Genomic DNA, 144179 nt, shown 5'->3' on the forward strand with positions numbered 1-144179 from the left:
GGTTGTTCTTCAGCAACCTTACCTACACAGAGGAGGCTCGAGGCCAAGGACATCCACTTAGACTTGTCCTAAGGAGCAGGGTCTTCCGGACTCAGATTCGCTTTTCCACCCGGAGCACCGGGCTGAGATCTTGCAGGTCCCTTACTATCCACAAGCGGTGTGTGTGGATACCTGCAGGAGCAGATCTGGACAGCCATCTGATGTCGTACGAGCTTCGCGAGATATGCTCTACGCTATGGGATAGTCGTCGATGCTTCACTCAGTGGACTAGCGGACGGATAACGGATTCTGCACGGATCATCGGTCGCATAGTCGGCCGAAACATTATGCTGAAGGCCGGACATCACCATCGGGTCACAGTGATGGAGGCCTTAGTCATCTACCGCATCTACATGGGCTTCCGGATCGATCTCTCCTACATCATTCAGCAGGGTCATGCTGGACTTAGTTCTGCGGCCTAGCATGCTGAACCTTTGCTATGGGAGGCTACCGACCTTGATCTTCGGGCATTTCGGGGTGAGTTTCAAGGATACACCGGTGGACAACTGGTTCACGGGGATACTCAATCGGGACTCGGACCATTCGCCGATGAGACTGCAGCAGATCGAGAGATCTCCCGGTCCGGAGGGTGAGGATGATGAGGAGTCGGAGGATGAGGATCGAGAGGTCGAGGATGGAGGAGAGGATATCGGTCCTGATAGTGATGATCAGGCCGGAGATGATGCAGATATGCACGAGGCTGAGCCAGTGCATCACGAGTTTCCTTCATCACACTTCGAGGCAGGTGGCCCTTCACATGCAGTTCCAGAGACTTTAGATCTTGGGGCACAGATGAGATCGATGACTTCCATGCCGAGAGGATGGAGGTCGAGACAGGGAGCAGATGTATGAGAGGATGGAGTCACGACAGGATAGGATAGAGCATCGGGTGACTCAGCTAGCGGAGGAGTTCGGAGCATACGAGAGATCGAGAAGATCACCTGGATAGACTTGTACCCTAGGATTTCCATTTATGCATTTCAGATGTAATCGTTGTAAAAACTTTTGAAATTAATGAAGTTCATTTTGTTTCACTTAATTATTGTATATTATGCACCTTTCTTTTCTTTGCATTAGTGACATTTGTTTAGGTATAATTATGGTATGTTATTCGAAAATGTTCTGTTATGTATCAAAGGTTAAGTTTCTAATCCAAGTGTTCTATTATTCACTTCTAAGAGTAGAAGAGTCATTTCAAATCAATGACAGGAATGTTCAGTTATTGTCTTTTGTGGTTAGGATTTCCTCAAACCTTGGGCTCTGATACCAATCTGTCACATCCTCCTAGCCGGTACCCTATCTGGCATACCCGAGAGTGTGATCCACAGCCCGAGGATCAGGTATCGAGTAATCAACCTCCCACATAAACAATAACATAATCATGAACAATAACAATAAAAGTGCGGAAGATAAACCATAGATCCAAATAAGGAAAGAATGAATCATATATAAATCAGAGTGCTAGATATAATCAGAGTATCAAAACAGATAAGTAAAGTGAGGCAAAATCCCACTCTACAACCAGCAGAAAAGTAGCTCAAAAAGAGAATAAACTAGACAAAATCTAATCCCAGTAGCAAGTACAATGGGTAACTAAATTGTTCTCCACTTTATAGACAACATCCCTATAAGTATAAATCTCATAAACAGCACAGGGGCGCTTCCACTCAATGGTCGGACTAAGCATCGTACGGACCATAACCACTCGCGGGATCTTCAGTGTAATTGTTGTAACCGCAATCACCTTCCTGGAGATATGCCTCTTCGCCTTGCGCTTCTTCATAGGGACCGTCATAACATTCAGTACCTGCAGAATAGTCTAACAAACATTGTACAATAAAGGAATGAGTTTCAAAGAAACTCAGTAAGGCAGTTAAATCCATAATAACATAAATGGCAAGATTTCAGAACAAACATAAATGCAATATGGTATGAGACAAGCAATGAATGAATGAATCTAACTCTATGTATGCTGGTCTCTATTGGCAGACATGCTTTAAGTCATAGCACCGTACTTCTTTAGGAAGGTCTCAATCACTCATCATCAGTTGGTAATGGGTCCGGCATCCCTCGGGACATTCCATGGCTGGGGGTTAAGTCACCACTCTCTCACATCACCATTGGTCTAAGTACCGGCGCATGTCAGGGTAAAACCTAGCCAAATGCAAGTCTTCTACTTAGTTACATCAAGTCAGATCCAGATACGTCCATTCCTCGTCCCTGACGATCCTTTCCGGTATCCTTCACACTAGAGTCCTCATAGTCCCTGACTACGGACTCATCAACCCTATTGATCATCCACATATGGTAAACGGGAAGCTCTCACGTCCTCTCACGGGTTGGTTACCGGTCTTGAGCGCCCGTGAGCCCAAGTCTAACCATATGCAACCCTACCAATAAATGGCCCCCACAATGTGATTCCTGTCCTCTCACGGGTTGGTTACCGGTCTTGAGCGCCCATGAATCCCCATTGCTACCACGGGTCGTTCGGTCTCAATACCCCTCCGATTAGGGTCTGACATAACAGGACATCCTAGCCAAACACTACTAGACAATCCTAGATATGTCATCCAACAGTTTAGGAAGGTGTCCATAGGGCATCTCCGGAAACATCCCATAATATTCCCGTAGTAGTCCAAGGACAGAAATGTCAAAAGGACACCTCTCCTTTCCAAACCATACTTAAGCATACACATGCATCAATTCATATCATCACATATATGCTAACTTCATATATGGAAAGAAATCAATAATTACAATCAACTTGTATATAATTGGTAAGTAAATCATACATGAGTCAATTCAATATGATTAAGTAATGCTCTACTGATATCAAGATAGTACCACAGTAGTATAACATCATAAGAATCTAATTAAAGAAATAACTTAACAAGATTCTAATATAGAAACTAAGATATGCAATTTATGTTGTTAAAGAAGTAACCATCCTTACCTTTTATAACTCGCAAAGGAATCCTAAGAAATCAAGTAAGATCTTGGCAAACTTGAGAAGAAGGTCCTAAACAAGTGTATACAACATATTAGGAAAGATCCCTAACAGAAAAGATACCAAAACATCCAACACGGACCAATTCTGGAGTTGCTTGTACTCATTGGTCGAGTGGATTGGTCGATCGGTCCAGATCGACCAATCGATCGACCAATGCCAATGAGACAGAGCCTAAAAAAAACAGAGTTTTAAGATATAAAATCCGAATTTGGTGGTTCAAAAGGGAACTAATCAAGGGGTAAACTACATCAGTAGTATCCTAACATAAAGGGGACCTCAAAACACTAATCCAATCAAGCCATCAAGATCCAAATTAGGAAACAAAAAGCTACCATAATTAGATCAACCATGGATCTTGAAGAATTCAAGATAGAAATCAAAGACAAGAACAATAGAAGAATGGATCATTGCTTCAGGTAAAGGTATCATGAAAAGCATACTTAGATCTTCAAGGAAATAGGCTTGAAAGCATAAATCTAAATAAGGAAACAAAACCTACCATATATGTAACTATCATGATTCATGAAGAAAACATGGTATGGTAGAAGAGAAACAACTAGAGATTGATAGACCATGGATCATGAAAAGAAAACACAGCAATTGGCTACTAACATGATCAATATAGAAGATCCAAGGAGATCAGAAATCAAATCAGAAGTTAAACAAAGACTAGATCATGGTTTGATCATGATTCCTTCAAAAGCTTGCAATGATCATGGTTAAGATCATTGTTCTAGCCATTAATCCTTAGGATGATCATGAGAGACAAGTCCAGAGATGTTTGCAACAGAGAATGCAGCATCTCCTCTACTGTCTCAACTCAAAAAGGAAAGAAAAACAGAGATGGAGGAGAAGAAGAGAGTGTAGACATACCTTTGATGCAAAAGGAAGAGTTTTGACGAAGATCCGTCAAGAAAATCACCAAGGATGCAAGGGAGATGACTTGCAGAGGTCTTTGGTTCGTTCCAAAGAGTTTGGAGGCAGAAAATATGAAGTAGACTCGAGATTGGACTTAAATAGAGCAAGCAAAACCTAATTGCCAAAGACAACACTCATTGGTCGAGTGGATTGGTCGACTGGTCCGGTCGACCAATCAGTCGACCAATCTTGACAAAGAAGTCCAAAACAGGAATTGAAGGCCCAGATCAAATCCAATCCTAAAGGGGTTTTGCACACATAACAAATGACTTACCTAATAGGTAGAAATGCCTTCAAACCATGATAGAGAGCACTCCAAGTCCATCAACTAATCCGATCTTCATCAAGATTCAGTTTCCATAAATAGAACTTCATCATCAACTCTCATGGATTCAAAGCCAGACACCAATTCCTCCACTTGGATGGCCCAAAGCTGACTTCTTACTTTACTTCGGGTCACTGGACCTACAAATAACAAGGTTTTCGGGTCAAGGTTAGGGCTCCCCGGCGGGCTTCCCCCTTTCTTCCCTTCACCCCCCACCCCCCCCCCCCCGGGCCCGCCCCCCCCCGCCCGGCGGCCCCCCCCCCCCCCCCCCCCAACACCCCCCGGCCCCCCCCCCCCCCCCCCTCCGCGGGGTTTCTACCCGAGCATTATTTCCATGATATACCGATCGAGCATGGACCATTGGTGGATGTGGATGATTTAGAGGTATTTCGCATCCGAGAGAGATTAGAGGCTATGGATTGGCTTCACTTATACACTACGGCACAGCCAGTCTACCCAGATCTTATCAGATACTTCTATAGTAATCTGACTTACCGTATAGAGGATGATCCGAGGGACGGTTCTAGGATTGTCATAGATTCCATGGTTGGAGGTAGAGAGATCAGTTTCACTACGAGGACACTGGCTCGCATCTTAGATGTACCGATTGTACGAGATTCCCGTTGGTGGATTCCCGCTAGTATAGATATCACAGAGGTGCTTCTTCCTTATGAGGTATACGAGGTGTGCATGACTCTATGGGATGACATTGACTGTTATATGCCCCGGTGTGGTACTGACATGTGTCCTTCAGCTAGAGTTATCGCTCGCATCGTCTGGCGAAACATCCTTCCGAAGGCAGGGCATCATAGCTAAGTGTTGGCGATGGTGGCACTGATCATTTATACTATGTATACTGGAGTACAAATCGATTTAGCATACATTATGCAAAATGTTATGATTGATCGAATCGAGTTTCCTGGGGATAGGAACTTGGCTTTCGGTCGACTCTTGACTCGTATCTTTGAGTACTTTGGTGTGGACTTGGAGCATACACCTACGATTCAGGGTCAAGATTTAGGTGAGCCCATTTGTACATGGTTGATCAGGAAGATGGGGCTCCAGGATGCGGTCAGATCAGAGGATGAGGATGATATCGATGATGCATCAGGAGATGACGACTCAGAGGATGATAGTACTGATGATGATGACGGTGGTAACGATGATGAGCATAGTGAGGATGATGATCAAGGTCATGATGATGCTTCGAGGCATGAGGAGGTTCCCGCTCCACGATTTACTGAGGTCGGAGGCCCATCACACACGACTTCTGAGGCTCCAGATATGGCTTCCCATCAGTCGTCGACTTACTCTATTCTTGAGAGGATCGAGGCTCGGCAGGAGAGGATGGAGTTACACATGTGCACCCTCAGTGAGAGGTTTGCACGACTGGAAGAGGAGTTCAGATCTAGGATGGATCAGACAGATCGCAGGAGTTGTTCACCTACATAGACATCACTAGGAATTTTCTTTTATGTCATTATGGATGTATTTCTCTTTTTCAGACTTGTAAAAGTTTCCCTATGAAATCAATGAAGTTCAGTTGTTTTGTCTATATTATTGTGTCTTATTCATGAGTTAAGTTATGTTTCCATATTTTGGTTTCTAGTCCAGGTTATCTATTATTCACTTCTAGGAGTACTTGAGTCACTTCCGGATCTGTGACTTGGAATGTTTCGTCACCGTTTCTGTGGTTGGGGTTCCACTTGATCTTGGGCTCTGATACCAATCTGTCACATCCACCCAGCCGGTACCCCATTTGGAATACCCGGGATGTGATCCACAGTCCAAGGATCAATGATCTGAGGTCCATGCCTCCCACATACATGGTAACACAATCATGAACAGTAATAATCAATGGTAAGAACAACTAATATCAAGTATCATGAATAAGACAAGATTAACTAAATCAGAGTGCGGAATATAGATAATAAATAAGGTATGATCAAAATCAAAAAGGGCGAGAAGGTATGGTAGTCACCCTCTCAAGGCAGCGGAAAAGTATTAAATCAAGTTAGTTACATATCCAAGTATCACCGGAATAATTCAAAGACACGTTAATTACAAAATCTAAGGTTCCACAAATACACCAGGGGAATGGGGCACTATGCTAGGGTTTCTTTTATACTAATGGTAGTCTCCTCAACAGTACGGATGAAGTAAACCCAGCGCTGCCGCTCCCCCGCACAAACCGTGGGGCTAACCCCAGGTGCGAATAATAATCCTCCTCGGCTCCAATATACGAATCCTCATCGACGCCACTACCCGGAGGGTAGTATGTGGAATCATAGTCCTCCTCATAGGAGGTGCCATCGTAATCTTCGGTACCTGGAATGTAATCTAAAACATTTGCACAAAAGGAATTAGTTCGAAGAACTCAAAGAAGGAAGTTATTCCATAATTAGAAATCATACACATTCAGAACATATAATAATGCAATGTGATATGGAACATATAATGCAGATATGAGCCTAACTCTATGAATGCTGGTCTCTAAGGTAGACATGCTTTAAGTCATAGCACCGTACTTCTCTGGGTCGTCAGTCACTCTCCCATTTCCATATCTAGGGAATGCCCGGGGAAGATCGGTAAAGTCATCAAAAACCATGGTAAGGGGAATCGGTCACCGCTCTCTCACATCACCATTTGGTCAAGTACTGGAGCATGTCACAGTAAAGCCTAGCCCAATGCAACTCATCTACTCAGTCGGTCAAGTCAGATTCAGATACGTCCATTCCTCGCCCCCGGCGATCCTTTCCGGTATCCTTCACACTAGAGTCAGCGAAATCCCGGATTTCGGACTCATCAACCCTATTGGTCATCCACATATAGTAAACGGGAAGCTCTCACGTCCTCTCACGGATTGGTTACCGGTCTTGAGCGCCCGTGAGCCCAAGTCTATCCATATGCAACTCTACCAATAAATGGCCCCTTTGAAGTATCCGTAGCATGGTTTATGTCCCCTACCGGATTGGCTACCGGCCTAGAGCGCCCATCCAACCATACACTACCACGGGTTGTTCGGTCTCAATGCCCTTCCGATTCGAGTCTGACACGACAAGGATGAACCTAGCCACACAACTAGGCATTCCTATGTATGTCATCCAATAACTCGGGAAAGTGTCGATAGGCACCATCGGAGAACATCCCATACTATTCCCTCCGATGCCCAAGGACAGAAGTGTCAGTAGGACACCCTCCAATCCAAAGTCATACGTAAGCAATCACACATCAGATCTCATCATTTCTCATGCATCCAATGCATATTCATAATAGTACTCAAATCATGATATTGAAACGAATCATTATAAACATAAGCAAATCAAAATGATAGAGTAACACAACAAATGTATAAAGATTTAAATGTTCTTGTTCTAACACATATGTATCAAGTATCATAATGATTGAAAGAAATTTAGGGATTTCATTCTTTGAATAAAGCATAGTTCAATATTTGATGACTTATATGTTTATGGATATAACCATCCTTACCTTGGATGAGTTGATGATGAATAGAGAATACCAAGAATAGTCCAATAGAAGTGTTAAGGCCCTAAACAAACATCAATAATAAGTTAGAAAAGAAGTCGGGAAGATTGGATGTCATTTGAGTCAAAACTGACCAAGGTTGCTATCAGCAATAGCTTTGGTCGATGGTTTTGGTCGATGGTATCGACCAAAATGATTGACCAAAATAATCCTCGGGCAGAATAGTGGATTTTGGGGATTTTGGTCCGAAATGAGTCTTCCGGTGTTCGGATCAATCTGAAACTTGGAGGCATACTTAACAACAGTAGTAGGACACTATAAATCAAGGAATTTACCCAATCCAATGGTCTAATTAAAAAGCCCCAATTTGAGCTATCAAGTTCAAGTGATAAACATCATGGCATGAGTTGGAATTGATTGCATTGATGAGGAATAGCATGCAATAGCTAGAGAAACTAATAGAAATTCGATTGGAATCATATGGCAATGTTAAACATGAACATAATACACTTTATAGCTCAGTTTGATATCAAATGGTATGATGTTAATAGGTAAATCATGGAATACATATGCTAGGCATGAGATATAAGCATTAGCATCAATGAATGGCTAAGGGAATCATGGATTGAGCATGAGTAGGCACTTGGAGTGGTGGTTGCAAGGTTGCAGCACCATTCCAAATGTCCCATCAGCAAGATGACAATAGAAAAGAGTAGGAAATGGTAGGGTAGAGAGTGGAATGAAGAGTCATATCTTAGTGTAGAAGATGAAGGCAAGAATCAATGATAAACTAAGTGTCTATGATGAGATACCCTTCACACTAACCAAGGAGCTGCTTTGGGAAGCTCTCCCCACGTTCCCAGGTGAGAAAAATGATTGCAAAAGGCTCAAGGCTCGAGGTCATATTAAATAGAAAAGGAATATTCCATGGAATCATTAACTTGGCAGACTGGGACATTTTGGTCGATGGTCCTTGGTCGATGGTATCGACCAAGATGATCGACCAAAATGTTTTCAGCAGAAAACTCAGGTTTAGAACAGCAACTTCAAGTAGGGATTTGAAAGGCTATACAAGGTCAAATTGAGTGAGGTTTTCTTCCACAATTTAATCGAGAAGTCTAGTTTCGGGGAATACTTTCGGATTGTGCACAGGAGGTCATTTGGTACATCAACCGTATTAATCTTCTCCGATGCGCAGACTTTCCTTAAACACTGACAATGCACTTAAGCAAGGGGTATCATTGTCAATGTCCATGGGCTCGGTCTCCGAATCATGATCATCAATCAGAGTGGTCCATAAATCTCTTCTTCCACCACTTCGGGTCCTCGGACCTGAATACAACAGTGGATCCGGGTCAGGGTCAAGGTTAGAATAGGGCTGGATATTACACTTATCTTCGGGGCTGTGGATCACACTCTCGGGTATGCCAGTTAGGGTACCGGCTGGGAGGATGTGACAAGCATTCTTGCCAAAGGAACTTTCCCTTCTAATCACAAAGGATGGCGCGAACGATACTTTTTCTGTCGTGCGCCTCAGTCAGATCTCAACTTCCCGATCGTCTGGAAACAGTATACTTCATACTCTGAAAGTATCCGAGTCCTTCCTTTATCCAAAGAAGACGAAACGATAGTCAAGACGATCAAATCCATTCCATGGTATTAGGAGATACATGGTCTTGAGGTGGAGTACAACTCCATCCTTCAGTATTGGGGCTTGGCTTATTGTGAGCTTCTAACCATCATCCTTCAAATTTACAAGAGTGATATGTCTTTTCGTAATTCTTATTCTTGTTCTTCTTTGTAGTGCCTCCAAGAATGAACCCTGAGCATCTTCGGGCGAAGGCTGCTAGGGCCGTTGTGACAGCTGAGCAACGGTCGCCCCGAGCCCTAACTACTGATCAAGAGGCTTCTGTTCCCTCTCCCGACCCTTCTTACAAGAGTATCATGAATATCAAACCCGTGGTTGACGCTTCGGGAAAAGGGAAGAAGCCAATGGTGGAGAGGTCAAATATCTTCTCCTCCGCTCGAACCAAAAGGAAGCACGATACAGTTGATGCTTCCTCCCACAAAAAATCCAGAAATACTGAAGATTTTGAGGAGGTCTTCATTCTTCAGTGGACATTGAAGCAGACTGATAGGGTGACACAAAACCCTGAGAAAGCTACATAATGGAGCTCCCTCAGTCTTCTGCCCTCCGATCGTTGGGATTTTGAAGCCCTGAACGATGATGCCCTTGTTAGTCAGTCCACAAGGTACCCACCTTCCTGATTTTTCATTGATTTTTTCATAATCTCTTATGACTTCTTCTGATAATCTCCTCTTCCCTTGGAATGTTGTGTTGAGTTTTTATCAGCACATGGAAGCATTGAGCCGGGTTGGCCGCAATGGCTCCTTACTGCAGACCTGTGAAGAGAATTTGGCCAAGGCCAATTCCGAGATAGACCGGCTTACGGCAGCTGCCAAGGAGCTGCAGATAAAGCATGACGAGGAGATGAACTCCTTAAAAAAGGCCCTCGACTCTTCAACGGCTCGCGCTGTTGCTGCTAAGCGTGAGGCTAAGAAGCAGAAAGCAGCTGCTGTGAAACCCAGCCCTAACCTTGACCCGGAAACCTTGTTATTTGTAGGTCCGATGACCCGAAGTAAAGTAAGAAGTCAGCTTTGGGCCATCCCAGTAGAGGACTTGGTGTCTGGCTTTGAATCCATGAAGGTTGATGATGAGGTTCTATTTATGGAAACAGAATCCTGATGAAGATCTAATTAGTTGATGGACTTGGAGTGATCTCTATCTTGGTTTGAAGGCATTTCTACCTACTAGGTGAGTCACTTGACTTGTGTGCAAAACCTCTTTAGGTTTGGATTTGATCTGGGCCTTCAATTCCCTGTTTTGGCCTTCTTGCTCTCGCATTGGTCGACCGATTGGTCGGCTGGGCCATCGACCAATCCACTCGACCAATGGGTGCTGTCTTTGGCAATTAGGTTGATTCTTGCTCTATTTAAGTCTAACCTCGAGTCCACTTCGTATTTGCTGCCTCCAAACCCTCTGGAACGAACCAAAGACCTCTGCAAGTCATCTCTCTTGCATCCTTGGAGTTTTCTTGGCGGATCTTCGTCGGAACTCTTCTTTTTGCATCAAAAGGTATGTCTACTCTCTCTTCTTCTCCTCCATCTTTGTTTTTCTTTCCTTTTTGAGTTGAGACAGTAGAAGAGATGCTGCATCCTCTGTTGCAAACATCTCCGAACATGTTCTCATGATCATCCTAAGGATTTAAGGCTAGAACAATGATCTTAACCATGATCATTGCAAGCTTTTGAAGGATTCATGATCAAACCATGATTTAATCTCTGTTAATTTCCTAATCTGAATTCTGATCTCTTTGGATCTTCTTTCATTGATCATGTTAGTGGTTAATGGTTGTGTTTTCTTTCTATGATCCATAATCCATAGAATTCTAGTTGTTCTCTTCTACCTTACTATGTGTTCTTCATGATGCATGATAGTACATATATGGTAGGTTTTATTTCCTTATTTAGATTTATGCTTCTAAGCCTTATTCCATGAAGACCTATGCATGTTTTCATGTTTTCATTACAGAAAGCAATGATCCATCCTCCTATTGTTCTTGTCCTTGTTTTCTATTTCAAAATTCATCAAGATCCATGTTTGATTTATTTATGGTAACTTTTTGTTTCCTAATTTGGATCTTGATACCTTGATTTGATTAGTGTTTTGAGGTCCCCTATATGCTAGAATACTACTGATGTAGTCTACCCCTTGATTAGTACCCTTTTGAACCACCAAATTCGGATTTCATATCTCAAAACTCTGATTTTATAAGCTACTGTCTGCATTGGTCGACTGATTGGTCGACTGGACCATTCGACCAATCCACTCGACCAATGAGTACAAAGCAACTCCAGAATTGGTCTGTTTCGGATGTTTTGCTATATTTTCTGTTAGGGATCTTTCCTAATATGTTGTATATACTTGTTTAGGACCTTCTTCTCAAGTTTGCCAAGATCTTACTTGATTTCTTAGGATTCTTTGCGAGTTATAAAAGGTAAGGATGGTTATTTCCTTAATTACATAGATAGCATGAATCTAGTTTCTATATTTGAATATCATTAATATGTTTCTTAAATTAGATTCTTACAATGATATACTACTGTTGCATAACTTTGATTACGGTAGCATTACTTATTCATATTGAATTGATTCATGTATGATTTACTTACCAATGTTATACAAATGATTGTAAATATTGATTTCTTTCCATATATGGAGTTACCATATATGTGATGATATGAATTGATGCATGTGTATGCTTACGTATGGTTTGGAAAGGAGAGGTGTCCTTTTGACACTTCTGTCCTTGGACTACTACGGGAATATTATGGGATGTTTCCGGAGATGCCCTCTGGACACCTTCCAAAACTGTTGGATGACATATATAGGATTGTCTAGTAGTGTTTGGCTAGGATGTCCTGTTATGTCGACCCTAATCGGAGGGGTATTGAGACCGAACGACCCGTGGTAGCAATGGGGATTCATGGGCGCTCAAGACCGGTAACCAACCCGTGAGAGGACAGGAATCACATTGTGGGGGCCATTTATTGGTAGGGTTGCATATGGTTAGACTTGGGCTCACGGGCGCTTAAGACCGGTAACCAACCCGTGAAAGGACGTGAGAGCTTCCCGTTTACCATATGTGGATGATCGATAGGGTTGGTGAGTCCGTAGTCAGGGACTATGAGGACTCTAGTGTGAAGGATACCGGAAAGGATCGTCAGGGACGAGGAATGGAAGTATCTGGATCTGACTTGATGTAACCAAGTAGAAGACTTGCATTTGGCTAGGTATTACCCCGACATGCGCCAAGTACTTATACCAAATGGTTGTGAGAGAGTGTGTTGACTTAACCCCCTGCCAAGGTTTGTCCCGAGGGATGAAGGACCCATTACCAATCGGTCGCCCGAGATATCTTAAATGGTTGGAGGGAATCCAAGATATCTTAAATGGTTGAGGATGTGAGTGGACTTTCCTAAAGAAGTACGGTGCTATGACTTAAAGCATGTCTCGCCAATAGAGACCAGCATACATAGAGTTAGAATCATTCATTCATTGTTTGTCTCATATCATATTGCATTTATGTTTGTTCCGGAATTCTGCCATTTATGTTATTATGGATTTTAATCGCCTTACCGAGTTTCTTTGAAACTCATTCCTTTATTGTACAATGTTGTTAGACTATCCTGCGGTACGGAATACTATGACGGTCCCTATGAGGAAGCGCAAGGCGAAGAGACATATCTCCGTGGAAGGTGATTGCGGTTACCACAATTACTCGAAGATCCCACGGGTGGTTATGCTCCGTACGATGCTTAGTCCGACCATTGAGTGGAAGCGTCCTTGTGCTATTTATGAGATCTACACCTACAAGGATGTCGTCTACAAAGTGGAGAATAATTTAGTTACCCAATGTACTTGCTACTGGGATTAGCTTTTATCTAGTTTATTCTTTCGAGCTACTTTTCCGCTGGATGTAAAGTGGGATTTTTGCTTCACTTTACTTATCTGTTGACACTCTGATTATATCTATTATTCCGTTTCGTTTACGATTCATTCTTTCTTTATTGAATCTATGATTTATCTTCCGCACTCTTGTTATGGTTGTTCATGATTATGTTATTGTTTATGTGGGAGGTTGATCACTCGATACCTGATCTTCGGGCTGTGGATCACACTCTCGGGTATGCCAGATAGGGTACCGGCTGGGAGGGCGTGACAGCTGCCACATTGTTCGGTGATAGACTTGAGCTTAAGTGCGCAGAGAACAAAGATATTCTGAAGTTGGCGGTTCCTAGCAAACCCGAGCATATCAAGCCGGAGCTTCCAAAGGATTGTGTTCTGAAGTACCTAAACAGCGTACCTTTCTCCAAACTGCTAGGTGCCTTCAACATCCAAGCTTACCGCTTGGGGCAGAATGACGTTTGGGAAAAGATTCTTGAATCCATCCCTTCCTTCGATACAACTCCCTTTCGTGAGGTATGTCACAGAGAGGTCTTCGGGAAGTTAAAAATGGATCTCCCTGACTGGGCTCGGGAAGAGGATGATCCTTTTCCAACTGACCGAAAATACGAGGAATATCTTGCTGACGAACCGTCACTCCAAGAGGAAAAGTCACAGGCTGTTGCTGAAGAGGACTCTGATAATGCCAATCCTGAGGAAGGCTCTTCTTAGGGAGTTACCTTTTCTTCTTTTTTTTTTTGTAAAGATTGATCCTCCTCATTAATGAATAGATACTTCTTCCATGTTTGCCTTAATATTTCCTCGTCTCCTATCGAAAGCTTGTCTTGAAAATCAAAATATAAATGATAATCCCTATCACTTAACTTCGTATTCCTCGACGAATGATAATCTTGTAAAGATATCATGAAGAGATGTTTTGGAAAGATGCCTTAGCCTTTATTCTTCCTTACTCCTTCATTTATTGCAAAGTCCACACATTTCCCTTCATTTGTTGAGAAGTCCAAACGTTTTCTTGCCTTGGTACACCATTCACTGTTTTCAATGAATTGGTAATACAACCATTATTTAAATGGTGGTGCGACGGTTGGAGGTATTCTCATATCAGGTGCCTTTCCACGTGGCCTCCTATGACCGTTGATCTCTCTTGTTGAAGATTTCGAAGCGTTTTTTCGATTTGGGCCATTGGTTGCCTTTCGCTCTCAAGCGTCGTCTTAATACCTGAGGCTATTTAAATCCTTCGAGGGTACTCTCCATCTATCCTGCTATTTGCAAGTTAGATTTGCAAAAACGACATTCCGTCTTCTGCATCTGTATTCCTCGTACTCCAACAATAGCTCTATCAGCCTCTGAACAAGTGAGCTTTTTGCTATCATCAATCTCTTCTCCTTCCCCCCGAGTAAACTTCACAGTAGTAATACTTGGGATTTACTTAATGGGTATTCTGAGTAGTTCATATCTGATAGAGAACTAGGGTTTTCCTTTGTTTCTTGTGTTGTTGGTTTTTTGTACTGATACGACTTTTTCTGTGTACACAGTGGCTCTCAGAATCAATCCGAACTTTATTAGGGCGAAATCCTGTAAGAAAATTGTTCCAGTATCAGCGGCGGTTGGGGCCAGTGAGGTGGTTTCATCTGGTGAATCCTCTAAGCGTAAGGCGACTGCTGTTGGTGAATCTTCAAATTAGATTCCCACAGTTTCTACTGATGCCACTCCTACGCTTCCTCTGCCTAAAGAGATCGCTCGTTCTTCCCAGGAAGATCTTGATCACTCCGTTGCTGATGGCGCTGTTGATGCCCCTGTTGTAGAGACCGTTCGTGCATCCCCGAAGGAGACCCTTCGGACATCTGAGGAAACTATGTTGGCGTCTGATGAAGGTGCGGTCCCAGCAGGTGCTGCTTTTATTTCCAACTCTAATGCTTGTTTGGCATCCTCTTCCTCTCCTTTGGAGTTGGAGGATTTTACCACTAGGAAGCATCGTCGGTTGGCAAGTGATGCAGCTCATCCTTCTCTTGGTGTAGCTCATCCTTCACCTGAATTAGTGTCAAATGAGTTTGACAAAGCGTTGGAATGGTGTACTACTACTCGAATGATTTTTGAGAGCACAACTCTTTCCAAACTTCCAGACGAGGACTTTATGAAGTCAATGGTGATGTAAGTCTTTCTTCATTATCTTTTGATTCTGAAGGTTACTCTTCTGCTCCTGTTTAACTCGGAAGTTGTTTGCAGGAGTCTTACTGGTAACTTCCACAATCAAGTGGAAGCAGCCTCTAGGCTCAGTAGACTGAGGAATGAGGTTTCCAAGCTTTGGGAAGACTCCAAAGCCAAGGATGCTGAAATTGCTCGCCTTAGGAAGCTAGCTTGGGAGGTTGCAGGAGAAAAGAATTCAGTGATCGAGTGTCTTCGTTCATACTTGGATGATGCCAGGGAGATAATCCGGAAACTGGAGCAAGAAGTTGGAAAGTCAGGAGCCAAAGGATCTGAAGCGTTACCTCAAAGGCAAGCTGTCATTCCTTTGCCCGAATCCCTTCCAGCTGACGTTCGCAGAGCCTGCATCTTCAAGTATTTACACAGTAAGCCCTTTGTTGACATGCTGAATGCTTATAACTTGCAGGCGTACTGGGATGGTGAGAACGAAGTATGGGAATCGATACTAAGGAAGGATCCTTATTTTTATACGACTCCTTACAGCGTTGTTTGCCATCCTGAAGTTTTTACCAACCGGGGTCTTCCTTTTCCTGACTAGACCAAAAATAAGACTGATCCTCCGCCTTCTGATCAAGATATTATGCATTACCTGGAAGATTCTCCTGTTTATTCTCCCCTGGAATGATTCAATTATGAAGAGCTCGCCTTGAATGCAAGTTTGGTCGGGGACCATACTTCTTCTGGACAAGCTGGACAAAGAGTATGAAATTACAGAGGATTTTGTTCATACTGAAATGCTTTTATAATCCCCGTTTCTCCTCTTCTTTTTATTGAATCCATGCTGCTGCTTGACTCTTGTGTTTGTTCTGTTAAAGCTGTGCTGATCTTGTATGATTTCTTAATGATCACAGGTGATGACTTTCTTTTTTGACCGAAGATTGTATCCCGACTCTTCTAATCTCATATGTATGTTTGATATAAAGGTTGGCCTCTTTCGGTCTTTTGGAGAAATAAGAAATTAACTTCATCTTGAACTTTGCCAGTCACAATGCCTTTGCTTAAAGATTTATGGAGAAATACAATAAGTCTGAGAAGGAACTCACTCTGGTTTAAACCGATGCCTTTACTTAAGGATTTCCGGAGAAATACAATAAGTCTGAGAAGGAACTCACTCGGGTTTTAAACCGATTCCTTTACTTAAGGATTTCCGGGGAAATACAATAAGTCTGAGAAGGAACTCACTCGGGTTTTAAACCGATGCCTTTACTTAAGGATTTCTAGAGAAATACAATAAGTCTGAAAAGGAACTCACTCGGGTTTTAAACCGATGCCTTGTAGAAGGAACTCGCTCGGGTTTTAAACCGATGCCTTTACTTAAGGATATTTCGAAAATTCAATAAGTCTTGAAGGAACTTACTTGGGTTTCAAACCGATGCCTTGTGGAAGGAACTCACTCAGATTTTCATCTAATGCCTTGACTTAAGAAATTCCGAAAAAATTCAATAAGTGTTGAAGGACCCACACGGATTTTTCATCCGATGCCTTGTAGTTGGATTTTGTGGTGTATGATGCCCCCAATCAAAAGATAATTTGTTGAAAACCAATAATTGCATTGATTGAGTTGAAATTGGTTACATCACGAACAAAATTGAAAATTTTTGAGATGCCTGGCATTCCACGAACGATCCAACTCTTTCTGGGTGTTGACGTTCTTCAGCTTGTAAGCTCCTGAACCGACGGGTTTTACAACCATATAAGGTCCTTCCCAGGAAGGGTCAAGTTTTCATTGGTGGCATGGATCTAAAGCTAAGGTATTTCTCAACACCAAATCTCCCGCTAAGTACCGACGATTCTTTACTCGGGTATCATAATGTTACGCTATCCTTCTTTGATAATGTTGAGTTCGTGCTATTGCCTTTGCCCGAACTTCGTCCAACAAATCAAGACTATCAAGCAGTCCTTGGTCGTTTGCTTTTTCTTCGAACTCTGTCCTGTAATGTTCCCGCCATTATAATCCACAGGTGCCAACGCTTTGGACCCATATGCTAACCTGAATGGAGTTTCTCTTGTGGGTGTCCGACCCGTAGTTCAATAAGCCCACAACACATTATGCAGTTCTTCGACACATAAGGCCTTGTCAGCCTCAAGTCTTCTCTTTATCCCCTCAAGCAGCGTTCGGTTAGTAACTACTACCTGTCCATTGCTTTGGTGGTATGCCACTGAGGACATACGATGCTCGATCATGTATGTTCCACAAAATTGCTCGAATTGTGGACAGTCGAACTGGGTGCCATGGTCAGTGATGATAATCTTTGGAATCCCAAAGCGATATATGATTGACTCAAGCACAAATTTCTCCACTTTTTTCTCAGTGATTGTTGCCAGGGCACTGGCTTCAACCCATTTCGTGAAGTAATCAATTGCTACTATCAGATATTCCCGTCCGCCTGATGCCTTGGTGAATTTTCCCATGATATCAATTCCCCACATCGCGAAAGGGATGGGATCTAGAATCAAGGTCATGGTTTCCGCTGGGCGCTTTGATACTGTAGCATGAATTTGACAATTGCTACATCAACGAACATACTCCATAGCAGCTTCTTGGATCTTAGGCGAATATAACCCAAGTCTTAGAATCTTGTGTGCCAGGGCTCGTCCACCCACGTGAGCCCCACAAATTCCTTCATGAACTTCGGCAAGAGCCGAGTCCGCTCCTTCAGGACCTAAACATCTCAGAAGGGGTCCAGAATAAGATCTTTTGTATAATCTCCCATTCTGCATGACAAATCTTGTTGATCGTATCTTAATCAATCTTGCCTCTTTCGGATCCTCAGGTAGTTTGTCATCTCTCAGATATTCAACTATCGGATCCATCCAGTTGTATAATCTCCCATTCTGCATGACAAATCTTGCTGATCGTATCTTGATCAATCTTGCCTCTTTCGGATCCTCAATTAGTTTGTCATCTCTCAGTTATTCAACTATCGGATCCATCTAGCAACGCTCTGCTTCAATATAAAAATTTCTTTCTCATGATAACTTGGATATGTTATCTCTTCAATGTAGACCGAAGGGTCTAGATTTTTTTCTTTCGCATTGGCTAATCGGGATAGCTCATCTGCCACTGTGTTTTCTGTCCTCGGAATTTGACATACTTTCAAACTCTTGAATTCTTTTTGGAATGCCTGCACAATCTCTTGAAACTTCTGCAAGCGAGGCTCTTTAATACCATATTTCCCTTGGACTTGGTTGACTATAAGTTGAGAGTCACTATAAATAGTAACATCTGCAATTGCCAATGCTTTTGACAACCTAAGTCCAGCTATCAAGGCTTCATATTCTGCCTCATTATTACTAGCTTCGAATGCAAATCTCAATGCATATCGAATGATAAATCCTACTGGACTATTCAATAGAATTCCAGCTCCTGCTCCATCCTTATTACTCGAGCCATCCACATATACTTCCCAAATGGTTGGTATAATGGGATCTTCAATAGTGGTCTCCATTGGTGTAGTAGTTTCTACTACAAAATCAGCTAACGCCTGAGCTTTAATTGTCGTTCTGGGCTTAAAGCTCACTTGGAGCTCACTTGGAACTCACTGAGTTTGACCGACCAGGCTACCATCCTTCCAGACAAATCAGGTTTATTGAGAATTTTACTAAGAGGGAAAGTCATAAATACCTCTATTGGATGAGCCTAAAAGTACGGCCGTAGCTTCCTGGCTGCTGTCATGAGAGCTAAAGCCTGCTTCTCGATCTGCGAATATCGTGTCTCCTAATCAAGTAACACGTGACTCACATAGTAAATTGGCCGTTGTTTCTTATCTTTTTCACGAACAAGTACTGCACTGACCGCTAAAAGGGACGCCGCTAGATATAGCTGTAAGATTTCCCCCTTCTCCGGTAGGGACAAAAGTGGTGGCTGTCCCAGTGCAACGGATAGCAATCTTTAAGGCAAGCCTTGTTGAGATCTGTATAGTCTGTACACATCCTCCACTTCCCATTCGCCTTTTTGACCATACCACGTTGGCTAACCAAGTTGGGCATTCAATTGGTTCTATGAAACCAGAATTCTTCAGTTTTCGACTTTGCCCCGAACGGCCTCGTATTTTTCAATGGAGAAATTTCTCCTCTTCTGGATAACTGGTTTCACCTTTGGATCTATCCAGAGTTTATGCTCTGCGACAGCCCGATCAATTCCTGGCATGTCTTTGGCAAACCATACGATTACATCACTAATTTGTTGAAGAAAAAACTTCAACCCCTCGAACTCCTCCAGCTGCTCAAACCCGATATAAGTAATCTTTTTCTCATCCTCGGTACACAGCTGGACTTGCTCCAGCTTTTCTACTGGCTCGGGCCTTTGCATTTCTGCTTCTTCCCGATCATCTCGAACTTCTATAGGCAGGGCTACCACCTTCTTCGGGCCCTCCTTGTCCTTTAAGTAGGCAACATAACATTGCCGAGAGATCCTCTGATCAGAGGAAACTTGACCAATTCCCATGTCCGTCGGGAATTTTATCTTCAGGTGTTTCGTCGAAACAATAGCACCAATCTTGGACAACGATGGTCGTCCAAGGATAACATTATAAGCTAGAAGTTCCCGAACCACCAAAAAATTGATTCGAACGGTAGTCTTCTTGGGAAAACTTCCAATAGATAAATCCAAATGGATAGATCCTTCCGCTATTGCGGACGATCCTGCAAAGCCATATAAATGCGTGGATAACGGTTCCATCAAATCCTCATCCACCTTCAGCTTTTGATACACTTCAAAAGAAATTAGGTCAGCTGCAGACCCTGTATCAATTAAAACTCTATGTACCTCCCAGCGCGCAATCTCTACCTTGATGACTATGGCATCATCATGAGGTAGACAAACGCCTCTTTCATCCTCCTCGCCACAGGTGATAGAATCTTCACCATTTGGCCTCTTCCGCTTCTGCCTCTCTCCGGTTCCAACAAATTTATATTTTGTTTTTAACCTCCGAAGTGATTCGGGTTCTGGGCCTCTGAAAATTGTAAGGATCGGTGACCAAGTAGGATCAATCACTTCCTCACCTTTTTTAGACTTCAGAGCCTCCTTCGGTCATTCTGAACTAACTGAACGATCTCTTTTAGGGGCAGCCTCACGTGGCTCCTCCCTTCTTCTGCTAACAAAATTGGACAAATGTCACGCCCTCCCAGCCGGTACCCTATCTGGCATACCCGAGAGTGTGATCCACAGCCCGAAGATCAGGTATCGAGTGATCAACCTCCCACATAAACAATAACATAATCATGAACAATCATAACAAGAGTGCGGAAGATAAATCATAGATCCAATAAAGAAAGAATGAATCATAAATGAATCAGAATAATAGATATAATCGAGTATCAAACGGATAAGTAAAGTGAGGCAAAAATCCCACTTTACAACCAGCGGAAAAGTAGCTCTAAAGAATAAACTAGACAAAACCTAATCCCAGTAGCAAGTACATTGGGTAACTAAATTGTTCTCCACTTTATAGACAACATCCTTGTAAGTGTAAATCTCATAAATGGCACAAGGACGCTTCCACTCAATGGTCGGACTAAGCATCGTACGGAGCATAACCACTCGCGGGATCTTCAAAGTAATTGTGGTAACCGCAATCACCTTCCTGGAGATATGCCTCTTCGCCTTGCGCTTCTTCATAGGGACCGTCATAGTACTCGGTACCTGCAGGATAGTCTAACAACATTGTACAATAAAGGAATGAGTTTCAAAGAAACTCGGTAAGGCGATTAAAATCCATAATAACATAAATGGCGGGATTCCGAACAAACATAAATGCAATATGATATGAGACAAGCAATGAATGAATGAATCTAACTCTATGTATGCTGGTCTCTATTGGCGGACATGCTTTAAGTCATAGCACCGTACTTCTTTAGGAAAGTCCACTCACATCCTCAACCATTTAAGATATCTTGGATTCTCTCACGGATCATTTCACCGGTCTTGAGCAGCCGATTGGTAATGGGTCCTTCATCCCTCAGGACAAACCTTGGCAGGGGGTTAAGTCAACACACTCTCTCACAACCATTTGGTATAAGTATCTTGGCGCATGTCGTGGTAAAACCTAGCCAAATGCAAGTCTTCTACTTAGTTACATCAAGTCAGATCCAGATACGTCCATTCCTCGTCCCTGACGATCCTTTCCGGTATCCTTCACACTAGAGTCCTCATAGTCCCTGACTACGGACTCACCAACCCTATTGATCATCCACATATGGTAAACGGGAAGCTCTCACGTCCTCTCACGGGTTGGTTACCGGTCTTAAGCGCCCGTGAGCCCAAGTCTAACCATATGCAACCCTACCAATAAATGGCCCCCACAATGTGATTCCTGTCCTCTCACGGGTTGGTTACCGGTCTTGAGCGCCCATGAATCCCCATTGCTACCACGGGTCGTTCGGTCTCAATACCCCTCCGATTAGGGTCCCACATAACAGGACATCCTAGCCAAACACTACTAGACAATCCTAGATATGTCATCCAACAGTTTAGGAAGGTGTCCAGAGGGCATCTCCGGAAACATCCCATAATATTCCCGTAGTAGTCCAAGAACAGAAGTGTCAAAAGGACACCTCTCCTTTCCAAACCATACTTAAGCATACACATGCATCAATTCATATCATCACATATATGGTAACTTCATATATGGAAAGAAATCAATAATTACAATCACTTTTATAACATTGGTAAGTAAATCATACATGAATCAATTTAATATGAATAAGTAATGCTACTGTAATCAAAGTTATGCAACAGTAGTATATCATTGTAAGAATCTAATTTAGGAATCATATCTATGATATTCAAATATAGAAACTAGATTCATGCTATCTATGTAATTAAGGAAATAACCATCCTTACCTTTTATAACTCGCAAAGGAATCCTAAGAAATCAAGTAAGATCTCGGCAAACTTGAGAAGAAGGTCCTAAACAAGTATATACAACATATTAGGAAAGATCCCTAACAGAAAAGATACCAAAACATCCAACATAGACCAATTCTGGAGTTGCTGTACTCATTGGTCGAGTGGATTGGTCGACTGGTCCAGTCGACCAATCAGTCGACCAATGCAGACAGTAGCCTATAAAATCAGAGTTTTAAGATATGAAATCCGAATTTGGTGGTTCAAAAGGGTACTAATCAAGGGGTAGACTACATCAGTAGTATTCTAACATATAGGGGACCTCAAAACACTAATCCAATCAAGATATCAAGATCCAAATTAGGAAACAAAAAGTTACCATAATTAAATCAATCATGGATCTTGATGAATTTGAAATAGAAAACAAAGACAAGAACAATAGGAGGATGGATCTTTGCTTCAGGTAATGGTATCATGAAAACATACATAGATCTTCATGGAATAAGGCTTAGAAGCATAAATCTAAATAAGGAAATAAAACCTACCATATATGTATCTACCATGCATCATGAAGAACACATAGTAAGGTAGAAGAGAACAACTAGAAATTGATAGATTATGGATCATGGAAGGAAAACACAGTAATTAACTACTAACATGATCAACATAGAAGATCCAAAGAGATCAGAATTCAGATTAGAAGTTTAACAAAGATTAGATCATGGTTTGATCATGATTCCTTCAAAAGCTTGCAATGATCATGGTTAAGATCATTGTTCTAGCCTCAAATCCTTAGGATGATCATGAGAACATGTTCGGAGATGTTTGCAACAGAGAATGCAGCATCTCTTCTACTGTCTCAACTCAAAAAGGAAAGAAAAACAAAGATGGAGGAGAAGAAGAGAGAGTAGACATACCTTTTGATGCAAAAAGAAGAGTTTCGACGAAGATCCGTCAAGAAAACACCAAGGATGCAAGAGAGATGACTTGCAGAGGTCTTTGGTTCGTTCCGAGAGGTTTGGAGGCAGCAAATACGAAGTGGACTCGAGATTGGACTTAAATAGAGCAAGAACAACCTAATTGCCAAAGACAGCACTCATTGGTCGAGTGGATTGGTCGGACGGCCCAATCGACCAATCGGTCGACCAATGCTTGACAAAGAAGACCAAAACGAGGGAATTGAAGGTCCAGATCAAATCCAATCCTAAAGGGGTTTTGCACACAAGTCAAGTGACTTACCTAATAGGTAGAAATGCCTTCAAACCAAGATAGAGAGCACTCCAAGTCCATCAACTAATCAGATCTTCATCAAGATTCAGTTTCCATAAATAGAACCTCATCATCAACTTTCATGGATTCAAAGCCAGACACCAAGTCCTCTACTGGGATGGCCCAAAGCTGACTTCTTACTTTACTTCGGGTCATCGGACCTACAAATAACAAGGTTTCCGGGTCAAGGTTAGGGCTGGGTTTTACAACAAATGTCCCTGAGATATTAATCTCTCAATATCTGCGTTTAAATGATGACAGTAATTAGTATAATGACCATAATCCTTGTGGAATCGACAATATTTTTCTCGATCCAGCTGCTCTCCAGGCTTCAGAGGAATTTTTGGTGGCCACTTCAAAATATTTCGCCTTTTGATGATATTCGAAATATCAGCCCGAGGAGAATTCAATGGAGTATACTCACTTTTACTAGGAGATCTCTGCCACCAAGCCTGATGCTTTCCAACCCGATCTCGAACATTCTGCTTGGCTTTTGCTTTTGCTCAGGAGCCTTATGTTCTTTAGTGGAGGCTTTGTTATCTTCTTGGCGCGCATCTAAGATCTCCATGACTTCAGCCTGCTTTTGGCATCTCTGTACCAACTCAACATAAGTTGTAGGCATATCCTATAGTAATAGCTCCAAGAATCTTCGGTTAGTGAGTCCAGTGAATAGAGCATTTTTAGCTACTTGCTCATCCAAATTCTCTATCTCCATTGTTACTCTATTGAATCTTTTCAGATACTCTCTGATTGATTCGCTCTTTCCTTGTCTGATGGTAAACAAGGTTTCTTCTGTCTTCTTGACTTGAATTCCACTCTGGAATCGCCCTATGAATTTGCGTGCCAATTCATCAATGTTTAGGATCCTTCTAGATGGGAGGTACGACAACCACTTTTGTGCTGCTCCGGTTAAAGATGAACCAAAAACCATGCAGAGAATTTCATCAAAATTACCTGCAACTGCCATGGTCTGCTGATAATAGCCAATGTGGGCCGTAGGATCTCAGGAGCCATTGAATGTAGAAAAGGCAGGCAAACGAAAGTTGTGGGGAAACTGTTATCCCGCAATTGACTCGGCAAAGGGGGTTTTTCGAATAACTGAATAAATATCCTCAGTTATTCTTCCTCTAGCCAATTGTCCTAGTTTTTGATTGATATTGGCCAATTCTTGACCAATATGAGTCAAGTGATCTTCTGCATTACGATCACGACCTCGAACAACACGATCATCACGTGCTATCCGATCATCACGAACGGCCAGTCCGTCACGAACATTCCGCTCATCGCGAACTGCTAGATCATCACGAACGGTTCGTCTAACAGTCGGTGAGTGAGTCCTCACTCCTGTATCCAACCTTGTATTTGAATCGGTCGTACTTTCCTGTGGTCTGTCAAACCGACTGTCCCGCCTAGGTTGATCATCAATTCTCCTAGGCCCTCGGTCACCCTCGTGAAAGTTTTGACCGATATTCCGATCTTTAGTCAATCTTTGATCCCGTTGCAATACACGCCTCCCTGAATCGCGATGATCAGGTTCTTGTGGGAATACCACTCGTCTGGTTAGCACACGGAGTGCTTGGATCACCTCCAAAAGTTGAATCTTTACCTGATTCAATTGATCTTGGAATGCCCCCGGAGGATCATGTCCTCCTTGACCACCATCTACCTCAAGAGGAGGTACACTTCCCTGGGGAATATCTGGATTATTCTCTCCTGGAATTTGAACACCAGTATCACGTTGTGCAACAGCGGCTGTGGCTGCTGCCGATCTAGTCACCATAGCTTTATAAGTCTTTCCCACAAACGGTGCCAAATGATGCGTCCAAAATCTGCTCAGCCCTTAGATCTCCAGTCGTGCAAATCTCCCTTCTGAGGTATACACATAGGACTCTATCATCTCCAGTATAGAATGGAGTGATGACTGATGAGAAGCCACACCTGGAGCCTCAGAAGTCGTATGTAATGGACCTCCAACCTTGAAGAACATGATCATTAATATCATCCTCACCCTGAGTTGGAACCCTGTAATGGTCATCATCATTATCATCTCCATGCTCATCCCCATCATCATGATCATCATCATCACCACCATCATCCTCTGTGTCACCTGCACCCTCAGCGATGTCACCCTCATCTTCTGACCTAGCTGCGTCGCAAAGCCCCTATGATATCCCTGGTAGTGAAGCTGATCGCTCTTCATCCAACCATAGAATCGATGACAATCCTAGTGCTATATGTTTAGGAAATTGTTCCTGAGAATCGAACTGATCTCTCATAGCTCGAGATTTTCCTCCAATCATGTCAATCGATCTTCTATATTGTATATGTGTGCCTCTATCCTCAAAACTGTTGAGCTGAAATAGTTTCCTCCTCATCCTACTGAATCTCCTGATCCTCCACATCATCATCTTCATCCTAATCTTAAACCTCATTTGGAGTTTGGATTGTTGCCTCCTTATTCATGTATTATCTTTGCTTATGACATAGGAATAGTACTTTGATCTTCACCTCTACCTCTCCTAACCCCTAGGTGTTTTCTTTGTGTTGGTTTGAAGGGAATTTGAAGAGTCATGTTGAGTTTTGCATTGCATGAGAAAAGGAAGTTAACTAATGCAATATTTGGTGAAGAGGGGCATTTTGGTAAATTCTTGGAAAAATTTGTTTTCGATGGAAATTGCGATTTGGACATGTTAGCATGTGTATAAGAGTTGGTTTAACATGATAAGAAGGTTTGTTTGGAGAAGATCCATTGAAACCCCTGGAGTTTGGAAAAAATTCTGCAAGAAGGGCATTTTGATAATTTTTCGAAAAAATCAATTTTGTCCAAATTTGGATTCGAACATTCTAGTGTGTTCATAAGACTTGGATAAACATGCTGGGATGGTTTGTTTGGTGAAAATCAGTCAATTTTGATGTGTAGAAGTAAAAATTCAGCAACTTTGGAAGAAGGAATCCTCTTGTGGGTAAGGTTTTGTGATGTTTGGAAAGTTGGAATTTGAACGAACGAAGTGCGGGACCAGCTTCCTCATATTGAAACAGTCATGTCGGAAGTGGTTTGAGGTCAAAATTCTATTTGGTTTGAAAGTGGGACAAGTGTTTGCAATGTGGGAGTTTGTTGAAGTAAATAGTGAAATTGGTGCAAAAGTGTGGGAAATCTTTTAGTTGAAGCTTGGCATTTTGTGAAAAATGGTTGGAACATATTTCTAAACACCCCTAAACATGTTTTTAACCAAGAACAATAAGCATTTCTTAGTTTTGAAGAAAACCAAGAAGTTGGTAAATGGCATTTGTAAGAAAAGAAGTAAGAATGAAGACTACCTTGTGTTGTTGATCAATGAAGGTTGTAAGTTGTTGTTGAAGCCTCTTGAGAATCTTGGAACCTTAGGAGCCCTAGATAACCATTTCCCCTGAGCCAAACTTGAAGTTGGAAGTGTTTGAAATGGGATTGAAATAGAGAAAGTGGTCCCTTGAAGGTTGTTTTTCAAGCAGGGCAGATTTTGCTATTTTGGGAAAATATTGGTTTTGATGCATTGTTTGGATTTTAATGGCATGTGCAGTTGAAATCAAGTATGTTTGACATGTTGGAAGTCTAATTTTGAATTTGGACATTTTCTCGTAGATTTTTGACTTTCGATTGGTTTGTCAGAATGACCAGAAGAAGGAATAGTGGTGCTTCCTCAAGTCGGAATGGAAAGAAAGTTGTTCCTAAAGCTGGAGTGTCCTCTGGCAATGTTTAAGCTCAGAACCCTCTGAAAGGTCAAGTGACCGGTAACCTATCCAGTGCTCCTCCAGTGGTCAACTACCAAGAAATCATTAATCTTATGGGGGAAATGTTGCAACAGCAGAGTGCACAGTTCAACCGAATCTTGACTGGGATAATGGCCATGCACAATGAGACCCGTGCTGCTGCCCAGGCAAACCCTAATCTCGCTACTGTGCTGGATGTTGGAAAAGTGAAGTTAGGTCATCAGAAGTCCCTACCCAGTAGAAGTCCTAGCTATTCTAAAAGGACCGACAAAAAGTTCACTAGGCCTGCACCGTATTCCACCTCGACTTATCAGCCCCGGACTGTGGGACAAAGTGTTGGGAATGCAAACCTCGATCAAATTGCTGCAGACCCAAGGCCAATGAATCAAAGATCTTTAGAGCTAGTGCGACCTGTAGGACAGAGAGAACTTGTTTGTTTTTACTGCCATCAAAAAGGACACACTGCCTGTCTCTGCCCTCATAAACCAAGTCATCGAATTGCTTTAGCTGCGAAGCCAATTCATGCCCCTCCTGCCAATAAAGTGATTAACATTGTTGAAAGTGAGTTAGAACCAAATCAAGATCTCGTAACCAGTACATTGCTCTTATCATTTAACTTCTGCTATTGATCTATTCTTTACTTATGCATTGTATAAATACCATATGCACTATTTTGATTTATCTTTGCTTGTGCATTGTATGAATACCACATGCATTGCCCTGATTTATTCTTTGCTTATACATTACATACATATCATATGCATTGCTCGATTTAATCCTTACTGATGCATTGCATATAGGCTAAATGCATTGTTTTGATTTATTCTTGCCATATGAGTTTGCCTAGTCTTGATTGAAGTGCCTGTGAGTATTGTTTTGAGTTCTTCTTAGCTGTTTAAGAAGTCAGCCAAGATTCCAGTGTTCTCTACCTATTAGATCTATTTTTCATTGTACCTTCCATCCCCTGGTAAAGTTTCGGTGGAAGAATCACACCCCTGAAGAAGTTTGCTCATCTTAGTGGAAGCCCAAGTATGCTTTCAATTTCAAGGACGAAATTTTTTTAAGGGGGGGAGATTGTGAAAACCCACCTAATCCTAACCTTGTTGTTGTGCCAAATGCATACATACCATATACATTGTTCGATTTATTCTTTGTCGTATGAGTTGCCTAGTTTCTTTTATTAGACGTTTACCTCGAAGCTGATCTATTCTCTCTACAAATTCTTCTTGTGCCTCCCATTCCCTTTGATAGGAGGGTGATCTTAAATCATTCCCATGACTGATCCTTCTATCCCTACTGTTCTAGAGTGGATCTCCATACACTATATAACCTTGTGAATTTTCCACATGATGATTTCGAAGAGAAATCAAATGTGATCTCCATGAATTGTTATTCCTTCTAATTGTTTCAAGACTTCAAACATTTCATCTCCTATTCTTTAATAAAAGATTAGTAATCTCTCTTGTGTTGTATTGATCTACTCTTGCTATGATTTATTCCTTGTGATTGAGATTACGAAGAAGATGCTGCATCCTTGCAACCATCTCTTCTACAATCTCCTTTCATTCTTAAGGTTTTTATTATCTTCATATAGATCTTCGCCATGATCCTTGTGAAATCTTCATGAAGCCATGATCATACTTTCAATTTGATTTCAAAGCATGTTAGATTTACTCCCCTGTTTTCTTACAGAAGTCTTATCGTTATTTGTTTCTCGTAGATTTTAAGAGAAGGAAGTCCAGTTAGAAGCGAAGTACCACCATCTCTTTGGAAGCCAAGTACTCTCCCAATTTCGAGGACGAAATTATTTTAAGGGGGGGAGAATGTGAAATCCAGCCCAAAACCTAAATTAGACACCCTATTTGTTTTGATGAAGAAGAACTTGTTTGATGTTTGACCTTAAAGTTGGACCTTGAGTATGGTGTTGATATGTTTAGAAGGTCCTAGGAAGTCAAGTCGGACCTCTCCCTTAGTGTAGATTCGAAAACCCATAGAAAATTGATGATGGAATTCCTTACTTGAAGAGCTTGGTTGATTTAGAAAAGAGAATGCACCTTGATGAAGAGAAGATTGGTTGATGACCTTAGAGAATGGTTAGATATGATTTAAAGCCATTTTCCTATGCTAGGTAAGTTATAGTTGTTGTGTAGAAAGTTTCGTTTGATTCCGATAAGAGAAAGGCCCTCAAATCCCTGTTTTAGGCTTTGCTGTCAGCCTGGGTCGACTGGCTGGGTCGAGTGGGCCATTCAACCATCCAATCAACCCGCAGAAACAGAATTCGAGCAAAATCTTCTGTTTAGGTCCTTATTGCTATATATACCTCATAACTTTGTGTTTTAGTATCCCTAGCCTCCAAAACACCTAGAGAACGAAGGAAACTCATCTCCAAGCCTCCTTTGGTGTAGAAGAAGATCTACATTCAACTCTAAAGCTTTCTCTCTCTTGTTCTTCAATCAAAGGTTAGTATTCAATCTATTATGCTATTGATTCATTCTTACTATGATCATTCTCTTCTCTGATCTGAGATTATAAGGAAGATATTGCATCTCTGCAATCATATATTCTACAATCTCTTCTCATTCTATATGCTATGATTTCATATTCATTCTCTACATGATTTTCGTGATTTCTTCTTAAACTATGATCATGTTCTTATTTTGATTTCTTCTAGCATATTAGCTGCATCTCTATGATCATTCTTACTCTTGATTTACTGTGTTCATGTACTAGAATGAGATCTCAACATCTCTACTTCATCTCTTTCATTCATAGCTTGTTTTCAATGAAAACCATGTTGTTTTCCAAATTAGAAAGTCTTGTTTTCCAAAATAGAAACTATGATTCTAAATTAGTAAGTAATGGTTTTAATGGTGGTTTGATGTCTAAATTATGCTTTTTAGTCTTAGACTACTGTGTTAGACAATCTCTCAAAGTTTCGTCGCATTTTGGTTTGTGTAGCATAGGTTTCGGATCAAGATTCTATTTTTATTTTCGGATTTGCTATTGGGTAGATTGCCTGGGTCGACTGGAGCACTAAACCCAGCCAGTCAACCCGCAGTGACAGCAACTCTGTTTTTGATCCGTTTCAACTCCAATCTTTTGGAATCACTTCTTATGACCTATACATGTTTTGTCAAGCTTGTTTAGGTGATTTTGGATCTGTTCTCTGATTTCTTATTTGAAGACTATAAGTTCGGATTACGAGTAGAGTATTCCAACTCACAGTATGCCTATTTACATGTCTTTATGTATTATGACATGAATGCATGATTTAGCTACTATTATGTTAGTTTCCATTATGATATGAATGTTGTAAGTACAGTAGGATCTTATTTCCTTATTTACTTTATGTACTTGATCATGAATGAATACTTATTCATTTAATCTTGTCTTATTATACTCTTCTATTTGATGAGATATCTGTCGTGGATGATATGACTGAATTATGATTGTGATTGTTTAGATATGATTTGGGATTGGGGAATGTCCTTTTGACATTTCTGTCCTTGGACATCATTGGGGATAGTATGGGATATTTCCAATGTTGCCCTTTGACACTTTCCCGGATTATTGGATGTCATACCTAGGACTTGTCTAGCAGTGTTTGGCTAGGATATTCCCTATTATATCAGACCCGATTCGGAAGGGTATTGAGACCGAACGACCCATGGTTGCAATGAGGATTCATGGGCGCTGAAGACCGGTAACCAACCCGTGAGGGGACATGAATCACATTGTGGGGGCCATTTATGGGTAGGGTTGCATATGGATAGACTTGGGCTCATGGGCGTTCAAGACCGGTAACCAACCCGTGAGAAGACATGAGAGCTTCACGTTTACTATATGTGGATGACCTATAGGGTTGATGAGTCTGTAGTCCAAGTTGGTTGTAGCCATAGGATACACTGACTCTAGTGTGAAGGATACCGGAAAGGATCGCCAGGGGCGAGGAATGGACGTATCTGGATCTGAGTTGATATGACTAAGTAGAAGACTTGCATTGAGCTAGGCTTTACACTGACATGTGCCAATACTTAGACCAAACGGTTATGTGAGAGAGCGGTGACTTAACCCCCAGCCATGGATTGTCCAAGATGGATGAAGGACCCTTTGCCAACCGATGATGTGTGATTGAGACCTACCCAAAGAAGTATGGTGCTATGACTTAAAGCATGTCTGCCAATAGAGACCAGCATACATATATAGAGTTAGAAGCATATTGTATTTATTGTTTCATATCATTGCATATATGTTTGTTTGTGAATGCATGTGAAGATGCTTATTGTGTTTGGTTTACTTGCTAAGTTCTTTTGAGCTTACCCTTCGGGGGACTTGTTTTTAGATGACGTTGCAGGTATGAAAGAGAACCCGTGCCCTAGTACGGAGGACCTTTCCGTACATGGTACAGCTCCGGATGTCCTTGGACAAGGTAATGAACAGCGAGGCAGCCAACACTCAGATTTGGGCTGCACTGACAACTCCTATTGATGGCAGCTGGCATCATCTTATTCGTCGATGGGATCGTGCGCTAGATGCTGATCTAAAGCTTCAAGAGCATGACCCTAAAGTGAAGAAGATGAAGACTAAAGAAGAAGAAGAGCTGACTGAAGATGTGGATTAGATTCTCTTGTTTCTTCTAGACTTTTATTTTACTTGTATTAGCTTAGAGCTTGCTTTAGATTTCGATCTACCTTCCACATATGTTGTGGGGTATATTTCTGCTATACTCTACAATTGTCTTTTGATTTGGTATCTTGTTATTCCGCACTCTGATATTCTTTAGTGATACGTCTGTGATCCTTTCTTGACTTTTACTATTAACTTATTAGAATACAATGATTTGTTCTTGCTTTTGATTATGTTATTGTGCTAAATGGATATGATCATTCCTAAACTTGACCTTTTGGGTTGTGGATCACTCCCCCGGGTAACCCAGATAGGGTATAGGCTGGGTGTATTTGGCGGGATGTGACAGTAATTAACCTAATCCATAAGTCGGATTAGGGCGTGTCTCTTGCCGATTTAGTTTTCTTCCTCAGCAAGCTATCTTCTTGACGCGGCTCACTCAGAAGCGAGTCGATTCCCTCCGCCTCGACAGGGGTCGAGGGTCAAACTGAGTACGAACCAGGTTCGATCATATTTCCTCTATATCAGCCTCACACTGAGGTGAACTAGGGTAAAATCCGTGTCTCCTTCTTCCTTGTTTTCTATTCGATTGTGTGTGATTGATCGCTCTAATATTAACAATTTTGCATTCGATACGCGGGTTCCTAACAGAGAAAAAGAGTTACAGCTTTATTAGTTGGTCATTGTTTTATCAGTTCAAAACAACTAGACAATGGGCCCAGTCATCTTTTGCTCAAAATAAGATAAAAAGTAATTTTCATCTGCACATTTAGTACAATTTCTCTCTCTCGCATAGGTAATTTGGACCTCTTGATTAGGGTACAAGGAAAGAAAATAAGATAAAAGTAATTTTCATCTGGACATTTGGAAGTTTGTTCCAGTCACCTTTTGTTCAAAAGAGATTTCTTCTGCATTTTGTTCCCCTGTGGTTTTCAGAAATGAGCAACTATATTCAACTTTACAAATACCGTTGATTTTACAATTTTCTGTGACCAAAATACCCTTGTATTATTTCGAGTTTCTTTCTTTTATTTAACCCAATCATCAAACTAACTCCCTGCAAATAAATGGTAGAGTTTGAAAACAATGGTGAAAAACAAACCGTTCCTCTGCAACTTCTCAAACCAAAGAGGAAGACCAACTGTTTGCTTAAATCCATTGTTCACTTAAATCCATCATTTAGCTCTTCAAATAAATAAGAAGGAAAATAACTCACCAAACCTGCGACTTGCGAAAGAAGAACTTGTTCTCTGCAGTCAACGTTCTATTCAATGTCAAGGCCCAGAGTTCAAAAATGTCTCTTCCCTTGCTGTTAAATCTCATTTTTATTTCTCATGGATTTTGACAACCAAAAGCGCTCGAGCATGTACAACACAAAACAAAATGAATTAAATTTTTATCAGAACATATCAAGTTAGGTAAATAGTAACCCTTCAATGTTGCAACCTCTAATAAAAATCTGGTCTTAGAATTGTTGTGCTTTGACCCGAATTCTTATACCCGATTTTGAAGATGAACCCGCACCGACATATTTTAGTGGGCGACCTGAATGACCCGTTAGCGGAGATCTATGGTGGAAGAGGTGGGCTTGGGCCCGACACCGTTTAACTGATTAGAGTCTATAGATATGTATCTTATGTTTGCCTACCATATTACTGAGAGATTTGAGATTTTCGATTAGAGTTCTTGTAACGCCGTTCTTAGCGATTGGTTGTAAGATCTCATTTTGTCTTTAATTTACAAGGTGGAAAATCTCTTATTCTTCGGCCGTGGACATAGTATACCACATCGGTGTGTGAACCACGTTAAATCACTGTATGTTTTCATTTTTGTTTCTTTTCCGATTCACTATTTTGCGGTGTTTGTTCTTGTCACATCCACCCAGCCGGTACCTCATTTGGAATACCCAGGAATGTGATCCACAGTCCAAGGATCAAGATTCGTAGGTCCATGCTTTCCACATACACAATGACATAATCATGAACAAAGATAATCAAAGTAAAAACATTTAATACTAGATATCATGAATAAGATAAGATTAAATAAATCAGAGTGCGGAAGACAGATAACAGTAAAGTGTGAACATAATCATAAAGGTGAGAGAGGGTATGATAACCACTCTCTCAGAGCAGCGGAAAAGAAGTGTGAATAAGTTAATTACAAGTTCCAGTATCAAAAAGATAATCCCAAAAACAAGTTAGTTACATGACCAAAGGTTCCATAAATACGGATGAAGTAAACCCAGCTTTGCCGCTCCCTCACAACCGTGGGGCTAACCCTGGTGCGGATAGTAATCCTTCTCGGTACCAACACTCGGATCTTCATAGATGCCACTACCCGAAGAGTAGTATGCGGAATCATAGTCCGTCTCGAAGGGGGTGCCATCATAGTCTTCGGTACCTGTAGGATAATCTAAAAAAATTTGTACAAAAGGAATGAGTTCGAAGAACTCAGCAAGGCAGTTATTCCATAATTAGAAATCATACACATATAGAACATACATAATGCAATGTGATATGGAACATATGATGCAGTATGATTCTAACTCTATAAATGCTAGTCTCTAAGGTAGACATGCTTTAAGTCATAGCACCATACGTCTTTGGGTGGTCAGTCACTCCCCCTCAATCATACAAGATATCTTGGGTCTGCCAGGGAAGTTCAATAAAGTCATCTCAAAAACCATGGTAAGGGAATAGGTCACCACTCTCTCACATCACCATTTGGTATAAGTACTGGCGCATGTCACAGAAAAGCCTAGCCCAATGCAAGTCATCTACTCAGTCGGTCAAGTCAGATCCAGATACGTCCATTCCTCGCCCCCGACGATCCTTTCCGGTATCCTTCACACTAGAGTCAGCGAAATCCAGGATTTCGGACTCATCAACCCTATTGGTCATCCACAAATAGTAAACGGGAAGCTCTCACGTCCTCTCACGGATTGGTTACCGGTCTTGAGCGCCCGTGAGCCCAAGTCTAGCCATTTGCAACCCTACCAATAAATGGCCCCTTTCGGGTATCCGTAGCATGGTTTATGTCCCCTACCGGATTGGTTACTGGCCTAGAGCGCCCATCCAACCATACACTACCACGGGTTGTTCGGTCTCAATGCCCTTCCGATTCGGGTCTGACACAACAAGGATAAACCTAGCCAACCAACTAGACAGTCCTATGTATGTCATCCAATAACCCGGGAGAATGTCGATAGGCACCATTGGAGAACATCCCATACTATTCCCTCCAATGCCTAAGGACAGAAGTGTCAATAGAACACTCCGCAATCCCAAGTCAATACGTAAGCAATCACATATTCAAGTTCATCATCTTTCATGCATCCAATGCATCTTATCATAAAATTTAAATCATGATATTGAAATGAATCATCATAGATATAAGTAAACAAGAATAGTAAGGTAACATGACAAAAGTATGAAGATGTCAATACTATTGTTCTAACACATATATAACAGTCTTATAAAGATTTAAGAGAAATCAAAAGGTTCTATTCATAAACAAGAACATAAATCATAAGTTGGTGATCTATATATTTATGGAGATAACCATCCTTACCTTGGGTTGAATTGATGATGAATTGAGAGTACCAATAAATAGTCCAAAATAATTGTTAAGGCCCTAAACAAACATCAATAATAAGTTAGAGAAGAAATTAGGAAGATTGGATATCAATTGGATCAAAACGGGCCAAGGTTGCTGTCAGCAACAACTTTGGTCGATGGTTTTGGTCGATGGTATCGACCAAAAGGATCAACCAAAATTTCCTTCGGGACAGAATGATGGATTTTGGGTGTTTTCATCCTAAATTGGTTTTCCGGTGTTCGGATCAATCTGAAACTTGGAGGAACACTTAACAACAGTAGTAGGACACTATAGGTCAAGAAATTTACCCAATCCAATGGTCCAGACAAAAAGCCCCAAATTGAGCTAACAAGTTCAAGTGACAAACATCATGGTATGAGTTGGGATTGATTGCATTGTCATAGAAATGGCATGTAATAGCTAGGGGAACTAATAGAATTTTTATTGGAATCATATAGAAGTAATAAACATAAACATAGCATGTCCTACAACTCAGTTTGGTACAAAATGACATGATGCTAATAGAAAAATAGAGGAATACATATGCTAGGCATGAGGTGAAGGCATAGCATCAATGGATGGCTAAGAAACTCAGGTTAATCATGTGTAGACACTTGAAGTGGTGGTTGCAAGGTTGCAGCACCATTTCCAATGTCTCACCAGCAAGAAAGGAAAAGAAAAGAATAGAAAATGGTAGGATAGAGAGTGGAATGGTGATTTATACCTTAGTGTGGAAGAAGTAGACAAGAATCAATAGTAAACAATGAGTTTTTGATGAGGTGCCCTTCACATTAGCCAAGGAGGTGCCTTGGGAAGCTCTCCCCACGATTTCAGGTGAGAAAATGATTGCACAAGGCTCAAGGCTCGAGGTCATAATAAATAGAATAGGAATATTCCATGGAATCTTTAACTTGGTAGACTGGGAATCTTTGGTCGATGGTTTTGGTCGATGGCATCGACCAAAAGGATCGACCAAAATGTTTCTCAGCAGAAAAACAGGTTTAGTTCAGCAACTTCAAGTAGGGATTTGAAAGGCTATACAAGGTCAATTTGAGTGAGGTTTTCTTCCACAATTCAATCAAGAAGTCTAGTTTCGGGGAATACCTTCGGATTGTGCATAGGAGATCATTAGGTATATCAACGAGATTAAACTTCTCCGATGCGCAGATTTTCCTTAAACACTGATAATGCATTTAAGCAAGGGGTATCATCATCAATGTCCATAGGCTCAGTCTCCGAATCATGATCATCAATCAGAATGGTCCAATAGGTCTCTTCTACCACCACTTCGGGTCTTCGGACCTGAATACAACACTGGATCCGGGTTATGGTCAGGGTTAGAATAGGGCTGGATATTACAGTTCTGACAATAATCTCCATAATGACTTAGGCCTCTACCGTCGCCCATAACAAATTCTCTTTCATGGTGATCAGAGTTCTTGCTGCTGAAATTTAGAACTCAACAAAGGATTCAAGAAGAGGATCAAAACCTCTGATCAAGTTGAAAACCAATACTTTAACACCAAAAAATGAAGAGCTAAATCAATGGATTCAAAGTAGATTCTTGGCCTTCCGCCTTAGGTTGCAGAGGTTTGAAGCTTCAAACTTCACTTGCGTTTTTGTGAGGGAATTTTTTGATAAGTTCTTATTTTTTGTTCTTTTTGTAGATTTGTTTGGTAGGTCAAATAAAAGTAAGAACCCTTACCAAAAAATAAGGATAAAGATAAAATAAAAGAAATCAGAACGAAAGAAAGATGTGATTTTGTTTAGTTTGGTAAGTTTTTTTTTTCCTCGTATTTATTTTGGTAGTTTAAAAAAAAATGTTTCATACATGTGGGTTCCCTTAGTGGACCACAAACTAATGCGGGTCCCCTTAGCGTAATACATTACGTGTGGGTCCCAACTAGACAAACATTGTTAGCCGCCGTTAAGTATATTCAAATTTCAAACGGAGAAGGACCAAAATGCCCTCATATTATTTAATACATTGTGTTATTATATATATTAACCATATAATTAACGCTTAATGACCAATTATCTCTTTTTAAAACCATATATTAATTTTCTCCCCAAAAAAAAAAAACCATATATTAACACAATGTATTAAATAACCTAAGGGGCATTTTGGTCCCGTCACATTTGAAATTTGAATATACTTAATAATGATAAATACTGTTAGTCTGACTGGGACCCACACATAATATATTACATTAAGGGGACCCAACATTAGTAAAGAAATAAACGAAATCCAAAAGGACACAAAGGTATTTTCATCATAAAATTTATTGAATTAACTGTTAACCAACTGAGTGTTCTTAGTTGGTTATACATAGGGAAATTGGGGGATGGAGATATTACATATGCCGCCAGCAGGGTTCATCCCACGATCTCTCACTTTTGAGAGAATTCAAGTTCTTGGCTATCCTACTAACCCTCCATTGGCTAAGGGGGGCATAGATTAAAATTATGGTAAAAAGAATCCTTGAATCGGTATATTCCACCTGGCAAGATGTTAGATTTCAGTGGGCCCCCCGGGGGAGATATTCACCCTCTGGAGAGGAGCCGAACCCTATGCTTACAGGGTGGATTTACAGGCTGGAGGAATCTGGGTTCCAATATATTTGGCATTGACATGCTGACACGATGACGTAGTTGCGGTTCCTCCTGTTGCAGGTTCCAAGTGAATATCTTCAAGATTCACATTCTTACATGGCACCCCTTGGCTACACTCCAATGTCACCACCACTGGAGAAGCTGAAGTTCCTGTAATGTGCCTGAAGGACACATCACTCAACGCAACTTTTGATGGTGCCTGCAATATTAATCCATTTGCCATGTTCCAAAGTGTTTGTTAAAACGCCTCAACGAAGCAAAAAAGTTGCAGCAATGAACGAATTTGATGGTTTCTTGCTACTAACATTTTCATCGCATTTGGCGTAAGGACAATATGTCTGGTCGATGATGATTGGATTAGTAACACTTTTCATTTCAATGTGTTCAAAGGTCATGTTAGAAGCCGCACTGGCGTCAGGTGAGTTTTGCCATGTCTTGATCCTAATTCCATTCCTTGTTCCACTTAATTTACAATTTTCAACAGTAAGCCCTCTCACATCACCTTCCTTCGGGTATTTCCCCAAGCTTCCAACACTACAAGAAGCAATCATATCAACAAAATTCGTGAATGAATTTGAGGTTTTGTAGCGAGGATTTAAGATCAAGATCGATCCATGCACCAACCTGGATGCCGTGACCAGGTCCTGCAGTGATACCATTGATGTGGACATTGGAATTGGCTTGTCCGATGGAGATGCAATCATCGCCGGTACCAATTACAGAATTAGAGATGCTAACACCACTTGCTTCGTTCTATGTGGATTCCATCTGTGTTAGGGCTGTCTCCTGGTGCAGTGATTGTGATATCGCTCCCTTGGAAGTCTGTGCAGCTTAGCAAAGCAATGTGGAAGAACTTGCTATTTAAAGACTTTATCCCCTTCACTATTGTTTTGGTCATGCTAACAAACTTCACACTCTGCAACAAAATAAGTTACCTTTGTTAATGAAACCCTAACGATAGATTACACAAAACCAGCAAGTAAAATAGTTGAATCCATATCCACTTACTGTTGGAAGAACTTTACAATTGGTGAGACTTTTAGGGCATTTATTGGCAGGCTATGATACAGCGCCTTGGCCATCAAAAGTCCCACCTCCGGTCAACGTCAATCCGGTCACCCATCCAAACTCGACCCAATCATCCGAATCATACTTGCCCAAATCCGTGATTGCCTTCAAGTCACCCTGTACAGATAATCGAAAACCACATGTTAGGGGACAATCCAATTTGTTTTGAGAAGAAAGAAATGGTTTTTTTGCTATAGAAATACACCTGCATCTGGACAGTAAGGGAACCAGTGTTTTTGGAGGGCCCCTTGAATTTAAGGGGACCAACCAAGAAACTTCCTTTTGGTATGGAAAGTGTCGCTGAACCTGAAGATTGACATGTTTCTTTCCAAGCCGCCATGAAAGCCTGCAAAATTTAGGGTTCATAATCTCTCTCTGCAAACCATAAAAGAAAAAGAAGAAAAGAAAAGAAAAAAAAAAAAAAAAGAAAAAAAAAAAGAATGAGAATTAAGAATTGAGGATTGATTACGTTGGTATCGTCACTTCGTTCATCTCCTTTAGCGCCATAACGCATAACGTCGAAAGTGCCGCCGGAGCCTCCTGGTGCAGCTGCTGTCTTTTTAGGGGTCTTTGCAATTACTTTTTTTCCAAGGATTCTTTCTCCGTTAACAATCCAGGTAAAAGAAGTTAAGAAAAGCCAGAAGAGAATAGCACCTTGCATAATTCTTCCCTTTTTTATTTGACTTTTTCTTTTTCTTTTTCTTTTTCCTGGATGGAATTTAATTTGTTTTCAGGATGATCTTTCCCATTTTCCTCTCAACAGGAGATTCGAATTTATATGAAATTCAACATTGTGATACTTGGGTTGGATACCAACGGCCATAACTAACTTCTTCCAAGAATATATACTTTTTTCTATAGCCACAATCGTCAGCTAAAATATCCACCAGAAATCGGGAATGAACTACCTATTATCCCTCTCTTCCTCCCTTCCTTCTACTTCTGCGGATGTAAGCACTCTACCTTGGTGACATCTTCACAAAGCGAACCAAATGCATAAATTTTTATTTTTAATATTAAAAAGAATCCTTAAATCGCTAAATCAAACAATATATATTTCTTGCATGATTATTGCATGCATCTTTCACGTTAACAACCTTCTAATGCATGGTTTTTGCTCCAATTAGTCGACTGGAAACTTTTGGTTATGTTCCGTGTGATTTCTTTTGCATTGGTTTGATCTCTCGAAATCTCTTAGAGCAATGGTTTCAAACTGGAGATTTCAACTCTTTAAAGACTGAGCTGGAAGAACAACTTCACTACTCTCAGTGCTCTCTCTCCTGAAAGAAAAAAAATGGAGAGAATTTCCATTATGCTCTTCTTCTTATTCATATCGACAGTAGTTGTTTCGTTACCAGATGATTCAACGGAGATAATCTTCAGGTTCCAACAATACCTTGCCCTAAATACTATGCTGCTGCAGATTTCATTCACTCTCAAGCCAAATCCATCGGCCTTGAATCGCAAACCCTTGATTTGAAACTCTGCAGGGATTGCATCACCCAATGAAAATTATTGTGTTTTCTTTGCGGAGAGATGTCCATGGTGGTTAGTGATCAAAGCCACTAAGGTCAAAACTTTACGACGACGGTGCCATGGAGAACTTATTGAAGAGCATAGAGATTGTGAGGAGGTTCCGAGCTGCCCAACTGGACATGGTGAAGGCGGGTTTGAAGGAAGAAGGCGATGTCATTTCATTGAACATAGACTTCTTGAAGGCTGGGGCACCATCTCCAACTGTAAGCTAAAGTCTCAAAAAGTAGAGAACTCTTAAAGGTTGAATGAATATATTGATTCTAGACCTAAAACTCATTAGAAGTTTCAAACATAAACTAATAATTCAAATTTGAGCAAAACAGGGGAGCATAGAATGTCAAATTACCCAAAAAAACATCAAAAGAGAAGATAAGGGGAGGAGAAAACTGTATATAAGCAATAGGAAGGGAGAATGATAGGCCCTAGGATCATGCCAAGTGGTAGAGAGAGAGAGAGGGGGGGATTAAGGTTGATTATGGGTTATAAATACCGGTAAAATGTGAATAGTTAGAGATTATTATATGAGTGCTAATGGTGTGCCTTGAGGGTGATTGGCAAAATTATAACCAATTTATCATTATTTTATCAAGTAAATAACATTAGTTTTTGTTGAGTATGGCTCATGCTTCTCATTGTGTTGCCGACAGGCACGGGTCCCGCTACCCAGTGAGCGGGCGGAGGTGTGGAGGCAACGCCTCCATATCCTGTAGAGGGTCCATGTTTTTGTGGGCCTCGAAGTTTGTTTTTAGTTTGGGGCGGGGCCCATGAATAGCGGTGGCTTAGGGTTTCTAAGCTCCTATATATTTGATCTCTTCTAATAGAGCATTGTATGTAGTTGTTTTCAAGAATAATATAGTGAAAAACCTAATGTTGGATATAGCCTCACAGTAAGGTGAACCAGGGTAAAATCCATGTCTCCTTTTTCCTTGTTTTCTATTCGATTGTGTGTGATTGATCGCTCTAAATTCAACAATTTTGCATTCAATTCATGGGTTTCTAACAGAGAAAAAGAATTACAGCTTTATTACTTGGTCACTTTCTTTTTAGTTCAAAATAACTAGACAATGGGCCCGGTCTTTTTTTTTTTGGGTAAGAAGTTGAAATCTTCATTCATGAATTCGAAAGGAAATACAAACACACCAAAGAAAATAAGAAATACAAAAGATAAATGCATGAAAACACAAGGTTCGGTCTAAACCAAAGAATAAAAACTGACCAAATGTAATAAATGCAATAGACAAGGTCATCCAGGCTAAGGAATAGATTGAGCCCAATAAGTCCATAGACTAAGGATTGTAACAACCACAACAACAAATAAGCACAAAAATTACGAGATATGTATCCTCCATCATACACGCCACAAGGACGGAAATACACACCACATGGGCGGAGAGAAGTACACGCCACAAGGGCGAAAACAAAAGCCGCGGCGTAGAAATGCTGAAGGCGACCAACTACAAGAGACGCTCGTAGTAGCAAAACTTTTAGATCCGCGGGAGACACTTCTAGCTCCGGTGTAAAAACTTTAGATGTGCAGAATGCACGATTGGATCTCGCATCTCTCTTCTTCTTTTTTGATAACCAGAAACTTCCACCTGTTGGGAAAAACAAAAAACGAAGAGAAAGAGAAACTTAGAAATTTTTATTTTTTTAATAGCTGAAAACTTACACCGATTAGGCTGCGTTTGTTTGCAAAGGTGGGGTGGGAAAAAAAACATGTGGGTCCCATGTGTAGTGGGGTGAGGGAGAAGGAAAGGGTTTTGTGGAAAAGTGATAGGGGTGGATCCTACTTTTTACTTTTCCCACTTTCCCACAAAGTCCCACCAAATATGTGGGGTTTTAAAATAGCATGGGGTGGGAAAGTTGGGCTGCCACATCAGCAAACAAGTTTCCTTGATTCAAGGAAACTTGTCTCTCACTTTCCCACCCCAAGCAACCAAACAATCTACTATTTTGGGATTTAAAGGAAAAGTAAGAAATCTACACTTTTTTCGAGAATTTTCCCACCCCACCTTTATTCCAGCAAACAAACGCAGCCTTAAGGAAAGATAGAAAACAGAGAGAAAGCGGAGAGAAAGAGAAACTGAAATAGGAGAGGATCGGAGAGAAAAGTGCGAAGAGGAATGAAGAGGAGAAAGAAACGAAGGGAAACAAGATAGAGAGGCGGTGAGATAAATGGAGAACAGACTCGGAGAAAGAGAGAAACGAATGTAACGAAGAAAAAAAAACAAGAGAAAGCAAGAAGAGAAGGCACAGAGATAGAGGCTCTCCACCTCAAAGCACGGCGACGGTCGGTTTTCTCAGAGCTGGAGAAAAGCGCTTCCACTAGGGTTTTCTAAGCCCATGTTTGCCATGTAGTAGTGTAGGCAATTATTTTGCCAAGGGCTTAGCACTCTGCATACCCACAAGTTGGGATAAAGCCTTTCTGATGTTCATGTTCCTTTCTTCAGGGGTTCCTTATGAATCTGCAGCCATCCGAAGCTGAGGCAAGTTTTGACATACGAATCCCACCAACTGCTGATGAGAAAGCATTGGAGAAAAGAATTGCATAGGAATGGGCATTTTCTTCTCGCAACATGACATTTGAGGTATGGAAGAACTTGAAAGATTTTATTAATTTGAAGCATTTTATTTATTATTTTCTTTGCAATTAAACTGGTACTAGAGCAGTTTCAAATATTTTTCGTATGAACAAGTTCAGTGAAAGGAAAAGTGTAAAAGCAAATTGCTTCCCTCCATCTATAGTTTGCTACTTCTGGTCACTGTTAATATATTTTTTGCAATCCTTCATGAGTGTCAAATATCCATAGTAAGATCAGAAGCATCAAAATTGTTATTTTTGTGTTTTGAGAATGCATTTTTCGATTCTAAACTCGTCTGCTTGGGACAGTTCAAAAGCAAGGCTTCCACTCTTGATGACTTTGGGAAGCCAGTCCTCACTGCTTCAGATAACTCTAATCCATGGTGGGAACTTTTACAAGGAGCAGTAAAGAAAGCAAATGGAAAACTTGACAAACCAGAGCTTTATCCAACGTCTAACAGATGCTCGATACTACACAAAAGCAGGATTGGAAGCAATTGGCTTCTCTCCAATAGCAAACACTACTATTCTGCTATGAGGTAAAATGTGTCAATTTATTTTACCAAAAAAAGATTTGTATCAATTTACAATGTATCTGAATTCTGAAATCTGACAAAAATGACCCAAGCGTGGCATCACTTTGGATAGTGATACAGCTACAGGGCCATTCCCACGCCATTTTGGTGGGTTTGGTCTCTGTAGTTCGTACTCTTTTTGAAGAAGAGTTCAGCTCTTGAAAGCTCAGTGCCAGTGTGCCACTTCGCCTCTCTTCAGTGACCTCTCTCGTGAGAAAAAATGTTGGGAATTTATGGAACTTACTCTCTCTCTCTCTTCAGTTCGTAGGTTTCGAATTTTCATTCTCTTCTGCTTCTTTTTCACATCGAGAGTAGTTGTTTCGTTGCCAAACGATTCATCGGCGATAATTTCAAGATTCCAAAAGTATCTTCAAATTAGCACAGCTCACCCTAACCCTGACTACCATGCAGCTGCCAATTTCATCCTCTCTGAAGCCAAAGCTATCGGCCTCGAATCGCAATCTCTTGAATTCGTCAAGGGCATGCCTGTTGCTCTCTTGAAATGGCCTGGTGCAAACCCTGATCTTCCTCCCATTCTTCTATATTCCCATACCGCCATACGGACGTGGTGCCTGCCGAGCACCATAAATGGGTTCATGCTCCTTTTGATGCTCACATCGATGAGGCTGGAAATATCTATGCCAGAGGATCGCAGGACATGAAGTGTGTTGGCATGCAATACCTGGAAGCCATACGCCGATTGAAGAAATCTGGGTTTCAACCGATTAGGACTGTTTATGTTTCGTTCGTTCCAGACGAGGAAATAGGCGGCCAAGAATTCAAGAAAATGAACATCGGCATCGTTCTTGATGAAGGTAAGATCAGTTCGAATTTTATAGAATTAGGGTTCAATTTTTTGATTGTGAACTGTGAGAGGACTGGCATCCTCGAATGAAAATTACCACGTTTCCTTTGCGGAGAGGAGCCCGTGGTGGCTTGTGATCAAGGCTACTAGTTCCCCTGGTCATGGGTCAAAACTTTACGAAAATAGTGCAATGGAGAACCTCATGAAGAGCATCGAGAGTGTGATGAGGTTCCGGGTTGCCTAATTTGACATGGTGAAGACGGGTTTGAAGGAAGCTGCCAAGGTCATATCAGTGAATATGGTCTCCCTGAAGGCTGGCACGCCATCTCCAACGGTAAGCTCCTGAATTAACTATTTTTTTTGGATGAATGAATACTATATTACGCAAAGCGGAGAGAAGGGACAAATCTAATTCTCAGGTAACAACAATATTTCTGTCCTGAATTAGCTATTAGTTTGTCTTGGTGCAATAGTTCACTGACAATTATGCAAGATTGTTAGGATAACAGATTTTGAAAAAGACTCACTAGATCAGTATTTGTCAATCAAAGTCTACTCCTAATTGGTTTCATAAGCACACCGATGCTTCTGCTGCTGTCTCATAGGTGGCTCTCACTCTATCATAGCTTCATTGCCCTATAAATCGTGTAACAAGTTTTTGCATATTACTGAAGTTGAAGTGGTTTGAGATATCATCTAATAGATATTGGCATTTTTTGGTAGTGCATAGAATTCAAATTGGGTTTACCTGCATGAGAATTTTAATTGAATTGGAACACTTGATATCCTATTTAATCTGACGAAGTTTATATACAATTCCTCAATCTTAGTCAATAACTGGTTGCTCTGATTTCTAAGAAATTATTCTATCAAATAATATGTTTCATCTTTTCATATTTCGTATTTGAATTTATTGGAGAAGCTGAAATTCTGTCCGGAATACTTTTCTATATTTCTCCTGCATTGAGATTTCTCTTCCGAAATCCATGTTCTCGATAAAAACCTTACAACTTAGAGAGTTCATTCAAAATAGTTATTTTTTTGAATTTGAGAACCTAAAGTGTTTCGATAAAAGAGCTTAAGTTTTTTTTTTTTTTTGGATGAATAAAGAAATATATTAAAAACAATGCCAAGAATACAAGGGGAGGATAATAGGGAAGGGGGAACAAGCCTCTCACGTGGGAGGTAGAACCTGTGAAGGGATTTCTAAATTCTCTGCATTTTAGTTTCTATATAAGTTACAATAATATGGTACTTATCAATTATTTAAAAAGTATTTTTAAAAAATCCCTGCCCTGATGTTTTCCTTCTCTCCACTATAGCATTGATACATTTTTTTTCATTGAATTCTATCAATCTTTGGTGAGATTTGGTTGGTTTTTAGTATAAGTTTTGGTGTCTCCATCGTTATCTCAAGTGGCATTTTTTAGGTCTTGTTGTGGGTGGAATAAGGTGGGAGGCTTGGGGATTTGTTGATGCAGTTGACGTGATAGGATTAACTTTGAACTTTTTCATGGAATATGAGTTTATTTTTCTGATATGTATATTTCAATTTGCAAGTGAGGTTTGATTAAGGATGAACTCTTAGTATTCTGTATAACCATGGGGTTTCTGGGTCAGACTACAAAGAAGGTTGCAACATTCTGACTGGAGGCAGATCAAGGGATTTCAAAAATGAAGTAGAAAAGAGCTGTTAAACATAGGGAGTTAAAATAATTCATTATGTTCCTTTCATAACCGTTGGGCTTGTGGAGGTTTTGCTGTAAAATGTAAAAGGTGCATTTTCTAATTGTACCAAGCCAGGGGAAGTAATGGGTTTTCTTTCAATCCAGTTGGAGAGTGGAAAGTGGAGTAGCAGGGCGGAACTACCTAATTGTTGCTCCCTTTCAAAATGGGCTAAATAATTGTTCATCTTCTCCTTCTGGTTCTTTTGATGGTTTTTCATTTGTGTATTTATGTTGTATGCTGAGTGTATTTTTTCCTTTTCTTTTTCTTGTATTCTGCTTGTCTTCCCTGCTTCCTCTGTTGTCTGTAACAGTAGCTTTAGTGTAGACTGTCGTTTGTGATGGGTGTTAAAAGGAAAGCTTTTAGACCTTCTAATATTCCTTCTGGACATCCATCTTCTGAGGGTGAGGCGATTCGCTGTTCGGACAGTGAGGCCTCTTATTCTGGGTACAGTGACACAGAGAGTGATACCTCTGTTGACCCTTCTAAGTCTCCTGGTGTTCGTCCAAACTTCCTTAGTGATGAAGAGTTTAGGACTTTAAGTATCCGTGCTCGGTTTAGCAAAAACAGGATAAGATGGCTAACAAGTCTTTTTTCTTCCGAACTTGCTTTTGAGAGAAGTCGTCCTAGGACCTCCAAACATATAGATTTCGATCCGAGTAGTTTAGGTCCCAGCTTTTTTCCTTCCAAGCTGATTGAGAGTGACTTGGAACTCTTCCGAGCTCGTTATGCTATACCAGATGATTTTGCGCTTAGAGTCCCTGCTTCTTATGAGCGTGCTCACCAACCTCCTTCGGGTGAGTTTGTTGTGTACGAGGATGCCTTTGTTAGTGGCTTTAGGCTTCCCGTGCACCCAGTCTTTGTTGAAGCTCTCAATCAGTTTGGGATTTGCTCAGGGATGTTAGCGCCAAACAGTTGGCGTAACATAATCTGTTTTTGGGGGTTTTGTAAACAAAAGGAGGTCGGTGTGACTCCGACCTTAAATTTGTTTCTTCAATTTTTTATGCATAAGAAACAGGAGCAAAGTCGTTGGTTCTATCTTTCCAAACGAACTGCTCTGCAATCTGGATGGGAGGGTAACTTTGTTGGAACAGGAACCCTTCCCTCAAATACTAAGGGTTGGAGGTCTAGATACTTCTTTGTTCGTCCTCCTTCTCCTTCTCCTTCTGATTTTCCGATCTCTTGGCCAAAAAGTCCTAGGGAAGGTTCAAATATTCCTCCTCCCCTTTCATCGTCCGAGCAGGAAGCAAAGGATTGTATTCGGATGATCCCTACTGAAGATCGGAACTTGCTTGCTGTAAATGGATTTTGTCCAGAATATCCCAATATTCTTCATCATTGGGGTTTCTTGACCAGTAAGATGAATGCTTTGCTTTTTGCTTTAATTCATCCTTATTTTGCCAAGTTAACTTACTCGGGAGATGATGCAGTGTTGCTCGGTGAGGATGATCTTGCTGATGCTGCAGTTACTATGCTAGAGGTGGAGGCAAAGCATCCGACCAAGCCAGACAAAGTTTGGGCTGATCAGGCTTCTCCATCTAAGGATAAGAAGACTGCTGCTAAAGATAAGTCATCTTCTCGTGTTCGAAAAGATAACCCTTCCAACTTCCCTCCCCGTCCAACAAAGAAAGTGGCCAGTAAGAAGAGCTCGGATCATTCTGATCCTCACCCCTCTTTAGGTGAGGATGTTTCTGGTCAAGAGGTTCCAGCTGAGGTCAGGGCTTCAGGCTCCTCGGGCTCCACCAATATTCTTCGACCAAACTGGTCGTTGGATGGAAACTCTTCGGTATTCCGGGGTGAGTCTCCCTCAATGTCTAGAGTTGCCAATGAGTGGCTAGGTGGAGCTATCCTTCCATCCAACTTTGAATATCTTCAAAGTTTTGGTCGTCTGCAAGCGCACAGTATTACTATGAGGTATGGATATTTCCTTCTTGTACTGAAGGTTACTTTTCTTTATTTCATTTGTAAACTCCTCGCCTTTTTGTGTGCAGGATGGCTTGTGCTTTGGTCCAATCTCTGGGTCAAAGCATTGACTCTGCTCGGCAAGACTATTCTGCTCTTCAGGAAGCCAATCAGCGCAACAAGAGGTTGGAAGAGGAGCTGACAGCCCTGAAGTCCAACAACAATGCCGTGATTGCTCGGGAGGCCGAGCTTTTCAGTGAGGTGGCTGCGCTAAAGGGGAGGAATGAAGCTGTGGAGCTTGAGAAAACCTCTCTTCAGACATCCTTGAAAGAAACGCAAGGATCCTTGGTCAGTAAGGAGGCTGAGATTTCCAGTCTCCGAGCTAAGTTAGAGAGCTCGGATCATCAGGTTGCTAAATTGATGAAGGCGATTGAGGAGAAAGCTCCCTGCATATTTGAAGATATCCCCCACCAGCTTCGTATTGAAGTTATAAAAAGGTGGGTCAAGACAGCTGGCTGTAGGAAATTCATGACCAACGTAGCTGCGCCAGGATATATCTATGCTCGGCGTCATACCTACCAAGGCCTTATTGCAGAAGGATTTAGATTTAAAGAGATTTTAGAACTTGATTGATCCTGGAATCTATGACGATCTCAAAATTCCCCGACCTGCCTGGTGTGCTGATCGACCAAGGTTTCCCAAGCCTCAAGAGGTTGAAGTAGTTGATTTTCTGGATAACTGGGATCCCTTGCCTGAGGCTGGCAGTTTGGACACCTCTTCCTCAAAAGGCAGAGCAGCTCAAAAAACAAAAGAGAAGCTTTAGAGCTTTGTTCTTTCAAAGTCTTTTTTGTATGTATGGCCTTTTTGGCCTTTACTTTATTTTCTGTCTTTCTCCATTTGTAATCTCTGCTTGTTCGGAATGAAGCAGTTTATTTAAGATTTCTCAGTTTGATCAATGCTTTTGCCTTTTCGAACATAATAGCTTGATTGTTTGTATTTTTGATAAAGAGTTAAATCTTTTTTGTGCCTAAATGACTTAGGGCTTTTTGTGCCTAAGTTGCTTAGGGCTTTTCTTCCCAACCTTAGTAGGTTGGTGGCCTAAATGACTTAAGTCTTTTTGTGCCTAAGTGACTTAGGGCTTTTTGTGCCTAAGTGACTTGGGGCTTTTCGTGCCTAAGTTGCTTAGGGCTTTTCTTCCCGACCTTAGTAGGTCGGTGGCCTAAGTGACTTAGGTCTTTTTGTGCCTAAGTGACTTAGGGCTTTTTGTGCCTAAGTTGCTTAGGGCTTTTCTTCCCGACCTTAGTAGGTCTAGGACCTAAGTGACTTAGGTCTTTTCTTCCCGACCTTAGTAGGTCGGTGACCTAAATGACTTAGGTCTTTTTATGCCTAAGTGACTTAGGGCTTTTTGTGCCTAAGTGACTTGGGGCTTTTCGTGCCTAAGTTGCTTAGGGCTTTTCTTCCTGACCTTAGTAGGTCGGTGGCCTAAGTGACTTAGGTCTTTTTATGCCTAAGTGACTCAGGGCTTTTTGTGCCTAAGTGACTTAGGGCTTTTTGTGTCTAAGTTGCTTAGGGCTTTTTGTGCCTAAGTTGCTTAGGGCTTTTCTTCCCGACCTTAGTAGGTCGATGACTTAAGTGACTTAGGTCTTTTTTTCCCGACCTTAGTAGGTCGGTGACCTAAGTGACTTAGGTCTTTTTATGCCTAAGTGACTTGGGGCTTTTTGTGCCTAAGTGACTTAGGGCTTTTTGTGCCTATGTTGCTTAGGGCTTTTTGTGCCTAAGTTGCTTAGGGTTTTTCTTCCCAACCTTAGTAGGTCGGTGGATGAATTTTAACTTCTATCAGCACTCCCTCGATCATCTTAGCTAAATATTCTAGCTTGAGCTGTGGTGATATGTTGAAACTTCAAAAACTTTATTCAATGGGAAAAAAATCATAATGTCTGAATCATGGACTATTGTGTGAATATCTAAACTGAAAGAAAATTTCAAGATTTGTTGAGGATTTTATACTATTGATAGTATTTTCTCAAGTTGTTTGAATTTCAGGTCCAAGGTATTAATTGCCTGGTCTCTAGATCTCGTAGCTTGTATGCTCCCGGGGAAACTTGTTGCACTACAATTTATGGTCCTTCCCAGTTTGGAGCAAGCTTTCCTTGATTTGTAAGATCGAAGCCAGATGATTTGCGAAGGACTAGATCTCCAGGGAGATATTGTCGCAGTTTAACCCTTGCATTGTAATGTGTTGCAATGCGTCTTTGGTATTCTTCCAAGCGATATTGTGCTTTATCTCTGACTTCCTCAATGAAGTCTATGTTTGTCCTCATTCCTTCGATGTTTGCTTCTTCATTGAATTCTTCTTCTCTAATAGATCCGACCTTAACCTCTACGGGAATCCTAGCTTCGACTCCATAAACTAGTCGGAATGGAGATTCACCGGTGGTCGTTTTGGCAGTAGTTCGGTAAGACCAGAGTACTTTAGGTAACTCCTCCACCCATCTGCCTTTAGATTGGTCCAATCTTTTCTTTAGTCCTTCAAGCATTGATCTATTAGTAACTTCTACTTGACCATTACTTTGTGGATATGCTACAGAAGACCAACGGTGTTCTATGCCTTGCTCTTTACAGAATCGTTCGAATTCAGCATTTTCGAACTGTTTACCGTGGTCGGTGACAATGATTTTTGGGATACCATACCGATACATGATATTATGTGTGACGAATTTCTTCATCTGGTCGGTATTGATGGATGCTAGTGCTTCAACTTCCACCCATTTAGTAAAGTAATCGACCGCCACCACCAAGTATTCTCTGCTCCTTGTGGCCTTTGGTAGTTTTCCTACCAGGTCTATCCCCCATCTAGAGAATGGAATCGGAGAGAGGGTTGATGTTAGGGGCATTGCAGGGGCGTGAGGTATGTTGGCGTATGCCTGGCATTGTCACATTTGCGGACATGAGTTTTCGAATCTTCCCACAGTCGGCGCCAATTGTTGCTGCACAATCCTGCTCATCCCTTCAGCCAGTTGAACCTGCACAGATGAGCTCGACCATGGAGGTTAAGTTTTCACCTCCGACGATCTAGTTAGAAATCCGACTAAGGAAGGCAAGAAAGTAATGAACAATAATAATACGAATAGTGATAGTTCTATTCAGCGTACCTTTTTCTTGTGTTCCCATACTTTTTTATAGCTTTTCTAAGTATGAGTTTGAGTGGAACTCAAACCTTAATTAGGTTGCGATCTGAATCTTGGTCATTGAGTCCTACTTGAACTTGAGTAGTAGAGTCTTGACTGAATACTGTTTCTTTGGCTAGAATCTTATTCAGATTTACCTTGTTACTCAGCCTTTGTACTTATTTGACCGACCTTGGCTTGATCGATTTAACTTGATCCGAGCTAGTCGGGCTAGGTTCAAACCGAACTGGTTTGATTCCGATCTGGTCGGACTAGGCTCAAACCGGACTGGTTTAAGTTTATTTATTCTTTCCTCATCATATATGTATATATATATACATACAAAATTTCCAAAATTTCTGAAGGAAGCCTCCCAACTGCCCAATCACATGAGTTTTGGAATGGTTTTTGAGGGCTTTGAATACTTGTGAACATTGCGAATGAATACAAATCTGTTTCAGATGCAAGGGAAATCAAATATAAACCCAATACCCAATTGATACAAAGAACTCACCAACAAATTAGGAATTGACAATAGAAGTCCATACAATGATTGTTAGAAAAATCGGCTTCACTGGAAAAACACAGATTTGTAGTTCAAACGCGTCTTCCATATTCGTAGAACAACAAATCACATCAACAATGTCATTGGAGACCACTATAGGAAAAAAAATATGAAAGCTTACCAAACTGAGTAAAGACTAGAATATATCAAATAGATTTGTCCATTTCTGCTTATAGAGAACTTTTGGATGCGTCTCAATCTACTCATTTGAAAAATCTAACAGAGACGATCTCCTTTTATTAAATATGAGATTGCTTAGAGTAGAAGTCCATGAGATTTTCATTAAACCTGTAAACTCTATATATACAATGTTATTCCCAGATTAACACTGAGAGGGGGGGTGAATCAGTGTCTTCAAAAAATTCACCACAATGTGGCTAGGTCTACCAGACAGTGTATCACCACTCTGCAATCAAGGCACTCCAATATGTTCAACAAAGAAAAATAAACAAAAACGCAATGCACCGAGTTTACGTGGTTCAGCCCTCCACAACATAGAGTTTCGGGTTTTGTTTTTTATTTTTTTTATTTTTTGATCTTTTAGCTGCCCCACCACCCCCGCCCACGACCCCCCATCATTTGTTTTAGCCAACATGCCCCAGGGCCCCCCCCCCCCCCCCCCCCAACACCCACCACCGCTGGAATGTTGTTTTTGTGCCCACAGCCCCCCGCAACCCCCCCCCCCCACTATATTGAATAAAATAAGAATACACACCCCACCCCCGCCCTGGCCACGGTTTTTTTTTGGTGGGCGGCGGCGCCGAGGAAAGGAAGAAGTCGGCTTTGGGCCAGTCCCAAAGGCCCCCCGTTTTGGGCGCGCCCCGGAGGACTTGGTGTCCGGCTTTGAATCCATGAAAGTTGATGATGAGGTTCTATTTTTGGAAACCGAATCCCGATGAAGATCTGATTAGTTGATGGACTTGGAGTGCTCTCTATCTTGGTTTGAAGGCATTTCTACCTATTAGGTAAGTCACTTGACTTGTGTGCAAAACCCCTTTAGGATTGGATTTGATCTGGACCTTCAATTCCCTCGTTTTGGTCTTGTCGGCAAGATTGGTCGACCGATTGGTCGATCGGGCCGCCGACCAATCCACTCGACCAATGAGTGCTGTCTTTGGCAATTAGGTTGTTCTTGCTCTATTTAAGTCCAATCTCGAGTCCACTTCGTATTTGCTGCCTCCAAACTCTCTCGGAACGAACCAAAGACCTCTCGCAAGTCATCTCTCTTGCATCCTTGGTGTTTTCTTGACGGATCTTCGTCGAAACTCTTCTTTTTGCATCAAAAGGTATGTCTACTCTCTCTTCTTCTCCTCCATCTTTGTTTTTCTTTCCTTTTTGAGTTGAGACAAGAGAAGAGATGCTGCATTCTCTCGTTGCAAACATCTCTCGAACATGTTCTCATGATCATCCTAAGGATTTGAGGCTAGAACAATGATCTTAACCATGATCATTGCAAGCTTTTGAAGGAATCATGATCAAACCATGATCTAATCTTTGTTAAACTTCTAATCTGAATTCCGATCTCTTTGGATCTTCTATGTTGATCATGTTAGTAGTTAATTACTGTGTTTTCCTTCCATGATCCATAATCTATAGATCTCTAGTGTTCTCTTCTACCTTACTATGTGTTCTTCATGATGCATGGTAGTTACATATATGGTAGGTTTTATTTCCTTATTTAGATTTATGCTTCTAAGCCTTGTTCCTTGAAGATCTAAGTATGTTTTCATGATACCTTTACCTGAAGCAATGATCCATCCTCCTATTGTTCTTGTCTTTGTTTTCTATTTCAAATTCATCAAGATCCATGGTTGATTTAATTATGGTAACTTTTTGTTTCCTAATTTGGATCTTGATATCTTGATTTGATTGGTGTTTTGAGGTCCCCTATATGTTAGAATACTACTGATGTAGTCTACCCCTTGATTAGTACCCTTTTGAACCACCAAATTCGGATTTCATATCTTAAAACTCTGATTTTATAGGCTACTGACTGCATTGGTCGACTGATTGGTCGACTGGACCAGCCGACCAATCCACTCGACCAATGAGTACAAAGCAACTCCGAATTGGTCTATGTTGGATGTTTTGGTATCTTTTCTGTTAGGGATCTTTCCTAATATGTTGTATATACTTGTTTAGGACCTTCTTCTCAAGTTTGCCGAGATCTTACTTGACTTCTTAGGATTCCTTTGCGAGTTATAAAAGGTAAGGATGGTTATTTCCTTAATTACATAGATAGCATGAATCTAGTTTCTATATTTGAATATCATAGATATGATTCCTAAATTAGATTCTTACAATGATATACTACTCGTTGCATAACTTTGATTACAAGTAGCATTACTTATTCATATTAAATTGATTCATGTATGATTTACTTACCAATGTTATAAAAGTGATTGTAATTATTGATTTCTTTCCATATATGAAGTTACCATATATGTGATGATATGAATTGATGCATGTGTATGCTTAAGTATGGTTTGGAAAGGAGAGGTGTCCTTTTGACACTTCTGTTCTTGGACTACTACGGGAATATTATGGGATGTTTCCGGAGATGCCCTCTCGGACACCTTCCTAAACTCGTTGGATGACATATCTAGGATTGTCTAGTAGTGTTTGGCTAGGATGTCCTCGTTATGTCGACCCTAATCGGAGGGGTATTGAGACCGAACGACCCGTGGTAGCAATGGGGATTCATGGGCGCTCAAGACCGGTAACCAACCCGTGAGAGGACAGAATCACATTGTGGGGGCCATTTATTGGTAGGGTTGCATATGGTTAGACTTGGGCTCACGGGCGCTTAAGACCGGTAACCAACCCGTGAGAGGACGTGAGAGCTTCCCGCTTACCATATGTGGATGATCAATAGGGTTGATGAGTCCGTAGTCGTGGACTATGAGGACTCTAGTGTGAAGGATACCGGAAAGGATCGTCAGTGGACGAGGAATGGAAGTATCTCGGATCTCGACTTGATGTAACTAAGTAGAAGACTTGCATTTGGCTAGGTTTTACCCCCGACATGCGCCAAGATTTATACCAAATGGTTGTGAGAGAGTGTGTTGACTTAACCCCCGCCATGGTTTGTCCCGAGGGATGAAGGACCCATTACCAATCGGCTGCTCAAGACCGGTGAAATGATCCGTGAGAGAATCCAAGATATCTTAAATGGTTGAGGATGTGAGTGGACCTTCCTAAAGAAGTACGGTGCTATGACTTAAAGCATGTCCGCCAATAGAGACCAGCATACATAGAGTTAGATTCATTCATTCATTGCTTGTCTCATATCATATTGCATTTATGTTTGTTCTGGAATCCCGCCATTTATGTTATTATGGATTTTTAATCGCTTTACCGAGTTTCTTTGAAACTCATTCCTTTATTGTACAATGTTGTTAGACTATCCCGCAGTACCGAGTACTATGACGGTCCCTATGAAGAAGCGCAAGGCGAAGAGGCATATCTCCAGGAAGGTGATTGCGGTTACCACAATTACTCGAAGATCCCGCGAGTGGTTATGCTCCGTACGATGCTTAGTCCGACCATTGAGTGGAAGCGTCCTTGTGCCATTTATGAGATTTACACTTACAAGGATGTTGTCTATAAAGTGGAGAACAATTTAGTTACCCAATGTACTAGCTACTGGGATTAGATTTTATTTAGTTTATTCTCTTTAGAGCTACTTTTCCGCCGGTTGTAAAGTGGGATTTTTGCCTCACTTTACTTATCTCGTTTGATACTCCGATTATATCTATTATTCTCGATTCATTTATGATTCATTCTTTCTTTATTGGATCTATGATTTATCTTCCGCACTTTTATTATGATTGTTCATGATTATGTTATTGTTTATGTGGGAGGTTGATCACTCGATACCCGATCTTCGGGCTGTGGATCACACTCTCCTGGTATGCCGATAGGGTACCGGGCCGGGAGGGCGTGATGATTGGTATCGTAGCCTTTGGTTCGAGGAGATCCTAACCACAAAAGACAACAATCTGAACATTCCCGAGTCATTGATCCGAAATGACTCTTCTACTCTTAGAAGTGAATAATAGAACACCGAATTAGAAACTTGACCTTTGAGGCATAACAGAACATTTCTGAATAACATACCATAATTATACTTGAACAAATGTCACTAATGCAAGGAAAAGAAAGTTGCATAACATACAATAATTAAAGAGGAACAAAATGAACTTCATTAATTTCAAAAGTTTTTACAATGATTACATCTCGAAATGCATAAATGGAAATCCTAAGGTACAAACTATCTCAGGTGATCTTCTCTCGATCTCTCGTATGCTCCGAACTCCTCTCGCTAGCCGAGTCACCCGATGCTCTATCCTATCCCGTCGTGACTCCATCCTCTCGTACATCTGCTCCCGTCCGACCTCCATTCTCTCTAGCATGGAAGTCATCGATCTCATCTCGTGCTCCAAGATCCGAAGTCTCCGGAACCGCATGTGAAGGGCCACCCGCCTCGAAGTGTGATGAAGGAAACTCGTGATGCACAGGCTCAGCCTCGCGCATATCTCGCATCATCTCCGGCCCGATCATCACTATCAGACCGATATCCTCTCCTCCATCCTCTCGATCCCCGATCCTCATCCTCCGATTCATCATCATCCTCACCCTCCGGACCAGGAGATCTCTCTCGATCGCCGTAGTCTCATCCGACGAATGGTCCGAGTCCCAATAGAGTATCCCCGTGATCCAAAGTGTCCACCGGTGTATCCTCGAAACTCACCCCGAAATGCCCGAAGATCAAAGTCGTAGCCTCCCATAGCAAAGGTTCCGCATGCTAGGCCGCAGAACTAAGTCCAAAGATGACCCGCCGAATGATGTAGGAGAGATCGATCTCGAAGCCCATGTAGATGCGGTAGATGACTAAGGCCTCCATCACCGTGACCCGATGGTGATGTCCGGCTTTCGCATAATGTTTCGGCCGACTATGCGACCGATAATCCGTGCAGAATCCGTCATCCGTCCGCTGGTCCACGGTGTGAAGCATCGACGGCTATCCCATAGCGTAGAGCATATCTCGCGAAGCTCGTACGGCATCGTATGGCTGTCCGGATCTGCTCCGCAGTATCCACACACACCGCCGTGGATAGTAAGGAACCCGCAAGATCTCAGCCAAGTTGTCCGGGTAGAGAAGCGAATCCGAGTCCGGAAGACCCCGCTCCCGAGGACAAGTCTAAGTGGATGTCCTTGGCCTCGAGCCTCCTCCGTGAAGTAAGGTTGCCGAAGAACAACCTCACTAGTTCCGGTATACCGGTAGATCCTCGGTGAAGAGATGAGTCCACCGCAATGTGTCGAACCTCCGCCGAATCCTAAAGGCTCCGAGCTGGCGTAAGTGAAGTAGACGTCCCATCTCAATATTGCAAGAATCGAAGTAGGCCTCGTACAGAACTCGGCCCGAGGTGTGTCAAACATGTCCGGTCTCCTAACCTCCCCGTCTAGGCTCGAAGGAACCCGACCTCTGCCCCTAAGAGCACCTACGATGCGACCACGACCTCTACCTCGTCCCCGCCCCCCCCTTTGCATAGTGTATCCGTGAAAGAGACAAGAGACAATTCCAATTAGTGCTATTTTAAGATTTGAGCCAAAAGGGTATTTTCGTAATTTTTCGGAAAATTTCAAATTTGGGGGAAATTTGATTTGAACATACTAGCATGTGCGCAATACTTGGAATTTCATGTCTATGAAGTTTGTTTGATGAAAATCGATCGAAAACTTGGATTAAAGCGAAAAATTCAGCAAGAAGGAAATTTGGGGATTTTGCAATTTAGGTCAAAATTGGATTTTTGAAAAGTTGAAATTGGTTAAATCAAATTGTATGGACCTATCTACAATGTCATCTTGAGCATGTAGCATTTGATCTCGTGCGAAAATTTCAAGCGGTTTGAGAGGAAACGAAATTTTTCTAAAGATATCGATTTCGGTATAAAACTTTGCGAGATGAGCACCAATATGTTAAAACTTGTTGTCTATGCATGGCATTGTGTTTAAAACCTAAGGAATATGTTTCTAAGCATTCCTAAGCATGATTTCTAGCATTGGATACAAGTAAAGCATGGTTTTATTGAAATGCAAGCATGAGAAGATGAAAATGGAAGGAAGATTAAGAGGTTTACCTTGTTTGTGAAGATGGTGTGTTGTGGTGTTGTTGTTGAAGCACTAAATCACCTCAAGAACACTTGTGGGAACTCTTGGAGATTTTCCCTAGAGCTCTCTCACCTTTGGAAGAAGTTAGAATGAGGTTGGAATGTGAAAATGAGGCTTATAATGCGAATTTTCGCATTCTCGTCGCATTGGTCGACTCATTGGTCGACCGGGTCACGACCAATCACTCGACCAATGGTCACAGAGACCTCATTTGCTGTTGAATTTTTGGAAAATGTGATTTTTGCCTTATGGAATATTGTTTGATGACTATATGGATATATTTGAGCATGATTTAAGTTTTCAAATCATTTGGACTTGTGGTTTATGTTGAATCTTCGAAATTCGGTATTTTGATGTTCTCGGTTTTGCAGTAATGGTTACTCCGAGAAGTGGGCGTGGTGAATCCAAAGGGTCATGGAGGTGGTGAAATACCTCAGGGAGGTGGTGAAGTACCTCATGGAGGTGGTGGGATACCAAATGTTGATCAGGGTACTCATGAGATCCCCGGTGCCCCGAATGTTGGAAGTTTCGTAGATATTGCCAATATTATGGGCAATATGATGCAAAGAAGAAGCAGCCTGGGCTCAACCAGATGTTGGTGGGTTTCATGACTCGCATAATGAGACCCGGGCTGGTGCTAATGTGAATCCTCATGCCGCAGTCCCGAATGCGGGAGGTTTAGCTGGAACTCCTCATACTCGCCCGATGGAGAGTTTTCTCAAGATGCAAGTACCCACTTTCACCGGAGTTACCAAGGACCCCTTGTTTCCTAACAAGTGGCTTCGTGAGTTGGAGAAGGCTTTCCGACATCCGCAATGCTCGGAAGCTCGAAGATTTTGTTTGCCGAATGTGTTGCAACAAGAAGCCGATGCATGGTGGATCTCCACTGTCCCCGTTTTGGGAAGGTTTGCATGCAGGAGTTGTAACTTGGGAGTTATTCAAAGAGGCTTTTTGTATGAATTACTTTCCCGAGGCGGTAAAAGATGCGAAGGAAGCCGAGTTTATGATTCTCGACTCAAGGAACTCGTCCGTGTTGGAGTACCAACAAGTTCGAGGAGCTTCATTTCTTTGCTCCGCATTCTCCGAGGGATGACCTCGCGAAAGCAAAGAAGTTCTTCAAAGGACTCGCGCCCGCCATTAAAGCTTACCTCACAAATCCAGCCTATAGTGAGCTATGCTCAAGTGGTGCAGTAACTCGAAGAAGTTGGAAGAAACAGAGAAGGAAAGTGCTCGTGTGCAAAAGCCTTGGCAAACAAGGAATTCTGGTTTGGTGGATCGTAATGACCGTCGTTTTGTGAGACCTACACCCTACCCCACTCCTACCTTTCAGGCTAAGAGTGTAGGTCGAACACGGGTTTTCAGCAGACCGGCCAATTTAGACAAGATGGCGGAAACCGACCACCAGCAAGTGCAAGTGCAAGTGCAAGTGCAAGGCCTTTTGTTCGGAAGCCCTCTCGTTGCAGCCACCCCCGTTGGATCCAAAGAATCCCGTTTGCTTCTACCGCAAGCAAGCTGGTCATTTTGCTCGTGCTCGTCCGGGCGGCCCGCCCGCCCAAAGCAGCCCGCCCCCAAGGGTGAAGAGTGCTCCCCGCTCCTCCCTCCGGTAGAGTTTTCAGGATTTCCAAGGCCGAGCAGATCCAAGCCATGATGTGATTACAGTGTACATTGTTAGTCGCTTCTATTTCGCATTTGTCTTATTTGATACGGGTGCATCTCATTCGTTCATGTCATCTCGCATTCATCAAGAAGACTAACCTAAGCCCCGAGAAGTTGTCTAGTTGTTTATTGATTAGTACACCTACATCGGTCCTCATTGTGAAACTAGATAAGGGGTTATCTAAATGTCCCGTGTTGATTGGTGAGAAGAACTTGGAAGCCAATTTTGTGATTCTTGACATGAAGGACTTCGATGTTATTTTGGGAATTGATTGGTTGACAGCCCACAAGGCCGTGTTCCTTTGTTCCTCAAAGAAGATTCAGTTCCATATTTGTGGAAGTCCGGTCTTTGAATTTCAGGGTGAAAAGAGAAGGGTTTGTAAGAAGGTGCTGTCGCGCACCGATGCAAGTCTATGCCCTAGTGGATGATGCTTCATCTCAAGGCAAGGGTATAGTGGAGAAAAGAGTCGATGAAGTCGAGTTGTCTCGCGACTTTGTTGATGTCTTCCCCGATGATCTATCGTGAGTGCCTCCGGACAGAGATGTCGAATTCTCTATTGATCTCGTCCCCGGTGCCGCTCCGGTATCTAAAGCTCCGTACAGATGGCTCCTACCGAGTTGAAAGAGTTGCAAAATCAGTTGAATGAGCTCATTGATAGAGGTTTCGTGCAGCCTAGTGTGTCACCTTGGGGAGCTCCGGTCTTGTTCGTCAAGAAGAAAGACGGTAGTATGCGCTTGTGCATCGACTACCGTGAGTTGAATAAGTTGACTATCAAGAATAGATATCCGCTGCCCGTAATCGATGATCTCTTCGATCGCTTGAAGGGTGCAGTTGTGTTCTCAAAGATTGACTTAAGGTCCGGATATCACCAATTGAAAGTGAAGTCTAGTGATATCTTCAAGACAGCTTTCCGAACGCGGTATGGTCACTACGAGTTTAGAGTCATGCCCTTCGGATTGACCAATGCTCCTCGCGGTGTTCATGGACCTCATGAACCGAGTATTTCATGATGTGCTTGATAAGTTCGTGATTGTTTTCATTGATGACATCTTGATCTATTCGAAGAGCGATGAAGAGCATGCGAGTCATCTAAGTTTCACTTTGCAAAGGTTGCGAGAAAAGAAGTTGTTCGCTAAGTTTAGCAAGTGTGATTTCCGGCTTAAGAGAGTGGTATTCCTTGGTCATGTAGTTTCAGCCGAAGGTATTCGTGTCGATCCCGAAAAGGTCCAAGTCAGTGGCTGATTGGGAAAGACCGAAGTCGCAGAACGGAAATAAGAAGTTTTCTTGGATTGGCGGGTTACTACCGAAGGTTTATTGAGAACTTTTCTCGGTTGGCTGCTCCTATGACTAAGTTGACCAGGAAAGAAGAAAAGTTTGTTTGGTCCGACGCCCGTGAGAAGAATTTCCAAGAGTTGAAGGATAGATTGACAAGTGCCCCGGTTTTGACTATACCCGATAGTTCCGGTGGTATGACAAATTTATACCGATGCGCCAAAGATTGGTTTGGGTTGTGTACTGATGCAACATGGCAAGGTCGTAGCCTATGCTTCTCGGCAATTGAAGGATTATGAGCGGAATTACCCCACTCACGATCTAGAACTTGCCGCCGTTGTCTTTGCTTTGAAGATTTGGAGACATTACCTTTACGGTGAGAAGATTGCCATTTTCACGGATCATAAGAGTTTGAAATACTTCTTTACCCAAAAGGAGTTGAACATGAGACAAAGGAGATGGTTGGAACTAGTCTCCGATTATGATTGTGATATTCAAAGATCACCCCGGGAAAGCAAATGTTGTTGCTGATGCTCTTAGTAGGAAGAACCAGAAGAAGACTTTGGATTTGAATGCTTTGAGTTTACCATTGTGGTCTTCTATTGAGAGTTTTGATTTGGAAATCGTCCCCGAGAATTCTGATTTTATTCTTTCGCCATGACGGCAAGATCTGGTCTTAGAGATAAGATTGTTGCTCACAGAGTTCCGATCAAGAGTTTTTGATCAAAGTTGAGAAGATTTCTTCGAATCCCGAGTCGGACCCCGACTTTGGTATATCCATGGATGGTGCTTTGTTGTTTAGAGGAAGACTGTGTGCGTGCCTCGCAAACGAAGAAGTTAAGAAAGAAATATTGAAGGAAGCACACCAGCTCGGTCTTTACTATACACCCGGAAGCACCAAGATGTACAAAGACTTGAAGGAACATTTTTGGTGGATTGGTCTAAAGGCGGATGTTGATGATTTTGTTGCCAAGTGTGAGACTTGCCAACGTGTGAAAGCCGTTCGACAACCTCCATCCTGGATTACTTCAGCCTCTTCCTATTCCTAGTTGGAAGTGGGAGGATATCTCCATGGACTTTGTGACTAGCTTGCCTCGACAAGTAAAGGCAATGACACCGTGTGGGTGATTGTTGATAGGTTGACCAAATCAGCCCATTTCATTCCTATGAAGATCACTCATACTCGGATAAGCTAGCAAGGCTTTATGTGGATAATGTGGTTCGTCCCGCATGGTGTGCCATTGAGTATTGTTTCGGATCGTGATCCTAGGTTCACCTCAAGGTTTTGGAATAGTTTGCGTAAGGCCTTGGGAACCCAATTGAACTTGAGTACAGCTCATCATCCACAAGCCGATGGACAATCTGAGCGGACAATTCAGACATTGGAAGACATGCTCGATCTTGTGTGGTGGATATGGGTGGTAATTGGGATGAACACCTAGCTTTGGTTGAGTTTGCCTATAACAACAGCTTATCAAGCAACAATAGGCATGGCTCCATTCAAGGCTTTGTATGGCAAAGCATTTGTAGGACACCTTTGTACTGGATCGAGACAGTGAAAGAAAAGTCTTAGGTCCCGAGATGATTGAAGCTACAAGTGCTATGGTAGATATGATAAGAGAAAGGATTAAGTCTCGCCCAAATGAGACATAAATCTTATGCCGATAAGAGAAGGACCGATTTGGAATTTCAAGTTGGAGAGAAAGTCTTTCCGAAGGTCTCACCAATGAAGGGTGTGATGAGATTCAATGTTAAGGGAAAGCTTAGCCCTCGTTACATTGGACCTTTCGAGATTTTGGAAAAGGTTGGACCTCGTTGCGTATCGATTAGCATTACCTCCGCCTCTTGCTGGTGTTCACAATGTGTTTCATATTTCGATGCTCCGAAAATACATAGAGAATCCGGAACACATTTTGCAGCAAGCACCTCGAAGGACTTAGTGCTGATTTGACCTATGATGAAGAACCGGCCGAAATCTTGGATAGGAAGGACAAGCAACTGCGGAATCGCACCATTCCTTTGGTGAAGATTCGGTGGAAGAACCATACCCCCGAAGAAGCTTCTTGGGAGAAGGAAGAAGATATGAAGGAGAAGTTTCCTTACCTCTTTGGAAGCACAGTACGCTTTCAATTTCGGGGACGAAATTTCTTTAAGGGGGGGAGAATGTAAAACCCAGCCCTAACCTTGACCCGGAAACCTTGTTATTTGTAGGTCCGATGACCCGAAGTAAAGTAAGAAGTCAGCTTTGGGCCATCCCAAAGGAGGACTTGGTGTCCGGCTTTGAATCCATGAAAGTTGATGATGAGGTTCTATTTTTGGAAACCGAATCCCGATGAAGATCTGATTAGTTGATGGACTTGGAGTGCTCTCTATCTTGGTTTGAAGGCATTTCTACCTATTAGGTAAGTCACTTGACTTGTGTGCAAAACCCCTTTAGGATTGGATTTGATCTGACCTTCAATTCCCTCGTTTTGGTCTTGTCTGTCCAAGATTGGTCGACCGATTGGTCGACCGGGCAGTCGACCAATCCACTCGACCAATGAGTGTCGTCTTTGGCAATTAGGTTGTTCTTGCTCTATTTAAGTCCAATCTCGAGTCCACTTCGTATTTGCTGCCTCCAAACTCTCTCGAACGAACCAAAGACCTCTCGCAAGTCATCTCTCTTGCATCCTTGGTGTTTTCTTGACGGATCTTCGTCGAAACTCTTCTTTTTGCATCAAAAGGTATGTCTACTCTCTCTTCTTCTCCTCCATCTTTGTTTTTCTTTCCTTTTTGAGTTGAGACAGAGAAGAGATGCTGCATTCTCTCGTTGCAAACATCTCTCGAACATGTTCTCATGATCATCCTAAGGATTTGAGGCTAGAACAATGATCTTAACCATGATCATTGCAAGCTTTTGAAGGAATCATGATCAAACCATGATCTAATCTTTGTTAAACTTCTAATCTGAATTCCGATCTCTTTGGATCTTCTATGTTGATCATGTTAGTAGTTAATTACTGTGTTTTCCTTCCATGATCCATAATCTATAGATCTCTAGTGTTCTCTTCTACCTTACTATGTGTTCTTCATGATGCATGGTAGTTACATATATGGTAGGTTTTATTTCCTTATTTAGATTTATGCTTCTAAGCCTTGTTCCTTGAAGATCTAAGTATGTTTTCATGATACCTTTACCTGAAGCAATGATCCATCCTCCTATTGTTCTTGTCTTTGTTTTCTATTTCAAATTCATCAAGATCCATGGTTGATTTAATTATGGTAACTTTTTGTTTCCTAATTTGGATCTTGATATCTTGATTTGATTGGTGTTTTGAGGTCCCCTATATGTTAGAATACTACTGATGTAGTCTACCCCTTGATTAGTACCCTTTTGAACCACCAAATTCGGATTTCATATCTTAAAACTCCGATTTTATAGGCTATCGTCCGCATTGGTCGACCGATTGGTCGATCGACCAGTCGACCAATCCACTCGACCAATGAGTATAGCAACTCCAGAATTGGTCTATGATGGATGTTTTGGTATCTTTTCTGTTAGGGATCTTTCCTAATATGTTGTATATACTTGTTTAGGACATTCTTCTCAAGTTTGCCAAGATCTTACTTGACTTCTTAGGATTCCTTTGCGAGTTATAAAAGGTAAGGATGGTTATTTCCTTAATTACATAGATAGCATGAATCTAGTTTCTATATTTGAATATCATAGATATGATTCCTAAATTAGATTCTTACAATGATATACTACTGTTGCATAACTTTGATTACAGTAGCATTACTTATTCATATTGAATTGATTCATGTATGATTTACTTACCAATGTTATACAAGTAATTGTAATTATTGATTTCTTTCCATATATGAAGTTACCATATATGTGATGATATGATTTGATGCATGTGTATGCTTAAGTATGGTTTGGAAAGGAGAGGTGTCCTTTTGACACTTCTGTTCTTGGACTACTACGGGAATATTATGGGATGTTTCCGGAGATGCCCTCTGGACACCTTCCTAAACTGTTGGATGACATATCTAGGATTGTCTAGTAGTGTTTGGCTAGGATGTCCTGTTATGTCGACCCTAATCGGAGGGGTATTGAGACCGAACGACCCGTGGTAGCAATGGGGATTCATGGGCGCTCAAGACCGGTAACCAACCCGTGAGAGGACAGGAATCACATTGTGGGGGCCATTTATTGGTAGGGTTGCATATGGTTAGACTTGGGCTCACGGGCGCTTAAGACCGGTAACCAACCCGTGAGAGGACGTGAGAGCTTCCCGTTTACCATATGTGGATGATCAATAGGGTTGATGAGTCCGTAGTCGTGGACTATGAGGACTCTAGTGTGAAGGATACCGGAAAGGATCGTCGGGGACGAGGAATGGAAGTATCTGGATCCGACTTGATGTAACTAAGTAGAAGACTTGCATTTGGCTAGGTTTTACCCCGACATGCGCCAGCATTTATACCAAATGGTTGTGAGAGAGTGTGTTGACTTAACCCCCGCCAAGGTTTGTCCCGAGGGATGAAGGACCCATTACCAATCGGCTGCTCAAGACCGGTGAAATGATCCGTGAGAGAATCCAAGATATCTTAAATGGTTGAGGATGTGAGTGGACCTTCCAAAAGAAGTACGGTGCTATGACTTAAAGCATGTCTGCCAATAGAGACCAGCATACATAGAGTTAGATTCATTCATTCATTGCTTGTCTCATATCATATTGCATTTATGTTTGTTCTGAATGCCGCCATTTATGTTATTATGGATTTTTAATCGCCTTTACCGAGTTTCTTTGAAACTCATTCCTTTATTGTACAATGTTTGTTAGACTATCCCGCAGTACCGAGTACTATGACGGTCCCTATGAAGAAGCGCAAGGCGAAGAGGCATATCTCCAGGAAGGTGATTGCGGTTACCACAATTACTCTGAAGGTCCCGCGAGTGGTTATGCTCCGTACGATGCTTAGTCCGACCATTGAGTGGAAGCGTCCTTGTGCCATTTATGAGATTTACACTTACAAGGATGTTGTCTATAAAGTGGAGAACAATTTAGTTACCCAATGTACTAGCTACGGGGATTAGATTTTATTTAGTTTATTCTCTTTAGAGCTACTTTTCCGCTGGTTGTAAAGTGGGATTTTTGCCTCACTCTCTCTTTCCACTCCATCATCCAACCCATATTCATTTCATTTTTTTTTTTCTTTCTTTTTTCTTCTTCCTTTTTCCCCCCTCTTTTTTTTTTTTTTTTTCTTTTTTTTTTTTTTTTTTTTGCTGCTGTTACCTCTCACCTCCACTCCTCCTCCTGTCTCCCCACCCCCCCCCCCCGGGGTGCCGTCCCCCCCCCTGCCCAGGCTTATTATAACAACCTACCACCCCCACCCCCCCCCCCCACCCACCCCCCCCCCTCCCCCCCCCTTCGCCCGCCCCCCCACCCCCCCCCCCCCCCACCTCCCCCGCAAGCGGCAAAACCAATCAAAAAAAGGGCACCGAACCCCAACCCCTAGACAAGCTCCAACTTGCTAGGTCACATTATTTTGATCGCTACAACAGTCCAGGAACACCAATCCTCGCTATAGTCTAAAATGCAATTCAGACAAGGGCACCAACCCCAACCCCCTAGACAAGCTCCAACTTGCAAGGTCACAATGTAAACCAATAATTCAAGTTCCCCAAATTACATTCATGAGATAGATTCTTCATCACTAAACATAACCTCGAAAATAATAGACAATCACTTGTGAATACAGGTTACCTCAACTTGTGTAAGATGCATGGTAACAATACTTGTTTCTCTTTTTCTCCAACTCTTTTTTTTTTCTCTTTTCAATCTTTTTCAGTTTTATCTCTTTAAAAAAGCCATACAACCATGTTCCCTTCTTTTCTTCTGCTGCTTCTCTTTTCTTCTCTTTCACTTTCTTTCTTGTTCAGCTAAACAAAAGACTTATTATTCCCAAGCTTCAGATCTCCATAGCCAACCAACGTCTTCTGGTTCGACCTCCACGCTATTCCCTACCTCCTCAAAACGTCTTCTCTTTTGCTGGAGTTTGCTCTCCTTTTATAGATTAATTTAACTCAGAGTTTGAATCAAACTCAGAGTTCCTATCTGACTTAAACAAGGAGTGTTTTAACGTACAAATCGGACTAACTTCTAGATCTCCAACGAACAATCCCACCGTTGGATTTGAAGATCAAAAAGTCGTGAAGCTCTCCTCCAAAAATCGGCTCAATCTGACACTGGATGACCATCCGATGAAGAGGTTGATCAAAACTGGACTCAGAGTTTGAATCAAACTCAGAGTTCCTATCTGACTTAAACAAGGAGTGTTTTGACGTACCAATCGGACTAACTTAGAGATCTCCAATGAACAATCCCACCGTTGGATTTGAAGATCAAGAAGTCGTGAAGCTCTCCTCCAAAAATCGGTTCAATCGGACACTGTATGACCATCCGATGAAAGGGTTGATCAACGCTGGACAGAGACCCTCAAAAACGGGATTCTTGAGTTTTCTTTATTTGAATTGGATTCTTTCTCTCAAATCTAATTTCCATATCAAAGCCCACTTAAGTTGCCAACAATGACAACACCTTCATTTTAGGCCAATGGAACAACATACAAGATGTGGAAAAGAGCTTGAGATTTGCTTTCCAGATGAAGCTTTTAAGGAAACAAATATGGTAATACTATCATTTTGGGTTTTGAGAAATACAGCCTTCTAGATGTTTGAATTCTTAGGAGATCTTAATTATTGAAAAATAAGCTTGAAAGTGATTACAGATTAGGAAATACCAAAATGATGACCAGAAGTTTTGTGATAGTGAATGCCTGGGAGCCTATCTTTGACTTAGGATTGCCTTTGTTTTATAAGTTCAGTATAAAGTAGAGAGAACCCATATCAGTCTTGATCTGTTTCAGGTGGTTTTAGCAGTATTGGGTCTTTCGATGGATCCTGCTGCTGATCATTACAGGTTAGATAGTGTACGTAGCAACCTCCATGGTGGGGGAAGCTTCAGGAGTGGTAGTTTTCATGGCAGTTTACGTGCTAACAGTTCTTCGAGGTGGAGAAACAGTAGGAAAGATGTCTTCTCTAGATCATCTGTATCGCGAGGGGAAGCTGTTGATGATGAAGAAGCTTTGATATGGGCTGCCATAGAAAGATTACCAACTTATGATCGTATAAGAAAAGGTGTACTTGCCATAGCAGAAGGAGAGAAAAGAGAAATTGATATTGATAATCTTGGGTTCACTGAGAAGAAAATTTTGTTAGAAAGATTGCTTAATGTTGCAGAGGAGGACAATGAAAAGTTCTTGTTGAAGCTCAGACAACGCCTTGATCTGTGAGAAATTCTCCTCTTCACCCTTCTTTCTTTTGAAAATATGAACATCATAATGCTCTGTTTTGGTTCTTTTTTCAATCTAGATCTGTCTCCCTAGGGAGAGTTGCGTGTATAAGATTATGTGATAAGTAAAAGGTTTTGTTCAATGAATTGCATCAAAAGGGTTCGTTCAATGAAATGTATCAACTTTGAAGCTTTTGATGTAATTGCCAAGTACATAACACTTTTTTCCAACTCTCTTCATTTTCAGGGTTGGAATTGAACTTCCCACTATCGAAGTCCGCTTTGAGAATGTAAATGTAGCAGCAAAAGCTTATGTGGGAAGTAGAGCCTTGCCCACGATGATCAACTTCCCGAAAAACTTCATTGAGGTATTCAACCTTTAAATCATTCGATGTGAAGTTTTAGGCACAAATATTTCTCAAACATTATACTTACCAAGTACTTGGGTGTCTAGTTTAAAGGGTCCCTTGGTTAGTATTGGTATTCTTCGAAATAAGAAGAGAGAACTTGATATGGAGAAATTATGATCAGACCAGGTTCATACCTGGTTTGACCCTCGACCCCGGTCAAGACAGAGGGAACCGACTCGCTCCCGAGCGAACCGGATCCAGAAGATGGCTTGCTGAGGAAGAAAAGTTATTCAGCTACAAGCACGCCCTAATCCTACTTATGAATTAGGTTAATTACCCTAATGATAGCAGACTCGAATTGACGGCTGCGGCTAATCATTATCGAAGGGATAATCACCGTATAAACGAAAGGTTATCTCAGGAGTCCTCTACTAGTCCAAACTAGTAGAAGTCTATTGCTCAACAGATCTAACTGTTAAGATCCAACGACTACCCGAAGAAGGCTCAAGTGCATCCAATGAAGGAGACTCGAAGGTACACTCTATATAAACCTCACTGCCATACAAGGTGGAGGACACACAATCTGAGACTCAGACTCAGATTCAGATACATACTGATAGACATAAACTATCAGCGGCTTACGATCTAGATCACCTTTCCCAGTTCTTTATTCCTTAGCTCTGTGCTTCTAGCAGAGCCATTTGTGATTAAGTTCATCAACTGACTTAGCCTTCGGAGGTGGACTCCCGACCCCCGCGGTCGGGCCACATCTGACGTTTTCGTTTTGCAGGTCATCACGAGGAGATCTAAGGGCTGAGCAGATTTTGGACGCATCATTTGGCGCCGTCTGTGGGAAACAACTTGAAAAGCCATGGTGACTAGATCAGCAGCAGCGGCCGTAGCCGCTGCACAGCGCAATTCCGGTGTTCAGATCCCTTGAGCGAATAATCCAAATATTCCCCAGGGAAGCCAAAATTCTATCGAGGTAGATGGTGGTCAGGGAGGACGTAATCCTCCTGATAGATTCCAAGATCAATTGAATCAGGTAAAGATTCAACTTTTGGAGGTGAGCCAAGCACTCCACATGCTCACCAGACGAGTGGTTTTACCACAAGAACCTGATCAACGCGATTCAGGGAGACGTGCGTTGCCACGTGATCAAAGATTGGCTGAAGACCGGAATATCGGTCAGAATTTTCGCGAAGGAGACCGAGGACCTAGGAGGATTGACGATCAACCTAGGCGAGACGATCGGTTCGACAGACCGCAAGAGAGTACAACTGATTCAAATTCAAGGTTGGATACAGGGGTAAGAACTCACTCACCAACTGTCAGAAGAACTGTTTGTGATGATCGAGGAGTTCGCAACGAGCGGAATGTTCAAGAAGGACGGGCTGTTCGTGATGATCGAATAGCACGGGATGATCGTGTTAATCGAGGTCGTGATCATATCACTAAAGATCACCCGACCCAGATTGGTCAGAAATTGGCCAACATCAATGAGAAATTAGGGCAGTTGGCTAAGGGAAGGATAACTAAGGATATTTCCTCAGTCATTCAGAAGACCCCCTTTGCCGAGCCAATTGCGGGATATCAGTTTCCCCATAACTTTCATTTGCCTACCTTTTCTACATTCGATGGCTCCGGAGATCCAACAGCTCACATTGGCTATTACCAACAGACCATGGCGCCTGTGTAATTTCGATGAAATTTTATGCAGGGTTTTTGGTTCATCTTTAACTGGAGCAGCACAAAAGCGGTTTTCGAACCTTCCCTCTTGAAGGATCGTAAACTTTGATGAATTGGCACGCAAATTTATAGGGCGATTCCAGAGTGGAATACAGGTCAAAAAGACAGAGGAAACTTTGTTTACTGTCAGACAAGGAAAAAACGAATCAATCAGAGAGTTTCTGAAAAGATTCAACAAAGTAACGATGGAGATAGAAAATTTGGATGAGCAAGTAGCCAAAACTGCTCTATTCACGGGACTCACTAAACGGAAACTCCTGGAGTTATTACTACAGGATATGTCTGCGACTTATGCTGAGTTGGTACAGAGATGCCAGAAGCAGGCTGAAGTCATGGAGATTCTAGATGCGCGCCAAGGAGATAATAAAGTCTCCAATAAGGAACAGAAGGCTCCTGAGCAGAAGCAGAAGCCAAAGAAAAATGTCCGTGATCGGGTTAGAAAATCTCAGGCTTGGCGCCAAAGGTCTCCCGGTAAAAGTGAGTACACTCCATTGAATGTTCCTCGGGCTGATATTTTAAATATCATCAAAAGAAAAAATATCTTGAAGTGGCCGCCTAAAATTCTTTTGAAACCCGGAGAGCAGCAAGATCGAGAAGATATTGAGAGATTAATATCTCACGGACACTTGTCCAATTTTGTTAGCAGAAGGAGGGAGCAGCCACGTGAGCCACGCGCGGCTGCTCCTAAAAGGGATCGTTCGGTTAGTTCAGAACGATCAAGGGAGGCTCCGAAGTCTAAGAAGGGCAAGGAGGTGATTGAAGCTACTCGGTCACCGATCCTTACCATCTTCGGGGGACCAAAGCCCGAATCACTCCGGAGTTTGAAAACAAAATCCAAATTTGTCGGAACCGGAGAGACGCGGAAGCGAAAAAAGCTGAATGGTGAAGATTCTATCACCTTTGGCGAGGAGGACGAAAGAGGCGTTTGTTTACCTCATGATGACGCCATAGTCATCAAGGTAGAGATTGCACGTCGGGAAGTGCATAGAGTTTTGGTTGATACAGGGTCTGCAGCTGACCTAATTTCTTATGAAGTGTATCAAAAATTGAAGGTGGATCAGGACTTGATGGAACCTTCATCCACACATCTATATGGTTTTGCAGGGTCATCTGCGGTGGCGGAAGGATCTGTCCAGTTGGACTTATCTATTGGAAGTTTTCCTAAGGAAACAACCGTCCGAATCAATTTTTTGGTGGTTCGAAACTGCCAGCTTACAATGTTATCCTCGGGCTACCATCTTTATCCAAGATAGGTGCTATTGTTTCGACAAAACACCTGAAGATAAAATTCCCGACTAATATGGGAATTGGTCAAGTCTCCTCTGACCAGAGGATCTCTCGGCAATGTTACGTTGCCTATTTAAAAGACAAGGAGGGCCCGAGGAAGGTAACTGCCCTACCTATAGAAGTTCGAGACGATCGGGAAGAAGCAGAGATGCAAAGACCCGAACTAGTGGAGAAGCAGGAACAAATCCAGCTGTGTACCGAGGATGAGAAAAAGATTACTTATATCGGGTCTGAACAGCTGGAGGAATTTAAAGATGACTTGAAGTTATTTCTTCAACAAAATAAAGACATATTTGCATGGTCTGCTGAAGACATGCTAGGAATCGATCGGGCTGTCGCAGAGCACAAACTCTCGATAGATCCTAAGGTGAAACCAATGATACAGAAAAGGAGAAATTTCTCCATTGAAAAGTATGAAGCCGTTCGTAGTGAACTTGAAAAACTCAAGAATTCTGGTTTCATAGAACCAATTGAATGCCCAACTTGGTTGGCCAACGTGGTAATGGTAAAAAAGGCGAATGGGAAGTGGAGGATGTGTACAGACTACACAGATCTTAACAAGGCTTGCCCTAAAGATTGCTATCCGTTGCCTCGGATTGACCTCTTGATAGATGCGACTGCAGGATATGAAACTCTAAGTTTCATGGATGCCTACTCAGGGTATAATCAGATACTTATGAATAAGGAGGATGAGAAGTTTACAGCTTTCATGACTGATCGTGAAAGCTATTATTATAAGGTCATGCCTTTTGGCCTGAAAAATGCAGGAGCCACATATCAGAGAGCCGTCAACAAGATTTTCAAAGATTTGATAGGGAAGAATGTTGAAGCTTATTTTGACGACATGCTTGTAAAGAGCTTTACAAAAGTAAATCATATTGCAGATTTGACTGAGGTATTCTCAGTACTGCGAAAGTATCAAATGAAGCTGAACCCGGAAAAGTGCGCTTTTGGAGTTTTTTTTAGGAAAATTTTTGGGCTTCATGGTGTCATAGAGAGGAATTGAGGCTAATCCTGCCAAAATACAAGCTCTGGTTGATATGGAGGCTCCCAAAACTGTTCGTGATGTGCAGTGTTTAACAGGGAGAGTTGCTGCTTTGAATAGATTCATCTCCAAGTCTGGAGAAAAATGTTTGCCTTTCTTCAAGGCACTCAAAGAATTGAGGGGCAGCAAGGAAGCAAAATGGACCGAAGAGTGCCAGAAAGCTTTCGAGGAGTTAAAAGAAGCACTCGGACAACCACCGATTTTGTCCAGACCAGAGAAGGGGGAAATATTACAGCTATATCTAGCGGCGTCCCTTTCAGCGATCAGTGCAGTACTTGTTCGTGAAAAAGATAACAGTGGCCGATTTACTATGTAAGCCACGTGTTGTAGATGCGGAGACAAGATATTCGTAGATTGAGAAGCAGGCTCTGGCTCTCATGATGGCCGCCAGGAAGCTAAGGCCATACTTTCAGGCTCATCCAATTGAGGTATTTACAACTTTTCCTCTTAGTAAAGTTCTTAATAAACCTGATTTATCTGGAAGGATGGTGTCCTGGTCGGTCGAACTCAGCGAGTTCCAAGTGAGCTTTAAGCCCAGAACCGCAATCAAGGCTCAGGCGTTAGCCGACTTTGTAGTAGAAACTATTGCACCGATGGAATCCACCATCGAGGATCCCATTATACCAACCACTTGGGAGGTATATGTAGACGGTTCGAGTAATAAAGATGGAGCATGAGCTGGAATTCTATTAAAAAGTCCAGCAGGATTTATTATTCGATATGCTTTAAGATTTGCATTTGAAGCAAGTAATAACGAAGCAGAATATGAGGCTCTGATAGCTGAACTTCGGTTGTCAAAAGCATTGTCTATTGCAGATGTTACTATTTATAGTGACTCTCAACTTATAGTCAACCAAGTCCAGGGGGAGTATGGTATTAAAGAACCACGCTTGCAGAAATATCAAGAGATAGTGTAGGCATTTCAAAAGCAATTTCGGAATTTGAAGATATCTCAGATTTCGAGGAATGAAAATTCAGTAGCAGATGAGCTATCCCGACTAGCCAATGCCAAAGAAAAGAATCTAGACCCTTTGGTCTATATTGAAGAGATAACTTTTCCAAGTTATCATGAGAAAGAAATTTCTTATATTGAAGCAAAGCGTTGCTGGATGGATCCGATAATTGAGTATCTGAGAGATGACAAATTACCTGAGGATCCGAAAGAGGCAAGGTTGATCAAGATACGATTAGCGAGATTTGTCATTAAGAATGGGAGACTATACAAAAGATCTTATTCTGGACCCCTTATGAGATGTATAGGCCCCGAAGGAGCAAAATCAGCTTTGGCTGAGGTTCATGAAGGAATTTGTGGAGCTCTCATGGGTGGACGAGCCCTAGCCCACAAAATTCTAAGACTTGGGTTATATTGGCCTAAGATCCAAGAGGCTGCTATGGAATATGTTCATCGGTGTGGTAACTGTCAAATTCATGCTACAGTATCGAAGCGCCCGGCTGAAACCATGACTTCAATTCTAGATCCCATTCCCTTTGCGATGTGGGGAATTGATATCATGGGCAAATTCACCAAGGCGTCAGGCGGACGGGAATATCTTATAGTAGCAATTGATTACTTCACGAAATGGGTTGAAGCCAGTGCACTGGCAGCAATTACTGAGAGAAAAGTGGAGAAATTCGTGCTTGAGTCAATCATATATCGCTTTGGGATTCCAAAGATTATCGTCATCGACCATGGTACTCGGTTCGACTGTCCGCAATTTGAGCAATTTTGCGGAACATATATGATCGAGCATCGTATGTCCTCAGTGGCATACCCCCAGAGCAATGGACAGGTAGAGGTTACTAACCAAACGCTACTGGAAGGAATAAAGAGAAGACTCGAAGCTGACAAGGCTTCTTGGGTCGAAGAACTTCATAATGTACTGTGGGCCTATAGAACTACAGTTCGAACACCCACAGGAGAAACTCCATTCAGGTTGGCATATGGATCCGAAGCATTGGCACCAGTGGAGATAATGGCGGGAACATTACGGGATCGAGAGTTCGAGGAAAAAGCAAATGAGCAAGGACTGCTTGATAGTCTTGATCTGTTGAACGAAGTTTGGGCAAAAGCAATAGCACGAACTCAACATTATCAAAGAAGGATAGCATCTCATTATAATACTCGAGTGAAGAATCGTCGGTACTTAGCCGGAGATTTGGTGTTGAGAAACACCTTAGCTTCCGACCCGCGTCACCAAAGAAAATTGGACCCTTCCTGGGAAAGACCTTATATGGTTGTAAAACCAGTTGGTTCAGGAGCTTACAGGCTGAAGAACATCAACACCCACAAAGAGTTGGACCGTTCGTGGAATGCCAGGCATCTCAAAAAGTTTTATCCTTGATGATGATTTCAATTTTGTTCGCGATGTAAACATTTTCAACTCAATCAATGCAATTTTTGGCTTTCAACAAATTATCTTTTGATTGGAGGGCATCATACACCACATTCAAGAACAAGATCCAACTATAAGGCATCGGTTTAAAACCCGAGTGAGTTCCTTCTTAGACTTATTGTATTTCTCCGGAAATCCTTAAGTAATGGCATCGGTTTAAAACCCGAGTGAGTTCCTTCTCAGACTTATTATATTTCTCCAGAAATCCTTAAGTAAAGGCATCGGTTTAAAACCCGAGTGAGTTCCTTCTCAGACTTATTGTATTTCTCCGGAAATCCTTAAGTAAAGGCATCAATTTAAAACCCGAGTGAGTTCCTTCTCAGACTTATTGTATTTCTCCGGAAATCCTTAAGTAAAGGCATCGGTTTAAAACCCGAGTGAGTTCCTTCTCAGACTTATCGTATTTCTTCGGAAATCTTTAAGTAAAGGCATTGTTTCAAACAACTAAGACCTAATGCAACAGCGATTCAAGTGGCTAGCAAAGTTCAAGATGAAGTTAATTTCTTATTTCTTCAAAAGATCGAAAGAGGCCAGTATCAAAACATAAGATTACAAGAGCTGGATACAATCTTCGGTCAAAAAAAAAAGTCATCATCGGTGATTATTAAGAAGTCATACAAGATCGGCACAACTTTGCTAGAACAAACATATGAGTCAACCATTGGTGTGGATTCAAGGAAAAGAAGAGGAGAAATGAGGATTACAAGAAATATCTCGGTATGCATAAGATCCTTCGCAATTTCATACTCTTTGTCCAGCTTGTCCAGGAGAAGTATGGTCCTCGACCAAACTTGCATTCAAGACGAGCTCGTCATAATTGACTCCTTCCAGGGGAGAATAAACAGGAGAATCTTCCAGATAATGCATAATATCTGGATCGGAAGGTGGAGGATCAATCTTATCTTTGGTCCAGTCGGGAGGAGGAATACCCAGGTCGGTAAATACTTCAGGATGGCAAACAGCACTGTAGGGAGTCGTATCAAAATGAGGATCCTTCCTTAATATTGATTCCCATACTTCGTTCTCACCATCCCGGTACGCCTGCAAGTTATAAGCATTCAGCATATCAACAAAGGGCTTACTGTGTAAATACTTGAAGACGCAGGCTCTACGAACATCAGTTGGAAGGGATTCGGGCAAAGGAACGACAGCTTGCCTTTGGGGTAACGTTTCAGATCCTTTGGCTCCTGACTTTCCAACTCCTCGTTCCAGTTGCCGGATCTTCTCCCTGGCATCATCCAAGTCCGACTGAAGACGACCGATCATCGAATTCTTTTCTCGAAGCTTGGAAACTTCATTGCTTAACCTATTGAGCCTAGAGGCTGCTTCCACTTGATTGTGGAAGTTACCAGTAAGACTCCTGCAAACAACTTCCGAGTTAAAAAGGAGCAGAAGAGTAATTTTTCAGAATCAAAAGATAATGAAGAAAGACTTACATCACCAGTGACTTCATAAAGACTTCATCTGGAAGTTTGCAAAGCACTGCGCTCTCAGAAGTCATTCGAGCAGCAGTGCACCATTCCAACGCTTTGTCAAACTCGTTTGACACTAATTCGGGCGAAGGATGAGAAGGATGAGCTACATCAAGAGAAGGATGAGTTGCATCACTTGTCACCCGACGGCGCTTCCTGGTGGCAAAATCCTCCAACTCCAAAGGAGAGGAGGAGGATGCCAAACAAGCACTAGAATTGGAAATACGAGCAGCACCTGCTGGGACCACACCTTCATCAGACTCCAACATAGTCTCCTTCGGGGGTGCACCAACGGTCTCTGCAACAGGGGCGTCAACAGTGCCATCAACAATGGAGTGATCAAGATCTTCCTGGGAAAGACGAGCGATCACTTCGGGCAAAAGAGGCGCAAGGACGGCATTAATAGAAACTGTGGGAATCTGACTTGAAGATTCAACAACAGCAGTCGCCTTACGCTTGGAGGGTTCACTAGCTGAAACCACCTCCCTGGCCCCAACCATCGCCGAACGATTTTCTTGCTAGACTTCGCTCTGATAAAGTTCGGGTTGATCTTGGGAGCCACTATATAAATAGAGAAACCGTATCAGTACAGATATCCAACGACGACAAAAAAAAGGGAAAACCCTAGTTCTCTATCACTTATGGAAAACCCGATTAACTAAACCCCAAGTACTACTACTGTGCAATTTACTCAGGGGGGAAGTGGGGAAAGAGGTGAGTAATCAAAAAACTCACTTGTTCAGAAGTTGATAGAGCTATTGTTGGAGTACGAGGAATACGGAAGCAGGTAGAAGGACGGAATGTCGCTTTAGCACTTTAGCAAATCTAACTTGCAGATAGCAAGATAGATGGAGAGTACCCACGAAGGCTTTAAATAGCCTCAGGTATTAAGACGACGGTTGAAAGCTAAGGACAACCAATGGCCCAGATTGAAATGACGCTTCGAAATCCGCAGAAAGCAAGATCAATGGTCAGAGGGATGCCACATGGAAACATGTGGAGGCGAGCACCCGATGCAGGGATACCTCCAATCGTCACACCGCCATTGTAATAATGGATGTATTTCCGATTCATTGGAAACAGTGAATGGTATAACAGAGCAAGGAAACGTTTGGACTTCGCAGATACGAGAAGGGAAACGTGTGGACTTTGCAATAAATGAAGTAGTGGGGAAGATTAATGCATCTTTCCAAAACGCATCTTCACAATATCTCTACAAGATTATTATTCGTCGAAGAATGTGAAGTTAAGTGATAAGTTTTATCATTTATACTTTGATATTCAAGACAAGAGTTCAGCAGGAGACAGGGAAATGGAAAGGCCAACATGAAAAAGAAGTGTCTATTCATTAGCAAGGAGGTCAATCTTTACAAAAAAAAAAAAAAAGATAACTCCCTAAGCCTCTTCTTCATTGTTGCCCGAGGGACCCTGGTCGGGAGGACTTTTCTCAGGATCTTGAGAAGAGTCTTCCTCAAGAATGACATTGTCAGAGTCCTCTTTAGCAATAGCTTGAGACTCGGCTTGTGACTTCTCCTCTGGAAGCGCCGGCTCGTCAGCCAAGTATGCCTCATATTGAGGGTCAGCTGGAAAAGGATCATTTTCTTCCCGAGCCTAGTCTGGGAGATCCATGCCTAATTTCCCGAAGACCTCTTTATGGCACACCTCACGAAAGGGAGCAGTATCGAAGGAAGGGATTGATGCGAGAATTCACTCCCAAACGTCATTCTACCCCAAGCGATAAGCTTGAATGTTGTAGGCACCTAGCAGCTCGAAGAAAAGTACGTTGTTCAGGTATTTCCGAACACACTCCTTCCGAAGCTCTGGCTTGATATGCTCGGGCTTGCTAGGAACCGCCCACTTCAGATATTCTTCGTTCTCCCTACATTGAAATTCAAGCCTGTCACCGAACAACGTGGCAGCTTCTTTTTGCTTCCTGGCCTCGCGCTCGGCAGCAGCGGCATGAGCCTTTGAAGCAACAAGGGCATCCTTGAAGGAGATCACTTCTTCCTTATGCTTTCTCTACAGCTCCTCAGCAGCTGCAGTCAGCCGGTCTATCTCAGAATTGGCCTTGGCCAAATTCTCTTCACAGGTTTGCAGCAAGGAGCTGTTGCGGCCAACCCAGCTCAATGCTTCCATGTGTTGATAGAAGCTCAACACAGCATTCCTGGGAAGGCGGAAAATATCAGAAGAAGTCATAATAAATTATGAAAAAATAAGTAAGCAAGAAGACCGGTACCTTGTGGATTGACTAACAAGGGCAACGTCATCCAGGTTTTCAAATTCCTAGCAATCAGAAGGAACAAGACTGAGGGAGCTCCACTCTGCAGCTTTCTCAGGGTCCCAAGCCACCCTGTCGGTCAACTTCAGGGTCCACTGGGGGGTGAAGACCTCCTCACAATCCATTGAAGTTTTGGATTTTTTATGGGAGGAAGCATCAATTAAATCATGCCTCCTTTTGGTTCGGGCGGAGGAGGAGACATTAGACCTCTCCACCATTGGCTTCTTTCCTTTACCCGAAGCATCAGCCACGGGCCTGATATTCCTGATACCCCTATAAGAGGGGTCGGGAGAGGGAACAGAAGCCTCTTGATCTACGGTCAAGGCTCTGGGTGATCGTTGCTCGGCTATCACAACGGCCCTAGCGGCCTTCACTTGCAGGTTCTTGGGGTTCATTCTTGGAGGCACTGCAAAGAAGAGCAAGAGTCAAAATTAAAGACATATCACTTCAGTAAAATTAAAGGATGATGGTTAGAAGCTCACAATGAGCCAAGCCCCATTACTGAAGAATGGAGTTATACTCCACCTCAAGTCCATGTATCTCTTGATACCATGGAATGGATTTGATCTGACATCCGCCTCGTCTTCTTTGGATAAGGGAAGGCCTCGGTTATTCTCGGAAGAAGAAGTACACCGCCTCCAGGCGGTTGGGAAGTTAAGATCCGATGGAGGCGCTCGACAGAAAAAGTATCGTTCGCGCCATCTTTTGTGGTTAGAAGGGCAAGTTCCTTTGGCAAGGATGCTGCCCCTCCAATCAAATTCAGCCTTATTGCGTTTGGACAGAAAAACCCATCGGGGAGGATGGGAGATAGAAAGAACATGAAAATGTACAAAGAGAGAAAGAGATGGCGTAATGCCAAGTTCAAAACACAAACCCAAGAAGCCGACGATGAGACGCCAGCTATTGGGAAGGAGCATTCCGGGACAAATGTCCCAATGATTCGAATCATGGAGAACAAAGGATTAAAAAAGGGAAAGCAAACCCCGCTTTCCAGTGCATCTATGTACAGAGAAAATTCACCCGAAAGGGTTGAATCAACCCTCTCATCAGGATGGGGAGCCCTAACCTGATAAGAGGAAGGAAAATCAAAATCTTGGATGGCTGAAAGAAGGGTTTCCTCCTTATAAATGGAGGGAACAGAGCCAGGTCCACCATTGGACCTGGAAGTATGAGGCTTCCTAGAAGACTCGGCAATCTTGGAAGATCCAGACTCTAGGAGGACAGAAGGAGTTTCGGTTTTTCTCTCTAAACCTTTTTGAGAAACTTCAGCAAACTCGTGCCAGAGGACAGTTAGGGTTTTGTTATCACTATCCGACTGTTTGGAAGGAGGAGAAGCAAAAGCTTCATTACCACTACTATTACCGACACTGGGTACCAAAGAAGCCCTATTATCCGCCATTACTTGTTTCAGTAAACTTCAAAAAGAAAAAGACCAGTAAACTTACTGATTCAATGAGGCAAAAGCTTGAGAGCAAGAAGGCGCGAAGCAGACAACAAAGGTTCAAATTCCGGACAGGAAGAATGAAACCTATGAAGACAACGAATCACTTTTAAAACACCCGCACGAGTGTTCGGGAATCTGAACGATCGAGATTGATTCAAAATCGACGATCGAGATTGGAAGACGTTTTGAAAGTTTGAACTCACGAATCCGAAACAGGCGTTCGGAAACCATCGTTTGGATTACGTGAGCAACGACAGATCGACTGCAAGGAGACACGTGGCCTTACCCTCACAACGCTCGAGGAAAAGTGACCACCGCATTAAATGTGATATGACATTTAATGGAACACGTAGAGACTATCGCCTGACGAAGAACCCAGTTAAAAACCAAGCCCTCAGGATCGACCAAACGCTTGGTCTGGGGGGCTCGTGATACGGAGAAATTATGATCAGACCGGGTTCATACCTGGTTCGACCCTCGACCCCGGTCGAGACAGAGGGAACCAACTCGCTCCCGAGCGAACCGGATCCAGAAGATGGCTTGCTGAGGAAGAAAACTTATTCAGCTACAAGCACGCCCTAATCCTACTTATGAATTAGGTTAATTACCCTAATGATAGCAGACTCGAATTGACGGCTGCGGCTAATCATTATCGAAGGGATAATCACCGCATAACCGAAAGGTTATCTCAGGAGTCCTCTACTGGTCCAAACTAGTAGAAGTCTATTGCTCAACGGATCTAACTGCTAAGATCCAACGACTACCCGAAGAAGGCTCAAGTGCATCCAATGAAGGAGATTCGAAGGTACACTCTATATAAACCTCACTGCCATACAAGGTGGAGGACACACAATCTAAGACTCAGACTCAGATTCAGATACATACTGATAGATGTAAACTATCAGCGACTTACGATCTAGATCACCTTTCCCAGTTCTTTATTCCTTAGCTATGTGCTTCTAGCAGAGCCGTTTGTGATTAAGTTCATCAACTGACTTAGCCTTCGGAGGTGGACTCCCGACCCCCGCGGTCGGGCCACATCTGACGTTTTCGTTTTGCAGGTCATCACGAGGAGATCTAAGGGCTGAGCAGATTTTGGACGCATCAGAACTCAAAATCCTTCACAATGTTTGTGGGATAATCAAGCCTGACAGGTGAGGACACTGAGATGCAAACTCAGTTACAACTTCCATAATTTAGACCAACAACTTAGTTTAGTCATTAAATCAATTTAATTTTTGCAGATTGACATTGCTCTTAGGACCTCCAGGCTCTGGGAAGACTGCATTGCTGTTGGCTTTAGCAGGAAAGCCTGATAAAGATCTAGATGTAAAGAAATCAAACATCTTATATTATTATTTTAGAAACTCCCATTATTCTTCTATATCTATTCTGGAAATCATATTTTGTACTGAAACCTAACACCTATTTCTGTTGAATTCTCAATAGTACTCTGGGAGAATAACTTATAATGGCCATGATATGAATGAGTTTGTTCCACAAAGAACAGCGGCTTATATCAGTCAACGTGATCTCCACATGGGGGAGATGACAGTGAGAGAAACATTAGCCTTTTCTGCTAGATGTCAAGGGGTTGGAACCCGTTATGGTATGTCGGATGTTACAACTTTTAAAGTACTAGTTGGCAAGCTTGAGGCTGATGAATGATATCAAGTTTGAATCATTTGTTTTCAAACATGGAAATCTGCAGAAATGTTGCAAGAACTGGCAAGAAGGGAAAAGGAGGCAAAAATTAAGCCCGATCCAGATGTTGATCTTTTCCTGAAGGTAAGGTATCCTCTCATTAAGTTTATACTAATTGAATTTCAAGATGCAATACTTGTGTTCTCCAGGATAACAATTGTGGTGGTCCATTTCCCAAGTAGGTTCTTATTCATCTTGAGATTCACAAGTTTCAGTTCAGAATTTCCAATGCTCATAATGAATATGATTGAAGAATTAATGAGTCATGTTAATGACGACTATATATGTTGGAGTCAAGAGATGAGGATTTTGGTTTCCATCTATGCAGGCAGCATCAATTGAAGGACAAGAAGTCAGTGTAGTAACTGATTATATTCTCAAGGTATTAGCACTAAAACCCCACCTATGGATATGGAGATTTTGAAACTGCTAGCTTACTATATAAGATGCTGATCAATTTTCATGGTGCTCCACATTGAACTGAAATGTAGATATTGGGACTTGACATATATGCTGATACCATGGTGGGAGATGAAATGCTATGAGGTATCTCAGGAGGACAAAAAAAGAGAGTCACAACAGGGGAGATGCTGGTTGGAGCACCAAGGGTGCTTTTCATGGATGAGATATCAACTGGTTTGGACAGTTCAACAACATTTCAGATTGTGAATTCACTTAGGCAATCCATCCACATTCTAAATGGGACTGCTTTCATCTCTCTCCTCCAGCCAGCACCAGAAACTTATGAACTATTGGATGACATTATTCTCCTATCAGATGGGCAGATTGTGTATCAGGGGCCACGCGAACACGTGCTTGATTTTTTCGAATTTGTGGGTTTCAAATGTCCTGCAAGGAAGGGAGTAGCTGACTTCTTGCAAGAGGTTAGTTTGTCTCTGTCATCCAGCTTTCAAACCCTTTCCTATTTGTTTGTTTCTTTTTGTTGCTTAAAGAAGCATCTTGAGGTGATGGGACTATATTAATTTGATGATTTGGATGATAGGTTACATCCAGGAAAGATCAACAACAATACTGGATATCTATAGATGAACCTTACAGGTTTATTACTGTCGAAGAATTTGTAGCAGCATTCCAGTCATTCCATGTTGGTCACAGACTAGCAGATGAACTTGCCACCCCATATGATAAGAGCAAGAGTCACCCTGCTGCCCTGACTACTGACACTTATGGTATTAGCAAGAAGGAACTATTGAAAGCCTGCACAGAAAGAGAGTTATTGTTGATGAAAAGAAACTCATTTATCTATATTTTCAAGACAGTGCAGGTTGGTAGTGGCAGTTTTTATCAACAGTATATCTTTAAGAGCTTCTCACTAATGTCTGTAATTCTGAGGGCTCTTTCTTGTTTGACAGATAGTTCTTGTAGCATTGGTGACCATGACAGTCTTCCTACGTACTGAGATGGACAAAACTTCAGAGACTGGAGGGGGACTTTATGTGGGTGCTTTGTTCTTTTCTCTCACCATTATTATGTTTAATGGAATGGCAGATCTTGCATTGACTATTATGAAGCTTCCCGTATTCTACAAGCAAAGAGACCTCCTTTTCTATCCTTCATGGGCATACTCACTGCCCACATGGATCCTAAAGGTCCCTATCACATTTCTTGAAGTTGCTGCTTGGGTGTTCATAACCTACTATGTTATGGGTTATGATTCAAATGCTGGAAGGTAAAAACTAAGTAGAAAGGTGTTTGTCTATAGTAGTACAAACAAATTCTATTTGTAATCTTGTTGGTTGTTGATTCTCTAGATAGCTAGTAACCAGAATAATGTTTTCCATTGCAGACTTTTCAAACAGTACCTTATATTCGTGTGTATTAACCAAATGGCATCTGGATTGAACCGTTTGCTCGGTGCAGTGGCAAGGAATATGGTTGTCGCACAGGTGTTTGGTTCGTTTGTATTACTTGTGCTCATGGTTCTTAGTGGATTTATGATCTCACGAGGTATGCTTTTGTGATTATAAATCGATATTTCATTTGTTGTTTTCAGTCACATACTGTATTGCAAGTAAGATTTTTGAGAGATTCTTTCTTTTTCTGTCACAGAAAGTATAAAGAAGTGGTGGATATGGGGCTATTGGATCTCTCCCATGATGTATGGACAAACTGCATTAGCAGTGAACGAGTTCCTTGGGGAAAGCTGGGGAAGAGTAATGCTTTTTTCCTTCCATCATTTAATGAACAGCAAAAGAAGTTCAAATAAAATTGAAAATGTTATTCCCAGATCGACACTGAGAGGGGGGGTGAATCAGTGTCTTCAAAAATTCACCACAATGTGGCTGGGTCTACCAAACAGTGTACCACTCGTAGCTATCAACTGCACAAGGACACGTCCACCACACACCACAATGTGGCTGGGTCTACTAAACAGTGTACCACCACTTTGCAATCAAGGCACTCCAATATGTGCAACAAAGAAAAATAAACAAAAAAACGCAATGCACCAGAGTTTACATGGTTCGGCCAAATTGCCTACATCCACGGAGTAATACCCTACCTAGGGTTTCGTATATTACTCAATACACTCCTATATATTTTGACTGCTACAACAGTCCAGGAACACCAATCCCTGCTATAGTCTAAAATGCAATTCAGACAAGGGCACCAACCCCAACCCCCTAGACAAGCTCCAACTTGCTAGGTCACAATGTAAACCAATAATTCAAGTTCCCCAAATTACATTCATGATCTAGGTTCTTCATCATTAAACATAACCTAGAAAATAATAGACAATAACTTGTGAATACGGTTTACCTCAACTTGTGTAAGATGCATGGTAACAATACTTGTTTCTCTTTTTCTCCAACTCTTTTTTTTTTCTTTTCAATCTTTTTCAGTTTTCTCTCTTTAAAAAAACCATACAACCATGTTCCCTTCTGTTGTTCCATTGACCTAAAATGAAGGTGTCGTCATTGTTGGCAACTTAAGTGGGCTTTGATATGGTACAGCAACACACAAAAAGGTTCCGAGAGAAAGAATCCAATTCAAATAAAGAAAACTCAAGAATCCCGTTTTTGAGGGTCTCTGTCCAGTTTTGATCAACCTTTTCATCAGATGGTCATCCAGTGTCCGATTGAGCCTATTTTTGGAGGAGAGCTTCAAGACTTCTTGATCTTCAAATCCAACGGTGGGATTGTTCATTAGAGATCTCTAAGTTAGTCTGATTTGTACGTCAAAACACTCCTTATTTAAGTCAGATAGGAACTCTGAGTTTGATTCAAACTCTGAGTCCAGTTTTGATCAACCTCTTCATCGGATGGTCATCCAATGTCCGATTGAGCCTATTTTTGGAGGAGAGCTTCAAGACTTCTTGATCTTCAAATCCAACGGTGGGATTGTTCATTGGAGATTTCGAAGTTAGTACGATTTGTACGTTAAAACACTCATTGTTTAAGTCAGATAGGAACTCTGAGTTTGATTCAAACTCTGAGTTAAATTAATCTATAAAAGGAGAGCAAACTCCAGCAGAAGAGTAAGGACGTTTTGAGGAGCTTGGGAATAGCGTGGAGGTCGAACCAGAAGACACTGGTTGGCTATGAAGATCTGAAGCTTGGGAATAAGAAGTCTTTTGTTTTGCTGAACAAGAAAGAAAGTGAAAGAGAAGAAAAAAGAAGCAGCAGAAGAAAAGAAGGGAACATGGTTGCATGGCTTTTTTAAAGAGAGAAAACTGAAAAAGATTGAAAAGAGAAAAAAAAAAAAAATGGAATTGGAGAAAAAGAGAAACAAGTATTGTTACCATGCATCTTACACAAGTTGAGGTAACCCGTATTCACAAGTGATTGTCTATTATTTTCTAGGTTATGTTTAGTGATGACGAATCTAGCTCATGAATGTAATTTGGGGAACTTGAATTATTGGTTTACATTGTGACCTAGCAAGTTGGAGCTTGTCTAGGGGGTTGGGGTTGGTGCCCTTGTCCGAATTGCATTTTAGACTATAACAGGATTGGTGTTCCCGGACTGTTGTAGCAGTCAAAATATCTAAGAGTGTATTGAGTAATATACGAAACCCTAGGTAGGGTATTATTCCGTGGATGTAGGCAATTTGGCCGAACCACGTAAACTCTAGTGCATTGCGTTTTTGTTTATTTTTCTTTGTTGCACATATTTGAGTGCCTTGATTGCAGAGTGGTGGTACACTGTCTGGTAGACCCAGCCACATTGTGGTGAATTTTTGAAGACACTGATTCACCCCCCCTCTCAGTGTCAATCTGGGAATAACAATTGGTATCAGAGCCAAGTTCCCGTGAAGAGAAGTGTAACGACTTCGGGATTTGATCAGAGAGTTTGTAAGAATGGCCACAAGTGAAGGCAGCTCCAAAGACTTTGGGAAAATTTCTATTTTTGATGGTACATGATATGTTTTTTGGAAAAGAAGAATGCAGATATACATTGGATCTCTAGGGTATGATGTATGGCAGTCTGTGATTAATGGTTATGAGGAATCAGTAGCTCCGCTTATAGACAATGAGGCAAAAAAGGGATTATGCACACAATCTTAGGGCATTAAATGCTATCATGTCTGGGCTGAATGAAGAAGTCATGGCTAAAGTAATGAACTGTGATATAGCTAAAAAAGTCTGGGACAGGTTGATAAGCATCTATGAAGGGGACATCAAAGTTAAGAAAGCCAAACTGCAAATCTTCAGAGCACAATTTGAAAGTCTTAAGATGACTGAAGAAGAAGACATAGACAGCTACATGGTCAAAGTAAATGAGGTTGTAAACTCCATCAGAGGAGTTGGAGAAAAAATTGAAAATTCTGTGATATGTCAGAAGATTCTCCGATTTGTGCTTCCCAAATATGACTCCAAAGTCTCGGCCATTGAAGAAGCCAAAGACTTGGATACAATCACTCTTGATGAAGTACATGGAACACTTAAAACCAATGAGATGAGAACTGAAAAGGGCAAGTTCACAGAGAAGGAAGCAGCATTCAAAGCAATGAAGAAACTAAGGGTCAAAGAAGAAAAAGAATCGAAGACTCGATGATGAACTTATAGCTTACTTAGCTAGAAAGTTTAAGAAAGGAACAGGTAAACACAAGGGAAAAGCACCTTTTAAGTGCTTCAGTTGTGGTGGAATAGGACACTTTGCCTCTAAATGTCCTAAGAGAGGAAACATAGATGAAAAGGAAGATGAAGAGGAAGAGAGAAATGATTTGAAGGGAAAGAAAAAATTCTTACCAAAGAAAAAGAAAAGCCATTTCAAAAGGAGAAGTCTTTTGACTAAGAATGAATACTACTCCTCTGAAGAAGAATCAGATGAAGACAATGACTCAACTGATGCGGTTTTATTTATGGCTATTGAAGATGATGAATCACCTCAAACTAAAGAAAAGTCTGATGATAATGAAGACACTGAAGGTGAAATTGATTATGTTGGTGAGTTGTACTCTGCCTTGCTTGATCTCAAAAAGGAAAGGAAGGAAAATAGAGAAATGAAGAATCAACTTGAAAATTCTGAGACAACAATCAAGGAGTTGACTGTCACAATTAGTGAACTGGAACATGTTATAAATGATTCATCATCTTACCTCTCTCTCAAGTGTGAAGAGTGTGAAGAACTTGAGAAAGAAGTTGGAATGTTAAGATCAGAACTTGAAGGAGAACAAAAGAGGAGTTATTTAGAAGCTACCACATCATCCACTCCAGTTACATTAAACTCTAAGGACAAGACAGTTGAAAATCAAGTGACAGGGACTACTCACTTTACTTCTACTTGGGGAAGAGATAAGGTACTAGATGAGATCTTGAGTGTTCAGAGGTCACCTCATATTAAAACTGGTCTTGGATACTCAAAGGGGGAATGTTCAAATGTAAATAAGACCAATGAAAATAGAAATACAACAAATCCAATGAGTCTTGATGAGGAGCACCAAAAGAATCCATATATTGGGAAGACCAAGCCAAAGATGAGTAAAGAAGGCAATACTGGAGCTTATCATACAACATTTAATGGTCAAGGCTTTAATGGGTATTGTTATGGATGCAACAACTTTGGACATAAAGTGGCAAACTGTAGAAGACAAAACAAGGTTGTGGCATTCAACAACATAAACAGATTTGCTCCATTGGATAAGGTTAAAATAGAATGCTTCAGGTGTTTCAAGTTGGGACATATTGCAAGGTATTGTTGGACTGCTCTTCCTTCACAGAAGGAGATAAACCTTCCCCAAAAGCTAGCTCAAAGACATGCACAAACAATTCAAAGAAAATCGAGGGAACCTATTGATGTATCAGATAAAGCAGTTTGGGTTGAGAAAGTACAAAAAGGAAAAAAGATAAATTCCTTGGTAGTTCAAACAGCTTTCAAGGCTCATAGTAGCGAGACACCTTGGATTCTTGATAGTGGGTGTTCCACACATATGACAGGTGACAAGAATAGGTTCTCAAGCCTTGATGTAGTGAAAGGTGGTTCAGTGAGATTTGGCAACAATGATGGGGCCAAGATTGAAGGTAGAGGCTCAGTTAAGCTGGATGAAGGAAAGTTAAAATCCAATAATGTTCTATATGTGAGTGGGCTCAAACACAATCTTCTTAGTGTGAGCCAAATCTGTGATGGTGGATATGAAGTTCTTTTCACTAAAGAAGGTTGTGAAATCAAGAAGCCAAAAAGTGGCAAAGCAGTGGCTTTAGGAACCAGAACAACCGGAAACTTATATGTCTTATCAAACACTAGTGAAGACAGGTGCATGGTGAGTGAAGAGGATGAAAGCTTGTTATTGGCATAGTAAGAAGCAAGATTCTATATCTTTGTCTACAGCAAAAGCTGAATATATAGCAGCTGCAACCAGCTATACTCAAGTGATTTGGATGAAGAGACAAATTTCTGATTTTGGCATCAAATGTGATAAAGCTATAGCTATCAAGTGTGATAACATGAGTGCTATCAATATCTCCAAGAATCCAGTGCAACATTCTAGGACCAAGCATATTGATATAAGATATCACTTTTTGAAAGAAAAAGTGATAAAAGGTGAAGTGAGCTTGGAGTTTGTTCCCACAGAAAATCAAGTGGTTGATATCTTCACAAAACCACTGTCCAAACATAGTTTTGAGAGATTAAGAGTAAAGCTTGGGGTTGTGGCTCCAAGGGGGAGTAAGTGAAAAAATACATAGAACATCATCTCTCCATAGGATAGGAAGGTGCGGTGGGCACTCCTATGGAAGAGTCTATGTAGGGGGAGCTCTATGGTAGGGGTAGCACAAAGCACCCTTTGTACTTGTTGTCAAAGGGGGAGAGAAAAGAGAAAAGGAGGTTGAGTTGCCAACAATCCCAAAGGGGGAGATTGTTGTTCCATTGACTTAAAATGAAGGTGTTGTCATTGTTGGCAACTTAAGTGGGCTTTGATATGGTACAGCAACACACAAAAAGGTTCCGAGAGAAAGAATCCAACACACAAAGAAAACTCAAGAATCCCGTTTTTGAGGGTCTCTGTCCAGTTTTGATCAACTTTTTCATCGGATGGTCATCCAGTGTCCGATTGAGCCTATTTTTGGAGGAGAGCTTCAAGACTTCTTGATTTTCAAATCCAACGGTGGGATTGTTCATTAGAGATCTCTCAGTTAGTCCGATTTGTACGTCAAAACACTCCTTATTTAAGTCAGATAGGAACTCTGAGTTTGATTCAAACTCTGAGTCCAGTTTTGATCAACCTCTTCATCGGAGGGTCATCCAGTGTCCGATTGAGCCGATTTTTGGAGGAGAGCTTCAAGAATTCTTGATCTTCAAATCCAACGGTGGGATTGTTCATTGGAGATCTTGAAGTTAGTACGATTTGTACGTTAAAACACTCCTTGTTTAAGTCAGATAGGAACTCTGAGTTTGATTCAAACTCTGAGTTAAATTAATCTATAAAAGGAGAGCAAACTCCAGCAGAAGAGTAAGGACGTTTTGAGGAGCTTGGGAATAGCGTGGAGGTCGAACCAAAAGACATTGGTTGGCTATGGAGATCTGAAGCTTGGGAATAAGAAGTCTTTTGTTTTGCTGAACAAGAAAGAAAGTGAAAGAGAAGAAAAAAGAAGCAGCAGAAGAAAAGAAGGGAACATGGTTGTATGGCTTTTTTAAAGAGAGAAAACTGAAAAAGATTGAAAAGAGAAAGAAAAAAAAAAGGAGTTGGAGAAAAAGAGAAACAAGTATTGTTACCATGCATCTTACACAAGTTGAGGTAACCCATATTCACAAGTGATTGTCTATTATTTTCTAGGTTATTGTTGTAACTAATATATCCATTACAGATTTATACCGGTCAAACCAACCTCAGCCGGGTTCGATTGAGAGATAAAGGCAAGATGATCAAAGACGTCCAAAAAGGAGCGATGATCTGATGGTCATAATTGAAAGAATATTATAAGCGGGAAAGCCATTATAAAAGCAAGGGAAGGATCCGTAGGAAGGTAGGTCTCTGGAATCAGCCAAAACTCTAAGCTCACTCTGATTGAACTCCATTACTAGCATTTTAGAAGCTCCGTAGAGCTCGTAAAACACCATCGACACTATACTGACTAGACCGTCGGAGACGAGACGCCGATCAAGACGATCGGCTCCGTTTCTTACTGTAATTCAGTTTCTTTCAGGAGTGAGAGGTTGATTGATCGAAGAGCAAACCAGATCGAATCAGATCTGAGGAGTTCGGTGCGAGAAACTTCGGTTCAAGGCGATCGGCAGAAATAGCACCAACATTTGGCGCCGTCTGTGGGAAACAAGTCAGAACAGAAACTATGGCTCAATCACTTGAGCGAGAGGAGGAATTACCGATAGAAATGGCGGAAACAAGCCAGAGGGAGCCAAGGAGAGTAAATCCAAAAAGAAGAACGAGAGAAGTGGTTCCGATGCTGCAAATTCCAATGGATGCAAACTCGACGAGGCGCAGAGAATGCTGGAGGATCATTCTCCACCTCGTCCAACCGATCGGTTTGAAAGGCAAGAGAAACAATTAGCAGATACATTGGCGACATCTCGTCCGAGTTAGATCCAAATCTGATCGCCGAGCGGTTTGAGAGCATGCAAGCATCTAATACCGGAGACACAAAATCTGATGAGAACTTTCATCAAGCGGATCGGAGTACATCCCGAGGAAAGAGTTCCGGTCTTGTCGGCCAGGAAGATCTCGAACTCTTTCCCGAGCAAAAGCGACTCATGTCCCAAATTCTCAGATTCAAAAGTCAGGAGGAAGCCGAAGGAGATCATTTATGAAGGAAGGATCAGGAGAAAGTGCGGATCCAAACTACATTCCACTAGAGACTGAAGATCGAGAATCGTCCAGAGATGATCAATTGAGTCATATCTGGAGCAAAAAAAGCAGGAGCATTGGGAATTGGAGAGATAAGAGAGAAACACGAAAATCAGGAGATTGCAGATCTGAAGTTTATGGATCGGAAATCAGTAAAAGATTTCGCGTCCTCGATGATCAGATCCAACGACTGGTGAACAAAGATGGCGGAGAAAAAGCTGAGGAAATAATGAACCAGAATCCATTTGCTAAAGATATTATGTCAAGCACCATCGCCGCGCAATTTTAAACTTCCGACATTCACGATGTACGATGGAAGTACAGATCCAATGGAACATCTGGCTCAGTTCAACTCTGTTATGATGCTAGCAGGTAACTCTGATATTTTAAAGTGTCGCTCATTTCCATCTTCCTTGAAAGGATCTGCAACAACCTGGTTCTTTAGCTTATTACCAGATTCCATTAAGGATTTTAAGGATTTGACGAAAGTATTCTTGTCAAGATTCCAAAGTAGCATGAAAAGCAACAAAACTGTTGATAACTTAGCTGCAATCCATCAAAAATCGGGAGAATCAGTTCGAAATTATATGAAGAGATTCAATCAGGAGTCAATTCAAATTAAAAATTTGAATGAGGCGGTGGCATATGACGCTATGTTCAGAGGCCTAACAGATGAGCATCTTCTGGAATTCCTGATCATGAACAAGCCAGCGAACATAGCAGAATTGACGACTCGTTTAGAATCGCATATGCAAATATGAAAGACATTCTCCAAGCAAGAAAAGAAACTGATAGCAGTGGAGTTAAAAGGAAAGATGATGGAGTTGTGAAATCTGATCAGAGAGATCAGAGAGAACGAAGGAACAGTAGGAGCTTTTCAAGAAATATTTCTGATCGTCAATACAGAAGGGACATTCCCAAACCATTCCAAGAAAACTATACTCCTCTCAACGCAAGAAGATCGGAAATTCTGATGCAAATTCAGCATCAGGGATTTATGAAATGGCCACTACCTATGATGGCAAAGGCGGATGAGAGGAATCCAAATAGGTTCTGTAGATATCACAAAGATCATGGTCATGATACTGATGACTGCAGAATTCTGAAAAATGAAATTGAACGACTGATCAACCAAGGAAGATTGGACCAATATGTTCAAAAGAGAAATCGGGGAAACAGAAGAAATGCCGCTGATCAGCCGAGAAGGTGGAACAATCGAACACCAGCTAGAGAAGAACAAGCCAAGGGAGATTTTCAGTACAACTCTCCAGAGGAAAATACTAAACAGCAGGAAAATCGGCAGATTCAATAGAAGCAGTCCCCCGTCATGACCATCCTGGGAAGTTTGGACTTAAATTCAATTTCAAAATCTAAGGCTCATGCCGGTATGTGAATACTTGTCGAATCTCATGTTATTCCTAAAAGAATTAAAATGATGAAGGAAATAGTCTTCACGGAAAGAAAAAAAGAAAGGGGGGGAATAAGAAACAAACAGACGCCCCCCTTTGGTGGGCCCGGGGGGCCCACCAAAGAGATACAAGGGGAGCCCCTGTAAAACCCAGCCCTAACCTTGACCCGGAAACCTTGTTATTTGTAGGTCCAGTGACCGAAGTAAAGTAAGAAGTCAGCTTTGGGCCATCCCAGTGGAGGACTTGGTGACTGGCTTTGAATCCATGAGAGTTGATGATGAAGTTCTATTTATGGAAACTGAATCTTGATGAAGATCGGATTAGTTGATGGACTTGGAGTGCTCTCTATCATGGTTTGAAGGCATTTCTACCTATTAGGTAAGTCACTTGATATGTGTGCAAAACCCCTTTAGGATTGGATTTGATCCGGGTCTTCAATTCCCTGTTTTGGAATTCTCTGTCTGCATTGGTCGGCCGATTGGTCGATTGGACCAGATCGACCAATCCACTCGACCAATGGGTGCTGTCTTTGGCAATTAGGTCTTGCTTGCTCTATTTAAGTCCAATCTCGAGTCTACTTCATATTTTCTGCCTCCAAACTCTTTGGAACGAACCAAAGACCTCTGCAAGTCATCTCCCTTGCATCCTTGGTGATTTTCTTGACGGATCTTCGTCAAAACTCTTCCTTTTGCATCAAAGGTATGTCTACACTCTCTTCTTCTCCTCCATCTCTGTTTTTCTTTCCTTTTTGAGTTGAGACAGTAGAGGAGATGCTGCATTCTCTGTTGCAAACATCTCTGGACTTGTCTCTCATGATCATCCTAAGGATTAATGGCTAAAACAATGATCTTAACCATGATCATTGCAAGCTTTTGAAGGAATCATGATCAAACCATGATCTAGTCTTTGTTTAACTTCTGATTTGAATTCTGATCTCCTTGGATCTTCTATATTGATCATGTTAGTAGTCAATTGCTGTGTTTTCTTTTCATGATCCATGATCTATCAATCTCTAGTTGTTTCTCTTCTACCATACCATGTTTTCTTCATGAATCATGATAGTTACATATATGGTAGGTTTTGTTTCCTTATTTGGATTTATGCTTTTAAGCCTATTTCCTTGAAGATCTAAGTATGCTTTTTATGATACCTTTACCCGAGTCAATGATTCATTCTCCTATTGTTCTTGCCTTTGATTTCTAGCTTGAATTCTTCAAGATCCATGGTTGATCTAATTATGGTAACTTTTTGTTTCCTAATTTGGATCTTGATGGCTTGATTCGATTAGTGTTTTGAGGTCCCCTATATGTTAGGATACTACTGATGTAGTTTACCCCTTGATTAGTACCCTTTTGAACCACCAAATTCAGATTTTATATCTCAAACTCTGATTTTATAGGCTACTGTCTGCATTGGTCGACTGATTGGTCGACTGGACCAATCGACCAATCCACTCGACCAATGAGTACAACAACTCCAGGATTGGTCCGTGTTGGATGTTTTGGTATCTTTTCTGTTAGGGATCTTTCCTAATATGTTGTATACACTTGTTTAGGACCTTCTTCTCAAGTTTGCCATATTTTTTTTTTTTTTTTTTTCTTTCCTTAGTAAAAAAAAATAAGAAAGGTTATTTCTTCTAAAACAAAAAAAAAAAAAAAATTTTAATTTTTATATTTTATTTTATTTTTTTTTTTTTTTTATTTTCTTACTATAATATATTATTTTTTCTTAATCTTTATAAAAAAAACCATAACTTTTCATTTTTATATTGAATCACTTATATTTTATTTACCAAATATATTAAAAAAGAATTTTTTTTTTTTTTTTTTTTCCCTTTTTAAGTTTCCCCATTTTTGATGATATGAATTTATGCCTGTGTATGCTTTAGTATGGTTTGGGGGGGGGAGGTGTCCTTTTGACACTTCTGTCCTTGGACTACTACGGGAATATTATGGGATGTTTCCGGAGATGCCCTCTGGACACCTTCCTAAAGCTGTTGGATGACATATCTAGGACTGTCTAGTAGTGTTTGGCTAGGATGTCCCGTTATGTGGGACCCTAATCGGAGGGGTATTGAGACCGAACGACCCGTGGTAGCAATGGGGATTCATGGGCGCTCAAGACCGGTAACCAACCCGTGAGAGGATAGGAATCACATTGTGGGGGCCATTTATTGGTAGGGTTGCATATGGATAGACTTGGGCTCACGGGCATTCAAGACCGGTAACCAACCCGTGAGAGGACGTGAGAGCTTCCCGTTTGCCATATGTGGATGATCAATAGGGTTGATGAGTCCGTGAGTCGGGGACTATGAGGACTCTAGTGTGAAGGATACCGGAAAGGATCGTCGTGGACGAGGAATCAACCCCCCCCCACCCCCCACCTACCACAACAACAAACACAACCTACCCTCTCCCCCGCCCCCCCCCCCCCCCCCCCCCCCCCCCCCCCCCCCCCCCTGCGGGGGGGGGGGGCCGCCCCCCCCCCCCCCCCCCCCCCCCCCCCGCCCCCCCCCCCCCCCCCCCCCACCCAAAGGGGGTGAAACCCCCCCCCCAAAAAAACACGCGCCTACCCCTAAAAGCATGTCGCCAATAGAGACCAGCATATGTAGAGTTAGATTCATTCATTCATTGCTTGTCTCATACCATATTGCATTTATGTTTGTTACGAAATCCTGCCATTTATGTTATTATGGATTTAATCGCCTTCTTGAATTTCTTTGAAACTCATTCCTTTATTGTACAATGTTTGTTAGACTATTCTGTAGGTACTGAATATTATGACGGCCCCTATGAAGAAGCGCAAGGAGAAGAGGCATATCTCAAGGAAGGTGATTGCGGTTACAACAATTACACTGAAGATCCCGCGAGTGGTTATGCTCCGTACGATGCTTAGTTCGACCATTGAGTGGAAGCGCCCTTGTGCTGTTTATGAGATTTATACTTATAGGGATGTTGTCTATAAAGTTGAGAACAATTTAGTTACCTATTGTACCTGCTACTGGGATTAGATTTTGTCTTGCTTATTCTTTTTTTTTTTTTCTTTTTTTTTTGGTTTTTTTGTGGGTTTTTGCCTCCCTTTACTTTTTTGATTTAGACACTCTGACTATATCTAGTACTCTGATTTATATATATGATTCATTCTTTCCTTATTTGGATCTATGGTTTATCTTCCGCACTTTTATTATTATTGTTCATGATTATGTTATTGTTTATGTGGGAGGTTGATTACTCGATACCTGATCTTCGGGCTGTGGATCACACTCTCGGGTATGCGAGATAGGGTACCGGCTGGGAGGATGTGACATCTGGTAGACACATGATCATCTGTAGACATCATGTCTTACGAAGCTTTTCAACGATTAAAATTGGATACGGTCAAGATAAAACCTTGCAGCACAAGACTATTTGGATTTTCTGGAGAGTCTACTTCGGTAGAGGGGACTGTGGAGCTAACGATAACACTTGGAACACATCGACAAACGGTAACTACAGTTACTAAATTTTTGTTAATAAAAAGTCTATCAGCATACAATATAATTCTCGGGAGACCAACGTTGAATACTATTGGTGCAATAATTTCGACAAGACATTTGAAGGTCAAATTCCAAACAGAAGGAGGCATTGGAGAATGCAAATCAGATCAGAAAACTTCAAGGCAAAGCTATACAACTTTTTTGAAGGATTCGAAAGCACAAGGTAAGGCACTTGCCTTTACTGTTGAAGTTATGGATAACAGGGATGAGGAAAAAATTCAAAGTGGTGAACCAATAGAAAAGCTGGAAAAAATTTATTTTAGTTTGGAGAATCCAGAAAAAGGGACCATGATAGGAGCTGATCAGAACAATCAGGACAAGGAGCAATTGAAAGAATTTCTTCAGCAAAACGCAGATGTCTTTGCCTGGTCAGCACAAGACATGCCACGTTTAAGCAGAGAGGTGGCGGAGCATTGTTTATGGATAGATAAATCTATCAAACCAGTGAAACAGAGACGAAGGAATTTCTCATCAGAAAAGCATGATGCAATTAAGGTTGAAGTGGACAAACTTAGGAGATCTGAGTTCATTAAGAAAATCGAGTGTCCAAGGTGGCTAGCAAATGTGGTAATGGTGAAAAAGCATAATGGGAAATGGCGAATGTGTGTAGATTACACTGATTTGAACAAGGCATGTCCTAAGGATTGCTATCCTTTGCCGCGAATTGATCAACTAGTTGATGCCACATCAGGTCAGCAAATGTTGAGTTTTATGGATGCTTATTCAAGTTATAATCAAATTCTTATGAAGAAGGAGGATCAACCTCACACGGCATTCATGACCAATCGGGGAAGCTATTGTTATAAAGTTATGCCTTTTGGGTTAAAAAATGCTGGTGCAACATACCAAAGGGCAATGAACAAGCTGTTCGCTGATCAGATTGGAAGAAATATGGAGGTTTATGTAGATGATCTTCTTGTAAAAAGTCAATTTAAATCTGATCATCTCGTCGATTTAAGAGAGTGTTTTGATGTATTGAGGAGAAATGGAATGAGACTCAATCCTGAGAAGTGTACATTTGGAGTTTCATCTGGTAAATTCCTAGGTTTCATGGTCACACAGAGGGGCATTGAAGCAAATTCAGAAAAAATCAGGGCTATCTTAAATATGACGGCTCCCAACAGTATGAAAGAAATTCAAAGCTTAACAGGAAGAGTTGCAGCATTAAGTAGATTTATATCCAGATCAGGAGATAAGTGTGCACCATTCTTCAAGGCTTTGAAGAATCTAAATGCACTCAACGAATTCAAATGGTCAGAGGACTGTCAGAATTCATTTGAAGAGTGAAGAGGAGATTGACCGATCCCACCGCTTTATCTCGACCAAAGCCCGGAGAAAGCTTGCAGATATATCTATCTTCTTCAAAGGCGGCGGTAAGCGAGGTGTTAATCCGAGAGGAAGGTACTGTTCAAATTCCTATCTACTTTGTAAGCCATACATTGTTAGATGCAGAATCTAGATATCTGGAATTTGAGAAACAGGCTTTCGCCTTAATAGTAGCAACCGGAAGCTCCGACCCTATTTTCGGGCTCATCCGATTATTGTTCTTACTAACCGGCCTTTAAAGAAAATTCTGCATAAACCTGATCGCGGGGGAGAATGGTATCATGGGCGATAGAGTTAACGAGAGCATGATATAGATTATAAACCTAGAACTGCAATAAAGGCACAAGTTTTGGCCGATTTTATTGCTTGGAAAGTATTTCATCACCGAGAGGAGGAAAAAGATTCCGGTAAGGTGTCTTCCGTATGGACCTTACATGTAGATGGGTCAAGTCATTCGCAGGGATCAGGAGCGGGAGTGATTTTACAAAGTCCGTTCGGATTTGTAATTCAAAATGCACTTCGGTTTAATTTTCATGCTTCAAACAATGAAGCAGATTATGAAGCTCTTATTGCAGGGTTACGACTAGCCAGATCTCTCTGTGTTCAAAGCATCGAAGTAAAAAGTGATTCAGAGCTGGTGGTCAGTCAAGTCACGGGAGCGTATGGTGCGAAAGATGATCGAATGGTCAACTATCTTAAAAAAGTATCACAATGTAAGGAGTGGTTCGCACAATTCTCAGTCACAAGGATATCTCGAAATCAAAATAATGAAGCAGATTCTCTGGCAAAATTGGCATCCGCAAAGTCTATTTCTATTCCACAAACTGTATATTATGAGGAGCTAGATATTCCAGCATATTCAGAGCCAGAGATAATGGAAATTGACGCAAAGATATCTTGGATGGATCCTATTATACAGTATCTGAAGGATGGTATTCTTCCTGAAGATAGGGAAAAGGCCAGAACTGTGAAAAGAAGGGCTGCCAGGTTTATTCTAAAAAATGAGTTATTATATAAAAGAACAGTTTCTGGGCCACTTTTGAAATGTTTGGGACCCTCTGATGCTCTTTATGCCTTATCCGAAGTTCACGAAGGAATTTGTGGAAATCACTTAGGTGGGAAAGCTTTGGCGTATAAAATTTTAAGACAAGGATTTTATTGGCCGCGAATGCAATCTGAGGCAATTGAGTATGTAAGAAGGTGTCATCAATGTCAGATTCATGCACCAATTCAGAGCCAGCCAGCAGAGCAGCTAACATCAATTCTTAATCCTCTCCCATTTGCTATGTGGGGTATGGATTTGTTGGGACCTTTTCCCTGTTGTAGGCTGGAGGGAAAAAGTTTGTAGTGGCTGCAATCGATTATTTTACGAAATGGGTAGAAGCAGAAGCCTTGGCAACAACTACCACGAGTCAAATTGAAAAGTTCTTCAGAAATCATGTCATATTCAGATATGGCCTACCAAAGATTCTACTAACTGATCACGGACAGCAATTTGACAATGAGAGATTCAAGGAATTCTGTGCAGATTATCATATTGAGTGCAAACACTCATCTGTAGCATATCCTCAATGCAATGGCCAAATTGAGGTAACAAACATAACACTTTTGCAGGGGATAAAAAAGAGACTGGATGAAGCGCATAGTTTGTGGATTGATGAACTACCTCATGTACTATGGGCATATAGGACTACGGTCAGGACCCCAACAGGAGAAACACCTTTTAGACTGGCGTATGGACAGAAGCATTGGCTCCAGTGGAAGTTATGGTGGGATCAAACAGATATGAAGGATTTGATCCAATAACTAATGAAGAGGGACTGCGAGCAAACCTCGAATTTTTAGATGAAGTTAGAGAAAAGGCCTTATACCGTAATATGGAATATCAAAGGAGAACAGCAGCGTATTATAATGCTCGAATCAAACATAAATCTTTCAGAGTAGGAGATTTGGTTTTAAGGAAAAAATCAGAATCAGATCCAAGGAACTGTGGAAAGCTTTCTGCAAACCGGGAAGGACCATATGTGGTAACAAAAACTGTGAGCAAAAACACATATTGGCTGAAGGACTCTCATGGAAGTTGTTTGAAACGACCGTGGAATGTAGTTCACCTTAAGAAATATTATCAGTAGAAAGAATTTTCTGGTATTCTTGGAGAATGCATTTTATTAAACATGGTCATCCAAAGTTTCTTCTACATTATTAATCCAAAAGACATTTATGCGAACCAGTTTCTTCTGATCAAGCCATTTCAACGCTGATCCAGGGTCATTCTTTTTGAGGATGATCCCGACTTTCCGAAGTCAGACCCAAGTGGTCAGCCTTCCGAGGCCTGGTCATGCTTTCCGAAGCTGATCACGGATCATTCCGTACTGAGGGTGATCCCGACTCTTCGTGAGTTAGGCTCAAGTAGCCAGCCTTCCGAGGCGTGATTATGCTAGCTGATCCGAATCATTCCGTACCGAGGGTGATCCCGACTCTTCGTGAGTTAGGCTCGGGTAGCCAGCCCTTCCGAGGCCTGGTCATGCTTTCCGACACACGGATCACACGGATCATTCCGTGCGGAGGGTGATCCCGACTTTACGTAAGTCAGGCTCAGGTAGCCAGGTCATGCTAAGCTAATCACGTATCATTCCTTTCGCGAAGGTGATCCCGGATTGTTCCTTCCGAGGAATGATCCCGACTTTCCGAAGTCAGGCTCAAGTAGCCAGCCTTCCGAGGCCTGGTCATGCTTTCTGAAGTTGATCAGGGATCATTCCTTTCGCAGGGATGATCCCGGATTGTTCCTTCTGAGGAATGATCCTGACTTTCCGAAGTCAGGCTCCAGTAGCCATCTTTCTAAGGCAGCATTCGGATCGAGTACGACGGAATTAATCAGTAAAATAACTCAAGGATCAGGTTACATTGAGGTCTATTAATTGAAGTTCAAAGGTCAGATCAGGTATTAAATCAACATCTCAAGGTATCTGATCAGGTATTAAAATTCCTTTCAAATACTTTTTCATCAGAGGTATTTCAGCAATATATATAATATAAAAATAATCACAATAGAAGGAGGGAAGAAAATTTCATTCATATAAAAGTTGAACAAGTTAAAAAACCTCATATGCAAAAGAGGTAGGTAAGAAAGAAAAAGGTAAGTTCATAAAGCAAAAAGAGTGTTTTCTTCATATGTGTGATTTTGTAGATGGATCAACATCTGTAGCATTACCAGACGGATCAACATCAACAACATCATTAGCAGCAATATCTTCATCTCCTTGAGCAGGTAAGTTATCATCATCATTATCATCTGAACCACTGGCAGAATGATCTGGGCCAGAGCTGGAGGACTCACTCATATCATTATCAGAATCATCTTCTGATGAACAATCAGAACTGGGATGCTTCAAATTCCTAAGATCAAAAAAGGTTCTAGAAGGGAGAAACTCTGGGGATAACAACTTGAAATCTAAACCAGGATGAGTCTTAAGGATCTCTGAAAAAATTTGGTCAGAGCAGTCCTTTACCATATTTTTGCAAAACCCTAGGAAAGTTGGATTATCTCCAACTTCCTTCATAGAGGAGGTAACCGAATTTAAAACTATCTGGCTTTCACTTTGTATTCTTCTCTTTTCAATTTCAAACTGTTTCCTCTCTGCCTCTAAGTCTTCATGCAGCAAAGTTTTGAATTTTAAAGTTTCATCCAGGAGTGCATGAAGGTTTTCTTTCTCTTTAGAAACCAAATTAAAGGAAGCATTGAGATTATCCTTTTCTCATTGTTATCTCATCGAGTCTTAACTCCAAACCATTACTCTTATCCTCCAAAGCAAACTTCTCCAGCAGAATTGAACTGAAAGCTTTCACATGATATTCTTGTGCCAACTCTAAAGCTGTATTTAGCTTCTCAATCTCATCAAACTTCTCCTGGAGTTCATTCTTTTCCTTCTCAATACTTTGTGACCAGACCAATGCTCTGGTTAGCTTTCCTTTAAAATCTTCTCTTTCACCTGTGGCTATTTTGGCCTGTCAAGGGCATCATCCTTTAACATTTTAAGTTGAAAAAGCTCATTCCTATGATTCAAAACGGCTTCTCTCAACATAGAAACTTCTTCCCGCAATTCACGCACAATGGTCGAGCAAATTTCATAATCATTATGCAAACTATCAAGATCATTCATCAAATCTATTTCTCCGAACTCAGTTTCTTTGTTAATTTTCTCTCTGAAGATCCCAATTTTCTTCGAAGATCCCGTACCTCATTAACCAATTCGAAGTTCTTCTTGACCAGTTCATCATTTTCCTGAGACAAAGTTTTTTCTCTCTCCAACACTTCAGAAAATGCATTGAAGGCAGCCCCAAAACATCTGTTGATCAATCAATATATATATATATATATATATATATATATATATATATATATATATATATATATATATATATATATATTTATATATATATATATATATATATATATATATATATATATATATATATATATATATATATATATATATATATATATATATATATATATATATATATATATATATATATATTAAAGACAATATAAGTAATCGATCAAAAGTAAATTAGTTCTAAATAAAAGAAAGGGAAAAAAGGTCTAATTCTTACCCCCACCCATGAGAATAAAGATCAGAATCAGACATCCGTGCAGTATTCTTCTTGTCACGAGGGATTCACGCCTTTTGTACCCCATTCTCTAGCAGCCTCCCAATTACGGCCGGTCGTATGATTTTCTTTTAAAAACCACTCGGGGTGGAAAGGATTCCCGGAATCGGCATTGCTCATGGTATCATCAATGGTCGGTGGGCTGGTTGGAGATCAGCTATCTCAAGAATATTCTCGGGATTAACATTCACCTGCAGATCATTTGAACCAATCTGCATGATGATATTTTCTTGGTCTTCATGACCGACATGAGGGTCAATTACCATGAGAGCTTCAGGAGGGACAAGATTATTCTCTGGGAGAGCTACTTCATGAATTCCATGGGAAAAATTTATGTTATTTTCCTTCAAAGGAGGAACATCTTGATCACTTTTCTCAGGAGGGGGAACATCAATATCTGGAGGAGCAATAACATCAATATCCGGGGGGAGCAACAACATCGATGTCGGGGCAGCAACAACATCGGTCCTGGGACAGCAACATCCAACACAAGGATGGATAAAGGTAGAACAGAAACGGAAATTTCATTCACAAGATCCTCGGCAACAACATCCAAGGGAGAGACAGGAACATCAACATTTTCATCACATAATTGATCGGCTATTTCTTCAATAATACCACCTGCAGCATGTGTTAGTATGTCTTCAGCAATTTTCTTCAGATGGTCAGAAGAATAGTCAAATAAATCCTTACCTTGACCTTCGTTCTCAACCATTTTTTCTGGGAAGACAGAAGTATCATGAGGAATTTCTTCACGTGGATTATCTTCAGCGGTGGGAACTTCGTGGGGGGCGGTATGAATTTCTTTTCTTCTTTTCTTCTTCTTCTTTGAGCCGACGGGCCCTTGGTCGAGATCGGACTTGTAGACCTAAGTCTACATCTCAATGTATTGGAGGTTCTGGAGGTCCTCATCTTGGGACCAGGGGTTTCACTTGCAACTATTTTTACAATTTGCACATCAGCATCTTCTCTGAAGGCACTTTCTGGAGCCGGGGTAGTTTTCTCTTGATCAGGGGAATCTCTCTTAGCAGTTTTTCTTTTTGAAGGATGACGGGCAGTGTGTTTTCTTTTCTTGGAGGGTTTAATAACCCTAGAATCGACTTCTTTTCCTCTGAAACACTTCTCCGTAGGTCAGCAACATTAAGGATGGGACAAGCAATTACTTCTGATGGCAAAAATATATGATAATGAGTAAGGATTACAAAAAGATAGAAAGGTATACAACAGTTATTATCTTTACCTGGAAAAAGGCCGTGACTAATGAGACCTACATCTGTCTTCAACTTGGCCGCATCTATGGGAGTTCCAGTCGGAATCATACTCCAGGTTATTCGGTCATATTCAGTAAGCACAGGACGCACTTTTAGAGGAGATAAGGATTCCAAGGAATGAAGACACCATCGAGACCGGAAGTTTGGATTTGGAATAGCGCAGAAGAAGTATTTTTCCCGCCATTGCTTGTTGTCATGGGGAATGGAAGAATCAATGAAAATTTTGGATTCTCTTCCCAGTTCACCCAAAATGCAGGTTCTTCTGGCAAAGTGAAGGTATCCGCATTCACGGGATACTTTCAAGGTGTAATGAAGAGATCAACAGACGGGACACGATTCATCTGGAGAATAAACGCAAAAAAACAGTCAACCAGCCTCCAACTATTTGGAGTAAACTGAGAAGGACAGACATGATAATAGTCCAATAAAGATTGAACTACGGGAATCAGGGGGATTCTAAAACCTGAATCAAGGTGATCAAGGTAGATGGTGATAACACCAGGATCAACTGAGTAACGACGGTCGGAGGAGTCAGGAACCCATACTCTAGCATCAGAAGGAAAATGGTAACTTTCCAAATAAGAATCCAGATGGGATTTCTTTATTTTAGTGGGATACCATTCAGGACCGGCATGCTTTGGGTCCATTTTTTCTCTGGACATGTTGACAGGAGTATAAAGAAGGATGACTTCGTCATGAGCATACGGGACCGGTTTCCAGTCTGAAGGATTATGTTGAGAGGAGGAAGAAGCACCAGACACGTTTTTCATTTGCTCTCTGCTTGGAGGTATATCAAGTTGGGAAGAGGTACTAGGTACTGAAGGATTGGAAGCAGGATCCATGGTGGAGATAAGAAAGGAAGAAGAAGAAGAAAATTGAAAAGGTAAAATCTGAAAAGGAGTAATAAAGGAGTTAGCAGATTGGTATGTTGATGTTCGCGAAGAAGAACAGAGTACGGAAAGGAAAAGGCGACAGTTGATAGATATATATGAAGAATGAGAGAGGATTTCTTGAAAGGAGGGGGAAATACACGATGGTCCAAAATCAATGGTCATTACCTTTCGTAACCGACGCGTGGGATTAATCGGCTAACGCATGAAAAACAGCAGTTGAAAAGAATGAAGATGATGTGTGAAAGGGCAAGGGAACAATATGATGGTAATGCATGGGAAAAAGACGAAGTCAGTGATCAAGCAGCGGTAACGTTAAGGAAGTTAAAAAGTTATATTTGAAAATTCAGAAAAGATCTGACAAGACAGTGATTTCAGCCGGTTTTAAGATAACTTGGGGGCTGAGTACAGTAATATAATTTCAACCAATACAAAGGACATGATTTCATAAGAGATATGGTTATAAGCAGATTTTCAAGATAATGATGATATGATATGATAACTCGTCATCAAGGTTTTGAAGAAATCGAGGATTACCTGGGGAAAAGGCGTAATAGCTGGACAAGGAATACTGTGTGATTTTGATGAAAAGGATAAAACCTGCTGATCAGAGTCTCATTTAGATTCAACCTGATCAGTAGGCTTGGGGGCTTATGTTGTAACTAATATATCCATTACAGATTTATACCGGTCAAACCAACCTCAGCCGGGTTCGATTGAGAGATAAAGGCAAGATGATCAAAGACGTCCAAAAAGGAGCGATGATCTGATGGTCATAATTGAAAGAATATTATAAGCGGGAAAGCCATTATAAAAGCAAGGGAAGGATCCGTAGGAAGGTAGGTCTCTGGAATCAGCCAAAACTCTAAGCTCACTCTGATTGAACTCCATTACTAGCATTTTAGAAGCTCCGTAGAGCTCTGTAAACACCATCGACACTATACTGACTAGACCGTCGGAGACGAGATGCCGATCAAGATGATCGGCTCCGTTTCTTACTGTAATTCAATTTCTTTCAGGAGTGAGAGGTTGATTGATCGAAGAGCAAACCAGATCGAATCAGATCTGAGGAGTTCGGTGCGAGAAACTTCAGTTCAAGGCGATCAGCAGAAATAGCACCAACAGTTATGTTTAGTGATGAAGAATCTAGCTCATGATTGTAATTTGGGGAACTTGAATTATTGGTTTACATTGTGATCTAGCAAGTTGGTGCTTGTCTAGGGGGTTGGGGTTGGTGCCCTTGTCTGAATTGCATTTTAGACTATAACAGGGATTGGTGTTCCTGGACTGTTGTAGCAGTCAAAATATCTAAGAGTGTATTGAGTAATATACGAAACCCTAGGTAGGGTATTATTCCGTGGATGTAGGCAATTTGGCCGAACCACGTAAACTCTGGTGCATTGCGTTTTTGTTTATTTTTCTTTGTTCCACATATTGGAGTGCCTTGATTGCAGAGTGGTGGTACACTGTCTGGTAGACCCAGCCACATTGTGGTGAATTTTTGAAGACACTGATTCACCCCCCCTCTCAGTGTCAATCTGGGAATAACACCTTCTTTTCTTCTGCTGCTTCTTCTTCCTTCTCTTTCTCTTTCTTTCTTGTTCAGCAAAACAAAAAAACTTCTTATTCCCAAGCTTCAGATCTCCAAAGCCAACCAATGTCTTCTCGTTCGACCTCCACGCTCTTCCCAAGCTCCTCAAAACGTCCTTCCTCTTCTGCTGGAGTTTGCTCTCCTTTTATAGATTAATTAACTCAGAGTTTGAATCAAACTCAGAGTTCCTATCTGACTTAAACAAGGAGTGTTTTAACGTACAAATCGGACTAACTTAGAGATCTCCAATGAACAATCCCACTGTTGGATTTGAAGATCAAGAAGTCGTGAAGCTCTCCTCCAAAAATCGGCTCAATCGGACACTGGATGACCATCCGATGAAGAGGTTGATCAAAACTGGACTCAGAGTTTGAATCAAACTCAGAGTTCCTATCTAACTTAAACAAGGAGTGTTTTGACGTACAAATAGGACTAACTTAGAGATCTCCAATGAACAATCCCACCGTTGGATTTGAAGATCTAGAAGTCGTGAAGCTCTCCTCCAAAAATCGGCTCAATTGGACACTGGATGACCATCCGATGAAGAGGTTGATCAAAACTGGACAGAGACCCTCAAAAACGGGATTCTTGAGTTTTCTTTATTTGAATTGGATTATTTCTCTTGGAACCTTTTTGTGTGTTGCTGTACCATATCAAACCCACTTAAGTTGCCAACAATGATAACACCTTCATTTTAGGCCAATGGACAACAGAAAACAATATTCTTGTTAAAGGTAATCTGACGTTAAATTTTATTTCCATGTTATAGATAGTCAATGGACAAACTGTTGGAGTTGCCGTTCTGAAATCTCGTGGGATCTTCACAGAACCTTATTGGTATTGGATTGGAGTAGGGGCACTGATTGGTTATTTTTTCTTGTTCAATGGCTTATTCACATTAGCTCTTTATTATCTCAACCGTAAGTTTTATCTTGCAGAACTTTTCCTTCTTCAGTTTCACAAGTTAATCTGTTGTATATTGTAAAGTTGTGCTAGTGAGTCATGATATCTAATAACAATTGGGAAAACCTCTTGCAGCATTTGGAAAGCCTCAGGCAGTTCTATCTGAAGAGAGTCCAAATGATAACAGTTCAAGCAAAAATAGGGACATGATTGAGTTATCATCCAAAGGAAAGAGCTCTGTGGGTATGACCTCTAAGAATTTCATATATCTATTTAATTTGCATACATTATCAAGCATTGTTATAATCAAAATGACACATAAGCAGGAGATGAAATTGAAAGAAGCACATCTGGAGCTTCATCTTCTAGAATGTCTTCAGTCAATGCCAATCAGAACAGGAAGAGGAGAATGGTTCTTCCATTTGAGCCTCTTTCCATCACCTTTGATGCAATCTGATACGGAGAGATTATGATCAGACCGGGTTCATACCTGGTCCGACCCTCGACCCCGGTCGAGACGGAGAGAACCGACTCGCTCCCGAGCGAACCGGATCCGGAAGGTGGCTTGCTGAAGAAGAAAGCTTATTCGGTTGCAAGCGCGCCCTAATCCTATTTATGGATTAGGGTAATCACCCTAATGATGGCTGACTCGAATTGACGGCTGCGGATAATCATTATCGAAGGGATAATCATCACATAACCTAAAGGTTATCTCAGGAGTCCTCTACTAGTCCAAACTAGTAGACGTCTATTGCTCAACGGATCTAACTGTTAAGATCCAACGACTACCCGAAGAAGGCTCAAGTGCATCCAACGAAGGAGATTCGAAGGTACACTCTATATAAACCTCACTACCATACAAGGTGAGGAGATCGAAAAGAATACTATCTGAGACTCAGGTTCAGATACATATTGATAGACCTAAACTATCAGCGATCTGCTATCTAAATCACCTTTCCCAGTTCTTCATTCCTTAGCTCTGCGCTTCTAGCAGAGCCGTTTGTGATTAAGTTCATCAACTGACTTAGCCTTCGGAGGTGGACTCCCGACCCCAGCGGTCGGGCCACATCTGACGCTTTCGTTTTGCAAGACATCACGAGGAGATCTAAGGGCTGAGCAGATTTTGGACGCATCACAATCAAATACTCAGTTGACATGCCACAGGTACTTTAGGTTTCAATTTGGCAACTATGAGTACCAGAGTAGGTGGACTTATTGGTTCAGTTCCTATTGATGCTGTAATAGTGGCTGATTTAATTTAAACAAATAGGAAATGAAAGACAAAGGTGTTATGGAGGAACGGCTGTTGCTTCTTAGGGGAGTGAGTGGAGCTTTCAGGCCGGGAGTTCTAACGGCATTAATGGGTGTTAGTGGAGCTGGTAAGACCACTTTGATGGATGTGTTGGCTGGAAGGAAAACTGGAGGATACATTGAAGGAAGCATCAAGATATCTGGACACCCAAAGCAACAGGAAACATTTGCTTGTATATCAGGATACTGTGAACAGAATGATATCCACTCCCCTCATGTTACAGTCTACGAATCCTTGCTTTATTCTGCTTGGCTGCGGTTGGCTCCTGAAATTGATTCTTCCACTAGAAAGGTAGAGGTGGCAGAGACATTTATCCTTTGGTTGGTACTCTTTTTGGAAATTTTTGGTGTGTTCTAAAATGTTAACAATTTAATGATTGCAGATGTTCATTGAAGAGGTCATGAGTCTTGTAGAACTGGATCCCTTGAGGGATGCACTTGTTGGTCTTCCAGGTGTAAATGGTCTCTCAACCGAACAGCGGAAGAGGTTAACTATTGCAGATGAACTTGTTGCCAACCCTTCAATGATATTCATGGATGAGCCAACATCTGGCCTGGATGCAAGGGCAGCAGCCATAGTGATGAGAACAGTGAGAAACATCGTGGATACTGGACGAACTGTGGTTTGCACCATCCATCAACCCAGCATTGACATATTTGATGCTTTTGATGAGGTTAGAAATTCTTGAGATTGATACACTAGCATCATTTTATGACTCTTGATAATTCTTGCAAAACAATTTATGCTTCTTTAACATTGTGGAACAGCTATTCTTGCTGAAGCAAGGTGGAGAAGAAATATACGTAGGCCCCCTGGGGAAACACGGTCATCAAATGATCGCGTACTTTGAGGTGAGCCAGACTATGCGTTTTCATATAGGTAAGATATGAATCTTGTAGAATTTCCAATTTCAGTACAGTGGTTGATGAACATATGTTTTGCTCCATCAAGGCAATGCAAGGAGTCAGCAAGATAAAAGATGGTTATAATCCAGCAACATGGATGTTGGAGGTGACAAGCTCAGCTCAAGAAGCAGCTCTGGGGGTAGACTTTGCTGATATATATAAGAATTCAGAACTGTACAAGTAAGTTTCCTTCTAAATTTCCTCTTTCTGCTACAAATAAAAGTAATATGCTTATCCATACTCTCCATAAATGAATCATTCAGGAGGAACCAGGCAATGATCAAGGAACTGAGTAAACCTGCACCTGACTCCAAAGATCTCTATTTCCCTACTCAGTATTCTCAGTCTTTCTTGGTCCAATTTGAAGCTTGTATATGGAAACAACATTGGTCATATTGGCGAAACCCACCATATACTTTTGTTAGGCTTTTCTTCACAACTTTCATAGCTTTGATGCTCGGGTCGATGTTTTGGAATCTTGGGTCCAAAATGTAAGTCAACTTTAACTTGTTAGTCCAATTTAAGTGTTCATTTTTAATTTGCTTTCAAAACGTTTGAAATGCAGCAAGAAGAAACAGGATCTCTTTAATGCAATGGGTTCTATGTATGGTGCTGTTCTCTTTCTTGGGGTACAAATGCTGGTGGCGTACAACCAGTCATAGATGTGGAACGGACGGTGTTTTACAGAGAGAGAGCTGCTGGAATGTATTCAGCTATCGCATATGCCCTTGCACAAGTAATCACTTCTGTTTTTTTTTTCTCCTTCCCTTAATAAGCTCAACTCTATGAAGCTTAATTTTTATAGCTGTTTCTTATCAGATTCCTTCTTTCTGATGCAGGTTATGATTGAGATTCCGCATGTACTTGTCCAGACTCTAATATATGGAATCATTGTGTATGCAATGATTGGATTCCAGTGGACAGCTGCAAAGTTCTTTTGGTATCTATTTTTCACTTTCTTCACCCTGTCATACTTCACCTTCTATGGTATGATGGTAGTGGGTATGACACCCAACCAAAACATCTCTAATATAGTTGCGACGGCATTCTATTCACTGTGGAACCTTTTCTCAGGATTCATTATTCCAAAAACTGTAAGTTCTGGTGCTGTTTCTCTTGAATTTGAAGTGTAGAAAATAATGCACTTCTTAGTTACTTATTTAGTGTTGTTTGTTTCATCACAGAAAATTCCTGTATGGTGGAGGTGGTACTACTGGATTTGTCCTGTTTCTTGGACATTGTATGGACTAGTCGTGTCTCAGTTTGGAGATATGAAGGATCCAGGGGTGACAGTTGAAGCTTTTGTCAGGGACTATTTTGGATTCAAACATGATTTTCTAGGAGTGGTTGCAGCTGTGACTGTTGCATTTCCTGTGCTTTTCGCATTCTTGTTTGGTTTATCAATAAAACTGTTTAATTTCCAGAAAAGATAAACAGATTCTGCAATACGGAAGGTGGTAGATCAAGTGACCATTAGCCAATGGAGCCATGTCTACAACATTTGAGTGTTCAAAGTGGAGCCAAGTTAAAATAAAAACATCATTTCAACATGTGAGTGGTTATTTCAGTGAATCATGCTGCAAGTTTGAAGTTTGGATTTTCTTTCAGTTCTGTATTTGATAGAACTTAATATTTAGAAAAAACATTCATTTTTGTTTAAGTGCAGAAACACAACTAGTGCGAGAGAACAAATGGATCTTTCAAATATTTCTTGTTTTTGTTGTTGGAAGTAGTTGTTCTCAGGTAATAATAAGCAGGGTCACAGAATTTTTTTTTCCGAATTTTGCTCCATTGTCGTTCTCTGACTAATACTGAACTTTTCTTTCCCTTGAAAATACTTCTCCATTGCCAACATGGTTTTTGGTTCCAGAACACCCAATGGCTCTTGGCATTGTTGGTCTTCCTGCTAGATTCTTTCAAAAACATTGGGATATCATTGGGATGATATGGTGAAAGGAATACAACACTTCTTTAGAGGGGGACATATGCTCAAGAGTTTGAATAAAACTGTCATTTCCCTAATCCCCAAGAAAAGTATCCCCCAGGATGTTACTCATTTTAGGTCTATCAGTTTGTGTACCACTCCCTACAAAGTCATAGTGAAATGTTTGGCTAATATACTCAAACCCATCTTGGGGCATATCATTAGCCAAACCCAAAGCGCCTTCGTACATGGTAGGGTTATTTCAAACAATATATATCTTGCATGAGTATTTACATTTTCTAAAGAAATCTCAGTCCAAGTGTCACATCCCGCCCTAAATCCACCAAGGGGATACCCTATCTGGATTACCCGGGGAGTGAATTACAGTCCCGCCGATCAAGTTTAGGAACGATCATAGTCACTTAGCACAATAATATAATCAAAAGCAAGAACAATTCCTTGTATCCAAATAATTTAATAATAAAAGTCGAGAAAGTACCTCAGAAGGATTCACAAATAACATCAGAGTGCAGAAAGGATTTCATTAGTATAAACAATCAAGTGTGAAAAGGAGGGAGGAAACCCATCTTATAATAATAGCGGAAGATGATACGACTAAAAGTAAAGGTTACAACCGATTCACCAAATAACAAGTGAAACAACTAAGCTATAGTCCCGACAATTCAAATAAAAGGTTAAAAAGGGAATGAGGCGACATCCCATCCCTAACACACAAATATAAAACTGAACTGCTACAAACAAGTCCCGATCTCGGTCTACTCGTCTTTATCAACTGGTTCATCGCCACCGGTATGATACAAGTCTTCAACTCGGCCTCCGAGAGGGTTGGACGCCACAGTCAACGGTGGTAGTAGTACCTCAGGGAAAGTCTAACAAAATATGTTGCAAAAAGGAGTGAGTTCGAAAGAACTCAGCAAGGTAGTCATTCCATAAAATATAAACCATATGATACAAGCCATAACATGATGCAATATGATATGGGACACATGATGCAAGTATGGTTCTAACTCTATGAATGTTGGTCTCTAAGGTAAACATGCTTTAAGTCATAACACCATACTTCTCTGGGTCGTCTGTCACTCTCCCGTTCCATATCTTGGGAATGCCCGGGGAATATCGGTAAAGTCCTCAAAAAAAACCATGGTTGGGGATTTAGTCACCACTCTCTCACATCACCATTTGGTATAAGTATTGGCGCATGTCACAGTAAAGCCTAGCCCAATGCAAGTCATCTACTCGGTCATATCAACTCAGATCCAGATACGTCCATTCCTCGCCCCCGGCGATCCTTTCCGGTATCCTTCTCACTAGAGTCAGCGTAATCCCGGATTACGGACTCATCAACCCTATTGGTCATCCACAAATAGTAAACGGGAAGCTCTCACGTCCTCTCATGGGTTGGTTACCGGTCTTGAGTGCCCGTGAGCCCAAGTCTATCCATTTGCAACCCTACCAATAAATGGTTCCCACAATGAGATTTATGACCTCTCACGAGTTGGTTACCCGTCTTGAGTGCCCACAAATCCCCACTGCTACCACGGGTCGTTCGGTCTCAATGCCCTTCCGATTCGGGTCTGATAAAACAGGGACATCCTAGCCAAACCACTAGACAGTCCTATGTATGTCATCCAATAACCCGGGAAAGAGTCGATAGGCACCTTCAGAGAACATCCCATACTATTCCCTCCGGTGCCCAAGGACAGAAGCGTCAATAGGACACTCCCCAATCCCAAGTTATACGTAGGCAATCACATATTCAAGTTCATCACTTCTCATGCATCCAATACATCTTCATAATACAAGTTAAATCATGATATTGAAATGAATCATCATAGACATAAGTAAACAAGAATAGTAATGTAACATGACAAGAGTATAAAGATTTCAATACTACTGTTCTAACACATAGATCACAGTCTTATAACGATTAAAAGAAATCAAGAGATTCTATTCATAAATAAGAACATAAATGATAAGTTGATGATCTATATGTTTATGGAGATAACCATCCTTACCTTGGGTTGAATTGATGATGAATTGAGAATACCAAGAATTAGTCCAAAAGAATTGTTAAGACCCTAAACAAACATCAATAATAAGTTAGAGAAGAAGTCGGGAAGGTCGGATGTCAAACAGATCAAAATGGAGCAAGGTTGCTGTCAGCAACAAGTTTGATCAATGGTCTTGGTCGATGGTATCGACCAAAATTGTCTTCGGGACAGAATAGAGGATTTTGGGGATTTTGGTCCGAAATGGGTCTTCCGGGGTTCGGATCGATCTGAAACTTGGAGGGATGATTAATAACAATGTAAGAACACTACCTAGCAAGTATTATCACAATCCAATGGTCCAAATGAAAACCCCCAAATTGAGGTCCTATGTTCTAAAGACAAGAATCCTAGCATTTATGAGAAATTGATGTAATTGAAAGGGAAGCTAGAGAATTAGTTGGGGAATAGGTTAGGAACATGATTACAATCATTTGCAAGCCAGAGATTAGACTAATCATACTCCACATCTCAGTTTTGTATAAGAAATCAAGTTGTTAAGCAAGGAATCATGGTAATGTATATGTAAGGATCAAGATGCAAGTGAAGCATAGCAAGAATGAAGGAAAAGCAAGTATAAATGGGAAGAGACGTTCATGGCAAGGTGTTTGCAAGGTTGCAGCACCTTGGCCATGGCACCTTGGCCATGGTCTCATCAGTAAAAGAAGAAGGGAAGTGAGTAGAATAGAGAGCAAGAGAGAGAATCATACCTTAGAAGATGGTAGTTGGAGAAGAGAGACAAGGATCCTTGTAGAAGGTCATCACCCAAGCTAAGGAGGAGCGTAAGATGAGCCTTCCCACGTTCTCAGGTGTTGAAATGAGTAAAATATCGTTCTAGGTTCGAGGTTTCACTTAGATAGAAGAAGGAATATCCAAAAAGCATCTTTTTCTCGATTCTGGGCAACTTTGGTCGATGGTCCTTGGTTGATGGTATCGACCAAAACCATCGACCAAAATAGGTAACAGGTTTCAGCAGAAAATCCAGAAATAGTTCAGCAACTTCGAACAGGGATTCGGAGGGCTATACAAGGTCAAATTGAGTGAGGTTTTCTCCTACAAGACAATAAAGAAGTCTAGTTTCCAGAAATACCTTTGGATCAAGCATGTGAGGTCATTAGGTCCATAAACTAAGCTCACCTTCTTCGATGCGCAAGCAGGATTTGCCAGACACAGTTCAGCAACTTCGGACAGGGATTTGGAGGGCTATATGGGGTCAAATGGAGTGGGGTTTTCTCCTACAAGTCAATAAAGAAGTCTAGTTTCAGGAAATATATTTGGATTGATCACAGGAGTTCATTTGGTATTTCAACTAATTCACCCCTCTTCGGTGCGCAGATTCAAAACTAACACTGACAATGCCCTCAAGTGAGGGGCATCATCGTCAATGTCCACGGGCTTGGGTTCCGACACCAAAACAACAACCAAAAGGGTCCACAAGTATATTTTCCCCCACTTTGGGTCTTCGGACCTACAAACATAACAGGTCCCGGGCCGGGTCAAGGTTAGGATAAGGCTAGACATTACAAATCTACCCTAAGGGAAAGGTCTGACATGGCTTCCTAAGGTTTTCAAAGATAATAATATTGAAACTAAAGTCCAACTTTAAGGTCTAATATCAAACATGTCTTTCTTTATCCCAAAATAAAAAGGGTGTCCGGGCCAGGTTTTGGGCTGGATGTTACACCAAGTCTGGATATATGGCTTTGAAACTAGACTTATGTAAGGCCTATGACAAACTAGAGTGGTCATTTATTGAAAACACTTCGAGGCACCTGGGGTTTGCTGACCAATGGGTTATGCAGGGCATCTCAACTGTTACCTTTCAAATTAAGATTAATGGTTCCCTCTCCCGTCCCATTATTTCCCAAAGGGGAATCCGACAAGGTTGTCCACTGGGTTCGTATATTTTTATCTTGTGTCAGGAGACCCTCACTCAAAGCTTATCTCCAACAGAGGCATTCCTAGATTACCAAAAATTAAGATGTCTCATCAAGGTCTTGAAGTGAATCATTTATTTTTTGCTGATGATTGTATGTTGTTTTGTCCTGTCTCCACTAAAAATGCACACACCATCGTGGCCATTCTTTAAGAGTATGAATAGGTATCTGACCTCCATGTAAACTTTGATAAGTTGGTTGTTCTCTTTAGTAGAAGAACCCCTCCAAATATCAAATCTGATCTGGTGGCTATTGTTGGTCTAAAGGAAGTGCGATCACATGGCACGTACTTAGGGCTCCCATCCTAAGGTCCAAACCTTTTCTTTTATCTTGAGCAGGCTTAATTCTAAGTTATCTGGGTGGCGAGGAAAACTTCTTTCCCCTAGAGGTCACAAAGTCTTGATTATAGTGGTGACTTTTGCCCTTCTTATCTATGCTATGTCTTGTTTCCTAATTCCAAATGAACTTTGCTTACTCATGACCCAAAAAATCCGGAATTTTTGGTGGAAAAATGACCAAGGTAAGGGGATATTTTGGGTTAAATGGGGAAAGCTTACGTAGAAGCAAGAGGGACGGGGGTCTTGATCTTAGAGATGTTCAATGTTTTAATAAAGCTCTACTAGAAAAACAAAGTTGGCGACTTCTAACACAACCAAATTCCCTGTGGGCCCAAGTGATGTCTGCCAAGCAAGGTAAGCAATATCGCCGAATTCAGCGAACCGAAACCAACTCTGAACCTCGACATTGCGAGATATCACCGATATCGGCGATATCTAGCCGTTTTATCATCGAACTGGCGATATATCGCCAGTTCGTTCACTGCCTTTGCTAACAACGAAGACGACCTTTGATCTTCAGAAGTGGAAATTGGGCTCGCCTTAAAACTTGAAGCACCTGTCTCCCTCTCTGCAACTCCAAGCTCCAAGAATGGAGTCGTTGTTCATTTATTTCTCCGCTGGGAGTTGAACTGACTCAAGGAGAAAGAGAGTGAGTGAGAGAGAGGGGATGATGGATCCATCGCTAATGCTATCAACTAAATAGCAGAGACGATCAAAGTCTGCTGATATGTATAATACCAGAGACGATCCACAATACCAAACCTGTTTATTCTCTCGGACTCTTACGCCCCAAGCAGTAGCAGCAGCGTCTCCTCTCCAATTACCACACTCTCCTCCTCCTCCACTGCCCCTCTCCTCTTCTTTACCATCACTTTCGTCAACCATAGCATCTCCGCCTTTCACCAGCCAGGAATAGTGTAGCTAGCCTCAATGAGGGTAAATGATAAGAAATCAACCTTCAATTTTGAGTACCCAAAGCAAAGGGTTTTGGATTTATACTGTTGTGGGATTTCCTTACTTTAGAGTTTACAGAGCGAGCATCAAGGAGGTGGATTTTCTTACTTTAGATTTTACAGACCACAGCATCTCCGCCTTTTATTTCCACAAAAGGAGTCATGCTGAGGTTAACTGACATCAATCCAACACATATGGAAGACTCTGGAACATGTATGTCATTCATATCAAGTCTTCCATTCACAAATCACAGTATCAGATATTAGCGAACTGGCGATACCCAGCAAACTTTCACACCTTGCTGCCGAGTACCTTAAAGGAAAGTCCCCGTTGAATGTTGAGGTCACCTCAAATTGCTCCTGGGGTTGGAGAAGTGTCCTAACTAGGAGAGATGTCCTTAAACATGGTCTGATCCGACAAGTAGGTAATGGATTAACTACCCACATTTACTCAGAATAGTGGGTGCCCTCTTCGCCCTCTAAATGCATCTCTAACCTTCCCCACACTAATGGCCCAACATTTATACATGACCTAATTGATTGGTCTTCATTGCGATGGAATAGGAATTTGTTAGTGTCTTTATTCTCTCCTATGGAAGTGAATGCTATTCTAACCATTTTTTTCCCCAAACACAAATGACTCTTGAATATGGCACAAGTTGAAATAGGGGAACTTCAAAGTTAAGTCAGCTTATTATCGATGGTTGGATTTGGTTGATTCCCAAGGTAACATTGCTTCTTCTTCCTCTCCTTCTATTTGTTGGGCACGTATTTGGAATATCCAACTTTGCCCAAAATAAAGCATTTCTTATGGAAAACCTCCCATGAAGCACTAGTAGTTGGAATTTTCAATTTCATAGGAGAAGCTCCCATACTCCATTGTGTCTCATTTGTGGTAGGGATATTGAGCATGTTAGGCATGCCTTGTTTTTTTTTTTCTCATGCGAAAGAATGTTGGAGATTGTCCCCTCCTAGATTGGATGTTTCTGATTTCCATGGTACTTCCCTTCATGATTGGATAAACATTTTATCTGTTAGGTTCAAAGATTATGGAAATGTAAAACATTTGGAGTTCCCTCATGTGGTGTATTTGGAAAACTAAGAACTCATTTATCTTTAATAGGACTAATCCTTAGTGCATCCTCTCACTACTTTTAATGCTTTATGTGCAGAGATTCAATAATATTATGGCACTATTTCTTAAAGGGAAGAGAGACCAACTGTTAGAGTGGAGAGTAATGATAATGACACTGATTTTTTTTAATTTGTTTGTAGATGGTTCTTGAGATTCTAGAACGGAATATGGCGGGAGAGGATGTATCCCTTGGGACTCATAGGGATTATTTATGGCATGCCAGTGTGTTGGAAGCGAAGGAGCTTCAGCTATGCTCATGGAATTAGAAGCATTTCGGGATGGCCTACTTCTAACGAAGTCTTTGAAGATCTCCAAAATACATGTTCACTCAGATTTCAAGCCTGTTGTTCAAGCCCTGCATGGATTTAAAAACTCTCTTGATTGGATGTGTTTAAGTCTCACCTCTGAGATTTCTCATCTTGTTTTAGACTTTCATATTGTTAAGTTCTCTTATATTTCTAGGTTGTGTAATATTTTCGCTGATTGCTTGGATAGAGGAGCCAATTGGTTTAGAATGTTTCGGCATTGGTGGGGGTATCCCACCTTGCTTTGTTGTCTTCCCCTCCCTTTTGTCTTGAGGTTCTTTGTCGCTTGACTTGTTCTCTTAATGAAATTTTTAGAGCATCTAGAAATCATTAATGAAAACAAATAAAACAAAAGCAATATAGAAATTTAGCATGGTCCACACACTAAAGCAACGTGCTACATCCATAGGTGAAGAAGAACTTTCACCATGTATGGATGAAGATTAGAATGAAATCTCTCAAAAACATCCAAAATGGCATTACAAATTCTCATTCAAAATCTTCAAGAAAAAATCACGAGATCTTGCAACGACTTTACAATAGAATGTGAAGGGAAGAACTTTCACTATGTATGGAAAAATATTAGAATAGAATCTCTCAAAAATACCTAGAATGACATTACAAACTCCCCCTCCATTTCTCTAGCATAGACTCACATCCACACCCCCATCCCTTGATTCCCAGGAAAATCTTATCTAGTTCAAGGGCCACATCCCTCACCAAGCTTGTTGTCTAAAGAGCCATCTGTTTCTACCTTCCCACCCAATCCATGCTTCTCCACCAACATATTGAAGTCAACCCCTCTTGCATTTTCTATATTGAAAAGGTATTTTTTTGTGACAAAAAAAGTCAACCCCTCAATGAAGCTGAAACCATTCCCCCCCACCTCTTTTTTTTTGCCTACCCCTTTTCTAATCCCATCTAGCCTGGACCTAGGAACCCTCAGCCTTTTACTACAAAGACACGTTGGATAGTCTCCACATTAAAGAACTCTATAATCAACGACACCATTGGGAAGCTCATGCTCTATGCTTGCATCTCCCATATTTGGATAGAGTGAAACCTCCTCAAATAGACCCTCAAATCTAGATCCTTGGATCATATTTGGAAAGTAATCTCCAAGGACATTTTGTGAAATCCAGCTCAAACCCTGACCTGGAAATCATTGTTGTAGGTCCGAAGACCCGAAGTGAAGGTAGAAGACAGTTGTGGGCCATCTCAATTGAAACCATTGAGTCTGACCCAGAGACAAGGAGATTGGGGATAGAGTTCCTTCTTTGGAAACCCTGTATGATTCTGAGAAGAAGTTGCAGCTTGTGAGTGTGGAGCATGTATAACGGATTTGAGTCCTAGTTTGACGCTTTTTGAAAGGTCCTACAATGTTAGGTAAGACCCTTTATTGTATTGGAAAAGGACCTAGTGAAGTATGTAGCTTTTGGAGACCAAAATATGAGTTTTGGCCTTGTTGACCACTTCAAGTGACCAACTTCCAAGCGACCAAATGTGACAGGGGCAGTTTGGTCACTCCTTAGATTTTGGGGACTTCGAAGCCCTATATAATATATTTTTTCGTTCTAATTCGTCTCTTAATGCTCTAAAGATGTCAGAGAATGTGGGAAGCACCTCTTACCACTCTCTTCGAAGTTTTGGAATATCCTCAAGCATTCATTAAAGTTTTTCCGTCGAATCTTCTTCTTCAAGGTTTGTAATCGTTCTCGCTCTCTAAACTACTCTCTCCTTTGTTTCTACCCATCTTTGTGATTATGAGGAAGGTTTCATGCCACTGCTATGACCTTTCCTTCAATTCCTTAGTCTTAGAGTGAATCCCCATTCACTCTATTACTCCTGTGAACTACACAGGAAAATTTCAAAGGGAAGTCTAGTGTAACCTTCACGAATGTATATTAATTCATTGATCTTCATTTCCACATCATGTTGGATCTATTCCTAGGATAGTTTTCAACCATGATCTATTGTTCCCTCTTTCTTAGAGTGAATCCCCATTCACTCTAGTCTCTCCATAAAATCCGCGGACTAATATCGGTAAAAGCCTATTTTATGATTTGATTGGATTTCTTTTCCATTGACCATATGAGATATTTAGACCATGCTAGATAGTCTTCTTTTACAATTAGTATCTTCCCTTGAAATTTTGAAGTGTTTTGAATCCCGAAAAATGATTTTCTGACCAAAACTAGGGTTTCCTGTCTATACAGCAAACCTTTGGTTGCTTGAAGAGACCAACCAAAAGCGACCAAGGTGGACAGTGACAGAAACTTTCCCTCTTTTGGTTAGTTTTCATCTCCAATGTTGGGGGTTTGTTCCTAATGCTTAACCTATGTTTGTTTAGGGTTTCTTTGGTAATTTTAGACCTACCCTCTGATCTTTTCTCCGGAGTTTTCAAATCAAGTTAAGGTAAGGACGTTCACTTGCAAATAACCTAGTTTACATTCTTACTTATATTGGAATTGATATGCATGACCTTACTACTATTTTTAGAACTTGTTTATATCTAAAACACTACTATGACTACAACAAGATATTATTCATATAATTGCTTATCCATTACGAATATGAATTGCTTATACTTTATGAATATGAATGGTTGGATATTACTTATATGAATTGCTTATACTTTATGAATATGAATGATTGGATTGAGATGTGATTGCCTAAGTCATGACCGGGGAATGGGGAATGCCCTTTTGGCATATCTGTCTTTGGACACTAGTGGAGGTGGTATGGGACGCTTTCCTATGGTGCCCCTTGGCACTTCCCTTGATTACTGGTTGTCATACCTAAGGCATGTCTAGCAATGTTTGGCTAGGAAAACACCCTATTGGAGGGGAATTGAGACCGAGTGACCTGTGGCAGCAATGGGGATTTGTGGATGCTCAAGACTAGTAACCAACCCGTGAGAGAACACAAGCCACATTGTGAGGGCCATTCATTGGTAGGGTCGTATTTAATAGACTTGGGTTCATGGGCTCTCAAGATCAGTAACCAACTCGTGAGAGGACATGAGAGCATCCCATTTATTATTTGTGGATAACCAATAGGATTAAGAGTCCGTAGTCCAAGTTGGTCAAAGCCATAGGATACGATGACTTTAGGGGGAAGGTATTGGAGCGGAGCCCCTAGGCATGGAAGGTAGGTTATGATACCGGAATGGGCTGTCTAGTGCACAGAAGGGAAGTATCCGACCCTAAGTTAATATAATTCAGTAGATGACTTGCATTGGGCTAAGTTTAACCTTGATATGCGCCAATATTCATACCAATGGTGGTGAGTGATAGTGTTGCTCTAAACCCCAACCATGGAATGTCCGAGAGGGATGCAGGACCCAATTACCACCGAATAACCCAATATACCGAGATGGTTGAGGGAGAGTGATTTGAGACCTACTCAAAGGAGTATGGTGTTCTATCTTAAAGCATGTCTTCCAGTAGCATATATAGAGTTAGTAGCATACTTGTATCATGTTGCATATCATATTGCATCATGATTGTTATGCAATCTTTATAATTGTTATTTGTGAATGAACTACTTGCTGAGTTCTTTTGAACTCACCCCCTTTGGGGACAACATTTGGTAGATCTTACTACGATGACTTCAAGAACCAAGACTACGAGACCGTGCCGGATGACTCGTATGGTTCCCATGGTACTGGTTGTTATGATTATGACAGTGAAGAATACCAGTGTGACGGTGGAGCGTACCAGGATTAGTCATGCTCCGGAGCTAGAACACCGGCATTGGGATACTAAAGTCTTTGAGTTTAGGTAAATTTTATTTAAATTGGAAGAGACCTACGATTAGACTAGATCTTATTCTTATTCTTAGTTATTTTCCATTGTATTTCCATTTGAGTTTTGATCTACTTTTTGTTGTATCTATAGAGTGATTTTCTGCTATACTTTATACTCTGATTATTCTTTTGGTATCATATTTCTGCACTCTAATTCTAAATTGTAATCTTTCTAAGAACCATTATTTGATTTCTTCATTAATAATATTTATACATTGATTTAGTCTTGTTCTTGATTATATTATTGCGAATGTAGGAGGATGATTGTCATGAACTAATCTTCGGGGCTGTGGAACACACACTCGGGTATCGTAGTTAGGGTACCGGCTGGGTGGATGTGACACATTTCTTCCAAACTCACTCTTTTACCCAGCAAGCCTCTTGTAGATAAACCAAGAAATAAATACACTATTGTTAGTTGGGACTTAGACTATTCTCTTTTGTACCACCCCCACTGTCACATCCCCCTAGCCAGTACCCTATCTGGATTACCCAGGGAAGTGATCCACAGCCCAAAAGATCAAGTTTAGAAACGACCATATCCATTTAGCACAATAACATAATCAAAAGCAAGAACAAATCATAATGTTCAAGTAATTTATAATAAAAGTCAAGAAAGGATCTCAGAAGGATCACAAAAGAATATTAGAGTGCGGAAAACATGATACTAAACAAAGACAACTGTAGAGTATAGCAGAAATATACTCCACAACATATGCGGAAGGTAGATCGAAATCTAATTAAAGCTCTAAGCTAATACAAGTAAAGTAAAAGAGAAGTCTAGAAGAAACAAGATAAATCTAATCCACATCTTCAGTAGGCTCGTCTTCATCTTCTTCACCTTGCACTTCCTCATACATACCGTCATAGTATTCCAAACCTCTAGAGAAGTCTAACAAAAGATATGGTACAAAAGGAGTGAGTTTCGAAAGAAACCCAGTAAGGCAGTTAAATCCATAATAACATAAATGACAGGATTTTCAAAACAAACATAAATGCATTATGGTATGAGACAAACAATGAATGTATGAATCTAACTCTATGTATGCTAGTCTCTATTGGCAGACATGCTTTAAGTCATAGCACCATACTTCTTTGGGAAGGTCTCATCACACAATGCCGCTTGGTAGTGGATCCAGCATTCCTCGGGACATTCCATGGTTGGGGTTTAAGTCAACGCTCTCTCACATCACCATTTGGTATAAGTATTGGCACATGTCAGGGTTAAGCCTAGCCAAATGCAAGTCTTCTACTTAGTTATATCAAGTCAAATCCAGATACGTCCATTCCTCGCCCCTGGCGATCCTTTCCGATATCCTTCATGCTAGAGTCCTCATAGTCCCTGACTACGGACTCATCAACCCTATTGGTTATCCACATATGGTAAACGGGAAGCTCTCACGTCCCCTCACAAGTTGGTTACCGGTCTTGAGTGCCCATGAGCCCAAGTCTATCCATATGCAACCCTACCAAAAAATGGCCCCCACAATGTGATTCCTGTCCTCTCACGGATTGGTTACCAGTCTTAAGCGCCCATTAATCCCCATTGCTTCCATGGGTCGTTCGGTCTCAATACCCCTCTGATTAGGGTCTGACATAACGGGACATCCTAGCCAAACACTACTAGACAACCCTAAATATGTCATCCAACAGTTTAGGAAGGTGTCCAAAGGGCATCTCCGGAAACATCCCATAATATTCCCGTAGTTGTCCATGGACAAAAGTGTCAAAAGGACACCTCCCCTTTCCAAACCATACTTAATCATTCACAAACATAAATCCATCATATCACATATATGGTAACTTCTTATATGGAAAGAAATCAATAACAACATCCAACTTGTATATAATTGGTAAGTAAATCAATAATGAATTAATTAGCATAAACAAGTAATGTTACTGTAATCAAGGTAGTTGCATCAGTAGTATATCAGTGTAAGAATCTATTTAAGGAAATAAATCAAAGAGATTCAAATATAGAAACTAGATCATGCAATCTATGTAATTAAGGAAATAACCATCCTTACCTTATATAACTTGAAGAGAGTCTCCAAGGATCAAGGAGAATCTCCCCAAACTTGGCAAGAAGGTCCTAAACAAGTATATATATCATATTAGGAAAGAAACCTAGAAGGTAAGAGATCAAATCATCCAAAACATACCAAATATGAGGTTACTATCCTCATTGGTCGATTGATTGGTCTACTGAACCAGTCGACCAACAGGGTTAGTGACAGACAAAAACAAGGATTTTTGGTGCGAAATCCGAATTTTGTGATTCGAATCACCACCTAACAAGCAAGGAATCATCATGATAGTATTCTAGTGCTAAGGAACAAACCTAACACTGTCATTGATAAAAAATCTAAAGACACAAATAAGGAAACAAAACTTACCATAAATGTATCAGTCATGGTTTTCGAAGAAAGCATGGTATGATCAAGAGGAAAGAACTAGAGATTGATAGGTTACAACTCTTGTAAAGAAAACACAGTGATTGACTACTAATATGATCAATAAAACAGATCTAAGAAGGTCAGAATTTGAATCAAAAGATGAACGAAGACAAGATCATGATTTATATCATGATTCCTTCAAAAGCTTGCAATGATCATGATTAAGATCATTGCATTAGCCATTAATCCTTAGGAAATCACGAGAGATGAGTAAAGGGATGCTTGCAACAGAGAATGCAACATCTTCTCTACTGTCTCAGCCCAAAAAGGAAAGAAAATCAGAGATGGAGAAGAAGAAGAGAGTGTAGACATACCTTTGATGCAAGAGGAAGAAGATTACTTGAGTTCTTGCCAGAAATCAACCAACGATGCAAGGAAATTGATTGGAATAGAGCTCTGACTCATTCCAAAGGCTTAGGAGGCAGAGAAGACGAAGTAATCCCAAGATTGGACTTAAATAGAGCAAGAAAAGACCTAAATCCACAAAATAGATCTCATTGGTCGATTGATTGGTCTACTGGCTCCAATCGACCAATCAGTCGACCAATGGAGACAGCAAGGTACAAAATGCACTGTTTTGGTCATAACTTCTTCGTTTGAAGTCCGATTGATCCGAAATTCGAAAGGGAACTTCACACAAACATACTAAGACTATCTAGCATGAATTTGACATCATCCATGGTCCAAAAATACTTTATAAATTGGGAACATGAGTTTCTAAATTGGAAACAACATGGTTCTCATAGCAAACTCACCATGGATTCAAGGGAAGAATTAGAGAGAACAAGGCTTCACTCTAATGGAATATAAAGAACATATTAGAGGCAAGAATAACTAAATAGAAAATCAAAAGAATAGTAATCCTAGAATGAGAGGAATCAAAAATAGAAACTTACTAGAATGCTTATATCAATGGTCAACATAGAAGGCTATAATGGCTAGAAAGAAGGGGAATTGATTCAAGGAGATGAAATACATTGGAACAGAAGTAAAGGCTAAGATCAAACATGTTAAATATCAATTAGAAAAGAAGCTACAGTAGAATGATCATGCTGTCCAAAACTCGATCAAAATCAATGAAGAATTGAAGAGATTCACCATGTGGTTTCAAGGAATGCATAAAGTGACTGGGGGTTTACTCTGAGACATAAGGAGATTAGAGAATAGGTAGTTATAGTAGTGTAACACATTCTCCACAATCAAAACATCAAGATAGAACAGAAAGAAGAATAAAAGAGAGAAGAAGGAGATAGAACACTGAAATCAAGGTCCAACTTCAAGGTGTAACATTATACTAACCTTTCTTCACCCAAAACATATAGGGTGTCCTAGCTAGGTTTGGGCTGGATTTCACATTCTCCCCCCCTTAAAATGATTTCGTCCTTAAAATTGGGAGAGTAATTGGTTTCAAAAAGGCAGGGGTTTGACCAGAACCCATGGAAGTTGATGATGGTATTCCATACTTGGAAGCTTTGGCAGATTTGGAAATGAAACTGCACCTTGATGAAGATGAGATTAGTTGATGGACTTAAAGCGTAGTTGGATATGATTTGAAGGCATTCCTCTATACTAGGTAAGTCATATGTTGAGTTGGGAGAAGCCCATTGGATTTGGAATAAGTTTAGGCCCTCATTTCCCTATTTAAGCCTTGCTGACATGCATGGTCCAATCGACCAACAGGGACACAATCTTTGAAGATCCTCTGTTTAGGTCTTTTGGTGCTCTATATGTTAGAAAGTACGTGTTTCTTAGCCTCTTTTGTTTCTAAAACCCTTAGAGAATGTGGAGAATCCCTCTCAAAGCCTCTCTTGGTGTTGAAGAAGATCTACTTGCAAGTTTTCAAGTTTTCATCGATTGTTCTTCAATCAAAGGTTAGTAATCTCTCATACTTGTTGCTGATTTATTTACAGTTGCATGATCTAATCTTTGTACTATGATTATGAAGAAGGTATTGCATCCTTGCAAACACCTCTTTTATAGTATTCAAGGTTGGGAATGAATCTCCATTCATTCCAATGATCTTCATACTTGATCATAGCCATGATTCTTATGATTTCTTCATGAAGCCATGATCATTCTTTCGATTTGATTTCTCTGGCATGTTAGATCTATTTTCATGTTAGACTCATGTATGATCTACTATTTATGTTCTACTAGAATAAGACCTTATCATCTCTAGTTCCTCTCTTGAGTTCATAGCTTGTTTTCATTGAAAATTATGATTTTTACCAAATTAGAAAGTCATGTTTTCAAATTTGTAAGTGTTGATTTTGGTCATTGATTGGTGTCTAATATAGCTAGTTAGTCTTAAATTACTGTTCCTAATGTTCCTTTGAATTTTTGGAGTGTTTTGAATCCCGGAAGATGAGTTTCGGATCAAAATTCTGATTTCTCTTGCGTATTGTTCATGTGGTCAATTGCTTGGTTGATTGGACCAAGCTACCACCCAATCGACCAAGGCTAACAGTAGCTGTGTTCTTTGTCTGATTTGATCCGTTTGACCTCTAATGTTCTAGGTCTTTTTCCTAATGATGTATCTATGCTTGTTTAGGGTTTATTTGCTAACTTTGGAACCATTCTCTTTGATCTTCGGATATCCATCAAAGTTAATTAAGGTAAGGACAGTTGTTTCCATATTAACATAGATTGCATGAATCTTAGTTTCTATTTTGGGAATTTCTTAGATTCACTACCATTGTTATATTTTCTTAGTATGTTATTATTGCTGTAAGTACTTCAAGTACAGTAGTACCTTGTTCTTGTACTTCTTTATTATTTATGAATACTTATCCTTGTCATTTACATATTCAATTGATCATGTTTTTATGTTTCTTTCTATAGGATGGAATATCAGTTGTATATGTTATGACTGAATTGAGAATGTGATTGATTAGGTATGTTTTAGGATTGGAGAATGTCCTTTTGACATTTCTGTCCTTGGACATCAATGGGAATAGGATGGAATATTTTTTATGGTGCCCTTTGATGCTTTCCCGGATTATTGGTTGTCATACCTAGGGCTTGTCTAGCGGTGTTTGGCTGGGATGTCCCTGTTATATCAAACCCGATTCGGAAGGGTATTAAGACCAAGTAACCCATGGTAGCAATGGAGATTCATGGGCGCTCAAGACCAGTAGCCAACCCGTGAGAGGAAATGAGGGCTTCCCGTTTATTATTTGAGGATAACCAATAGGGTTGATGAGTCCGTAGTCCGAGTTGGTTGTAGCCATAGGATAAGCTGACTCTAGTGAGAAGGATATTGGAAAGGATCGCCCGGGGCAAGGAATGGACGTATCTAACTTTGACTTGATATAATCAAGTAGATGACTTGCACTTGGCTAGGCTTTACCTTGACATGCACCAATACTTAGACCAATGGTGATGTGAGAGAGCGGTGACCTAAACCCCAGCCATGGAATGTCCTAAGGAATGCAGGACCTAACTACCACTAGCAGACCCAAGATACCAAGATGGTTAAGGGGGAGTGATTTGAGACCTACCCAAAGAAGTATGGTGCTATGACTTAAAGCATGTCTGCCTATAGAGACTAGCATACATAGAGTTAGACTCATACATGCATTGTTTGTTTCATATCATATTGCATCTGCTATGTTTTGCTATCATGTTATTTATGTTGCTATGGATATGACTTACCTTGCTGAGTTCTTTTGAACTCACTCCTTTTTGTGCAAATATCTTTGTTAGATTATTCTACAGGTATTGACGAGTATGATGGCCAATACTAAGAAGCGCAAGCCGATGATGCATACTACTCTCAAGGTGCTAGCGGTTACGAAGATTACAGTGAAGATCCCTCATGTGATCATGTTGTGTACCAGGATTAGCCCTACCTTAGAGTGGAAGCATCCGTGTTTAGTTTCTCTAGTTTATGTTTATGAATATACACTTTATAAGATAGAAGAGACCTTAGTTTAGTTTGATTATTTCTTTTCTTTTTCTCCTTTGCGACTCAGTTGTAATATTTCCTTATTAGTTTTCGAGCTACATTTCCATTGTAATATGTGGAGTGATTTTCCGCACACTCTACATTTTGATTATTATATTGGTATCATTCTTTCCACACTCTGATTATATTGTCATTCTCTCTTCTTATATTGATCTCTTTACTTATATAATGTTACATTGATTATATCTTGTTCATGATTATGTTATTGTGTATGTGGGAGGATGATTTCCTTGACACTTGTTTTTCGGGGTTGTGGATCACACACTCGGGTATGCCAGGTAGGGTACCGGCTGGGTGGATGTGACAATTTTGATCACACAATATTATTTTTATTTGTCGAATTCTGCCTCTAATTACTATGCCTTTAAATTGATTTGCAAACTATGCCCCTAATTAATTCATACACTCTGTTTCTAATATATCTGCATATTGTGTTCCACATATTGGGTGCCTGATTTATTCGCACACTATGCCTCCGCTTGATTTGCATACTATGCGCTTAATTGATTAACACACTATGCATTTGATGGATCTACATATTGTGCATTTGATTGATTTGCACACTATGCTTTTGATTGATCCGCATATTGTGGATTTGATTTATTACACACTATGTATCTAATGGATATGCATATATATTGTGCACTCGATTTATTAGCCACTATGCTTCTGATTAATCTACATGTTGTGTGCCTGATTTATTAGCACACTATGCCTTTAATGAAGCTTCATATTGTATGCCTAATTTATTCATACAATATGCCTTTTATTGATATGCATATTGTGCTCCTAATTTATTAGCACACTATGTATGAAATCCAGCCCAAACCCTAACTTGGACACCCTACTTGTTTTGAATGAAGAAGTGACTTGTTCGTTGTTTGACCTTGAAGTGGGAGCCAAAGTTTAGTGTGGATATCTTTGGAAGCTCCTAGGGAGTCGGGTCATCCCTAAATTGGTTGAAGGCCTAAGTATTGGTTTTGACCCTAGAGATCCAAAATTCAACAAGCTAGAAAAAGGGGGACCCTTTGGTTGATACCATCGACCAAAGCAACTCCGAAAAACAGAATTTGATATTTTTGGAAGTTTTAGATTTTGGATCCTCTATATATTGCAACCTCATTCTAAACCTAATTCTTTGGCCTCTAAAATACTGGAGAACATGAGAAGAACCCTAGAGCCTCCTCCTCAAGCCAAGGAAGATCCCCAAGCATTCAACCAAGGTTTTCTCTTTGATTTCTCTCATTCAAGGTTTGTGATCTATCTCCTACTGCTGTAATCTCTTCTCTCTATTGTTGTTTCTTATTGTTGTGATTATGAGAAAGGTATTACACTTCTGTAATGACCCAACCTCTGATCTCCTTTGTCTTAGAGTGAATCCCCATTCACTTTATGCTTTCCTTGAAGCCATATGGTGATTCTTCATGATTTTAATTTAGTTTTGATAGCATGATCTATTCTTGTTGTAGTTTTCCATTCTAATCTATGTTAGACTTGTTTCTTATTAGTTTTCTATGATTGATCTACTGTCTTCTGCCTCTTTGAATGAACTCCCATTCATTCTAGCCTCTCCATGTTGATCCGCGGTTTAAGCCTATTATGTGTTTTATTAAAGTTCTATTCCATTGACATTTCTAGATGATTAAACCTTCATATATAGTCTTAGTATGTTTTTGTGGAACTTCCCTTCGAATTTCGGAGTAATCGGACTCTAAACGAAGAAGTTATGACCAATTTAGTGTTTTTTTACCGTATTGGGTCTGTTTGGTCAATCTTCTTTGGTCGATGCCATCAACCAAAGGAGTTGCTGACAACAACTTTTCCCTATTTTGTTTCCATTTCAACTCCAATCTTTTGGATTTGTTTCTTATGGTCTATACATGTTTTCTCAAGTTTGTTTAGGTGATTTTGGAATTGTTCTCTGATCTCTTACTTGAAGATTATAATTTCAAAATACGAGGTGAGTATTCCACTCACAATTTGCATATTTACATACCTTGTTATGATATGATTCAAATGCATGAGTTAGCTACTATTGTTTTACTTTTTTTACATTGTATTACTTCTGCAACTACAGTAGCATGTCCATATTAAGATTTACATATTAGAATTGGTTATTGAGTAATGAGAATGCGATTTGGATTATGATGTGAATGTGAAAGTGAATGTGAATGTGATATGTCTGGAATTATGATATGATGTGAATGCCTAGGTTGTAGTTGTGGAATGGGGAATGCCCTTTTGGCATTTCTGTCTTTGGACACCAATGGAGGTGGTATGGGAAGCTTTCCTATGGTGCCCCTTGGCCCTTTCCCTGACTACTGGTTGGCATACCTAGGGCATGTCTAGAAGTGTTTGGCTAAGAAACCCTTGTCATATATGACCCCATCGGAAGGTAAATTGAGACCGAGTGACCCGTGGCAAGGGATTTATGGGCATTCAAGACCAGTAACCAACCCATGAGAGGACATGAATCACATTGTGGGGGGGGGGCATTCATTGTTAGGGTTGCATGTGGTAGACTTGGGCTCGTGGGTGCTCAAGATTCAAGAAAGCATGAGAGGACACGAGAGCTTCCCGTTTACCATGTGTGGATGACCAAAGGGTTCATGTGAAATCCAACCCTATCCTAACCCTGACCTTGACCCGGAAACCCTATTGTTTGTAGGTTCGATGACCCAAAGTAAAGGAAGAAGTTAACTATGGGCCATCTCAGTGGAAGACTTGGTGTTTGACCAAGAATCCATGGAAGTTGATGATGGTGTTCTATATATGGAAACTTGCTCAGATCAAAAAAGGAAATTGCACCTAGTTGAAGATGAGTTTAGTTGATGGACTTGGAGTATTATTTGACTTGGTTCGAAGGAATTTCTACATACTAGGTAAGTCACTTGATGTGTGTGTAGAAGCTCTTTAAGTTTGGATTTGATATGGACCTTCAATTCCCTGTCTTGGCCTTGGTCGACTGCTTGGTCGATTGAGCCGACCGACCAACCAATCGACCAACCTAATCTATTTTTGCTGATTAGGTCTTGATTTCTCTATTTAAGTGCAAGCTCGAGTTTATTTCGTCTCCTCTGCCTCCTAAGCCCTCTGAGATGTGTGAAGACTCATTTCCAAGCCTCTCTTTGCATTCTTGGTGATAATCTTGCAAGAACTCAAGCAATCCTTCATCTTTTGGCTTCTAAGGTTGGTTATCTCTCCTAGCTTCTTCCTCATCTCTGGTTTTCCTTTTCTTTGTGTTTGGGATTATGAAGTGGATGCTGCATTCTTGCAACCATCCCTTCTAAAATCTTCTTGTGTTTTTTTTTATATGGTTTCATGATGATCTTTGCCATGATCATTGTGGAGTCATCATAAAAACAATGTCTAACCCTAACCCAATTTCTTGATTTGATCCTTACTATTTTAGATCTGTTTGTCTTGGTTGATTAGTGTATGATCTCGGCTTATTCTTTACTAGAATGAGTATTCCTTCATCTCTTTTCATGATCATACTACGATTTCATCGAAAACCCTAATTGTTACTTTTATGGAAGGTTTTGTTTCCAAATTTGTATCTTTGTGTTTTGATCAATGTTGGTGTTTAGACTCACTCTTTAATGTTAGGATACTGTCATTGAGGTCTCCTCCAAGTTTGGTGATGTTTCGGATCATGTAAATCAAGTTTCGGATCAGAAACATCATTTCTGTACCTTTCTAACTCTGTTGGTCGACTGAGTCAGTAGACCAATCAATCGACCAATGAAGACAGAAGCTCTGTTCTTGTTCTGTTCTGATTGGTTTGACCTTCTATTTTTTTTTTTTCTCTCTTTCCTAATATGGTATCTATGATTGTTTAGGATCTTCTTGCCAAGTTTAGAATCATTCTCCTTGATCCTCGAATATTCTCAAAGCTGTACAAGGTAAGGATAGTTACTTCCATAATTACGTAGATTGCGTGAATCTTAGTTTCTATATTTGGAGTCATTTGGATTCACTACCATAAATGTAATATCTTGTTGTGATTCTACTGATGTAGGTACTACAACTACAGTAGCATCACATATATGAATTCTTTTGATTATGAATGTCTTTTATTGTCACTTATGTATTAGATTGATCATGTCAATATATATGTTTCTATGTGATGAGACAATGGTTGTGTACGTTATGACTGATTGATGAATGTAACTGATTAGGTATGGTTTGGGATTGAGAGGTGCCCTTTTGACACTTCTGTCCTTGGACATTGGAGGAATAGTATGGGATGTTCTCCGAAGATGCCCATTGACACTTTCCCGAATTATTGATTTTCATACCTAGGGCTGTCTAGTAGTGTTTGGTTAGGAATACCCCGTTATATCAGACACGAACTGGAAGGGTGTCACATCCCACCCAAATAAACACAGCCTATACCCTATCTAGGTTACTCGGGGGAGTGATCCATAGCCCAAAAGATCAAGTTTAGGAACGATCATATCCATTTAGCACAATAACATAATCAAAAGCAAGAACAAATTATTGTATTCTAATAATTTAATAATAAAATTCAAGAAAAGATCTCAGAAGGATCACTAAGAATATTAGAGTGCGAAAAATATGATACCAAACAAAGACAACTGTAGAGTATAGCGGAAATATACTCCACAACATATGCGGAAGGTAGATCGAAATCTAAGTAAAGCTCTAAGCTAATACAAGTAAAGTAAAAGATAAGTCTAGAAGAAATAAGAGAAATCTAATCCACATCTTCAGTCGACTCTTCTTCATCTTCTTCACCTTGCGCTTCCTCATATGTACCGTCATAGTATTCCAAACCTGTAGAGAAGTCTAACAAAAGATATGGTACAAAAGGAGTGAGTTTCGAAAGAAACCAAGTAAGGCAGTTAAATCCATAATAACATAAATAGCAGGATTTCAAAGCAAAACATGAATGCAATATGGTATGAGACAAACAATGAATGTATGAATCTAACTCTAGGTATGTTGGTCTCTATTGGTAGACATGCTTTAAGTCTTAGCACCATACTTCTTTGGGTAGGTCTCATCACACAACGCCGTTTGGTAGTGGGTAGGAACACCTTCCGGACAACCTTGGCTGGGGTTTAAGTCACCGCTCTCTCACATCACCATTTGGTATAAGTATTGGCGCATGTCAGGGTTAAGCCTAGCCAAATTCAAGTCTTCTACTTAGTCATATCAACTTAGTTCCAGATACGTCCATTCCTCGCCCGTGCAGATCCTTTCCGATATCCTTCACACTAGAGTCCTCATAGTCCCTGACTACAGACTCATCAACCCTATAGGTCATCCACATATGGTAAACGGGAAGCTCTCACGTCCTCTCACGGGTTGGTTACCGGTCTTGAGTGCCTGTGAGCCCAAGTCTATCCATATGCAACCCTACCAATAAATGGCCCCCACAATGTGATTCACGTCCTCTCACGGGTTGGTTACCGGTCTTGAGCGCCCATGAATCCCCATTGCTGCCACGAGTCTTTCGGCTTCAATACCCTTCCGAATTGGGTCTAATATAACGGGGTATTCCTAGCCAAACACTGCTAGACAGCACTACGTATGACAACCAACAATTCAAGAAGGTGTCAATGGACATCTTTGGAGAACATCCCATACTATTCCCTCCGATGTCCAAGGACACAAGTGTCAAAAGGACACCTCTCCTTCCCGAACCATACTTAATCAGTCACAATCACAAATCAATCATATCATATACATTTACAGTATATAGAAAATATACCATAATAAGATCCATCTCATATACAATTGACAAATAAAGACATTCATAAACTAAAGAATACAAGTAAATAAAGCTATTATAATTAAAGTAAGTGCAACAGTAGTATATCCATAAAAGAATCTATTTATGGTAATAAATCCAAAAGATTCTAATATAGAAACTAAAATCACACAATCTATGCTATTATAGAAGTAACCATCTTTACCTTATATAACTTGAAGAGAATCTCCAAGGATCAAGGAGAATCTTCCCAAAGTTTGCGAGAAGGTCTTAAACAAGTATATATATCATATTAGGAAAAAAACCTAGAAGGTAAGAGATCAAATCATCCAAAACAGACCAAATATGAGGTTGATGTCCTCATTGGACGATTGATTGGTCTACTGGTCCCAATTGACCAATCAGTCGACCAATAGAGACAGCAAGGTATAGAAATGCATTGTTTTGGTCATAACTTCTTTGTTTAAAGTCCGATTGATCCGAAATTCGAAAGAGAACTTCACACAAACATGCTAAGACTATCTAGCATGAATTGGACATCATCCATGGTCTAAAATTCCAAAAATCAGTACTTTATAAATTGGGAACATGAGTTTCTAAATTGGAAACAACATGGTTCTCATAGCAAACTCACCATGGATTCAAGGGAAGAATTAGAGAGAACAAGGCTTCACTCTAATGGAATATCAACAACATATCAGAGGCAAGAATAACTAAATAGAAAATCAAAAGAATACTAATCCTAGAATGAGAGGAATCAAAAATAGAAACTTACTAGAATGCTTATATCAATGGTCAACATAGAAGGCTATAATGGCTAGAAAGAAAGGGGAATTGATTTGAATAGATGAAATACATTAGAACAGCGGTAAAGGCTAAGATCAAACATGTTAAAGAGAGAAGAAGGAGATAGAACATTGAAATCAAGGTCTTACTTCAAGGTGTAACATTGAACTAACCTTTCTTTACCCAAAACAGATAGGGTGTCCTAGCTAGGTTTGGGTTGGATCTCACATTCTCCCCCCCTTAAAATAATTTCGTCCTCGATATTAGGAGAGTACTTGGCTCCCAAAGAGATGGAGATACATCGCTTTTATCTTGACTTTCTTCTCCCAAAATCTTCGGAAAACAAATAACAGTAAGTCTTTTGTAAGAAAACAAGGAATATATCTGACATGCTTTGTATTGGAAAAACTCCAAATATATCAATTCAATTAATTGACGGGAGAAAGATTCCTTACCTGGTTTCACTTTCCCTTTTATGAAGCATTCGCAGCGGAAGTAAATCTGGATCCATGTTCTCGTTCCACCACCAAATCTCTACCGGGATGATTCCACAATCACAAGGAAAGGGAAGTATTTCCATAACCCAAAATGCCATGTGGAAAGAAGATGGAAGAAAGATCTAAGGCAAAGGAAGGAAACCTCCAATGAGTTTCTCCTTCCTGCGTTTCTTGGAGATAAGGGAGAGAGAGAGAGATAGAGCTGCCTCTTTTCTTGAAGAAATCTCGTACGAATGAAATCACACTACCTCAAGTGATGTGGTGGTTACAAATATATAACCTATATTCTGTAATCGGCCTAATATGTGAGTTTCCAGATTTGCCCTTGGGCATCTAATTTATTAATTATATTAATAAATTCCAACAGCTCCCACTTGCACAAGGGCAAGTGTTAATCTCTCAATGTGTCCCAAACACACATGTATATCCCAGATATACAAATTAATATTGTGAGATCCCACCTATTCCTAACCTTGCTGTTGTACTAAATACATATATACCATATGCATTGTTCGATTTATTCTCTGTTGTACGAATTGCCTAGTTTTGTTTGGTAGAAGTTTACCCCAAAGCTGAACTATTCTCTCCACGATTTCTTCGTGTGCCTTACATTCCCTTTGATAGGAGGATGATCTTAAATCATTCCCATGACTGATCCTTCTATCTCTGCTGTTCTTGTGAAATCCAGCCCAAACCTAGCCAGGTCACCCTATCTGTTTTGGGTAAAGAAGGGTTAGTTTAAATGTTACACCTTAAAGTTGGACCTTGATTTGATCTTAGCTTGTTTCTTGTAGACCCTTTTGGTTGACGATTTGGTGTCGGAATCCAAGCCCATGGACATTGTCGATGATGCCCCTCACTTGAGAGCATTGTCAGTGTTAGTTTTGAATCTGTGCACCGAAGAGGGGTGAATTAGTTGAAATACCTAATGAAATCATGTGCCCAATCTGAATATATTTCCCGAAACTAGACTTCTTGATGGACTTGGAGGAGAAAATATCACTCAATTTGACCCCATATAACCTTCCAAATCCCTGTCCGAAGTTGCTGAACTATGTCTGTCAAATCCTGCTTGCGCATCGAAGAAGATGAGCCTAGTTGGTGAACCTAATGAACTCCAATTCTTGATCCAAAGGTATTTCTGGAAACTAGACTTCTTTATTGACTCGTAGAAGAAAACCTCACTCAATTTGACCTTGTATAGCCCTCCGAATCCCTGTTTGAACCTTGCTGTCCTGATTGGTCGACTCATTGGTCGATCGGACCAGATAGACCAATCCAATCGACCAATGGTGTCTGAATTTACCAATTTGGTCCTGTCTCCTCTATTTAAGTCAAATCTCGGGATTACTTCGCCTCCTATGCCTCCTAAGCCTCTGGAATGAGTTAGAACCCTAATCTAATCAATTCCCTTGCATTCCTTGGTGATCTCTCACAAGACTTGAAGTAATCTTCTTCCTCTCGCATCAAAGGTATGTCTACTCTCTTTTCTTTCTTCTCCATCTCTGATTTTCTTTCTTTAATCTGTTCTTGGCTGAGATCAGGAAGAAGATGATGCACTCTTGCAACCATCCACTCCATGATCTCATCTTGTTCCTTGAGATCTATGATCATCATCATGATCTCAACCCCACCAAATGGAATCTTTGAAAACCCTAACCCTAATCCTTTGAAACCCTAACCTAGGTGATTATCTCGAGAACCTTTTTGGTAACCTCCCATGTGAGGGAAACCTCATGGGTAATGTGGAGGTTGATCTAAATTCAATATTCTTTAATTCTTCTTGTTGTAATTGGCCAATCATCAATTCCCTCCCTCCCCGTGATCTTAACCTTTTTATGGGAACTTAAGGGTGAAACCCTAATTTCTTGGGTTAGATCAAGAACCCATCTTTTGACCATGATTATCTTCCCATAATGTTTCTATTAACCTAAACAAGATTTTCTTATTATGTTCTTGATTGCAACCATTCCCTTTCTTCCCGTGATCATAACCTTTTCATGAGAGCCATAAAGGTTGAAACCCTAATTTTTTGGGTTAAATCAAGAACCCATATTTTTACCATGACTTGATGATTTTATCTTCCCATATGATTCTAATACATCCTAGGAAGTTCCCCTTCGAATTTCGGATCAATCCGACTTCAAACGAAGAAGTTATGGCCAAAACAGTTTTCACTATTCCGTCTTGACTCGATTGGTCGATCTGATTGGTCAAGCTGGGTCAGATGACCAAGGCAATCGACCAATGAAGTCGTAGCTTCAATTTTCGCTCGATTTGATTCGTTTGCTCTCTGATCTTTTAGGTATCTTTCCTAATGTTGTATCTATGCTTGTTAGGGGTTTATTTGCCATGTTTGGTGTCTCTCTCTTTGATCTTTGGATTATCTTCGGCGATAATCAGGTAAGGACAGTTGATTTCCTTAACTACATAGATTGCTTGTTCTCTGGTTTCTACTTTATGAAACTATGAGATTACCTACTGTTATTGTATTTTAATTCTGATCTCCTACTGTGGGAACAGTAGCACTTATTTATATCATCTTTTCATTGTTTATGTTATATGAATTACTTATTATCGCTTAATCGATGTTGCTTTTACATTCTCTTTTATATGATGAACTACTGGTTGTGTATGTCATGACTGATCTGAGAATGTGTTTGCTTAAGTTTGGTTTGGGATTGGGAAGTGTCCTTTTGACACTTCTGTCCTTGGACATTATCGGAAATAGTATGGGATGTTTCCGGGGTTGCCCATCGACACTTTCCCGAATCAATGGTTGTCATACCTAGGGATGTCTAGCAGGTGTTTGGCTAGGATACACCCCTGTTATATCAGACCCGATTCGGAAGGGTATTGAGACCGAACGACCCGTGGTAGCAATGGGGATTCACGGGCGCTCAAGACCGGTAACCAACCCGTGAGAGGACGGGAATCACATTGTGGGGGCCATTTATTGGAGGGTTGCATATGGCTAGACTTGGGCTCATGGGCGCTCGAGACCGGTGAGTTATATCCGTGAGAGGACATGAGAGCTTCCCGTTTACCATATGTGGATAACCAATAGGGTTGATGAGTCCGTAGTCCGAGTTGGTCGGTGCCATAGGATACGCCGACTCTAGTGCGAAGGATACCGGAAAGGATCGTCGGGACGAGGAATGGACGTATCTGGAACCGAGTTGATATAACCGACTAGATGACTTGCATTGGGCTAGGCTTTCCCCTGACATGCGCCGGTACTTATGCCAAACGGTTGTGAGAGAGTGTGTTGACTTAACCCCTTACCATGGAAATTGTCCGAGAAGGATGCAGGACCCATTACCAATCGGTCGCCCGAGATATCTTAAATGGTTGGAGGGAATCCAAGATATCTTAAATGGTTGAGGATGTGAGCGGACCTACCCAAAGAAGTACGGTGCTATGACTTAAAGCATGTCTACCATAGAGACCAGCATACATAGAGTTAGATGCATACATACATTACTTGTTTCATATTGCATTGCATCTTGTTATGGTTTGCTTCCATGTTATTTATGTTGTTATGGATTAACTTGCCTTCTGGGTTTCTTTCGAAACTCATTCCTTTTTTTGTACAATCTGTTGTTAGACTTCTCTACAGGTTTGGATTTCTTTGACGGCCCGTATGAGGAAGCGCAAGGTGAAGAAGATGAAGACTGAAGATGTGGATTTGATTTCCTTTGTTTCTTCTAGACTTATCTTTTACTTTACTTGTATTAGCTTAGAGCTTTATTTAGATTTCGATCTACCTTCCGCATGTGTTGGTAGGGTATATTTCCGCTATACTCTACAGTTGTCTTTTGATTTGGTATCTTGTTATTCCGCACTCTGATATTCTATAGTGATCCTTCTGAGACCCTTTCTTGACTTTTATTATAAATTACTTGAACATTATGATTTGTTCTTGCTTTTGATTATGTTATTGTGCGAAATGGATGTGATCGTTCCTAAACATGATCTTTTGGGCTGTGGATCATACTCTCGGGTATGCCAGATAGGGTACCGGCTAGGAGGATGTGACAGTTCTAGAGTGGATCTCCATACACTCTATAACCTTGTGAGTTCTCCACATGATGATTTCGAAGAGAAATCAAGTATGATCTTCATGATTTGTTATTCCTTCTAATTCTTTCAAGACTTCAAGCTTTTCATCTTCTATTCTTCAATCAAAGAATTGTAATCTCTCTTGTGTTGTATTGATCTACTCTTGCTATGATTTATTCTTTGAGATTGAGATTATGAAGTAGATGTTGCATCCTTGCAACATATTGATCCTTGCAACCATCTCTTCTACAATCTCCTTTCATTCTTAAAGTTTTATGATCTTCATATTAATATTCGCCATGATCCTTGTGAAATCTTCATGAAGCCATGATCATACTTTCGATTTGATTTCAAAGCATGTCAGATTTACTCCTTGTTTTATTACAAAAGACTTATTATTATTTGTTTTCCGTGGACTTTGGGAGAAGGAAGCCAAGATAATAGGAAAGTACCCCTGCCTTTTTGAAACCAAGTTCTCTCCCAATTTCGAGGACGAAATTATTTTAAGGGGGGGGAGAATGTGAAATCCAGCCCAAACCTAGCCAGGGCACCCTATCTGTTTTGGGTAAAGAAGGGTTAGTTTAAATGTTGACTTTAAAGTTGGACCGTGATTTCAGTTTTGTTTAATGTTGACTTTGAAGTTTGACCGTGATTTCAGTTTTACTATCTTTGAAAATCTTAGGAAGCCATGTCAGACCTTTCTCTTAGGATTGATCCAATGTCCCAAAATGAGGGATGATGTCTTTGTGGGCCATCTCAGTAGAAGATATGGTGTTTGACCCAAAACCCATGGATATTGATGATGGTGTTTCCTTATGGAAACTTTAATTGATTTGGTGTTGAACTACTCACTAGTGAAGAAGAACTTGGTTGATGGACCTAAAGCTTAGTTGGACCTGGTTTGAAGACATCCCTCCATACTAGGTAAGTAGTATGATGTGTTGAAAGAAGCCCATCCAAAAATATTGAAGTTAGGCCCATTAAATCCCTATTTTTGAACAAGTTGTCCAGGCAGTGGCATTTTGTAAATTTTCTGTTTTTAAGGTTTTTAAAAGCTTTATTTCTTTTAATTTCGTGGTAAACTTTCCCACTAGGTTTCTAACTCTCTATGGAACGTGGAAAGGACCTTAGATCTTCCTTTTTGGCAACCAATCAATCAGCAGAGTCAATTTGGTCAGTTTGGTGAAATCCTAGTAATTCTTGGACTCTTTGTGCTATTTAAAAGGGGGAACTCCATGTTTTCCAATCACAATCTGTTCTAAACCTTTGGAGAACGTGGGAAGAGCCCTAGATCCTCTCTTTCGAAGCCAAGGAAGACCCTCAAGCATCTGTTCAGATTTCTTCATCGGTTTCTCTTCTAAAAGGTTAATATTCAATTCGCTTCTTCTTTAATTCATTCTTTCTTCTCTACTTCTGATATTCTGATTATGAGAAGCGTATTACACTGCTGTAATGACCTCTTCTCTAATTCTTTTAGCCCTAGAGTGAGTCCCCCAATTCACTCTATGTTCTTGAAGCCATATGGCGATGATTCTTGAATTTGACTCCACCAAAATCTTGATGATACTTTCCCTGAATTTTCTACCTATCTTTATGATTGTGGGGGAGGTCTCATACAATTACCATGACCTTCCCTTGTGTCCTCATGATTGAGGAGTTGATCCTTGATTTTCCTTGGACCATTGGAAACCAAAAGGGTAAGATTTTGAGGGGAAATTTTTGGGTAACTCTCATGAGAGGGTAACCAATTTGCAACCTTTTATTTTCTGTTAATTCATTGGACCCTCCCCAAAACCTTTCTTGATTGTAAATTCTTTCCCTAGGGTGAATCTTTATTCTCCCTAGTTTTCCCATGGGATATTAGGATTTCTTTCCTTTGAATTTATTTACATTCTTTCCTCTCATTGGTAGACCCTTCCTAATTCCATTCTTGATTTTGAAATATTAATGAGATGTTCCTTTATCTATCTTGGGTTGTTTTTGTAAGAGTTAATTATGGGTAACTCTCATGGGAGGTAACCAACTCTTATGAGAGGTAACCATATCTGAGACCCTAATGTTCTTTTATCTGTTGGAAACTTCCCAACACCTTTTCAGATTGTGCATTATTTGTTTCCCTTTCCCTAGGGTGAATCTTGATTACCCCTAGCCTTTCCATGAGAGCCATCAGTTTTGTTCTGAATCTGCGCACCGAAGAGGGGTGAATTAGTTGAAATACCTAATGAACTCATGTGCTCAATCCGATTATATTTCCCGAAACTAGACTTCTTAATGGACTTCCAGAAGAAAACCCCACTCAATTTGACCCCATACAACCTTCCAAATCCCTGACCGAAGTTGCTGAACTATGTCTGACAAATCCTGCTTGCGCATCAAAGAAGATGAGCTTAGTTGGTGGACCTAATGAACTCCCATTCGTGATCTGAAAGTATCGCTGGAAACTAGACTTCTTGATTGACTCGTATAAGAAAACCTCACTCAATTTGACCCTGTATAGCCCTCCGAATCCTTGTTTGAACCTTGCTGTCCTGATTGGTCGATTCATTGGTCGATTGGACCAACAGACCAATCAATTAACCAATGGTGTCTGAATTTACCAATTTGGTCCTGTCTCTTCTATTTAAGTCTAATCTCGGGAATACTCCGCATCATATGCCTCCTAAGCCTCTGGAACGAGTTAGAACCCTAATCTAATCAATTCCCTTGCATTCCTTGGTGATCTCTCACAAGACTTGAAGAAATCTTCATCCTCCTACGGCAAAGGTATGATTTCACTCACTCTTTCTTCTATCTCTGATTTTCTTTCTTTAATTCTGTTCTTCGTTGAGATCAGGAAGAAGATGATGCACTCTTGAAACCATCTATTCCATGATCTCATCATGTTCTTTAAGATCCATGATCATCATCATGGTCTTAACCTCAACCAGTGGAATCTTTGAAAACCCTAACCCTAATTCTTTGAAACCCTAACCTGTGTGATTGTCTGGAGAACTTTTGGTAACCTACCTTGTGAAAGGGAAATCCTTTTTGGGTGACATTGTGTTAACCTAAAACTTAATCATCTATATTTCCTGTTTTGATTTGTCTTTGTTCATTCAGATCTCACAATTATTTGTTTAGGGAGCCAAAAGGGTGAAACCCTAATTTTTCTTTGATCAAACCCAGGAACCCCCTTGTTGATCATGTTAACCCAATTATTATGTTTTCTTTACGAGATCTGAATTCTTTCTTATCCTAGTTCATTATCTTTAATTTTTCTATTTTTCCCTCCTAACCTATGTTCAACCTAATTAGGTTAACCTCATGATTTCTAGGTTGTAACTTGAGAACTTGTTTTGATTTATGATTTGATATCCTCTATACCCTAGCATACTACCATGATAATTCCCCACTGATTTGTACCCTTTTGAACCATCGAATTCGGTTCTGAATTCTCAAAATTCGGATTCTTGCGAGGCCCATCGTCTGCATTGGTCGACTCATTGGTCGACTGGTCCAAAGAGACCAATCAATCGACCAATGAGTACAGCAACCTCAATCTTGGTCTGTTTCGATTAATTTATGATCTTTTCCTTTATGCATCTTTCCTAACATGTTGTGTGCACTTGTTTAAGACTGTCTTCTCAGGTTTAGTCAACATCATACTTGATTCTTTAAGATCCCATCCAAGTTAGAAGGTAAGGACAGTTAATTCCTTAACTACATAGATTGCTTGTTCTCTGGTTTCTACTTTATGAAACTATGAGATTACCTACTGTTATTGTATTTTAATTCTGATCTCCTACTGTGGGAACAGTAGCACTTGTTTATATTGTCTTTTTATTATTCATGATATATGAGTTACTGATTATTGCCTAATCTGATTTCTGCTTTTACATTCTCTTGTATATGATGAACTGTTGGTTGTGTATGTCATGACTGTTCTGAGAATGTGTTTGCTTAAGTTTGGGTTGGGATTGGGGAGTATCCTTTTGGTGCTTCTATCCTTGGACATCGGAGGGAGTATCCTTTTGATGCTTCTGTCCTTCACGAATGGCATCACTAAAAACTCGTAGTGACCGTACCACGTCCTAAAAGTTGTCTTAGGTATGTCTTCCTTCTTGACTTTTAGTTGGTGGTAACCAGACCGAAGGTCAATCTTGGAAAATACGCCTGCCCCTTGCAATTGATCGAAAAGATCATCTATTATAGGCAAAGGATAACAGTTCTTGATGGTAACCTTGTTTAACTCGCGATAGTCTATGCATAATCGCATAGTCCCATCCTTCTTCTTTACGAATAAAACAGGTGCACCCCAAGGTGATACACTAGGTCTGATGTACCCTTTGTCTAATAATTCTTGTAACTGCTCCTTTAATTCGTTTAGTTCATTTGGGGCCATCCAATAAGGTGCCTTGGAAATGGGTGCTGTTCCGGGAACCAACTCAATGGTAAATTCAATCTCTCTATCAGGTGGTACTCCAGTGAGATCTTCGAGAAAGACGTCAGGGAAATCCTTCACGACTTCAATGTCTTCGACTCTACGACCTTTCTTTTCTTCTACTATAGTAGCCACAAAGCCTTGGCATCCATGAATAAGAAGTTTCCTTGCTTTAACAGCTGAGATAATAGGCATAGTGGATTTTCCTCTCGTTGAGCTAGAGAAAGTAAACTTCTTTCCATTCTTGGGTCAAAATACTATTATCTTGTCGTAACATGAAATGGTTGCCCTATGGATGGATAACCAATCCATGCCGAGAATAACATCCAAGTCTTTCATTTCCAACAAGATCAAGTCTGCTGGAAGTATCACATCTCCCACCAAGACCGGAATAGAAACTAACATTGCAT

At 40.9% G+C, this 144179-nt stretch overlaps 4 pseudogenes; 3 read left to right on the top strand and 1 right to left on the bottom strand.

Annotated features, from left to right (window-relative positions):
* Window positions 1-38174: 38174 nt before the first annotated feature.
* On the bottom strand, window positions 38175-39941 carry LOC149018588 (exopolygalacturonase-like; annotated as a pseudogene).
* Window positions 39942-40387: 446 nt separating this feature from the next.
* On the top strand, window positions 40388-43935 carry LOC149018589 (uncharacterized; annotated as a pseudogene).
* Window positions 43936-44205: 270 nt separating this feature from the next.
* Window positions 44206-45283, top strand: LOC149018590 (uncharacterized; annotated as a pseudogene).
* A 22898-nt stretch (window positions 45284-68181) lies between these two features.
* Window positions 68182-110882, top strand: LOC149018591 (pleiotropic drug resistance protein 1-like; annotated as a pseudogene).
* Window positions 110883-144179: the final 33297 nt, after the last annotated feature.

The sequence above is a fragment of the Hakea prostrata genome, chromosome 4 (genome assembly GCF_041222555.1).
Source record: "Hakea prostrata isolate BN-2017 chromosome 4, UWA_Hpros_2, whole genome shotgun sequence".
In the NCBI taxonomy this organism is placed as follows: Eukaryota; Viridiplantae; Streptophyta; class Magnoliopsida; order Proteales; family Proteaceae; genus Hakea; species Hakea prostrata.